Source organism: Dioscorea cayenensis, chromosome 7 (assembly GCF_009730915.1).
Source record: "Dioscorea cayenensis subsp. rotundata cultivar TDr96_F1 chromosome 7, TDr96_F1_v2_PseudoChromosome.rev07_lg8_w22 25.fasta, whole genome shotgun sequence".
NCBI lineage: Eukaryota > Viridiplantae > Streptophyta > Magnoliopsida > Dioscoreales > Dioscoreaceae > Dioscorea > Dioscorea cayenensis.
The window spans coordinates 6,193,246-6,337,424 of record NC_052477.1 but is presented as its reverse complement, the minus strand read 5'-3'; the positions used below and the strand labels follow the sequence as shown (position 1 = coordinate 6,337,424).

The 144,179-nt window shown below is 35.6% G+C and overlaps 2 protein-coding genes across 2 annotated transcripts; one reads left to right on the top strand and one right to left on the bottom strand.

Annotated features, from left to right (window-relative positions):
- The first annotated feature begins 45,638 nt into the window (after positions 1-45,638).
- LOC120265857 (probable transmembrane GTPase FZO-like, chloroplastic) lies at positions 45,639-82,135 on the top strand. Its single transcript, XM_039273829.1, is given in 14 exon segments — positions 45,639-46,079; positions 46,081-46,191; positions 46,193-46,223; positions 60,993-61,380; positions 61,382-61,550; positions 61,673-61,741; positions 64,997-65,194; positions 67,009-67,140; positions 75,843-75,929; positions 76,071-76,511; positions 76,624-76,791; positions 78,712-78,942; positions 80,476-80,591; positions 81,538-82,135. Coding segments are annotated over 14 exon segments (2,781 nt in total). The 5' UTR covers positions 45,639-45,731; the 3' UTR covers positions 81,830-82,135.
- A 49,676-nt stretch (positions 82,136-131,811) lies between these two features.
- On the bottom strand, positions 131,812-132,883 carry LOC120265034. Its single transcript, XM_039272964.1, has 2 exons — positions 132,796-132,883; positions 131,812-132,533 (listed from the first exon to the last, which is right to left on the bottom strand). The coding sequence occupies exons 1-2, from the start codon at positions 132,881-132,883 to the stop codon at positions 131,812-131,814; spliced, it is 810 nt and encodes a 269-aa protein (XP_039128898.1).
- Between the last annotated feature and the right edge of the window lie 11,296 nt (positions 132,884-144,179).

The following is a 144,179-nucleotide window of genomic DNA, read 5'->3' as shown; positions in this document are numbered from 1 at the left end:
CCTTATCCTTTTAGTTGTTTAATTAATCATTAGACCAACTATCTTTTGACTTACTAGAGATTAGAAGATCAATTAGTAGTAAAAGTCCAGTCCTTGTGGTATGACAATCCTACCCCTCAAGGGGTACCACTTTATTACTTGTTAAGATCAATTCACTTGCGGTGAGTGCATCATAAATAAAAAAATAATTGAGAAGTTACAACTAAATCCCACTTCTAAACAACTAACATCCACTCTTAAACATGTGATATTAGAGAGAGAGAGAGAGAGAGAGAGAGAGAGAGAGAGAGAGAGAAATAAGAAGGCGATGAAGTCCGACGTGGGCTTTGTGTTGATAGCATTAGGCCCGATGCTCTCTCTCTCTCTCTCTTGATCTTTGTCATTGCCCAGAATCCCTTTCTCATTCTCACTCTCACCCTTCGCTCTAGGTATCTAGCTCTCCCTATTGTGGGATTGATCTTTGGTCCTCTTGATCTAACCTGAATCCCTCTAATTTGTGATTTTTTTTCTTGATTGCGATGCAACACTTTGCTTAGGCTAATAAGTTTGATAATGTTATTTGGTACGTGGAGAGGATTTAGTCCTCTAAATTGTATCTTTGTGACATTATGCCTTTCTTCTCACATCTGCTGGATTTCAAGAAGCCATGCATGTTCTTTTTTGGCAACTCTACAAGTGTGTAGCTTTTTTTTTGTTAGGATAAGATATTAGATCTACAACATACATACATACATACATACATATATTTGGGTGTATACTTCATGCTGAATGTTTTAAATAAGAAAAAAATGGGGGAAAAAATTTCAATCATATATTCACACATTGATGATAGGCATTAGGATGCCATCATAGAAACATATATGACATTTTATAAATATAGGTTATGCCATTATTTAAAGTTTGTATGTGTGGAAGACATCTAGTTTCCAACATATATGTACATCTATTCAACCAAAAAAATTAAAATTTTTAAATATTTTTTCTACACAACCATCAAATTCAACTACAATGATGTTTGTAAAGTATAAAAAATTACATTACCTACATTGTTTATAAATGATAAAATAAACATCATAATTGTTGAGATAATTTATATAGAAATTTTATATACAAACTATTACAAAAAAAGGAAGAAAAAATAGATCATGGACGTAATTGTTGAGGAAACTCTTGGGCCTGAACAAGGATCAAGGCACAAGTTGTGCTCATAGACATGTGGGTGTGTGCCAACCACCAAAATATTCAAGTAAATACACAAATTGGAAGGGCACAAAGGCAATCATATTCATATGTTCTGACTTATGTAACATTGTCAAGAGCTTCGCCAATGTGTTCGAAAGTGAAGATACGACATAATTTACCACATGAATGTGTGCCCAATCATGCGGCCTCGATGAAGAAATTGAAGTCGGGGAGTACTGTAGCACAAGCGATGTAATAGTTTACTGTAGCAAATCACTATAGCAATTATTGTTCATAGTGCGTAGAAAATGAAAAGCCTAGAAATCCACACGCCCATGTGGATTCCCGATTTTAGCCCTTTAAACACCGCTTTGCAAGTTTGTTTTGGGAGATCTTCTTCCTAGCTTTTGCCTATCTTTTTGGGAGAGCACGGCTAGGGTTTGGAGATGTTTTGTTGGGATTTTGGAGCATTTCTACGACATTCAACATTGATTTCCTTCGGAGGAGAGTTATTGGGGGAGCTTCCGACAGCTTTGATTCGGTGAGGTGTGCCCTAGGCTTTGATGGAGGAGTCTTTGGAGAAGACGAGGCAGCTCTTGAAGACCATCGACATGGACGACAATAGGGTTATCTTTATGGATTGCTTGCACTTATTTTTTATTTCATCTTTGATTTTGTATTTCTCTATGGAGAGCTAAACCCCTAGTGGGTGCTTGGACTTGTAAACCCTAGGATGATTTTGTTTCATTGACCTCTATTATGTTTTTTTAATTGATGTTTTAATTGAGTTTCAATCTTGCATGATTATTGTTGTGATTTTCCCTTAGAGTGACACTAGGGTTGAGAATCCATCTAGGTAACTCTTTGAATAGGTGATAACTTCACTTGGGTTAGACTTAGCAAGATTGAAGAGGGTTAAGAGGGTGAGTCTAGAGGTAGCGGAACATCCCCTTTCCCTTTTCTGATGTGATTTATCCTACCTCCATGTTCCAAGAGTTCTTTGCGGTCATGATGGAGTGAAGTTCTAAGAGACAAACTCCACTGGGGCTTAGTTACACGAGCAACAGAGTAAAGTGTTGAGTAATCCTTAGTGCTGGGGCTTAATTATGATTAGGGATCTTTCGCCTGGACCAAAGGGTTAGATCTAAGTTAGGGAATAGGGTTCATTACTTGGAGTCCCTACAGCCTCAAGCAGTCCCACACAGTGTGAGATGTTGAGAGTATCTCTTTTTGTCGGGGGCATAGTGTTAAGGGCTAGTTACGGTTGACCTTAGGTTTGGGACCGTGTGTCTTTGGATTTCCATGACTCATTAAATTTCAATTAGGAGGCATGATATTAGTCTTGCACTTGAAGCAATAGTCCTAGGGTAAGCATTGTCTGGGTACCCCATTTTATCATTGATTACCTCTCTTTACTCTAATTGCTTTCTCTTGTCTCTTTTATCTTTATTTACATTAATCTTTTGAATCAACATCACAAATTGGTTTTCACTCTAGCTAAATAGCAATACTTCTTGTTTCTGAGCATCTATTCCCTGTGGTTTCGACTACCCACTCATTGGGGTATTTTATTATTTCAACAACCCGTGCACTTGTGATACACACACGCAAGGGGTGTGTTAGCTACTTTCATTATTTTGTGTGTTAATGAGTAGGAAGCCAGGTTTCGGGGTAAAAGAAAGAGAATACATGCAAATCAGAGCTAAAAAATGGAGGAAAAGAACAGAGAGAAGTATGACTATCGTTTGGCCGTGCTCAAGTTATGCAGAGCACATGAGCTGTGAAAATTCAGAGTTTATTGAGCCAACATGGCCACGACCATGTAGAGAGAAGCATTGCAGTGATTGTGCCAGTGTAAATAACATGTTTTGAAGAATTAGAGTACCATGGGCAGCCAACTCCTTGCAAAAATGTGTAGAAGGAAGCATGTCTATGCTCAAGCCGTGCTTCACCTATACAAATCTCTAGAGATTGATTTTTTGCGTGATTCGAGCCCTGAAATTCACCAGTAATGTGCACAGTCATGAGCACACCCCCAAGCATGATTGTGCACAGGTCAAATCTAAATATTTAAGCCCAAAAGTTAAACTATTGAAGGCACTTTTTTTGGTTGGAGAATAGAGGAGATGGCTAGGGTTTTGAAAGGAGAGCCAAAGGCCATCAGTCAAGGGAAGATTGAAGCCTCCCTCAAGGTCCAGAGGTTAGTGTTTGACAAATTGGCCATCTCCATTCTTGGATTTTATCACAACCATTTAGAGAAGCTTGAGGGAGTTTTCATTATGATTTCCTTCGTATATTTAATCTTGGTTTATACTTTGTTATTACTAAACATGAGAGGCTAAACCATTATTTGGTGCCTCGAGCCATGAATCTCAAGACCTATTTTATTGATTTCCTTATTTTTATATATTGGCTATAAGTATTCTTGTAAATCTTATATGTTGCTTTATGCTTGCAATTTACATTGTGTGAAAGCTTGTATTATATATTTGATTGACGTGATGATAATTGAGAAATACATCATGTTAGGTCACATGATAAGTGTTGTTTTATACATTTTTATAAATGTTATTTAGCACTTAATCAACCCTATTAAGCTCTATTTTTATTGATAACTTGTAATTAGTTGTTCATTTTGTATCTCAGGTTAAAAAAAAGCACAAAAAAAACTAAAGGAAGCAATCTAGAGTAAATCACTGCCAAAACCATTAAAGAAAGATATACACGGTCAAGGTACACATCCATGTACTTGCCCGTGTACATTTCAGCCGAGCAGCATTTAATAACCTCCCAATCACTTCTACCGGGAAAAATACACCCATGTACATTTGAAAGATTACAATACATATACTAGGTAAGAGTATGGGCAGAAAGAAGGTTGTATAGGCGTGTAACTGAGGAGCAAGAGAAGAAGAAAACTTGGGGGATACACAGCCATAAGTAGAAGTACACAACCGTGTATAGTAGCCCGTGTATACCTTGGTTTCAGGAGTGTTTGGGCTTTTCCCTGGGAGTTACACGGGCAAGGTCCACGGCCATGTACTTGCCCGTGTAATGGTCAGGCCTTGTAAGTATAAATAGAAGATTTGAAGAGATTTTTAGGGAATCCAAGTTTTGGGCCAAATTTGGGGGAAAAGGTTCAGAGATTATTAGCTGTGGTTTAAGAAGGCATTGAAGGATTGATAGAGAAGTTCGAAGGAGTCACTGGAGTGATGATCCATTGACGATGATAGTGGCTCACATCTTCTCCAATCACACGACATTGAGAAGGGGATCTCCTTTCGTGTTTAGATTTTTAGAGATTGAGATTTAGTTTGTATTAATGAACATGAGGCCCATGGAGGGCTAATTCCCCAGAGTGCCCGGATTAATGTAGCTTCGGATTGCTTTATCTTTTGATTGCTTTTAATTAAGATTTACCTTTTGCTACCTGATTCATTATTATTTTCATTGTTGATTTTGCGTATCGAAAAGTGGCTCTAGCATTATGATTTTACTTGTGTATTGAGATACTTGTGAATAGATCACACTTGGATAAATAGGTATTACTGATCCTCTCTAAAGATAATAAGGGTGCCATGTAACTTTTGATTGGAATTTCGGCGGTTCACCTCTGATTCTTGACGTGAAAACCCTAGAGCTCATTGCAATCATGCGAGGGTAGGAATAGGGGAGATTTACTTCCACCTTTAGCATAGGATTAGACATTAGGGAGTCTTTAGAGAGCATTTGATGTGATTTTGGTTTCCTTCATTCTGGTTAACTAAGGTTTAATCTCTATTGAATTGCAATTATCTTATTCATTAATTCCCAAGTGAATTTGATCAGGGCACTCCTCTATTCATTGCGTTTAGTTCCTCACATCATCTGATTCGGTCTCTTACTTGTTTTTATTATTTCTTTTTAATTTTGAAAGTAAATTTGATTCTTGTTTTAGTTAGCTAACAAAGATGGGGTTAGTACTTCTACTATCTAGAATCTGTGGATTTGACTTTGTTATTGCATATATTACTTCGATTGACATGTACACTTGCGTGTATCTAATTTACGTCAATCAAGTTGTTGGCGTTAGTGAACCGCCTGATGTTTGGTGTTAATATGTACAAGTGTAAACATGTGAATATGCAAATAATTGGTCTGTTAATACCGTAAGTGTACATGTCATCAAATAATACCACGTTGGTGAACACAAGGGTCGTATTTCCCTAAGAACAATGAAAGGCTCCTATTTCTTCCTTTTCACTTAATCAATAGCCTAGACGTTTATGTTCTTTCTTTAATATACTTCTAAAATATTTTATACAATACAATTAGAGAACAATTAACCACAATTGGAAGGAGTTGAGGGATTATATGATGGTTATCTTGACTATTACTTATGGTATGCATTGAGTGTGACAATCATGTTCTATAATTGGACAGGCAAAATTCAAAGGCCTACTAGTCCCAATCTCTTGGCAACTAGGTCTAAATCACTAGGAACTTAAGATGGAATCTCTTCCACCCTACCCTCCTATGTATACCTTAAGAGTAGAAATTCCACGAGAAAGGATCAATCAAACCCTAAGCCTAAGGGGTAATCAATCCCTAATCAAGAGATCTATTAATACCTAACCTCTTAGAGCATGCAAAGATTTGACATAGCATGGGTCTCCTAATGTGAAGGCATAGCTTCCACATCCACATTAACAAGAATATCATTTAATTAAGCATACAATGATTCAAAAAAAACTAGAAAGATTTATTGAATTAAACAATCAAGATTCACAAATAATAATCGAGAGACCTAGACATACAATTCCCCTCGAATTAGGTTCTTATGGATCATAAAATAAACAATTTAATCAAGAGAAAACCATAAGACCAAATAATAAATAAGCATTCAAAAGAATTCCTAAACTAACTCACTCCAATAGGTCTCCGAAGGTTGAGGGTGAGAGGATCCCAAGCTTGGCTAGAAGATGTGTGTCACTCGTACCTTCTTCTAAGGATGATCATTGACTTCCTCTTGAGAAACTCACCAAAATCTAATGGTTCTGGCTTCAGTGTCGCTTCCAATGGTTCCACACTGCCACGTCTTGATAACAACAATGGTAAGTGTAGACAACAGGCATGGTGACTTGCCATCACACCTGTTGTGGCTGTGGTGAACTCTTGAATCAGAAACTTGGTTCATTTTCCTTCAAAACAACCCTGAAATTGCATCTTTTCCCCTACAATAGAAATAAAGGTTGTAGTGAACAAAAAAAAAAAAATTGAAATTTCACCCTAATGAGGTGCTAAACATGTCAATTTCCATGCTGAATGCGGTGTATATGATATAGAAATATGATCTATCTAGAACTTATCAAATATCCCCACATTTAAGCATTTGCTTGTCCTAAATCAAATAAAACAAATAAAAATAGAATACATGATAAGTGCTTGATCTCAAGGATCTAATATGGAGTTTCAATAGTACAAGGGAACTTTCAAATGCAGATAGTATGAATATGCCTCTACAAAGAGAAGCCTACTTTACGTCGAAAAATACTTTCCCAAGTGTCAATCTCTTGGTCCACTAATTTATAGTTCAAAGCATGATGTAAAAACTTTTCTGGGTTTTATTCAAACTAACTCTATACTTTTCCTAACTCCTTATTCATGAAAACACACATTTGTTTTTATAGGCAGTAGCTTTCACACTACCCAGGAGGCTGCCCTCTCTGCCACCGGGGCATACTCTTTGTATCCGACTTGTTGGGAGTGACTTCTCACTATAAAGTAGGTAGCTCTTTCTATTGTTAATATATTTTACTAAAATTATAAAATTAATAAAATTAATTATACCCCTTGACACACCCCTTGCGTGTGTGTACCGCAAGTGCATGGGTCGTAGAAGTAATAAAATACCCACGTGAGTCCGTAGTTGAATCCACAGGGAATAGTTGCTTGGAAACACAAGTTTTGCTACTTAACTATAGTGAAAACCAAGTTGCGATGTTGATTCATAGTATCAATGCAAATAAAAGTAAAGAGAAAAGGGAATAAGCAAGAATAGGAAAGAGAGGTAATCGATGGTAAATTGGGGTACTCGGACAATGCTCACCCTAGGACTATTGTTTCAAGTGTAAGACTAATATTATGCCTTTGAGTTGAAGTTTAATGAGTCATGGCAATCCGAAGACACACGGTCCCAAACCTAAGGTCAACCGTGACTAGCCCTCTACACTATACCCCGGCGGAAAGGAATACTCTCAACACCTCACACTATGTGGGATTGCTTGAAGCTCTAGGGATTCCAAGTGATAAACCCTATTCCATAGTATAGATCTAACCCTTTCGTCCAGGCGAAAGACCCCTAATCACAATTAAGCCCCAGCAGCAAGGATTACTTCAACACCCTGTTGCTCGCGCAACTAAGCCCCAGTGGAGTTTGTCTCTTGCCACTTCACTCTATCGCGACCGCAAAGAACTCTTGGAATGTAGAGGTAGGATAAATCTTGTCAGAAGGGAAAGGGGACATTCCGCTGTCTCTAGACTCACCCTCTCAACCCTCTTCAATCTCGCTAAGTCTAACCCTAATGAAGTTGTCACCCCTTCAAAGGGTTACCTAGATAGATTCTCAACCCTAGTGTCACTCTAAGGGGAAATCAAATTAACAAGCACATGAGATTGAAATTCAATTAAAACATCAATTAAAGGAAACATAATAAGAGTCAATGAAACAAAATCATCCTAAGGTTTACAAGTCCAAGCACCCACGAGGGGTTAAGCTCTCCATGGAGCAATACAAAATCAACAATGGAATCAAAGATAAATGCAAGCAATCCATAGATAAAACCCACTTGTAGTCCGTATCGATGATCTTGCGAAGCCACCTCATCTTCTCCAAAAGTTCTCTTGTCAAACCTAGGGCACATCTCATCGAATTAATACCGATGAAAGCTCTCCCAATAGTTCTTCTTCAAAGGAACTCAATATCGAATGCCATAAAACTGCTCTTAAAACCCAGCAAAAGCCTCTCTAAACCCTAGCCGCGCTATTCCTAGAAGATGGCAAAAGATAGGAAGAAGCTCCCCAAATAAAACTCTCAAAGCGGTATTTATAAGGCTGGAATCGGGATCCACACGGGCGTGTGGAATTTCCCCACAGCCGTATGGATTTCCAGAACTTCTTTTCTTGTGCACTGTGAACAATAACTGTTATAGTGTTTTACTACGGTAAAATGTTACAGTACTTCACCGGAATGCTCCCGAATTCCCTCTTTTCATCGCGACTGCATGATTGGGCACACATCCATGTGGTGGATCACGTCGTGTCTTCAATAAAACCACATTGATAAAGCTTTAAACAATAGTGCACAAGTCGGAACATACGAGTGTGACTGCCTTTGTGCCCCTCCACTTTATCTATTCACTTGAGCACAATGGAGGTTGGTACACACCCACATGTCTTTGAGCACGACTTGTGTCTTCACCTTTGTTCGATCTAAGAACTTCATCAACAATCGTGTTCACGATCTACTTTTTCTTTCTTTCTTCCAAACTTTCCTCCACAACCCTAAATGCACAAAATAACACAAATACACATGAATGAGCTATAAAATCTGATAAAAGTAATGCTCAATGAAAAAAAAAAAAGTATACTTCGTATTACTTATACACTAGCACTTATCACCCCTATTCTAAAACATCACTCGTTAGACAGACATAAGGTGCAAGGTATATTCAAAAGTGACACAAGATAGAGCAAAAGCTCATAGAGAAGTCAAACTCTTGAGAGGCAATGAAAGAATTGCTAGTCTAACATATCATGTCCCTAGACCAAGGAAACTCCAACCAGTAAGTGTAATACCTTCACAGATCAACACCAGCATGTGTATAAAGTATGAGCACCATTTTTAAAAAATTTTGCAATATCGTATAATGTAGTATAATATAGCTTGAAATTCACAGTATACTATCAAGAAAAGCAATCATACACTCCCTCCCCACACTTAGAGGTGTACATTGTCCCCAATGTACATATGCATGCATAAGTGTAGTAAAAATATAATTATAAATAAAAATAAAAAAATACTATAAAGTAAAATCCATTATGATCAGAAGTAAATATGAAAAGTGGAGTAAATACTATAAAGTAGAATCAAACTTGATGGAGACACAAGTAGAGTAATTAAATACAAGCGTAAACTAAAATACTGTAAAATAATATAAAGTAAAATCCATTATGATCTAAAGTTAATACAAAAGTGACAGGGTAAGCGTCCCTTGCTGAAATAAAATGTACAATGTACTAAAAATAAAAATACAAAAGTGGTGAATGAAAAGTAAATTAGAGTGGTAGAAGTTGTAAGGAGAAGTCTAGCTTTGTGCATGCCCAGTGAAGGATGTGTCGTGTCGATGAAGTGGGTGGAGATTACAACACCACAAGAGCTATATCAGTCGGTCAAGTAGGCACCAAAGTGGTCGAGGGGTCCTGACGCTGCAGATGCACCAGGATCTGTCAGAGTAGTGCCTCAATCCTCACTTGACCCTCCTCGAGACTGGCCAACCTTAAGAGCTGGTGGAACTGATGGAGTTAATATAGCAGTAAGTGGAGGAAGAGGAGCAATAACGGCAATAACATGAGTTGTAGCCAGGATCGGAGGAACTGCGGTAGCAATGGTCTCTGGGAGAGACTCTTCATCATTCGAAGACTCAGAGTTAGACCTGTGGACCACCTAGATCTACACCCCGTGGGATGTATCCCGCCGCTTAATCATGCACATCGGCCAGAGCGTGGTGGCCCCGAGCGGCTACATGCCTCCTACACAGCTTAAGCCTTTGCAACAATCGATCAGTCCAAGCCCCTGTGCAAGCCTAGTGATGTAAGGACCAAGAAATATGGTCGCCAGGTGGGGATCAAGAGACTGATGTCTCAACTAGCAAGCTAGCACATAGTCGATGTGAATCGTCCTTCCATAACGACCACCACATTTAAACTCAAGCCAGCCTTTATCCAAATGGTCCAACAATTGTGCTCATTCCATGGCCTACTGGATGAAGCTAAATGGGGTTTCCAATGATGCTATCCATTTGAGGGTCTTCCCGTTTTCATTGAAATCAAGGGCTAAGGAATGGCTGCAAACATTACCTAGAGCTTTGGTTACTACTTGTGATTAATTTGTAGATGAGGTACCGTAGTAGTTCAATGCATCAATGTGTTGTAGAATTCCCTGTAGCACCCGAAAGGAGAAAACGAAGAAAGTTTCAGGAAAATCCATGCGGTCTCCATACGGCCCGCATGGCACCCGTATGCATCACAAAGTTCTCTATTCACCCCCATACGACCCCCATACAGCATGTATACCCATTTCAAGCCTATTTTTTTATCCCTTTATGGCATTCGTACATCTTGCAATGTCTTATTTTGGATTTCTTTTAGCTTGATGCAGTTTTTCATTGATTATAGGAATGCCAAACATCAAGAGACTTACCCCCAAGTGCCCAAGAAATGATGTTCCACCATTCGAAGAACCTATCTTTGAATATATGTGACACAAGGCAAAATATGAAACATTGACCACCAAGCCATTCGGCACCATCTGAAGCATTGAGTGTGATACTTTGAAAACTCTTTGGTTGGATAGAAAGGTTAGGAGGATGATATCCTAAGGTAGTTGGGATAGGTTGTTTGTGGTGGCCATATGCTTCTGAGGATCATCCTCTTACACCACCACTGACTCCTACGCCACAATGCCGATGGTAAACGCAACACCTCGAGATGAGCAACGCTTGAGCATGGATGTTTGATTATGTTATCTTAGTGTATTTTGTTCTTTACTTTTCAACATGGCTGTTTACTTTTATGTATTATTTGAGTCAGCAAAGGTCATCCTTACGAAACTCTTTATTTATGAACTTTCCTTATATGTTTTGGCATGATTACTCCCTGATTTGTTATCTTTGTTAAATTTCTTTTTTAGGAATGATGATGGATCCCTTTTTTCCTCATAGGTCACTAAGGGAAACAAGTGAGCATCCTTTCTTCTTCTCGAGGAGAGAGGACCCAATATGTACAGCTCATCATACCCCCGTGTTCAGGTCATGACTCACAAATCACACAAGATAATTAATGTACATTGGGGACAATGTACAACTCTAGGTGTGGGGATGGTGTATTTCAATTGTTAGGCCTATATTTTTACATGCTAGTGTTACCTATGATGGCTTTGTTCATTCTTGTGAGAATCTTTTAGCTTGAATTAATGATTAGTGTGAGTTACTTGTTATTATGTTTTATTGAATACTATTTCACCTCTAGTATTTTCTTGTGCACTGAATCTCATATTAATGCCTCTAGAAAAGCCACCATGACTACTTTAACTTTCTTGTATGCTAACACACTACTTTGATACTTTTCCTTAGACTACTAATTTCTTTGTTTGAATGGACTATTAAGAACTTCTATGTCTTTTTGAGATAGTCCTAGTTTTCTGGCGTGTAGTAGTCTAAAGACATGATTTAGGATTGAGCTAGAAATAAGGCAAGGACAGTGTTCCACTGCTAATAGGGTTAAGTAACCTAGGGCTCATGCTCCAAACTAGAGTGTTCCTTATGCCAACAACCCCCTTAAGCATGAACGCATACATGTAGACTTGTGACTGACCGAACAACTGGATGTTTTGGTGCTTAACCAGTATGGGCACCCCTCAGAAAGGCAGCACACAGTCTATGTTAATCCCTATATAAAAATAAAAAAATAAAAAGTGTCCCTTTTGATCTTTTTGACTTCCTATCTAGTGTTTGTGAGGAAAAAAATGGGCTTTGGTTTCAAGTCTAAGAATTAGAAGGATCTTAGTTGTCCATTGAAGTAGCACTTAGTATTTTTAAGACTCGGTAGTCATTTTATGCAGAGTGATGAGCATCTAGAGTTGTGCTAATTGAAGTCATTAGGATAGACCAGATCAAGGCAAGTGAGAAAGGAGATTCACACATACGACACAAACATATAAGAGATGAGATAGGATATCTTCTTCATGTTGCTTAATGTTAACTCAACATCTTAACAACATTTTTTTCATTGTTTTTAGATTCTGTATTTACTTGAGCTGGAGGTAATACATTTAGCCACTTATCATTTTCCCTTGTTCTTTATGTTTTATTTGCTTGAGAACAAGCAAACACTTAGGTGTGGGGATATTTTTATAAGCCCCTAAATGTATATATTTTCTTATGCGTACTTTCTATACTTAGCATGTAATTTTGTAGAATTGAATGCCCGTTTTGTGCTTAATCTCTTGTTATTTGCTTTGTAGGGTATGATGAAGCGATAGAGAACTCAAGAACATGATTTGGACCAAAAAGAAACAAATTTTGGATGTACGACGCTGTAGTAAAATAAAATAAAATAAAATAATAAATAATAAATAATACTATAGCACCAAAGAGAAGAGGTTCTGGCCAGTATTGGGAAAGTCCATGTGGCCTCCATATAGCCTGCATGGCACCTGATAAGTGTTATTTTGTATGTAATTAATCTATATTTTTTAGCACTTAATCGACTATTTTAGGCTTTGTTTGTACATATAACTGGTACTTGTTTGTTCACTTTGTTCCACAAGTTAAAAAGAAGCACAACAAGAGCTAAGGGGAGCAATTCTAGAGTATGTTGGTGATTAAACAAGCAAATAGTGGAATACACGGCCAAGGTACACAGCCGTGTACATCTTAGCAGAAGCAGTCGCTCAAGCACCATGTGAATCAACCACAAGACTCTCAGTCACATCTTACCAAGGAGAACACACCCATGTAAACCAAGTACATGCCCTTGTACATTTGAATGAGAACAGAGCTTGTCCCGGATAAGAGCACAGGCAGAAGAAATGTCGCAGGGGCTTGTAACTGATGAGCTGAACAAGAAGAATTTCTGAGAGATACGTGGCCAGAGTTAGAAAAACACGGCCGTGTATAGTGGCCCATGTACATCAAGTTTTAAGGTTTTTAGTATTTCTCCTGGAAGTTACATGGGCAAGGTACATGCCCATGTACTTGCCCGTAAAACGGTTAGGCCTGGCCAATATAAATAGAAATCCTAAGGGGATTTTTAAGGCATTTAAGTTGTGGTCGATTATGGGGGAAAAAGTGGAGAGCTCTTTAGCTGTGATTGAAGGAGGGTTTGGAGGGCTGAAGAAGGAGTTTGAAGGAGTCACCGGAGTGACTATCCCTTGGCGATGATAGTGACTCACATCATCTCCAATCACACGACATTGATAAAGGGGGTTTTTCATTACATGTTTAGAGATTTTGGGATTAAGTTTTATCTTGTGTTTATGAACGTGAGCCCCATGAAGGGCTAACTTCCTTGGGCATTCGGATTGATTTAGCTTGGGATTGCTTTATCTTTTGATTGCTTTTTATTGTAGAATCAACCTTTTATTTTTTTATTTAACCTTGTTTTATTTGTTGGATATGCACAATGAGAGTGGTTGTTCGATTTTGTTATTGCTTAAGTATCGAGAGATTATTGCAATTAGAACTTACTTGGTTAAATAGGTATCACTGATGCTCGCTAGAGATAGTAAGGGCACCACATACTTTTTTATTTGAATCTCGGTGGTTAATCTCCAATTTCTTGACATGGAAATCCTAGAACCCATTGCAATCGTGCGAGGACAGGAGTAGTTGGGATTCACTTCAAGCCTTAGCATTGGATTATACACTAGGAAGTCTTGAGAGAGCACTTGGTGTGTTTTTGGTTTCCTTCATTCTGGCTAGATGAGGTTTATTCTTCAACAAATTACAATCTCCTTAATTTTGTCATCCAAGTGAAATCTATCCGGGCATTGCCTTCTTTTATTGAGTTCAATTACTTGCTTTCCCTTTGTTTAGGCCCTTTTACTTGTTCTTATTATTTCCTTCTTTGCTCTAGATAAATCTTGTTTCTTGTTTTAGTTAGCTAATGAAGATAGGGTTAGTACTAGTCCTATTTATTCTCTGTGGATTCAACCTTGCTTTGCATGTATTACTTTAATTAACATGTCCTCTTGCGTGCGTCTACTTCACATCGATCAAGTTTTTGGCGCCATTGCTGGGGACTAGATATATTGGGAACACTTTTATTTGTTAGACTAGCTATTTTTCTTTTACCTCTTTACTTTTTAGTTATTTTACTTCTTTTATTTTGAGATTTTTGGTTGGGAGTTTATCACTGATTACATCTCTTTTGTTAACTTTTCAAGAACTTGTACATGACTCATTTGAACAAATCAAAACTTGTTAAGAAAGATTTAGAGATCGAGCGAACTTTGCATAGATAGGTTAGATAGTTGACTCAGGACATTGAGAGTTTGAATTCATTAGCAATGATAGAACAAGAAAAGCAACTGAGGACTTTAGCAGATTATGCAAGACCTACTCTCGAAAACTTGAATACTTGTATACCCTAATGAGTGAAAGAGCTACCTTCTAAGGATGTGTAAAAGCTACCATTTTATCATTTGTAAGTTAAGTTTTGGCATAATTGATCGAAGGCCAAAAATTTTATGACATTGTTATGTTTTTAAATAATCCATTCTTTGTTAGTAAGGGAGCTTATCAATTTGAATCATTCACATACACAAGGAACACTTTAAATAGGGCGTACTTATACTTGTTGCATTGGATAAAATTGAACTCTACCTATTGTCATTTTCCATCTACTCTTGAGAATGTACGTGTTTGAAAGCTTGAGATTGAGCACTTATCTTTCTTATCACCTTTTTGTTTGAGAACAAACAAAAGCTTAAGTGGGGGGTTATTTGATAAGTGCTATTCTATACATGTTTTATTAATATTATTTAGCCCTTAATCAAGCCTATTAGGCTTCGTTTCTATGGATAACATGTATTTAGTTGTTCATTTTTTATCACAGGTTAAAAGAAGCACAATAAGAGCTAAAGGAGGAAAATCGGGAGTAAATCTATGCCAAAATCATCAAATAGAGAGATACATGGTTAAGGTACACGTTCATGTACCTGCCCGTGTACATTGTGGCAGAGTAGCACTCAGCAATCACATGAGCATTGTGTGATCATCCATAGACTTCTCGATCACCTCCTATCGAGAAGAAGACACCTGTGTAAGCCAAGTACGTGCTTTTGTACATTTGAAAGATTACAGAGCGCGTCCCAGACAAGAGCACGAGCATAAGGAAGGTTGCATGGATGTGTAAATAAAGAACAGGAGAAGAAGAAAATCTAGGAGATATACAGTCAAAGACAAAAGTACACAGCCGTGTACAGTAGCCCGTGTACACCGAGGATTCACAAGTTTTCGAGTTATATCCTAGGAGTTACACGGGCAAGGTACACACCTATGTACCTGTCCATATAACGATTGGGGGCCTATAAGTATAAATAGAAGATTTGAATAGTTTTTTAGGGCATCCATGTTTTCACCAAATTTGGGGAAAAGGTTCTGGAGATGATTGGCTTTGGTTGAGGAGGCTTTAAAGGATTGAAGGGAGAGCTCAAAGGAGTCATTAGAGTGATAATCCAATGGTGACAATAGCGGCTGACCTCATCTCCAACCACACCACATTGAGAAGGGCGGTTTTTCTTACATATAGGTTTTATATATTGAGATGAATTTTGTATTGATAAACATGAACCCCATGAAGGGCTAACTTCCTTGGGTGCCCGGATTGATGTAGCTTAGGATTATTACTTTATCTTTTGATTGCTTTTAATTTAGATTTACCTTTCACTTTGGATTCATCCTTGTTTTCATTGTTGGTTTTGCAAATCAAAAAGTGGCTCTACCAGTATAATTTTGCTTGTGTACTAAGAGATCCTTGTGAATAGGTCTCACTTTGATGAATAGGTATCACTGATGCTCGCTAGAGATAGTAAGGGTGGCATGTACCTCTTGATTGGAATTTCGGTAGTTCACCTCCAATTCTTGACATTGAAACCCTAGAGCTCATTGCAATCATGTGAGAGTAGGAGTAAGAGAGATTCACTTCCACCTTTAGCATAGGATTAGACACTAGGGAATCTTGAGAGAGTACTTGGTGTGATTTTTGTTTCCTTCATTCAGGTCAGCTAAGGTTTAATCTCTTTTAATTTGTAATCATCTTATTCTTTAAATCCCAAGTGAAAATGATCTAGGCACTGCTTTATTCATTGCGTTCAATTCCTTGATTTCTCTGATTTGGCCTCTTGTTTGTTTGTTTGTTTGTTTTTTTTTAATTCTGAGAATGAACTTGATATTTGTTTTAGTTAGCTAATAAAGATTGGATTAGTACTTCTATTATCTAGTCTCTGTGGATTCAACCTTGCTATTGCATGTATTACCTTGATTGATATGTTCGCTTGCATGCATCAACTTTCTGTCGATCAAGGACTCATATTTCTAATAAGACTTCATAGGATAATGTTTTTCATGTTTATGAAGTTTTATATATCTAATAGGACTTCATAATAGGATAATTTTGTTGTGTTTTATAAAGTTTCCATAAATATGACTCCGCTCTGACCTTAGAAAGGATTAATTGATTCTCTGAACTTAAATAATGTTGAATTAATCTTGTTATTGTATTTAGAACCCTATGTTATTTATATATTGCATTTAGGCATTATTACATTTATGCATTTATGTTTGCAGTTATGACCCTTGTTATATTATTAATTGCATTTACATTTAGGATATTGTTTGGATAACTTTGTAATTTTGAATTTATTTAGTTTCTTAGTGATGAAGTAACTTAGTTTGAATTCAGTTATTAATATCAATATAAAAAGATAGAAAAGATGTGAATCAGTTGACTGCATAAAAAAAAAATATTGTTCTTCTTCTTTGAGTGTGAGCGTGTGGTTCTCTAATTTTTTTCCCAACATTTGGTACCAGAGCAAGGTTTGGAGAAGATGGCAAAGATTATGCCAGATTCATCATCAAGGAGTGAAACAACCATCGTCATGGTGACGTCAAAGGTTTCAACATGAGACGAGATGGTGAACCCTCCAGTACCTGTTGCTCACGAGGAGCAACTACTCGGTATGGGTGCTTAAACTGAAGGTGTACATGCATGCGCAAGGTGTGTGGGATGCCATTAAGTCTACTGATCCAAACGAGGAGATAGAAATGTGGAAGGATCAGATGGCCCTTGCTACCATCTACCAGGGCATTAGTGAGGAAATGCTCCTCGTGTTGGCTGAGAAGGAGACAACCAATGAGGCTTGGGAGATGCTAAAGACAATGAACATGGGCACCGAGTGCATCAAGAAGGCAAAGATCTAGACTCTGAGAAGTGAGTTTGAAGGTCTATGCATGTGTGAAGCGGAGACGGTCGATGACTTTGCCATGAAGTTGACCACCATAGTCAACAAAATTTGTGGATTGGGCAACAAGGTGGATATGGCCTATATCGTCAAGAAACTCCTTCATATTGTCCCTTCCAAGTTTGTTCAGATTGTATCGACAATTGAGCAGTTCAGCAATCTTGAGATGATGACCGTGGCGGAGGTCATCGGGTCGCTTAAAGCCCATGAAGAGCGATTGCGGGGTTATGAGAACGAGGAAGACGAACACGTTCTATTGATAAAGGTCGAATGGAAGGCGAAGGTACGTCAAACTTGTCGAGAGGATGAGGAGGAATCAACTAGCATAGCCGTGGGAGTGGACGCAGATGCAATAATGACAACAGTAGAAATGAAGGCACTCATCAAGAGAAGAAGTTTGCCAAGACCAAGGTGAAATGCTATAATTGTCACTATTTTGGCCATTATGCCTATGAGTGTAGATCTAAGAAGAAGGATGAGGAAGGCCATCTTATGGAGAAACAAGATAATGATGATGGGCCAACACTACTCATGACAACTAGTTTTGTGGAGAAACAAGATGATGATGATGATGATGATGATGATGATGAGACGGTGCTACTCATAACCGAAGTATGTAAAACCTTGCAAGACATGAAGCACACGACAGAGGAGATCATGCTATACGAGGTGGACATCGAGCCTAGTCTTGGAAGTAAGGAAATGGTGTATGAGAAAAACTTGTGGGATCTTGACACGGATGCAAGTAACCACGTGACTGGGAGCCGAAGCCAGTTCTTAGAGTTAGATGAGACAGTGGTTGGAAGAGTCAAGTTCGGTGATGATTTCATCACAGACATCTAGGGAAAAGGCACTGTAATGTTACAGTGTCAAAATGCTGAGCATCTTCTTCTCACAGATGTTTACTTCATAAGTAGTTTGTGTAGCAATATTGTGAGTTTGGGCAACTTGATGAGCATGGATGCGAGTCAGTGATAAAAGGAGGATACTTGTGTGTTTATGATAAAGGTGGAAGGCTATTCACAAGGGTGAAGAGATCAAAGAACAGATTATATATACTCAATCTTAAGGCAGCACATCCTGTATGTTTGCTTGGAAAACTTGGAGATATGGTTGTGGTATGCCTGGTATTATCATTTGAATTTTTGAGCATTGAGCAGCTTGACAAAGAATCCAATACATCATGAAAGGTGTAAGCACATTGACATTAAATATCACTTCATTCATGATTGTGTTCAGAAGGGTGACATTGAAGTTAAGCACGACAAAATGGAAAAGCAGCTTGCAAACGTCTTGACAAAGCCCCTTGGATACGAAAGGTTCATCGAGCTGGGAGATAAGATCAACCTAAAGGACATAAGGAAGACACAACAAGATTAAGAGGGTCAATGTTGAATTAATCTTGTTATTAAATTTAGGACCCTATGTTATTTATATATTACATTTAGGCATTATTGCATTTATGCATTTATGTTTGCAGTTATGACCCTCGTTATTTTATAAATTGCATTTGCATTTAGGGTATTGTTTGGATAAGTTTGTTATTTTGAATATGTTTAGTTCCTTATTGATGAAGTAACTTAGTTTTAATTCAGTTATTAATATCAATATAAAAAGATAGAAAAGGCATGAGTTAGTTGACCACATCAAAAAAATATTTTTCTTCTTCTTTGATTGTGGGCATGTGGTTGTCTTTGATTTATTTTCCAACACCCAAGAGCTCTTTCCTTACAACTAGTGCACACTCTCTCCTTGTGTTGTCATCACTCCACTGCCATCTTTCACTTGGACAAGCATCCTTTCTTGACCTCCTTCACCACAACTTGTGTGGAGGCCATCATTACCTTGTTGCTTCATCGTCTCCTTTCAATCAGATAAGCATATCACCTTGTGTTTTAAAGTACATCCTCATCCTTTATTTCACTTTGTGTGTGTGTGGTTTTGATGAAGTTATTTTAATTGAATTTGAGATCTCTTTTGTTTTGGATGAATGAAATATATGATATCTTCCCCCTCTTTCTTCTTAATTTGGGATTGTTATTTTGCGAATGTATTCATGCTCTCTTTTACCTCTTGTGTTCTTTTTTGTTTTTGTTTTGCATTTTAGGTGTGGTTAAGAATCTTGCTTTCTTAATTAGAGATCTCTCATCAAGTATGGCAAATATGGAAGCCTTCTTAAGGTACTACCATTTGAGTTGATGTTTAAATGTTTGATGACTGGTTATTGGTTTTAAATGGATTTGCGATGTTTATATGAAGTTATGTTAATAATGTGTTCATATAATTTGCTTGCTATGATGGTTTGGGGGTTTATTATGTATAATAGAATACATTGTTGTGTTGGTAAATGGATTCATTTAGTAAATGTTCATTTCTTGTGTTAAATTCATGATAGCTATTTGTATTATTTTTTCAAATTATAACGATGGTGCAATGCCATCTTGGTAATGGATTATTGATAAAGTGGGACAATGATGTAGAGTTCAGTAATTTATCTGATTGGGAGCTTGTAAGGAATGTTGTATTTTTAGTGGATTTTTATTAAGTTCATGATAAATGGTTATTTTAAGAGTGTTTTGAAGTTTAATAATTGTGAAATGTCACCTTGTCATCTAGCTGTTGATGAAGAGTGACAACTTGTCTGATTGGAAGCTTATGAGGAATATAAATGTCAGACCTTTAGTGAAAGGTATATTTTTCCATTTTAAATTCATTACAATGAGAAACTTTTTGAGTGTTTTAATTGCTAGTAATTGTGAAACACTATCTTACTTCTTTGGTTGTTTGATGAAGAGGGTCATTAATGTATAGATAATAGTTTGTATGTTTTAAAGTTTGTAATGAATGCACGTTTTTCAGTGAAAGATTTTTTCCCCCATGTTTGTTGCACTGTGGTCAGCTTTAGTGAAAAATGTTTTTACTTTTGTTTGTAGTTAAACACTAACTAGCTTAAATACAACTACAGGCATATGAAACAAGTGATTAAATTTTTTTTAGAAATATATTAACCATTAGAGCAGCGAGAATAGTCATGCTTTAAATGATTAAATTTTAGATCCAACATATAGTGTACTTAATTTTTTGTGTATACGCTTGCATTCAAACTGTTAAGTATACCTATTTCTTTTAGCATAGAGAGGAAACATAGTTTATTCAACAAAATTAAGTTTTTAGGCAAGTCTTAAATTGTGAAGCCATCTCATTTATTATTTTTTTCACCTCCCACTTAATTTTCTTTAATTGTTTATTCTCTTCAAGTATAAGGTAAGTATGTATATATCTTTTTCACCCTATAATAAAAAATAGGTATACAAAATATGTTATTGTTTATGCTTGTTAAATTTGACACGCTGTTAATTGCAATTTTAGATACGGACATTGATAATATAGACTAGTTTGAAGAAATTCAACTAAATACAATGTATCGGTGTTGCTTTTTCATAGTGAACATCATTATCATTACATGTATAATAAGGCAAAGTGCTCTTAGAAATAATAGGATTGAACATGAGACTAAGTCAACCTCTATAAGTGGCGAAAACAATTTGACTACCTCCTCTGTGGGGTTTACGAAAGTCATGCTAAATGCATTGATAAACTATGTAGACGTAGTTTTCATAGATTATGTCAACTGCTAATTATCATAGGCGGACTATGAGGTAGGAGAAATGTCATAGTTGAAGAGTGATTAGAATGTTTTTCAATGTTGAAGCACACTGTGTAAAAAATAGGATAATTAAATTTGACTTCTTTACACTTGGGGACCATGCTATTTTGAAGTCAATCATACTTTGTCATTGTGCCTTGTTGAAGAAAGTACAACCCGTCCTAGAAAATTCAACTAACTCTATGTGGAAGTGGTTTAAGTCAATATTCAAGTCCATAGGTTTTCTCTTGTGGTTTTTTAAACCCAAAGTCGATGTTTTATGAGTAACAATTTAATTTTATAGATTTGCCTTGGAGCATTAGATAGAACTCATATTAGAGTGAATGTGCTTAAAGTTGATGGACCAAGTTGTAGATCAAGGAAATCTTAAATCACTACTAATGTGCTTGGTGTCTGTAGTCAAAATATGCAATTTATATATGTTTTATTTAGCTTAGAGTGCTCAACTCAAGATGATTAAGTTCTTAGGGATGCTATAACAGAGCACAATGGACTAAAGGTTCCAACAGGTAAATTAATCATAATCGCACTACATTTTAAAATGTTACAAGCAAATAGTATCATTGGATAACAAGAAATGCTTATCTGCTAGGGTTTTATTATTTGTTTGGATTTTGGATATGCAAATTGCCCCGATTTTCTTGCTCCTTTTTTAGGATGAAGATATCACTTGAGTTTTTGGGATAATGGATGTTAACCATGTATACCTCAAGAGTTTTTCAACATCAAACATTATAGTGCTAGGAATGTAATTGAGAGGACATTCGGTCTTCTAAAAATTTATTGGAAAATTTTATGTAGGCCAAGTTTTTATGATGTAACAATGCAATGGTGTATCATTAATGCATGTTGCTTGTTGCAGAACTTTATTAGAAGAGAGATGATTGAAGATCCCGCAAAAATGAACTTGATAATAAACCTCCAAATGAGAATATGCAAGATGAGACTGATAATATTACAATTGTTGATCCAACAAATAAATGGGTCAAATTTAGGATTGATATGGCTATAGATTTGTTTAACTCTTGGCAGTCAAGTTAATTTTGTTAAGTGGCAGTATGTAATGAGTGTGAGTGTTTTCATGTACTTTTATTTTATCAAAGTTTATTTTTTGTAACCAAACATTTAGGTGTTGATGTTGGAAGGGTGTATTTTGAAATATGTTTTAATTGCTTGATATCTACTCCTTCTTTATCTTTATTTATTATAGATTCAGATTCACAAGTAGAACACATGGGACAAACCAAATACTATTTGCACAACAAATGAAGATAAGATACTCATTGATGCCTTAATAGAGAATCGATTTCACAGCAGGTACTTTGTTGCGTAAGAAAGAATGATAAAATAAAAACTTCCACAAAGCATGCTAAAACCCTCACCCAATATTTAGTCTTGAGTGAAGCTATTAAGAAAACAAACTTCTGCAATTACCGAAACTCTACAAATAAATGGTTTCATTTGGAACTATGACAAATATATTAAGGTAAATATTATTACATTTCATACTTACGTAATGATTTGAGGGATATATAATTTGTATTATTAACTTTCTTTTCTAATTCAATGTAGAACCATAAAAAAGTTGATGGTATTTATGGAAAATCTTTTTCTTTCTTCAATGACCTCACTCCCATATTCACAAGGGCTAGAGTGTAGTGTACTGCATGGAGTGATATTAGAGATGAATTAAAGCAATATGCACTTGAAGTGATGTTTATCTTGCAAGTTTTAACCAAAACATGAGGATGAACTTGATAAGTACATATTATATACATAATTTGCATATATTTTGCATGCACTTTCCTTGTCTTCGCAATTTTGGGTATTTTGTGTGCTAATTAGCAAGAAGTCAAGTTTCACAACAAAAGAAGGAGAATACACATGAATAGGAGTTGAAAAGAGCAACCTAGAGAAAAGCATAACCACGTGTCAAGATCTCATAAAAAGTTTTCCCTCCAAAACATAAATAAAATATTATAATAATATTAAAAATTAAATATCTATAATTATAATACAGTATATTACACTGCATTATCTTGCTATTTAATTTTTAAAAAATACAAATAAACTATCTTCTTTTATGATAATTGAAAGGGAAAATAACTTATAAGTCCCTGGTAAGTTTCAAACTTCCAGTTCAATCCTTCTGACTTTTCCAAATTCCAAATCATTCCTCCTTTTTTCAGCAATTTTCCTTTTAGTCCCTGCATTAAGTCTATTAGTTATTTGAATGTGAAATGTCAAAAATGTCCATGTGAGATAAAATGAAAAGTTAGTGGACTTTCTTCCCGCCAAGTCACATCTACTTTAATTGATGTGTACGGTCAAATCCAATGAAGCTTCATAGCATTTTGCCTTTTCTCCTCATTCTTCTTCTTATTTTTCTTCTTCTTCTTCATCTTCTTCTTCTTCTTGGTTGGATTGTTGGGGAAACTCCCAACAAATTAGTTTGTTCTCTTTGTTTCCCTTCTTCTTCTTCTTCTTCTTCTTCTTCTTCTTCTTCTTCTTCTTCCTCTTCTTTATTATTATTATTGTTCATCATTTCATGGCTGTGGAAAGTGCTTTCGTAGGTGTGGAAAGTCTTTATTAGGTTTTGCATCATCTCAATTTTTATAGAAAGGGATATACTAATAGTCGATAACCTTACGAGCTTTTACAAATTTTTTGTAGGTGTTCATCTTTAATGAAAACTTTATGTGATGTAGCCGATAACCTTACGAGCTTTTCTAATTCGCTATTGTGAGCTCATGGGAGACAGTCATGGGTGAGATATATGAGCTCTAGGTACTGGACGTTTCTCAGGTAAGAGTGAAGTTCGTGACACCTGACTCATACAAAACACTTTACCCAATTGAGTCGGATGTGGACTTTCAATGCATGTGCCATATATACCACACTTTCAACAAGACTGTCATGGACATCACCATCGAGGAAGTGAGTGAGTCAGTGGATGGAAACTCAGGCTCCTTGATCCTATTGTAATACACTAAAGAATGCTAGTGCTAGTTACTTTTTTGTTTATGTTCCAGTATAGTAAATGGCTTTCCTGTGCATTACTATACTTTCCTGTGTATTATTAGTTCTTCCTATGTATTATAATGTCTTTGCATTTAAAATACTCCATTCATGTGTATAACCTTATGTTGTTGCTTATTTTTTCCATTTTGTGTATATTATACATTGTTTGTGAGTTCTTCTTCTCTTTGTTTTATGCATTGAAACACAGGGAGTCCTTCTCAGATAGCATAAACACTGACATTGAGACATTTCTTTCTGAACATCCTCCTGCTGGGGCACTTAGTATTATTGGGTATTCCTAAACATATGATGGATCAACAGTAACAGTAAAAGTAGGCCACCATTTTGAAAATGCAGACCAGTTCAAAGATGCCCTGTGCAACAATGCCATAACATAAAAATTAGACTTTATATTTATAAAAAGCAATAAACTCTGGGTGACTATTAAGTGTGTTGCTACAGATTACTAGTGGTGAGTGCATACATCTAAAGAAGAAAACATAAACACATTCCGAGTAAAGACGATGCAAGCAACGCACATTTGTGATGGAGGCATTGGTATGACATCACACTCGAAAACAAGAAAGAAGTGGGCATGTGATGATGTTATGTAGGAAATGAAGAAGCGACCATTATATAGAGCTGTTGATATACAAAAGGACATATTGCTTGACCATGGGTTCACCTACCGTACAAGCGTGCTTGGATGCGGAAGGAGGTTGTCAGGGCCGTCATTCATGGTAGCGAGGTAATTAGCTACGATTTCCTTCTTTGGTATACAGATAAAGTGGCAGATATGAATACCAAAAGCTTCATCATGATTGAGAATGATAGGGAGTGGTTTAAGTGCACTTTCTTCTCTTTTAGGGCTTGTTTGTTAGGGTTCAAGCAGGGGTGCAGACCATTACTTTTTGTTGATGAAACTCATTTGCTGGGTAAGTACAGTAATGCAATAGGCGAAGATGGCAATGAGGGTCTATTCCATGTAGCATTCACTATCGTTGACAATGAAACAGATGAGAATTGGACTTGGTTTCTTGCTACTCTCAGGGAGGCATTGTAGGGTCAAGACGACTATGACAAAATTATTGCATTTATCTCTGATCAATCCAAGGGTTTGGTGAATGTAGTCGGCTGAGTCTTCCCATCATCGCTGCATGGTTTTTACCTATGACATTTGGAGGCAAACTTCATGAAGACCAATGCTAGACTCAAGAAAGCACTAAGAGAATAGTGTTGGGTAGTAGTCTTCAAAATTGTGTACACTTACACATCGAAAGAGTTTGATGATGCAGTCAGTGAACTTGTATCTACACTGGCCAATGCACATGATTGGTTGCTACATAAGTCCGATGTTGATCATTAGTCGAACTATTTGTTTGAGGGTGTTCAGTGGTGTGAGATGTACACCAATGTGGCAAAGTCTTTGAATGCCTAGATCAAAAAGGCATGACATCTATCGGTAATGAGCATGGTAAATTCCATAAGATTAGCCTCCAAGTACACACATGCATATATTTTTCGTGTATTATTGTTCGTTCCTATGTATTATTAAACTTTCATGTCTACTTTGATGTGTTTTTATGTAATATAGTTGTTCCTACGTAATATATTACATCCTTGTTTATTAAATTATGTTTAACTTTAATGATTTCATTTCATACATATTATATAGAGTTAATATGTACATTATGCATTCATTGGTAGGTTTAAACTTACGAATATGTTGGCAAAAAGATGCGAACAATCAAATAAGTGGGATCATACCTCTACCCTGTGATATGCAAGAAGGTTGAACAAATTATCGATGACAGTAATTTTTAAAGGTGGGTCAATCCATCAGTGACATCTACGAGTAGTTGATGACCACCACAGTGCTATCAACCTCTAGATCTGGAAGTGCTCATGTAAAAGATGGGACATGCTTGGTCTCTTGTGCAAGTATGCATGTGCTGCAACTATGCAAACTGACACAAATGTGAACTATTATGTAGACAATTATTGATAGGGACGCAAGTGTACATACCGATCGCGTAGTAAAGTGTGCGTAAGTGTAGAGTATCAATCTACAAGGAAGAAAGTGAATACTAGTAATAACTCTAAACCCAAAAAAAAGAGTCTAAGTGATCGAATGTTGTGTGTGTGAACAAAAGTAAACAAGACTAAGAAAATACAGGAAATAATATAAGAGAAGTCAAGGAATAATGCGATGTCCGGGCATAGCATCCCTCTAGGGTTATGAAGTACAGGACAAAAGTTGTCTAAACATGCAATCCTATTTGAACCGAAAGATTTCTGGAATTATACTCAACCCTGATTTTTCAAGCGAAGAGTAACTGAATAGGTGTAGAGCTGATATAGACATCCACACAATCACATTAACACTTTATGAAACCTTATTATTGGCTAATGACAATCTCTTAAGTAGATAATCTACCCCCGTGGAGAAAGATTATCCCTAATCTGAATATATAGTAGAAATGCGATTTCTCCTAAAATCCACTCCACATGATTACAAAGAGCACAGAAATTATCACTAATCCACTCAGAAAGATTGTAGGAGATAGAGTCTCCGAAGTACGCTAAAAATAGATGCACCTTCTATGCTCTCAAATTGCAACAAGTCTATCCTAGGTGAGAATCTCTTCTCGTCACATAGCAATACCAAATATGATAGCTAGGGCTTTTGCCTAGTTAGCAACCAAGAATGAAGCTTTCACCTCATTAGCAACCAAGCATCATCACACAATTAGACTGAAATAGATAAGATTGCAAATAAGAAAACAATTAAACCATCAAAGATCCAACAGCCAATATCAAAATATAAACCATAGAGTTTAACTATCCCCAAACATCTACAAATTAGCCTCCATTAATGGAGTGTAAGCATTCAAGATACAAATAATAGGAGAAAACATGAAAGCCATGAAAACCCCTTCTCAATTACGTCGATGAATAATCGCTGAAGAAACCCTAGATAGGCTTTCACGCATGCGGCCAAGGTGAGCTTGTCGGCTACGATTTTGAATCCCCTAGAATGTTGAGCCAAAATCCCCCTTTCAATTGCTCCTTAGGTGCTGGAGATTCGTCTCTTATCTTCCCTATCTTTGCTTCTAAGAATCACCCAAAAGAAATGAATTATATGTCCTAAAAATCCTCATCAGGCCTATTTATGCTCGATTGCTTACGGGCATAAGAACGTGGCCGTAAGGGAGCTAGATAAGATAGTTGTGAGCCTTACAACACCACTTATAGGCATAAGTTATGCCTGTAAGGTCTTCTATTTGTGTTACGGTCTAGCTTACGACCATAAGCGCTAGACAGTAAACTTCACTGTGTTACTTCTTGTGACTACCCTTACGGGCATATGTTGTGGTCGTTAACTCCTCTGAATGGTTCTTACGGGCATCCTTACAAGCGTAAGCTGTGTCTGTAAGGTCCTCTATCTTGGCTATGAATCCCCCCTTACGGGCATACGCATGCCCATAAGATCTTCTGGAATTGACTTACATCCGTAAGGTTGGCTGTAAGATACCCGTAAACCACCATGTTTTGCCCTGACCTTAATTAAATGCTGCCGAGAGAGCTCCAACTTCATCGTTTCAAGTCTAAAATATTTCTTTTGTTCTTCTCTTGTCTTGAAGTGCTTCCCTAAGCTTGTTAATGAGAAACACACTATATTTAGCATCAAATTCCATAATATGATTCTAATACATACCAGATGAGTGTACGAATTGTTATAAAATATATGCATATTGTACACTCATCAATTATTTCACAGTCAAATTATATCATGTGCACATGCCGAACCAATATACCCGATTCATAACATTGACAAGTCATATGACGACAAACTTGAACTCCGAATCTAGCCATCCATATCAAAGAAATGACCTCGCAATCCATGAAGGAAGAGAATCAAGACACAGACTTTTGATGTTCGTGATTTACATGTAGTCTGTGCCATCAAACTAGACATAATCGTTGATCATGTAATGCATTCATAGCAAACTTAATGTTGTACGTATAATATGGCTAGGGTTTGTTGTTTTTTTTTTTTACATAGAGCATTTCTTTGTAACATTAGTAAAAAATGTGTACTACTTGTTGTTGTTGTGTATTACATTTTGTTTTGTGTATTATTTTGTGTTTCTGTGTATTATCGATTGTTCCTTTTTATTATTTGTTTGTTTTGTGTATCATTTAAGGTTGATGTGCATTATGCAACTTTCCAGTGTAATATTTCATTCACAGATAATAATGTAGTTAATTTATATAGGAATTATTTCCAAATAAAACTGAAGAAAATACAAATATTCCTTCTATGACAATACATGAGATAAATTCAGCAACATCAATATTTGTCAAAAGGACCAGCATCTGCAAGAACATCATCTACCGAGCTAGTCTCCTCTTTCTTGGCAGTAGTTGACTCGGCTATAACATTTGCCACATCCACAACAATCTCTCCACCAACAATGCCTTCTTCTACGGACATAGTGACTACATTGGCTGCAAGTGTCTCTGCAGCAGGTTCAAGCTCTCTAACAATAACTTTCTCCACATCAGCAATGTTCTCCTCCATGGTGGCAGTCTTCTTGATGGCGTCCTCTTTCCTAATGCCACCCTCTACCAGGGGATCGTCCTTTGTCACATCTACACTCAGTATAATTTTTCTTCTTATGGCATAAACTAGTATCTGTGTGATGTAGAAAAGCAGTAGGATTAGGACATCTGACTAAGGTATGTTCAACTTTTTTCCATTCAAAAGTTACTCCATATAACGCAATCAAAAGAGCCGAAGAGTCAACATTTTGAGTTCTTGTTGGGGGTAGTTTCATACATGCTCTAGCGGAAGATCTTTAAATTTGTTGTAGCATGTATTAATCTTGATGCATAGTTCAAAGAGATCCCGCTAAAATGTGACAACATTAATTATTAGTGAGATAATAAAAGAGGAATCAAGTTTGGACTTATGCTACAATAACTTACCATGACTACCACCTCGGCGTCATATACATCTGAGATAAAGGACAAGTAGTGCATGTACTACTGATTTGGGATGTCAAGGACAGGCAAATGGTAATGAATGTGGAGAACAATGGGCAAAAGAATAATTTCAGCCGTCCTATGCCCATACATAACATTCGCTCTATTATGTATACTACCTAATCCACAGCTAATTGTAATTTCTACATAGCAAGCGCTAGAGGCCACGTGATAACAACACGCTTCCTATATGTCAAAGGATTGGTAAAAAATTCTTCGCACAAGATGAGGATGAGACATCATCGAACATATTTTCTTTCCTTTCCAGGAGGACATTAAGGCTGTTACAGGTCAAATGCCCACAGTTATCCCTCCAAGTGACAGAACTATATGACATCATTACTCAGGAACATGTGTTACACAGAATTAGCCATGATAAGTGCTAGAAAGTTCATATTTTATATATCATTTACACTGCATTCAGCATGGAATTCAACATGTTTAACACCTAATTAGTATAAAACCATGAGCTTTATTTTTATTTCAAGGGAAAAAAGTAAATTTGGGAATATTTTAAAGCAAATTGGACTAAGTTGTTGAACCAGAGCTTCACCACAACTCACAACGGCCATGGTGACATCTCACCACAGCCATTGTGCACACCCAACACTGGGGTCATCAAGTCGTGGTAGTATGGAATCACTGGGAGCAACATAAAAGCCATAACGGCCTTATAACAGTCGTTGTGAATCCATCATGACCGTGATCCACCCACAAAATGCCCAGAGAAGTCGTGCCAGGATGCGACTTGGAGCCCACACAGTAACTTACTCGCCACGGGTATCACAACGCCCATGGTGAGGCCGTGGCGCACTCGATCCTATATATACCCAAGGGTTTTCTAATTTTGGGGAGATTTTTTTTCTGAATAAGGTAGGGCAATCGGAGTTCTTGAGATCTGAGTGGCTAGAGATGATTTTCATCCATATTTTAATAGATTTTAGTGAGGTTTCTAAGGGAGATTCAACGATTATCATTAAAGGAGGGTGTACGAGGAGATTTGGCGCTGTCTTATCAATCTTAGGATCCTCTCAACCTCCACCTTCATAAACCTATTGGAGGTAGTTAGTTAAGGTATTCTTTAACACTATTCTTTGGTCTTGTGGCTTTATCTTCATCTATATCTCTATTTGTGATCCTTAAGAACCCAATTCTAAGGGAATTGTATGTCTAGGTCCCTCGATTATTATTTATGAATCTTGATTGTTAAATTTAATAAATCTTTCAAGTTTATCTGATTCATTGCATGTTTTGTGAATGTTATTGTTATTAATGTGGATGAGGAAGATATGCCCCTACATTAGAACACACATGCCATGTTAGATCTATGCATGCACTAAGAAATTAGGCATAGCTAGAGTTTTGGATTAGGGATCAATTTCCCCTTAGGATTAGGGTTTGATTTGTCCCTTTTAGAGGAATTCACGTACTTAAGGTAAATAGAGGAGTATAGGGTAGAAAAAGACTCCATGTTAAGTTCCTAGTGATTTAGACCTGATTGCTAAGAGATATGGCCTAGTAGACCCTTGAATTCCCCCGGTCCAATACTAAAATATGATTTTCATAGTCAACGCCTATCATAAGTAATAATCAAGATAACTATCATACAACCACCAAACTCTTTCCAATTGTGCTTAACGTTTCTCCAATTATGTTGTTTAATAATTTGTAGAAGTAGATTAAAGAAACAACATAAACGTTTAGGCTATTAATTAGGCGAAAAGGAAGTAATATGAGCCTCTCACCATTCCTAGGGAAATACAACTCTTGTGCTCACCCATGGGGTATTACTTGATGACTCGTACACTTTGCGGTATTCCATGTACTTATTGTAATATTATTTGCATATTTTCATAGTTATTCTAACACACTTCATAAGTGTTCGTCATGCTACATGATAAACATTAAGAACATATTCTACACAAGAACTAATGAGTGTACACATAAAACTAAAATAATACACTAGTAAACCCATTATGTACACAGAAAAGCTTAAATCTACACATTAAAGGCTAATAACATGAAACAGCTTCGTAAACTCTGATTTATATAGTTTAAAGTTACCTGTCAACGCGGGTGTTCAGGTAAATCGAGAAGGTTGCTTGTTTAATCTAGTTCAGGCTACTAAAACTTGCATAATTTTTTTTTCTTTTGGAGGAAATTTGATCGAAACTTTATCATATGCTCAGGTATGGCTGACCCTCTACTAGACCCTCGTATGACACCTACACATTTGATTCTCTCTTTATTTTCCATTCTTCACACATGTGAGGGTTGAAATAGTATGTTGACAATGTGTAATGCCTCCTCTTTCGCTTCTGATCAATCAGATGAGTGGGAGCCTATCTCTATAGCCTTTTTCTTTAATGAGGTCTTCTTGGGCAGGACTCTCTTCTATGGATGGACCCTCTTTTATGGGGTGGAGGAGGGGGGGCTTGCTTCAGTGCTAGTTTTTTCTATGGGGCCCTCTTTAGTGGGGTATTCTTTTTGGGGCTCACTTTAGTGAAGGATTCTTTAGAGAAAGATGGCTAGAACTGGCTTAACTTGTGTCTAAAGCAGTCGGGCGTTACGTTACATGTCTTGGGGGTCTTATTTTTACCATCTTCGATGGTGGAATTTACTGGAAAAATGGAAGGAACTGGGGCCTCAGGGATATCGATAACAATGGAAGGGGCTTCAGAAGAAGGAATTTCATTTTGAGAGTCCATGGGAGCAGGAATATCCAAGCAAGGTAGGTTAATTGCTGTTGGTGGAACCTCAGTATCCGGGCAAGGTAAGGCCTCGTTTGGTGCAGGAATTTCATTATTGGTCGTCGTCTTCACACTATGTTGCCTAGAGCGTCCTTTCCAAGATCGCACAACTCGTTTGAACCTCATACCTAAAAAAAGAAGGATTCAAATAAGGAAGAGGCGGAGGAGGAGGAGGGAGATCTGTTGGATCCCACTGAAAGTCAGAATCCAGAAGTGGTGACCTTGAGTCAGCCCCTGTCAGCATTGCGCTCATCTATACGAGCTTGCCGTTTATGGAACTCAATTAACACTCACTGCAACAATTGACGCATGCGATCATCACCATGTGGAACATCATCCTGGACATCTCTTGGCTTTGTTTTTGTGAAGAAGCTAAAGGGCATGATTTTTTTTCAATGGCATGGTCGGCTCGAAACATTGTCTGGTCTATTTTTTTTGTGTCCCCCACTTCGGATGATCTCTCAGTGGCTTGCTTTCATGTCTCCTGCCTAACACTGCCGACTAACGCATTCTCCTCATCATTGGTAGGAACAATTCAAAGAACTATAAAGAAAACACATAAGTTAAAATGTCTTCAGCATATCATACACAAAAAATCTAAAACCTACACATAAAATTGAAACACAAACATAAGAAGCCATAATAATACACAGTTCGATATTATAATACACAGGTATATGTTATAATACACATGAAGACATAAGAATACAGATGAAATAACTCATTACACACATTTAGCAAACATGGCACATAGAAAGATGACAAACATACTTCTTTCCCTTTTAGCTATTTCAACAGAGGACCAATGGACACTGCCTTAATGAAACTGGTTTCCTTATAGTACTTTATATAGGATGTCCATTCGACTCCCAGTTTCTTCACACTACCTTTTACTTTGTAGAACCAGATTATTAGGGCAATCGTGCACCCTTTTAAATAGCCCACCGGGTGTATTTTCCTTTACACTAAAGCTACACACGGGTGACCGTCAAAGGAACATCGACCATCAACGAACTGGGAATAGCATGAGCCCGAGCATAACGCTAAAGCAAGGCCAAATCATCAGCATACCTTGTTGCGAATGTTAGCACATTTAAAGAAGTATTAGGGAAGAAGCTGGTCGTCATGAAGTAGACCACGAGGAGCTTCACAAATGTCTCCTTCTCACCGCCTTTACTTCGTACAAGCCTAAATAAGTTTTTTTAGTTACATCATAGTGTCGGTTATGCATTTTATTTAGAAAAGTATGCTCAAATTTGGATTGGACCCTCTCATTCTTAAAAGAGACGATATCTTCATCATAGTAAAGGCCTAGAATGAGTGCGACGTCTTCTACCCTGAATGATAGTATGCTTTCCCCTAACTTAAAGCGCTGGTTACGATTATCATAAACCTATAACAATGCGTTAAGAACCCCTTTATCTTGCATCACAGGTGCCATATCCATAAAATGGGGTAAAGGTGTCCCACGAAGGATCTCCTAGTGTTGCCTGTTCATTTGCTTCTTCAACTCTGAGATCATTTTGACAACATGGACCAAATAACACCTTGTGTTAGCTAGTGTTGTTGCCATCTTCTATTGTGGTTAAAAAATGCACACAATTAGTCAATGAGTGAAAGATCAAAATCTGATTATACACAACAAGCAACAAATAATATATAGAAAATGAACAACCAAAATGACAAACATTACCAATTACACATCACAGAATGTCAAATTTTACACAAAAACTAACCAATACTACATTGGAAATAAACCAACAAACTGCAAAACTAAATCTCTACACCACACAACATCAGATGCTCCTCCTACTTGAATGGTCACCTATGTATGTCTTCTCACCTTTCAATGGGGGTTTTCCATGAAGCAAGTCTTTGGTAAACCTTGAAAGGAAGCCCTTGAACGAGAGGTTTATGGAAAACTTGAAGGCGAGGATGGAAGTCTCTGAAGAACTGGAAGGTCAGGTTTTGCAAGGAGACTAACTATGGGAAAAAGGGATCTCCAAGGGCTTCACCACAATAAAAAGAAGGCTAAGGGGTGAGGCTTCAGTGAAGCTAGGACAAGGGTTTCCTTTGCGCATCCCAACCCTTCGGGCCGCCAACCATTCAACCCCTAGTAAGCGGTTCCCAATGCCATTTGGAGGTGTACTTTTGTCATTTCCCGTGCTTGAGATGATGGGATAAGGAGTAGGGGTAGTGCAGTAATTTCCTTCCCCACTTAACAACATCTTCTCCTCCATTAGAAGCATCTAGGGTGAAAAAGAAAAATAAAATAAAAACAGAAGGGACCTTTTACGGATACCCAAACTTGTAGGGATTTTTTGGGGATATGGAAACTATAGAGGGACTAATGGTTACTTCCTTGTAATTGAAATATTGTTTATCAAATTATAAAATTAATAATGATAAATATCATATCTTACTTATTAAATTAATATTTTCACATATCATATATCATATATCATGTATTTAAGTAGGAAAGTCCCATATCATGTCTCAATCTAAGAGAAAACAATTTCCCCTCCAAAACTCTATAATATTGTCATATTGTTAAAATATTTATAATATATATATATATATATATAAATCGAATTGCTTTATTTTGTATCTTTATAAAATATAAATAATTATCTTATCTTTTTTTGTAAAAGATAGAAATAAATTAATTTAACTCATGATAAATTAGAGTCTTTTATTTATCATGATATTAATCATATGTTATTTTCTAAAGTTTAAGTCTTGATTAATCAATCAATTATTCATATTAATTTTTTAAATTAATAATTTAAAATATAAATATAGGATAAAATTCAAGTTTTTAATATATCAAATTGAAAAATTAATAATGATAAATATTCTATCTTATGTTAATTTTAATATTACAATTTATGAAATTTCAAGTTTTCATTAATATATCGATCAATTATTTAGTTTAATTTTTTTAGTTACTATTTCATTTGCTATGATGGTTTTGATTGATTTAGTTCTAGGTATAAGGATTATTGATGGGAATGGCAATACTTTGAACTGTTGTAGATTCATGAGTGATTGCAACTATTGAGCAAAACTGCTAATGATTTAATGATTCAAAAGTTGTAATTTGACATCAGTCGAGTTAATTGAGTTAATATCAAAATATATTTTAAGTTCTTATATTGAAATCTTGTGTAAAGTAAATTAGTTATGGTGATTAAATAATTATTTCTCATATTTAATGTGTCTATAATTGATCTTATTGCAAAAAATAGTAATAATATTTGTAATTGCAATTTAGTCCTACATTAATTATGGTTTATCAAAGAGAGTAAATTATAACAATATATATAGTACAATATCTTTATATACAATTTTATCTTGGTGTTTTTTAAGTAATGTATAATGGATAAATATTTTTTATCATTTTAACTCCATCTTAATCAAAATAATCTTTTAATTCCAATATAAGCCTCCTTTATTGTATAATTATCAAAATGATCCCATGTGAAATTTATTTACCAACATGGATTTGAAATATGGCTGGCAAAACAAGTTGGCGTGTCGTGTTCATGCCATGTTGACCTATGATCTTAACACATTTACCCATGACACGAATACGGCATGATTATTAAACTAGTTATTTTTCAGAACACAAACATAACACGTCTAAAAGCCGTGTCGACACAACATGACATATTTAAGTTAAATAGGTCAATATGACATGTTTATACGTTTAAAACACAATAGATAACACAACATGACACGTGACACTAGACGAATATTTAGTCAAGACATTTCTTTAAGATCAAGTTAATATAAATATAAAATACTTAAACATCATTAAATATGTGATAAAAAAATAGCCAAACAACATAAAAAAATATATGCAAATATAAAGATACATATTGTTTTACTTGTCTAAATTAAAACAATCCATTACAACAATAATAAGCTATTATTTATCCAAATGCACCAAAGTAGAAGATGATGGACATCCTTCTTTGTCATTGGCATTAAGCTCTATCATGGTTACCAATTCTTCCACCTCATTTTGCCAAACATCTACAAAACAATAAATGGATAATATATATATATATATATATATATATATATATATCAAAATAATATTGAAATAGCACAAAAGTAAATAGAACATACATAAAAATATAAGTCCACATATCCAGTCTTGAGTATAAAGTAATGCTTCAATCACATCAGGCTTCAGTGCACTTCTATATTGGTCAAGAATCCTTCAGTACTAAATGTGCTTTCAAAAGCAACAGTCATGATAGGAATCATGAGAATCTCATGAGCCATAGATGCAACACTAGGATACCTAAATTCCTTCCTTTTCCAATATGTCAACACATCAAGTTCAGTCTTTCTATCCAATATGTCAACACTAGTCTCATCACTAGTAGCAACATCAAACATCTTACAAGAAAATTAAAAACAATTCAAATTCAAATTTAAATTCAAATAAAATATAGTACCAAAAGAGTATTAATAAGTACCTTCATCAAATCTTCTGAGGTATTATCCAAGCAAGTTTCTGATGCATTATGAGTTGTTGGAGCTAAACTAGTTGAACTAGATGATGTCAACTGAGATACATCCACATAATGATAAAAAAGATGCATAAGATCCTAACGCAATTCTTCCACCTTAGTTTTTCCCATTTCCACACCATATATCATTTTATAGTTCCAATCCACAAATGAAACTTATATCGAGGATACATAATTATAGCCATGGCTAGTAACTTATTGAAATCTTTCCATTATTTATTAAATTTTTCAAACATCACAGCAACCATAGAACTCATATACTCATCAAAGCCATCCACCTCATCTTTCATTTGCAAGTAAGCGGTCACCACTAAAGGAAAATACATGTTTGCAATCGGATACTTTTGAACCAGAGAATAGATTGTTAATGGCATAAAAGAGAACTAAAAATTTCTTAATTTTCTCCACTTTCTCCTAGTCATCTCTTGATGGACAATGCTTGAAGTTGGAGTCACTTAATTCTAAATGCAAGAATGCATGACGATAATAAAAGAGCACTTTCAAGCATGATGTAAGTTGAGTTCCATCTAGTAGGAACATCTTGCCTTAATCATTTTTTGCTATCAAGAGAACTATGAGCAATGCAGTCAAGAAACTTTTGCTTCCTAACTTGAGAACCTTTCACATACTTAACACATTTATGAATTTTAGTGACACAAGAATCTATGCATTTCAATCCATCTTGAACCACTAAATTTAGAATATGAGCCCAACAATGCATATGAAAAATACTTTCCACCACATACAAGTCCGTTTTTGTTAAGTAACTGAGTTTTCAATAAACTAGCACACGTATCATTTGCAGAAGCATTGTCCAATGTCAGTGTGAAAACCCTTAAATCAATCCCCCAATCACATAGAAAATTGTGAATTTTTTTAGATAACAATATCCCATTATGAGGAGGTGGCATATAACAGAAGTTCAAAATTCATTTATGCAAAACCCAATCCTTATCAATAAAGTGAGCAGTCAAACATATATATATATATATATATATATATATAACCATCACTAGTTAAAGATGATCAATAATCAGAAGTCAAACATATCCTTCCAGGTTACACCTCTAACATACTTTTCATATTTTGTTTTTCCCTTTTAAACATCTTAAGAGAATTAGCCTTACAATTATTTTTATTAACAATAGCAAATCAACCTTCAAATATGTCAAAACAGCTCTAATTCCTTCAAACTCTATAAATTGAAAGGGCAAATCATGCATAATAAGTGCTCCAGTCAACAAATCTCTAAAGGTTTCAGCATCAAACTTATTACTAAACAAAGACATAGATCCAGAGCCAATGAGTAACTGACCTACATCACGGATATCTTTTCTAACACAAGTGGAGATGTGTTGCTTCATGTTTCCTGTCTCATATTTTGAGTCAGCGGCATAAGTTATTCCATAGTGTTTGCATTTGCACCTTCTTTTTTTATCAAGTTGCTCTGGTAGGATATCAAAATGGTTCTATACAGCTTTTCTTTACGAGCCACTCTTTTTGATGTTATTGTTGCCTCTCCAGGAGGAGGCATTTCCTCCAAGTAGATTAAATCATCATTCTCCTCATCAACATTTATATGGGAACCATCAGTTTTACCAACATATGGACTTAAAGACATACTTCCTACAAAATTAAAACAACTTAAAGATAAAAATTACAAGCTATTCAAGAATAATAACAATCAAGAATATAAAAACAAGAATTATAAGCTATTATCATGAAAAAAGAAGCTAATTTTCAAGTAAAAATCAACAATCCTTTTTAACAAAAATCAATAATCTTTATTAAAATAAGAATTATAACCTAAACTTCAATCAACTTAAGCATATTAAAAGTTAAAAACACTTCAAAGCAACAATGTACAAACTACAAGCGACACACCATTACATAGAAGACATAGCCGTAATGGCTCTATTTGCCACCATGTCACGCCCCGAACCCGGCTCGCCAGGCTCAGTGCACTGACAAATGGCCACACACCAACCAAGCCGAGGCCCAGTAAGCATGCAAGGCCTCAAAACCTGTTCTCAAAATCACAAAACCTAACAGAGAAGCAAAACTAGAAACAAGAACAAAGTTCAACACTAAAAGAAATAACTAAGTGTCTTGCACAGTCATTACAAATTTATTCAAACAAAATCTATGCCCACAACACACGGGACTTATTACAAGCTAAAAAAAATTGGTGATGACCCAATGATCCCTGCTAAGCTATCCGCCACTCACCCTTACTCTTGATCTGAAAAAAATTAACAATAATATTTATGAGCTTGACAGCCCAGTAAGCACCACTAAAAATATAGGGATCAGTCACCCAAAAACATAATTTATCGAAAATGCAAAATAATAAATGAAATTTGTTTCAAGTAAACACCAATGTCAAACACTAAGCATATAGGTCCCGCAAGCAACTATTGCAAAAACAAAATCACAAAATTCATATGTTTACCCTCGGTGACCCGAGACAAAATTTAACAAGTCATATTTTTACCCTCGGTGACCCCGAGCCAAAATTATCAGAGGCCGTTATTCTTCACCGATGGAAAGCGGTGGAAAACTATAGTTTCTAGAACAAAATACGTGTCGACACGGTCAGTGTTTAACCCCCCAATGACAGGGTTATTGCATAGTCAGTTGGGGACTAGTTTCTATATCAAAGTACCTTATATTCACAAAACGATGAACTAACCAAAATTCAAAACAAGCAAAGTACAAGAATTTACAGTAACATGATCCCATTTTTGTCATATTAAAATACACCAGTTAATGGAATACAAACATGAATAGATAATAAAAATAATAATATTCTTTAATCAAAAATTAAATAAATACCTGAAATTCAAAATATATAAATAAAAATATAATCTGAACTTTAAACACATGAATTATTCACAATTTAAACAATTATCCAAAATTCAGAAATTTTAAATAGTCATAAATCAATACAGTATATGAAATTTCAAAAGTAAAAAAAAAAAGAATCAGGATTCAAATGAATTATCTGGAAATTCAAAATTTAACAAAATCAAGACTTGCACCGCACGTGTAAACACTTCAGATTCTAGAGAATATCATTAATTTGAAATATTAAATAAATTAAAATAATTCTGAAAATGGTATTAATTATACAAACAACATTTGAATAATAAACAGAAACCTAATTATCACAAAATAAATAAATAAAATACTTATTTTCACAAATTTAGCTAGTTTCAAAAGGTCTATATACGTAGTATAATTTATATGTGGATACTTACCTAAATGTCTCCCAACTCCAAGACTCCAAATCAGATTATCAAAATCAAGCACTCGAAGGAAGCCCTAACAAACATAAAGAATGTGCATAAACATCAAACCCCAAATTATAAGCTCACCAATTTTGTGAGAGAGGTATACTAGATGCACATGACCATACTGCATGGTTGTAAGAAAATACCTAACAGTACAAATGACCTAAATGGTCATCAAAAAAATATACATCCTAAAGGCCAAGGTATACAATAGCTTAACATCAGTCCAAGACAAATATTAGAAACCATGAAAATATTTAATGTCCGAAACCAACTCATCAAATTCTGCCAACTTTGGTTAACAAGATACCTAAAAAAATTTAAGGAAAAGCAGGTGATAGCAAATCCCTTGAGAAGATTCCTTCTTGTCCAAGTCAACGATGCAAGATGAAATTGAATGAATCAAAAAGCAATGGTATCCAACAGAAAGACTAAGTAATTAGAAAACCTATACACATAAATGGGAACATGTTGGATGTATACAAGATACTAAACAAAATAAATAAATGAATGAATAAACAAAAAGGCTAATGAATACATATCAAATTCCTTAGGGTAATCTATGGAGTGGAAACTAAGAATGAGAATAAGCAAGATCTCACAATCACAATTAAAATTTCAAGCATTTACCTTGGATTTCTCGTCACAAAATTCAACGGGGAAAATATCAAGAGCCTGCCGCCAAGGTCACCACACGACACGAGAGGAGGTAGGGTTTCCTCCAGTTTTCTACTCTCCTTTTATTTAAAAACCAAAACAAATATCGCGTGAAGATCCTCGCTCGGGCATTACGGAACCATAAATCATATCCAGGAGCCTGGGATAAGATAAGGATCTCCCTTTAAAATATAAATAAATAGATAAATTTAACTAAAAGTTATTTAAATTTATTTAAGAGGACGGGGTCTACACACCATTTCAGAATTAATCGGCTGACACTACCTGACAAACCATATTATTGTTTACAAAAAAGAAAAAAAATGCTTAGTCTTGCCATGGCAGTTCGTATACACCTAAAAACATAACATGCTTCCAAGCTATAAAAAACTTTCAACTTCAAATTAACAAGCTGTCAAAAAATAACAAGCCACCCTCATCTACAAGACTACAACAACCAGCTCATTCTTCACAATACTTTGCCAAAACTTTCAACTTCAAAAATTCAAAAGCTGAACCAAACACATTAACTATAAAAAAACTTACCATTTACTAATCAAATTCACAAAATCATCACAAACCAAATTAACTATTACCAAATAGCTGGACCAATAAAATATCGCATTGACTAATCAAATTTCACAAAATTTCAACATCAAAATCAAAACCAACCTTGATTAAGCAGCCTAACTCTACAAGTTCAATAGTCTGGCGAGAATGAAACAATGATAGTCCGAACCTAAAAAAGAAAGGGAGAGGAGAAATAGTGAGTGTGAACTGAAATGATATAAAAGAGAGAAAAAGAGTGGTTGTGAGGGAGAGACCATGAGAGAGAGAAAGATCGAGAGAAAAAGGGAGAAAGGGAAAGAGTAGGATCGGGAAAGAGAAGTAAGGCACAAAATGGGTAGTATCAGAGTGGATGTGAGTGTAGGAAGGCTTACCATGGAGTGAAGGGCTACATCAGATGAAATGGGACAATGTCAGAGTAACGTCAGAGTAATGGGCTGTGTCAGAGTAGCATCGGAGTATTGGGGTTGTGGCTATGGAGAAACGGTGATTTGGTTGTGAGAAGCTTGGAGATATGGTGATTTGGCTGTGGTTGTGGAGAAGTGTGGGTTTGAAGAAGAGGAAGAGACATGGTTGCGGCTGTGGTGAAATGAAAGTTTGAACCCTGAAGAAAACCAAATGAATTAAGAATTTAGGGTTTTGTTTTGATTAGAATTTAAAATAAAAATAATGAATTAATTGAATTATTTTCGTGGGTCATATACAGTATCATGTTGACACGCGACATGTTTACCCATTTGTATCAAACGGGTTAATCGCGTCATAAACATGTCTAATTTGTTTAATTTTGGCATGTCATAAATGTGTTGCACATTTATGACACAAACCCATTTAACCCAAACCCAAACCCTCTTAAGAACATGTTGTTTCGTGTTGTATAAACGTATCGTGTCAAAAATTGCCACCACTAGTTTGAAAACATCACATGAAGCCATGTTATCACCTAGGTGATGAGTTGGCCTTTTAGAAATATTAAGATATTGGCTTTTTTCATTAACACTCTTCTCTTTTAAAAAATCAAACAAATGAAATATTTTTTATTTTAAAACCTTTTTTAAGTTATTATTTTTTTAAAAAAAGTTATATTTTTTTCAATAGCATTTATCTTGAAAAAAAATATATTATTATTGTTATTGTCGTTATTATTACATCATGGTTTTTAAGCCATTTTTAAAAAAATTGTTATTATTATTAACATAAATTATGTTTTAAACAATCACAAAAGTGAAAATTTTTAAATATTTTAAGTTATTATTTTTTTAGTATTTAAAAATGGTAATTATTTAAAATAATAATTGGTTCAACAACTTGCTTGTAGTCTAAATAACAATAATTTCATATAACTACAAATTAATTTGAAAATATATCCAGCACTTTTAAAACCCAAAATTGAAATTACCTGGCATGGCATGCTTGCCATCCATCACTTTTGTAAAAATTATTATTATACCAAGTGTGGCATGCATGTTATTTTTAATTAAAATCCAAATTAAAAATAAAACATGTACCAAAAAATATTATAGCTTTGAAATTTATAATAGACAAATCTATTTTCTATCCAATATTAAATAAATGAGTAATAATAATAATAATAATAATAAATACATAGAAATATATTATTAAAAAATAAAAACAAATAGTTTTAAACAATTTAAACCATAAATATGTTTTAAAAACATGCAAAATAATTCATATTTTAATAATAACAATAACAACAATAATAATTTTCCAAAATAAATGTGGTTGAAAAGAATAACCTTTAAAAAATAATAATAACTTCAAAACTATTTAAAAATATAAAAATATCATATTTTTGTAATTTTTTTAAAAGAGAAGGGTGTGAATGAAAAAAAGCCAATACCTTAATATTTCCCTCTATCAAACCTCTCTCATACCTTACCAATCAAACAGCATTCTTTATTCACATTACTACTTCATTCCCTCTCATTTTTCATTCTTATTCAACTGATCCCCATTCCCAATCCAATATGAGAGCCAAATGTCTCACTCTCATCATTTGGCCCAAGGCCCACGGATCTGCCCAAGGCCGGCCTAAGCCTCAATCCAAACCAAATCCAAAAGTTAATGGTTGATAGGTCAATCCAAGCCCAATCCAAACAAACCTTGGATCGGATATGGATATCATTTTTAAATGATGGGTCGGCTCACTAGATGGCACTTTGGACTTTTTTTGGCTGATCTAACGGGCTGACCCATGAGCTAACCCGTTGAATTTATTATTAAATATTAATAATAAAAATTTTAAATAAATATCACAAATAATATTTAATGATAGAATGAGTAGGTGCCAATCTAGTTGGGATTTACTCATTTTTAGTAGTGATGCAATATTTTAATGAAGTGAAAATGTAATAATACTAATCAATTAATAAAATTATTTATTTATATTTTTATTTATATTCATATTTATATTTTTATTTTTAAATTATCACAAAGATTAATTAAGTAAAGTTAAAAAAGAAAATAACAACGAGTTGATCCGAGATGAATCCAACAGGCCGATTCTAGCCAAATCCAATAATTGAATAAAAAAACCAAGCCAATGAGATGGACCATGGGTTTCATATTTTGAATTTGGGTCTGCCCAGCCCGACCCAAACTATTCATGAGGCTAGTCGGATTTGGGCTTACGTTAAACCAAAGCCTTAATTTTCTGGGCTGGGTTGGCCCGCCTGACCCAATGATGAGAGTGACAAACGCCCCGCACAAGGCCAACTCATCACTTAGGTGATGACATGGCTTGATGTGATATTTTCAAACTCATATTGGTGAATAAAATTCATATGGAGTCATTTTGATAATTAAAAAAAATAAAGGTTATATTGAAAAAAAAAAGCCCTTCTTTGATTATATTATTTGCTATGAATATTTATAGCAACTCCTCAGTTACTCACTTCATTGAAAATAAAAAAATAATTGAAGTAATTAATAATGCATCATTAATGATTTCATTAATTATATCATTTCAATATGTCCATAGATTAAGAGTGTATTTTTTTTTTTTAATTTTCAAACTTCTAATTTGGTCTTCAAAAGGGTTGGAAAATCCTTCAATATATGTCAATAATGGAAGAATCAATAAATAATTTGTCAAAATTGAGATTAAGATTGTTGTTTTAGGAAGGTTCTTGGGTCAGGGTAATAACCAAATGGGGGTTGACCCTATTACGAATATGATATATATATATATATAATTTTAATTATATATAAATATATACGATGTTTTATAAATATATAAAATTTTTTTAAAAAAATAATATAAAATTTTCAATAATCAAATGCTCTTTCTTATAATTTATAAATATTAATTTAATATCTTATGCAAAATATAACAAATATGTCATGATAATATAATAAATTTAAAACGGAAATAATTTTCTGAATAGTCCCTCTACTTTTTAACTATCGTGAATCTCTTTAGCTCAATTCATCTGATTAAATTGAGCCATGTTAGAATGACTAACATGACTCAATTTAAGCACTAGTAAGACTAAAAAGTTGCAATTTAAAATATAGGGACCCAAAGGACATGCTTTAAAAAGTAGAGGGATTATTCAGAGATTAAACCAAATTTAAAAACACAAATTCAAGCAAAACATAACATTAAAAAAATAAAAAAATAAAATTTTTATATATAACCACCATGTTGACCTAGTTCGACCTGACTCGGTCGAACCGATTCAATGTGATCTAGTTGAATCGGGTCCAACCGAGTCAATTCCTTGTGACATGTTCTTAAATGACGCATCCTATATAACATGTTTGTGTCGAATTGAACGAGGTGAAATTGTGTTTTAAACCATTGATTAACATCATCTATGACGTTTATATCTTCGGTGCTTAGCACTCTCATAACATTAGTTCAAATGAATAATACTTGCAACTAATGTAAAAATTTCACCTTCGATATTTCTTTATTTTATATAAAAATGATTAAAATGTATTATTTAATTATTATAAAAAATTAAATTGGGTAATAGTTACATGGATTAATTAATTGAAATATTTAATTATAATATAAAAATATAAAATATTTTATAAAATGAATAATTTCTATTATTATTAACATAATTCATAAATGTTTTATTTATGTTGAAGATTTAAAATTAATTTTAACATCAAAAACTCACAACCTTGCGGTAGTTGACCTAATTGCAAAAAATGAGGGTGACACAATCAAAGGTCTCGAACTCAAAATTCGTTAGAAGTAATAATAATAACAGATTTCCGATTGTAGATACATGCTTACAACTCAAATCTCTCGTCCTAGCACATTCTTTATACACTTTCATAAAAAAATAATAATTTTAAAAAAATAATTTTAATCGTTTCTTTCTTTTACAATTTTTTTTCTCATTCCCATCTTTATTTTCTCCAAGTAGTATTTTTTTTTTCTATCTACATTCTTACATCTTATTTTTATCCCGATCTTAATCCGTGAACCAAAGGTCCTAAAGGCATGTGGCAATTACAGTCAGATTTGTGAGAGTTGAAGAAAAAAACCCCACATATTTTCATCCCCGTACACCGTTGTAACATCACCCATGCTAAATTTCCCACTTTGAACGTTCTATCCCTTATAAAGCAGAGCAGTACAAGATAAGGTCTCTTTCTCCTTCCATTTCCTTATCCTCTCTTCCTGCATCCATCCCTTTTCTCTTCCAATCCCCCAACTCCTAACTCCCTTCCGTTCCTCCCATGGTCTCCTTCCCCTGCAACTGCTCCGTGGCCGCTAGCCTTACCAAGCTTCCCTTCTCCTTCCCCAGAACCACAGAGACCTTCCATTTCTGGCAAAGAAGTCCTTCTCACCGATGCCGTTCTGCTCGACTTCCAACCATTGCTTTGGGTCCGAGCTTGTTCAATCCTGGCTCCCGAGAGGACCGGCAGCCACCACGAACCTTGTTTCCTGGTGGCTTCAAGCGGCCAGAGATCAAGGTTCCTACTCTTGCAATCTGGTTGAGTGCTGAGGAGGTGTTGAGGACTGATTCCAGAGCTGAGATTGGTGCCGCGATCTCCAAAGGATTTGGGGTTGTTGTTCTTGATTGCAGGGATGAGAATGGTGGGTCAGCTTTATGAGGCTGCTGGCATTCTGAAATCCGTAATTGCGGATCGGGCTTATCTTCTCATTGCCGAGCGGGTGGATATTGCTGCTGCTGTCGGGTGCCAGTGGAGTTGTTCTCTCAGATCAAGGTTAGTGTTTCTTTAATGCTATCTTCTCTTGTTTTGCTGCAATTCAGTCTCTAACAAGTTCAGATTCTAAGGACAGCTAGTAGTTATTATTATTATTTTGTCTTCTCAATAATGTAAATTTGCCTAAATATGAAGTTTGAGAGAATTACAGATATGCATCAGTTAATGATGCTATTGCTAAGGAGTTAAATAACCATATACATGCCCAAATACTTAAATGTGTTTCGTCTGTGTGCTTACCATATTTTCCTAATGATGGGTGTCGCTTCCTATGTATATCGTTCTTTAGGTCATTGATTTAGCTTTAGTTTGTTCCTCTACATTTTATAGTATCTTTTTGGAATTTGAGAATGATATAGAAAACTTGAAGGCATATAGAACTCCTCTTTGTGAAATGCGGGCAAGCTGCTTTTGGACAGATATGCCTCAAACCCTTGACTTTTGATGGTGGAGAGAAGTGTTATTCCGATCCCATTGCAAAGATGGTTTGGATAAAAATTGCTTCACTATTATTTATTTATTTTGCTAATTTTTACATAATAGCTTTACATTGCAGAAAGCTTCTTAAATTTTTTTCTGTGAACGATTCTATCTTGAGTTTGTACATAATATCTTCTTATTAGTTATCCTATATTAGCATTATTTAAATTAATTTATGTGTTGTTCTAAATATATATGACCTTCTAAATATATATGACCTACAATTCATGGCAAACATAGTGAGTGAGTGAGTGGTGAATATATGAACTACATCAAGCTCTAATTCCAAATGAGGAAACTTGCCCCATTTGAATTCCCCTCCGTCTCTGTCAAAATCAATTAAAATCCTTAGAAATGAAACCAAGTTTCTGGTTCTCTTTTTTCGTTGTTTTGTATGAGTGGCTTGACCTATGTTGTAATGTCATCCATCAAGAGGGGTTTTTCGTCATCACTTCCTCAATGAATAATTCATTGAGAAATTAGAGCACTAGATTTAGTCAGTGATGATTTTATATTGTGACATTTTATCTGTATTAGCATTAGTTCTTTCAGATCTTATTAAAATGAATTTAGAAGTTATTAATTGGCATGATAAGTTTCTACAATATTAGTTTAATATCTCACTTGCCATTCACATCATTTAGGCAATAAAAATTCATGCTTTTGATGCTTATGAGGGGCTTGTCAACTAAATAATTAGCTAACGTAAGATAGTTCTTATCATAGTACTTGAAACCAGAAGAAAAGATTGAAGAATATGTGTGTTTCTCCTTAATTTAACTGTACAAAGGATACATGAATATATAGATACAAGAAGCCAAAAATGAGGAAAGAATAGAGCTGATAGCAATTCTTTTAAAATTAGGCTATGGCTATCTATGGAAATCAAATATGATATAAATAGGTACAAATCAACTAAATCAAATCTGTATTATATCTTTAGGGATATCTTTGCGATCTTCATAATATCTCAACACTCCCCCATAAGTTGGAGCATATAGATTGTATGCATCAAGCTTGCCACATATGTAAGTTATCCTTGGTCCTTGAAGAGTCTTAGTGAAAATATTTGCTAATTGCTCATTAGAACCAACAAATGGCATAGTAATTTCTCTAGACATAACCTTCTAATGAATAAAATGACAATTGATCTCAATATGCTTCGTCCGCTCATAAAAGACCGGAATGGGGACAATGTGCAAGGCTACTTGATTATAACAAATGAGATTCATAAAGCGTACTTCACAAAAAAGAAGCTGTTTCAGCCATATAAGCTCACATGTGGTGAGAGCCATAGCTCGATACTTGGCCTCTGCACTGAACTTGGCAACAACATTTTGCTTCTTGCTTTTCCGGGAAATCAACTTTCCTCCAATAAGGACCTAATTTCCTGATGTGGAACGTCTATCGATTAGGTAACCTGCTCTGCATCTGTATAACCGACAATATCACAATGACCTCTATCTGTGTATACTAAACCTTTTCCAGGGGATCCTTTATTGTATATCAGAATCCTAACCACAGCATCCCAATGACTATCACAAGGAGAATTAAGCAATTGACTAACACTACTTACAACAAATGAAATATTTGGCCTCATCTTGGTCAAGTAATTCAACTTTCCAACTAATCTTTGATACTTTCTTGGATCTGAAAAGGACTCCCCTGATTAGGTAGAAGCTTGACATTTGAATCCATAGGAGTATCAATTGGCTTGCAATCCAGCATACCGGTTTCCTCCAAAATGCCCAAAGTATATTTCTATAAAATTCATACAAAATTATAAAAATTTAAAGCTAATTTAAAAAACAAAGATGTTTTTTAGTACAATGAGAATTTTGATTTCAGATAATTATTACTGTATATTTTTTATTTTAATATTAGAATATTACTCTAATTTAATGAATATATGATTTGAGTTTGGATAACTATTTAAGGGATAAGTTTTTAGTTAAATATAATATTGCAAATAATATTTTAAACCTGGATGCTTTGATTTTAACAACTATTTAAGTTACTAAATCCTATTGGATAAGTTTCAAATAAAATTTAATATTACAAATAAGATTTCAAATTTGGATTGGTTTGATTTTACCAATATTACAACCAATTGATCGATTGGGTAATTCTAGGTGAGGCTTTGGTTTTCATAGTAAATTAGTTTTTTACTTAAAAAAAGAAAAATATTGTCTTTTTGAGCCTTAAGCCTCTGACAAAAGTGCAAAAAAGTGAGAAAAACATGCGCTTTCTTTAAGGCGCCTCTCCCAAAGGTATAAAGGCGTTATTCTCTTTTTGCGTCTAGCTTTAGCGCCTTGATACCAACTTGAACCAGAGGAGAAGATTGAAGAATATGTGTGTTTGTCATTGTTGTGTAACCACAAGCACACGTTTTATGCCAAGTATAAAAAATGTCGATCCCTTGGAGACAAAGTGCGGATTACTAATCAATTGCATCCTTAAGCTATCTAGGTTGATTACAATGTAATAGTGAAAGAAGCAAAGTGCTAACAATAAAAAGGTACGGGGTTGTGGATTTTGATCATAGTTGTTAAAGGCGCGCCTTGGGCGCCTAAGGCTCAAGGCTCAATAGCCTGTGCCTTTATATGTGTCAGGCGGGCACTGTTACCAAGACGCGCGCTTTTGAGCCTAGGCGCAAGGCTCAAGGTGTGGGCCTAGGTGCGCCTTCGTAACATCAACAAATTTATTTGGTTATTTTTTAAATATTTAATTTAACTTTTAATCTTATCCACACATCTTGATGATTAAAAATAAAAGAGGCTCACATACAATCATAGCTGTTCAAAATTAGGGTGACCAACACACAACCAACCAAGTAGAATAAAAAATTCATCTCTTCTCTTCGGGCCGATCCACTATTTAGATGAAGAGAATGATAAATTTGAAGAGAAAATTGATGATATTGGACGATGATGGACTTGATGATTTTGATGATAATCACTAAAATCTAGATTTTATCATACAAGTTAAGATTTGGACTCGATGCATGCATTATATCATATTATCACATCTTGTATTAAATATTTGAAGATTATTTTGCATGTTATTATGTACAAGTTTTTTCTAATATATGATCGTCTTCTATGGTATTAATCTTTAGGACATTTTAAAACTTTAATACAAATTAATCTTTAGAACAACTATTTCTAATTTTTCAATTTTTTTTAATGATAACTGGTGCGCTTAGTGTCAATCGGGCACGCGGCTGCGCCTAGGGCCTAGGACCCCCTTGCGCCTAGATGCGCCTTGCGCCTATGACAACCTTGATTCTGATGTTCAGTCAAAGATAAACCTGGGGTTGGGAATTAATAACAAGGTGTAATGGATAGTGTTAGGCCATTCTCAAGCTCAGGCAAGTAGTTTTGAAGGGTATCTGTCCTTTAAAACCAATCTCCCTCTTTCAAGAGATGACTAGTTGATTTTGAGTAAGTTAATCCCTACTTTCGTGGTGATTAACCTTCACAAAATCCTTTTTTTAAAATAAATGACAGTGCATCACACCCTCAAGAAACTTTGGTGACAGGTTTCAAGTTTGATCTCAAAAGATCCAAGGCCCAAGTTTACCTTTTAGCAATCCTTGGCCTCCATGATCAAGCAAGTGAATACTTTCAACTTCACAAGCTACTTAAGCACAAGGGTTAAGACCAAATCAAAGATGCCTTGCCGTTAAACATAAAAATGTTTTACAAAATACAAGAAAAAATCAACCATCAACACCTTGAACTAAACCCAACCCATGGTAGGGTTCTACACTCTCATGTTTGAGTTACAAAAAGAAGGACAACATAAACATAAATACTGCTCATGCAAGTTAAGAGTTTAAAATAGAAAGAACTTCCTTTTCTTTACTCCACGAGGAGTGCAGCCTTGATCCTTAAGTTTTCCAGCAAGAACTTCCTCTTCTTCTCTTCCTTTTTGGTTTTTTCAGAGTCTTTTCTAGGTTTTTTTCCTTGTCTCCGCCACCACCTCCTGTCCTCATTTTTATTTCCCTTTAGAAAACCCCAGTATGATGTCTTTTATACCAGTTGAAAAAGACCGGGCCCTAGCTACTTTTACAAGACATAGGTGTGCAGGCTGGACTGAATGGTTGTGTATTTGAAGAATACTGGACTACCTTGTTGCGCTTCTTCTTATATTTGGGACACCCTCATGTGGCATGGGAATTGGGGTCAGTTACACTCTCTTACGCATTAAACAACCAAAAGAAGTAGATTGCACAAAAAGAAAGAGAAATTTGCTAGAAATGCTAGAAAATGCAGGATAAATAAAAATTAAACAGCTAGATGCATGCTGAGAATTATGCAATTTGTATCTACAATAGTCATTAATTTAACTATGCAAGCGATACATGAATATATAGATACAAGAAGCCAAAAATAAGGACACCACAGATAGCAAATCTCTTAAAAATAGGCTATGGCTATCTATAGAAATCAAATATGATATAAATAGGGAAAAATCAACTAAATCAAATTTGTATCATATCTCTAGGGATACCTCTGTAATCTTCGAAATATCTCAACAATAGTGACATCTTAATCCATTCCATTTTAATTTCATGCGTTGGCTATTACTTAATTACGTGGACCTTTTACACATACACCATATGAAATTCCAGAACAAATGCACATATATGTCTAATATCCTCAAATAAAGTGAATAAGTCACTAATTCGTTGAAAGTTAAGACCATTATTAAGCAAAATAGTAGTTTGTTTTCTTCATTAGTTCATCCAATGGCAATCAATGATTGCATTGTATTGGCTTGTTATTAGAGCCTTTAAGTGTGAAACCAGCAGTTCATAGCCTTGAATCTTAAATTTATTCAAGATAGTGAAGCAACAAAATCTTCCTGATAACTGAATTTTTTAGAAATTGAAAAGTGTAATTAAAAGCGCTAGGCACCCTAAAGGCGCTAAGACATTTTATTGCCCGAGGCAAGAAGCTCTACGAAAGGCGCATGCCTGAGCAAAGTAAAGCGTTAGTTAATAAATAACTAATATATATATACATATATAATTTTTGGAATAATTAAAGTCAAGCAAAGTAAAGCATCAACTCAAAGAAAGCATAACATAAAGTCAAGATAACACTTCTTAGATGTCTAGGACTAAAGTTTTTAGAGTGCAAATTCTATCTTCATGAGTCATTTAATTCTAAGTATCATCATCCTCATCATCTAAAAGCTAGCTTTAACTCCGTCACTAGATTTGGAGTTGTTGCCTCTTCAATTTTCTCTAATTAATAAGTTAATCCTTTAATTCACTCATTATTTAAAAAAAAAAATGCATGTATACTTAAATCACCTAGTTTTTCTCTCATAAATTTATTTCCTTACATATGAGTAAGTGTGTCTTGTTTAAAATCACCTTGTTTTTCTCGCCTAAATTTATTTTCTTCCTTATGAGTAAATGTGCCTTTTTAAAAATCACCTAGTTTTTCTCCCCTAAATTTATTTCCCTCCTTGTTACTTAGTGTGCCTTTTTAAAAATCACCTAGTTCTTCTTCCTTAAATTTATTTCCTTCCTTATTAGTAAATGTGCCTTTTGTAAAGTCACCTAATTTTTCTCCCTTAAATTTATTCCCTTCCTTATTAGTAAGTTTGCTTTTTTAAAATCCAAATTAACACTAATTGAAAGCATTGAATATAGAGCTAATAGGAAAAAAAGGGACATGTGGGCCTTTTTTATGCCTGGCGCCTGGCAAAAAACACTCGCCTCATTGAAGGTGCCTGACCTAGGGGGTGTTGGGGCACTGGGGCCTCACCTCGCCTTGCCTGAGCGCCTAGGCGAGCGCTTTTCTCGCTTTTTATAACACTGGATTGAATGAAAGAGTTATTTAATGGCATTTGTGCAAGGTAATTCTTGTATAATTCAGTCTTGAAGAAGAAGAAGAAGAAGAAGAAGAAGAAGAAAAAGTATTGAAGAAGAAGAAAGTTAGGGTTTGAAAGAGCTTCAGAAGAGTTGCAAGCTTTGAAAAGAACCTGGGAAGAAGAAGTAAAGAAGAAGAAGAAGAATAGAAGAATGAAATGACATGGCCTTGGGATGAATGTAAAAATTTACTTTATTAAGGTTTTTTTTATTGAATAAGAGTTGTTTGATCTTGTCTTTAACCTATTGTTCTTCTTGTTTAATGAGTTGTTTATAAATATAGTACAAGTAACTATGGGAACATTTGGTGCGTATTCAAGTTACAAACTAATTAGTGTTGTCAAATCCCTGAGATCAAGCTTTGTGTTCCCATAATTTTGGGCTTCTTGATTGGGTAGTGGCCTTTTTTAGATCTCTCATTTGATTAGCGAGACCGGAGGAGATTTTAAATTTATTTAAGATAATGAACTCAAACATATCTGTGAACATTTCTTATCTTTGTGGATGGAGAAGAATGAAGGGATCTACCAATTTAAGTCATTATAAACACTCACCTTGGGCATTGGTGGATCAGTGGATGGAGGAATAGGAAGAGAGACGAGGACACAGGAAAGGCCGGCATCAGGCATTAGTTGTCGGTGGATGGAAGGGTAAGGAAAGACACTGGTAAAAAGATGGAGGAAAAGAAGAAAAGGCACAAACTTAAGCTCACTTGTTGAAGGGTTAAGAGGGGGGAACTCTTATATATATATTGTTGGAAATATAATACCACATCGGTTGTGTGATAAAAGTGTAATGTGTTTATATATAGGTATAGGGGTTGAGCCACTAAGTCTTGAGACTTTATGGTGTAAGGCCCCTAAGCCCATATAAAGCCCATATAAGGCCCACTAGTACCAAAATATAAAATCTAACATATATATATATATATATATCTTAAGCCCATGTCACCCACTTTGGACCAAAAGGGTCTGAAGTGGGTGTTGTACCATTTGGTTGAAGTAGGGCATTGGGAGAAATGTTCCTGTTGACAAAAAGAAACTGAAGTAGGGGAAGTCCCACCCACTTACCTCGAACATGCCCTTGCTGTTTTATTTTCTATCTCATGTGCTTTTATCCTAAATCCTACAGCCACCATTTCACTAAATTATCGTCTTTCCTATTCTCTTTTCTACTCGCCCACTTTCCTTATGTATCTTAGGCCTTGTTTGTTCTTTAACTTGTAAGTCTTTTTTCTCATTTAATGCCTCATCATTCTCTTTTTAACTTTCTTTGTTTTACTGTATCTTATCTCTCCCTACCTTTATCAATTCCATCACTGTATTTTTCCCATTCCTTTGCATTATTTCCTCTATCTTGGACCTCATGCCTCTCTACCTCATCTTTGATGTTAATATTAAATAGTATTGTGTAATTTTTGGTTTTATGTTTTCAACAATTTTTTTAGAAATTAAAAATGCAAAATGTCAAATGCTTGGTTATCTTTGATCAAGGGCCATGCACACCAAACATTTATTATTATTAGATTCTTAAGAATAAATTCATTTGAACATAACAAAATACAAAGGAATCTTTTAAAAACACAAATCAAACCAACCTTGGCGATAAGTGAAGCAAGAGGGACCTAAATCTATTATAAGCCTGTAAACATTGATTCCATAAAGAAATCAAGTGAAGTTTTGATGTTCCAAAAATATTAGACGATTGACTAGGAGTCATGACTTTGGCATCCTACTTCTTTAATTATCTCAGCTTTTGCCTTTAAGTGGTTTATTGAAGTGCAATAACTTTGTAAATTTGAAAGAGGGCTGAACAAGCCAAAGTTTGATAATAACTTCCTTTACCAGCTAATTATAGTACATGATCTTAAAATTATATGGTTTTGCTTTACCTATTTCACATGAATGTTATGAAGGTAATTGGCTTTCCCAACTTTTCAGGTTATGTACAACCAGGGTTCACATAGCTTGGTGGAGATATTCGCTGTGTGTCATAAAATACAATCTTAAACGTCAGTTCCTGTTTTCGTTCTTGACCCTCTTTCATACCACTGAAATTGTTTAAATGAACACATCATGCAATGGCAATTAGTCTTGTAACCAAGGTTGCATCACATCCTGCAGCCTTTAATGGCCAATTATTTTTGGGCCTGGTTTAGGTAATTAGTTAAGCCCCAAAATGCTTGTCAAGATGTTTTGGTAATTGTACCACAGAAGCAAACATGTCGTTGTACTATCACTTGTCTTTGTGTTGTGGAAAAAAGCCTTGACTTTTGCATTTAATAAATTTCTGGTAGTGTCTTATCAAACCTTGAAAATAAGATTTTTAATGAGGCTATTATTTATTACGTTTTCTTCTGTGCCAAAATTTTATTTGGTGGATTTAGTTCTTGTTATTAATAATTTATTAGTATATGTTGAAAGAATGAATTTCTGCACTTAACTATCACTGGAATTTGCAGGTTATATATAAGAATATAAGAAATAAAGCAAGGAATAAAAACAGCTAACTTTCCTCATTACATCATTGATTATTTTATGGAAGCAAACATAGGAAGCAAATCCTGTCTATTGACAGGCTTAAAAATCAGTAATTTAACTTCGTGATTAAGCTGAATCTTCTTATTGCTCCTTGCCACTGCACTTTGTTTTTGGATGTGCCAAATGACAGAGGTTCCCACTAGCATAGGTGCAATAGCTGGATGTTGATCTTCTATCAGTTATGCTCCCAACCCAGTCAGCATCAATATTAGTTTCAATTTGTAGATATTCACACCTTCTAAACAACAATCCTTTTCTTGGTTTCCTTTAAATTTATTAGGATTTACATAGCATCAAAGTGTTCTTTTCCCGGTGAATGCATGAACTGGCTTACCTAGCTTACTGCAAATGCTATGCTCTGTCTTGTATGACATAAATATATCAGTTTCCCTACAAGCCTTTGACATTGCTTCCTATTCGGCATATCATCTTCTTGGATGATTGCAGTTTTAAGTTAGTTTCAAGCGGTGTCTTAGCTTCCTTGTATCAAAGCACACCTGTTTCATTAAGTCAAATATTGAAATATATATTTGCTTTGATTAACAAATACTCCTTCCTTAGATCTAGCAAACTCCATCCCAAGAAAATACTTCACTGTACCCAAGTCTTTTATCTCATATTCAGCTGTAAGCCTGTAAGTTATTTATTTGGACTTTCCAGTTCTGCATTGTTGTCACTTGTCAAGATTATATCATCCACATAAACAATTAGAATAGCAGCTTCTTTTTTCCCTGAGTGTCTATAAAACACTGCATGATCTCCTTGGCTCTGCAATAGCCATGACTTCTTACAGTGTGCCAAAATTTTTTTTTTTTTGTTTTTTTTAGGAAAAGGAGCTCTCAAGCTATTTATTAAAGAGAATGATTGAAATTACAAAGTTAAACAGTAGAAAAGAAACAACAACAACTGAAAGAGAAATCAACTAGAGAAAGACAATAAACTACAAGTGCATCTCATTCATAGAAAAGTGCTTCATAATCCAACGGGGGAGATCTCTGCCTTGATGGAGACTGTTGAAGTCTATATAGAGAATTTTTTGATTTGCACACTTTGTCTATCCCAAGCTTCTCTTCAAAACCAGGTGATAGAGTCATGAAATACTTCCTCTTCTAAGTCTCCATTTAAGAATGTGTCATTCACATCCAGCTGGTGTGCCCGGTTAAAATTCACAGCCAAGGATAATAGAACCTGAATAGAATTTATCTTTGCTACAGGAGCAAATGTTTCTTGATAATCTATTTTGTAGGTTTGTGCAAATTCCTTTGCAACAAACAAGTCTAACCTTGTATACTTCTATATTGTCATCTGCCTTACACTTATCGTAAACACCAACTTACACCTCGTTGCCTTCTTGTCTCTTGGCAAGTCAACAAAATCTCCCAAATTCCATTTTTCTTGAGCTCATCCATTTCCTCCATAACTGCCAACTTCCATTTTTGATCATCTGGTGCTTTCTGAGTATTTCTAAGAACAAAGAAGTGAGAGATTTTAGAGGTAAATGCTCTATGGTTGCATGAAAGTCTGTGATAAAAAAGATATTTGGCAATGGGATGATTGGTACATTTCTGGAAACCTTTCCTGATGGTTATAGGAACATGAAGATATGATAACTCAATTGAAGGTACAGAAGAAGTTGAGGAAGTAGGATTACCTGAAGTCTTTCCTGAGCCATCCCTCAGGAGATTTGATTGGTTTACTACTGGACAGTAGACAGATCTCTTTTACTTCTCTGAGTATTCCTCCAATTAGAAACCAGTAGCTCAGGAGGTTTTTGATTTTTTTTTTTTTTTTTACAGTATTTCTGCCTGTTTTTCATTTATGCTTTGGAATAATGGACCTGGATCTCATTTATTTCCAACATCTTGAACAAGTTTTGCCTAAGAGTTTCAAGCATCATGAAGGAGCAGAAATTATATTCGGTAAAGGAATGGAAGTGTTCTAAAATTCAGTTCCCTTTTCCTCAATCCCTCCTTGAATATAATTTCTGTTGAAGCAATGTTGTTTTTCAGAAAAGAGACATCCATGCTGACATGGGTTTTTCTAGTTTGAGGGGTTTAACACTTACTTTTATCCCTTATTGTTTAGAGAATAACCTATGAAAGCACATTTTTCAGCTTTAGGATCAAGTTTGGAGTGAAATTTGATGGGTATGTGGATGAAAACTGTGCAACCGAGAATTTCTATTGATAAATCTGAGTGAATCCTACATTCTGCAAAAAATTGTTTAAAACGTTCTAGGATGGTAATGTTTTTTAAAACATGGTCAGGCATCCTATTGATCAAATATAATGCAGTTAAAATAGCCTTTCCCACAAATTTTTGGGACTCGCATGGGAAATATAATTGCAGGAGCAAACTCAGTAACAGTTTATTTTTTCCTTCAGCAGTTCCTTTCTTCCTGGGGGTATCACGACAAGTAGACTGATGTCAAATCCTTTTTTCTCTTGAAATACTTCTAAAAAATCGTTGAAGTACTATGTTCCATTATCAGAACATATGATGCTATCCCTGTGTGAAAATGATTTTCAATCATGTTATAGAACACTTTAAACAATTTTTCTGACTTTAGATTTCTCATGTATCAAAAAAATCCGGGATGGTTGTGTATAATCTTCAATGAATGTCACAACCCATTTTTTTGGGACAAAGTTTCTACTTTTGAAGGTCTGCATACATCACTTTGAATGAGATAAAGTGGTTTAGAAGGATGATAAAGTTTTGAAACACAAGTAGAACAGTTACTCTTTGATAAAAAATGATTTTCACACTGAAAAGATGAACAATCCCATCCCTTAAATAAAGCAAGAAACAAATGTTTAAGATATGGAAAATTAGGGTGCCCTAGTCTATAATGGCAAAGCATAACTTGTTCATATGTAGAGTTTGAACTCATACCACTTAGACCGTGAGCATTTTTATATATGAAGGATCTCTCATTAAAATAATAATGACCATCTGTTGCGTCACCGGATCACAGATCGAGTCGCTAGGTGATGCATGGGAAAATCCACTTCGATTAATGGTGTCTTCCCCTTATTGCAATTCCTACCTTGTGAAGAGCCTATGATGGATGAGATATGATACTTGTTGAAGGGAGCTCCTAACCTTAGACTCGTTAAGGTGGAGTGAGTCTTAAGCCTCCGTAATTTGAGCAAACTTTTGCTTGCCTTTATCCTCATTTAATCATCCTCTTAAATAGAGGTTAGGGGCCTGTTTGGACAGCCAGAAATTATGCCATAACCCGTACAATATGGCATAATTTAACATTTTCTGAGAATTATGCCATATTGATTGTTTGGGTACTTATTTTAGAGTATAAAATTATGGCATAATATAGGTATTATGGCATAAAAAAATATTCCACTAAGAGTAGAATATTTTCTCATTGTAAAAAGTCTCTCTTTTCCTTTCTATCTAGCCACCAGCCATGGGCCTATCGACGGTTCGGCCAGCCTCCGACGACCGGCCGACCTCCGGCGACCGGTCACCAGTGGTCCGACCAGTCTCCGGCGACCGGCCCCCGGTCCAACCGATCTCCGGTGACACACCGGCTGTCCACCGGTGGTCCGCCCGACCTCCGACGACCGTCCACCGGCGGTCCGGCAGGCCTTCGGCAATCGACCGCTTGTCCGGCAGACCTCCGGTGACACGCCGGCTGTCCACCGGTGGTCCGGCCAACCTCTGGCGGTCCACCCACTTATTGGCTGACCTCCGACGACCGGCCACCGGTGGTTCGGCCGACCTCCTGCGACCGACCACTGATCCACCGGCGGTCCATTCGTCAATCGCCTAATCTCCGTAATTTTTTATTATTTTGTTACCCAAACACTCATTCTATAAGAATAAAATATGCCACAATTTCTGTAATAATCACTTGCACTTCCTACATAATAAAATTATGCCATATTTTTTTTATTTTGCAGCCAAACTAGGAAAACTAAAATTATGGACTACAATTAAGGACTCATAAAAATGCTTGCTAAAATAGGTTCTTCTAATTTGGAATAAAATTATTATTTCTCTTCCTTTCCTTCTAACATCCTTCTCGTGTGGCCCACATAACACCATCTCTCATCCTAGCACCGTGAATCATTTCCTCCGAGTTCTGGTCCTGAAATTTACTATGAGAATCAAGGAAAACAACATGAAAGTTTGAATCTTTTGACAGTTTAGTGACCGATAAGTGATCGTGGGCAAGTTTGGGAACAGGAAGCACAAACTTAAGATCTATTTTTCTGAGTTTAATTGAGCCTTTCCCTGCAATAGATAAGAAATTACCATCTGCAATTTTGATTTTTTTCATTACCTGGTCAAAGGCGAATATGTGGTGAATAAGTGTGGAATACAAGTCATGTGATTGGTGGCTACTGAATCAATGATCTAAGGGGAATGCTTGGAATTTGAACAGTAAGAAAGAGCATTAGAATCACAACCTGTGTGGGTCAAAGAAGCATTGGGAATCCTAATTGATGAATTGGACATCAGCTTTAAGAGTAAACCAATTTGCTCCTTTCTAAAGGTCTCATCTGCATGTGCTGAGGAGGTTGCAGAGCTGGTTCTTCCCCGAGTTTGCTGCCTTTCCAATTTGCTGGTTTGACATGGAGTTTCTAGCAGGTTTTCCGAATATGACATGGTTTGTTGCAATAATCAAACCGTGCTCAGGATTTTTCATCATTCCTTTGCTCATTGTTGTATGATGGGCAGCTTCCAGCCTGATTTCAAATGGGAATTATATGTTCTTCAGTAGTGAGGGCAGATGTTTCAGCCATGTTAGTCATCCCTTTCTTATCCAGGATAATATAACATCAGGTCTTCTCCTTACTTCTGAAAAACTTCTCCAATGGAAATCTTATATCCTGCCCTTTGCTTCATCAAACTCAACATTAAGTCCTGCCAAGAATGTGAAAATCCTACTACTTATCACAGTTTACTTATGATGATTATAATCTTCCTGGTTTTCCATTTATAATGATTAAACAAGTCTAAATCCTGCCAGAGATCCTTAAACGTATTAAACTACTTGGTTACACTGCCCTCTCCCTGCCGAACTTCTTCAATCTTCTGCTGTACATCATACATTTTGGAACAGTTGCTGACATCTGAGTACATTCCTTTGCAGGAGTAGCACATGCAATTTGCACTTATCTCTTTATCCATTGAGTTCACAAGTCATCCCATAATTAGGGAATTCTTTACATCCCACATAACATACATTGAGTCCGTCTTCTTGGGAGCTTGAGTCTCACTAGTCAGGTGTCCTATCTTTCCTCTTCCCAAAATTTACATTCGGACAGATTGGGACAATTGCAGAAAGTTTCTCTCATTGAGGTGAACAGTGGGAATTTGTACAGAATGAGAATCATTATGAAACAGGCAGGTTGGGTTGGCTTTTATAGAGGCAGTAGGAAATAACTCTGACTTCAGATATGATGAAGAAGGTACTCAGCAATGAAGGCTAAGAAAACAAAGGACAGCAAAGAAAAAAAATGTTCAGCAATAATAGCTGAGACCAAGAAGGCCACATATGAGCTCATACCATGTTGAAAGGATGAATTTTCTTCAATCAACTGAGGCTGAAATTTTCATGCTATATATAAGAATGTAGGAAATAAAGCAAGGAATAAAAAATAGCTGACTTTCCTAATTGCTAACTTTCTAGTTTACACCATTGACTATTTTTTGGAAGCAAATATAGGAAACAATTCCTGTCAAATCTTGCCTATTTGTAGCAGTAAAAATGAGTAATTTGACTTGTGATTGGGCTGCATCTTCTTATTTTCATTAGTATGTTTAGATGTGTTAGCTACTACTGCTTTAATATTTTAATCTAAATCTTTTTTTTTTTATTTCATTTTCTCTTAGGTATTCCTGCTATTGTTGCAAGGAACATGATGATGAAATCCAGGTCTGATTCTGTGTACCTTCCCCTAGTAGGAAGAATTGTACAAACTGCAAATTCTGCACTAAGTGCATCTTTTTCTGAAGGTGCTGATTTTCTCATATTGGGCAATGAGAGAGAAAATGATGTTCTCTTACATGAAAGCTCTATAACACAACAAATAAAGGTTCCTATTTTCTTCAGCATAAGTGACTCACATGGGGAAAAGCTACAACCTACTGTGGCATTAAAATTACTTCAAAGAGGTGTTTGTGGTTTGGTCATGTCATTAGATTATATGAAGCTTCTTAATATGGATGATTTGAAGCCATTTTCTCCAGTACATTTGGAAAGGAGAAACTTGCTTGATGGGATATCCAGATTCTACCCATCTTCCAGAATATGTAGTGACAAAAGAGGTTAATAAGCAAATAAGTTTCGCAGGATTTTCAAACATAAAGGATGAAGACATGGAGTTGATAGAAGCGGAAAAAGCACTGTTACATGAAGCAGTTGCTCTAATTAGCAAAGCTTCACCAATGGTGATCTTCTAATGTTAAAACATTTGGTAGTTGGAATGCCCTTCAGATGATTTTGTTATATCCTTAACATAGTTTCTGCCCTAGCTAATACAGGATATTGGTTCTTTCTATTTTGATGGTAGATGAAGGAGGTCCCACTTCTTGTGGATGCAACCAACCGGCTGACTGAACCATTTTTGCTGGTTATTGTGGTAATCATGACTTTACCTCTTCTATATTAAGAGAATGCATGCATGATTTTACTTGTATAATTTTGGCCAAATTAAAGGCCTCTGGTATCTGGTTGCTGTTTCTAGTGTTTGGAAGGTTATGATGTTTAATGCATCCTAGTCTAGCTGATCATTTGCAAGAATTTCTTAGCCAATTTAGTATTAGGTGTTGTAAACTTTTGTAATGTAGGTTTTGTATGTCTACAAATAAATTTTGATATGGCTTTCATGCATGCAGTCTGCTATTAATTTACCTTTACGTAGCTTGTTGCTTTTTCTTATGTTAACTATATGCATTTTGCTGTCATTATGAACCAATTCTGAAAATGATTACATTTTCCTGTGAAGACTTGCTGTTGTTGTTTTACGCAGTATGTGAATGAACAATTCTAGTTATTTGTGGAAAGCATAAAATTCAATCTCCATTTGATTGATGTTTTATTTATTTGTATCTTAACACTCTCAAGTGTGATGATTTATGAAATTAGTGAGTACTCTCTCAAGGAAATTTTGAACTTTTTGAAAAATTCTGGTTTTATTTATTTATTTATAATTTTTAATGTTTGCTTAATATATTAAAAGTATAAAAACCACCTAAAATTTTAATATTCACCCAAAATTATTGATTTCGTCTGTTTCCAAATATGCCATTTAATAATTTGGCTTTTAAGAGGATTTTCAAAATTACTAGTGAGTTTTTCAAATTTTATGAATTATTTAAACTTGTTCATTTAAATGTAATAAATATTGAAAATAATCTGAAAATTTTAAAGCAGGAATACATTTTCTGGTAAGATTTATAATAGACTTTCTAGACTAATTCGGAATATCTTGAAAATTTTGAATTCTGAATATTTTAAGCCAATGAATTATTCCTGTATGACCGACATGTGACTTTGCATGTTTGTCTATTCCAACCAAGTTCTGAATTTATGGTGATATGGTGTCCAGAGTTTCAAACTAAGCAATTAAGTCTTGTGACCATGATTGCATATTTAGACTGGGACTTTTTAGTATTTGAAAGGAAATGCTCTTGTCTTCTATGGCATAAATCATCAGATGCCAAATTCTGCTGTTTTATGCTTGTGTGTTGGATTTGGCTCTATTCCGGCTTCAGTTTCAGTCATCAATATTGTTTTGTACAATGTGGGAATTGGGTAACTTTTATCTGCATTAGTTTTTATTTGTGAGATCAATAGGAGTGTTCTCTTTCCCACCAATTAGTCTCCTGGATTTCAAAATTTTCCTTGATCTATTTGTTGAGACCAATTCCCGCTGCTCTAGAGATGGGAGTGGGCAAAAGGTTAATTCAACTAGAACTTTATGGCTTATATACGCCTCCCTTAAAAGGGTTTTAAAGTTTAAACTGTTGGCAATGAGCTCATATATGCACAGAATTTAAATGCCAAAATTAAAATATTATATAAAGTTGTAGGATCAAACAGTGTAATTAAAAGCGCTATGTGCTCTTAAGGCGCTAAGACATTTTATTGCCCGAGGTGAAAGGCGCCACCACAAAAGGCGCTCGCCCAAACAAAGTAAAGCGCTAGTTAATATATATATATATATATATATATTTTTTAGAATAATCAAAGTCACATGCTTCCACCAAAACACCAACCTTGTTCCATCTTCATCTTTTTTTCTTTTTTTTGCTGTTGTATGCTATCTGTTTAGACTTTAATGGCAAGTGTTAATTTTGCTACCTCTTCAAATATCTCTAATTGATTAGTTAATTCCTTAATTTAATCATTAGTTTTAAAAAATAGCAACTATCCATTTAAATCTCCTAATTTTTCTCCTCTAAATTTATTTCTTTATCAATGAGCGTGCCTTTTTAAAACCACCCAATTTTCCTCCCTCTAAATTTATTTCATACCTTATTAGTAACGGTGCCTTTTTAGAATTCCAATAAACACTAATTGCAAGCATTAAATAAAAGGCCTATATCGAGAAAACATAAGAAAAGAGCACCTTTTTAATGCCTGGGGCCTGGCAAAAAGTGCTCGCCTAGGCTTGCCTCATTGAAGGCGCCTCGCCCAGAAAGTGTTGAGGCGCTAAGGTCTCGCCTCGCCTGAGCGCCTAGCGCCTTTCTCGCTTTTAATAACACTGGGATCAAAAAATCTTTTGTGATTTGCATGCTTATTAAGTAAAGGATCAATAAATTTTCCATTCTATTGCCCTTGTAGTTGTAAAAGCATCATTTTTCTTTTTGGAGAAAGAAAACACCATGAAAGAGGCATTTTTAAATTTCAGATCATCCCTCATTTTGTGATGCAATTGGTGGTTTAGTTGGAGAATGTTAATTCATTGTTTCCATTTCATGAATCATCATAAATAATGAAAATTTGTCGTAGCATACAATGTGTTTGATGCGCTAGCTTGTGTATGTGTATAGCTTTGCAGCATGTTTGAAATGTTATTCTGATAACTAGAAAGACTGTTGACACATCAAGACTCAAAATGTAAATGAGGATCCTTGGCACATCTTGTCTGATTTTCTTCCATTTCACTTTTATGCAGAATGGTTTTTTTATGTAAAGAGCCACTTTATAATTGTAATCTGTGATCCATCGAACTCTGAAATTAAGCATCAATAACATGTTAGATTTTCCTCTATGTTTCAATTAAAGAGGTTGACCCAAATCTTCATAAAAAGCCAGCAATAGTTTTACATTCTCTCAGACTAGCATGCATTACATAAAGATTTTTTTTGGTTAAGTTTTGTAGAACTTTTCTTACACTTCAGAATGATTCTTCCAGTAAATATCATATGCACAATGTTAAAATTACTGGCATGCTGATGCGTATTGATAATTACTGCTCATGTCTTGCTGAGTCTATGTTTGGACTATTGAGTAATGTTATAAACTTTGTTTTGTATCCGTCAATATCTTAACCATAGTGATTTGGCTGGATTATGACTCCCACTAGGTGTTTTATCTATTAATTCTTGCTGTATTCTATGCATTTTACGTCTTGATGGTGTTAAAAAAAAAGAAGATAAAAATAAAAATAAAAATAAAAATAAAAAAAATAAAAAATAAAGCCTTTTGATGGCATTTGGTTATGCTGTTGAGGATATGGATTGTGTAACTGGCATCTAAAGGGCCTAAAACGATCTGTCATTGGATTTTTCTTATTTCCTGGACTTCTAAGTCAAATTTTCCAAGCATAGTTACTTGTACAGAGTAAATTTATAATGCCAGGATCTTGAATTCTTCAGAATATCTTCAGGGAGAATTTAATTCTGGGAAATCTACAGTCATAAATGCGTTGCTTGGTAGAAGATATCTGACAGAAGGAGTTGTCCCTACAACAAATGAGATTACTCTTCTTTGCTATTCTGAGAATGAATCTGACAAGCAAGAACGATGTGAAAGACATCCGGATGGGCAATTTATAATCTGCTTATCAGCACCAATACTTAAGGAAGTTAGTCCTCTTGAGCTTTTTTTTTTATTGTTTTATCAATGTTTGTTGAATATCTATTACATTCTTGTTCTTCTGCTAGATCATGTTTAATAACTGGCTTTTATTTCTATGATTGGGTTCTACCTTCAATCGCATAAAAAGTTTTCAAATACCTTTAGTTGCTTGACCTTTACAGCTACTGATAGAAGTACAAATTATTGATCACCATTTGGAAGCGAAGATATTGTTTCTTTAGTTTCTAAAATTTCATGTTATCATAGTTTCTGTGTTCTCTTGATATTGGAAATTTTGGGTTTCTTGACTTTAAAAACTTCCATTTTAATAAGTTTGTATTTGTAATCTCACCTATCAAAAAGTAATTTTTCACTTGATATGACAGTTAGAGTCTACTCCATAGCAATGCAAATACTCTGTCCATAAATAATAAATAATAGATGGTTTACCCATTTAGGTTTCTGGAAAATGGCATCAAGTGTGGTCACTTTATCAATTGAATAGAATGATTAGAATCTGTATTAGTTCCAAAGATAATACTTGCTTAATGAAAATTTGGTACCACCCCCACACCGATCATCAAATACTCTGTGGGTTTTTTTTTAATTAATTAATTAATTAATCAGTGGAATGATATAGGTGCCTCGACACAGAGAGATATGAATTTTTACATAAGAGGTTAAGTCTAATTTTTTGGTTCTTAGTGATTGGCTAATTATGTAAAACATCATAATTTGTTGGTAAAAGGAATAATAATAATAATGGTTTGATAAAATAAAGACTACTTGAAAGGTATATTTAGATGCATGAATGACAGTTATATTTGTGGTCAAGCTCAAAGGTTTCACCCAAAATATTGTTCAGAGATACTTTGATTAAATTTATATTCACAATTCATACCATGCTTTTAAAATTGGGAAAATCTAGTCATGAATCAGATAGGTTTCTGACAGAATCTATTGAATTGAGGCAACTCCAGTTTTGGCAATAGTTAAGTCTAATTTAAATGGTTTTGTTCTAATTGGCCAAACGTTTTAGAAATTGAGATTAATTTGGCATTGATACCTATAGGTAGAGAGGCAGGTGGATTTAGTTCATAGAAGGTGGGAAGTGCACTGTAGTGTGTGTGTGTGGCGGTATCAGGAATGTTTGTAGGGGTGCTCTAACTGTAAGAGGTCTCACAGCGTAATGCCTCAAATGTATTTATAAAATCTAATTATCATTTTTTAATACAAATGGGAGTTGAACTTTCAGCACATACATGAAGAAGTTTGTGCTTATGGTGTCATATAGGTCCATACTTTTCCTGGTTTTTTTTTTCATTTAAATTTTTAACAATCCCCATGTATCACTTAAGCAATTGGTGACCATAAAGTATTTTTGGAAATAAACTGACTACCATATCATTTACGGATTTGTTTGAATCACATCTCACAAGTACAGTACTGAGACTCATAATTTGAAACAGTTCCAGGAAAACATACAATTTATGTAATCATAAGCTGCATGCCCTTCCCTTGTAGGAGAGTTGGAAGGCCAATTGCATAACACATGGAAACCCAGGATTTAAGGCTCATGTGTTGCAAGTAAAGGTTGCTTTATCCATAATCTGAAAGAGCGAAAATTATTTCCTTTCTTTACAGGTATTATGTGTACATAATGAGTTTTAACTTACATAATTTGGTGTGATAAGCAAGTTAGCAAGAATTAGGCCTGCTTGTTCTCTCCCTGGTATATGCAAACATCCTCCTTTAGAAGATTTTACAATAGGCTAAAATTCCTTTTTCGTTTTCACTTATATATGTCTTTCTGGTGAGCAGATGAACCTTGTTGACACACCAGGCACAAATGTGATTCTCCAGAGACAGCAACGTCTTACTGAAGAGTTTGTGCCTCGTGCTGACTTAATTCTCTTTGTTTTGTCTTCCGACAGGCCATTGACTGAAAGTGAGGTAAGCTTCTTTTTTTTATTTTTTTATTTTTTTTATAAGATTTTGTCTTTTGTGTTGTTTCAGCAGCACCTTATGATTTCTATCTTCTGAACAATGAAACAAGATAGGATTGTTGCAATGATCATCATGAGTTGTACTTTATGATTTATAACTTTTGCTTATATTTGATTGATATCAACATGCATTGACATCGACAGCTGTGCCCCACCTTTGGACACTTCTGGACCAAGACCCTATTTTTAATAATGGAAGAACTTCATATACCCCTTTTGCTGAGTTCATGTTAGTGTCTTTCAAAGAGCCCAAAAATCAAGATCTTGAATTTGAACTAGATAATGAGGAGAGTAGTACCTAATTAGGTAGAAATTTCTAAAAGCAACTGTTGGAAATATAGTACCACATCGGTTGTGTGATAGAAGTGTAATGGGTTTATATATAGGTATAGGGGTTGAACTACTAAGTCTTGAGACTTTTTGGTATAAGACCCCTAAGCCCATATAGAACCCATATAGGGCCCACTAGTATCAAAAATATAAAATCTAACATGGTATCAGAGAAATATAGTGGAGCCACCGATGTGGTACAAGTCCATGTGTGTATGACCTCCATGTGTGTAGGACCTCTGAGACACAAGTAGTGTACAAGTCCATGTAAACAGACCTCTGGTGCACAAGTCTGTGCAAGTTCGACCGAGTTGAACTTGAGGGAGGGTGTTGGAAATATAGTACCACATCGGTTGTGTGATAGAAGTGTAATGGGTTTATATATAGGTATAGGGGTTGAGTTACTAAGTCTTGAGACTTTTTGGTGTAAGACCCCTAAGCCCATATAGAACCCATATAGGGCCACTAGTATCAAAAATATAAAATCTAACAGCAACTAATGTCTCTTTTTTGTCTTTAAATTGCTTCAGTGGAACGTGATGAGATAAATTATCATTATTTTTTTTTGTCTAGATATACATGATTTTAAATGGATTTAAAATTTCATTTAGTCTATGTACAGTAATATCAATCCTTATGTCAAGAAAATTTATAGTTTGTCATATGACTTTTAGGTGACATGATTGGATGGCTGGTCCTGGTCTATCAAAGAAATCTCTTGCTTTCAACTTGGATGTCATAGTTTTGAGGCAAGGAACTGAAGTTGTGTGTGTTTTAAGTATTTCTAAATTTTGTGGGAATCCTAGGGACGTTGTCCCTTTTAATTTATGGACTAGTTGTGAGGCGCATTAGTGTTACTACTATAATAATTCAAGATGGCTGGTTAGGGTTGAATTCTTAGCTTGTTGTTCATGTGTTAAGAATTTCTTGAAGCTTTTATTGATTAAACTTGATCAAAACAATAGCCCTTAGTGGCCTCTTTAAGCAGAATCAGAAGGTATACCTCATGATTACACATTATTAGGAAAAACACAATCAACCTAAATCAGCCAGGATTATTCCTTAATTACAGGAAGATTTTTCTGATTTGGATTATAATGGCCTGCCATAGATTGGGGAGAATAAAAACAGAAAATATTCCTAAGAATATGCTCCTAATTTACCATAAAGAGACACCTAAATATTCGACCAATTTTGTCTAGCTTTTCCATACTATCTTTCTAGTTGGATGAATGATGTCAATCATACCCAACTTGGAATTCAAGTCTTCAAAACTTGTGTCTAGGTAATACTTTTGTGAATATGTCTGCTGTTTGCTGCTTAGTTGAGACATAGGTGAGCTTGAGTATGCCTTGGTCAATTTTTTCTTTGATAAAGTGTCGATTAATCTCGACATGCTTGTTTTATCATGATGGACCAGATTCCTTGCTATCTCAATGACAGCCTTGTTGTCACTTTGCAACATCATTGGAATTGGATTGAATGCTCTTAGTTCTTCTAGCATCCTCCTAAGCCAAATTCCTACGCAAATCCCATGGCACATTGCTTTGAATTCTGCCTCAGCGCTACTTCTTGCACTACAGCCTGTTTTTTTACTTCTCCAAGTGACCATATTGCCCTAAACATATGTGCAATACCCCGTTATACATATGCGGTCGGTTAAAGAAGCTACCCAATTTGCATCAGGGAAAATGTTTACTCCTCGATTGGTTGATTTTCCATAGAAAAGACTTTTTTCCTAGACTTTGTTTTAGGTATCGTAAAATGTGAAAAACAGCCTCCAAGTGCTTCTTTGTTGGTTGATTCATGTATTTATCCATCATTCCCATATGAAAACTTATATTTGGCTAAGTAAGTGAGAGATAGATTAGTTTTCCCACTAGTCTTTGATATTTTCCTTTGTCTGTCAGACTTGCTTCCTCTTCCATTTCGTGCTTAGGGGGCGTTCATTTCAGGGGAAGTGGGGAGAAGTGAGGGAAGTGGTCTGACTTCCTCCACTTTTGGTGTTCATTTGTCTTGAAGTGGATTTTGAACTAAACCCACTTCAGTATTTTTTTTTTACTGAGTGGGGGACAGTTAGTCAATTTATTAAGACTCATTTCCCCATTTTCAAAATTTTTTTTGAACTCAGAAAATTTCACTCAACACCTAAATTCTCCAATTCTATTCTCACTTTCTGACACCAGAAATGGGGGGAAATTTGGGGAAGCGGGGGGAAGTGATATCACTTCCCTCATTTCATTGAAGTGGCACTTCCCCCATTTCTCCACTTCAGTTCACTTCCCTCGAAATGAACATCCCCTTAGTTGTGGATTCCACAGGAGTGAAGGCTGGTTTGCAGGAACATCCAGAGTATATTTTCATTATGAGACAGATTCCCTGTCGAGTGCGAGCTATTTCCATCCCCATAAAGTATTTGAGTTGTCCCAAGTCTTTGATCTCAAACTTACTAGCCAGTATATTTTTCAAAAGCCTAATTTCTTCTAGGTGATCACCTGTTAGTATGATATCATTGACATAGACTATCATGATAGTTGTTTTTCCTTCATGAGAAAACTTGATAAACATTGTGTGATCTGTTTGGCATTGAGTGAACCCATACCTTTTTACCACTTAGGTTTATTTTTCAGACCATGCCTGAGGTGATTGCTTAAGGCCATGCAATGATTTCTTTCACTTCTTGCGTATCAAGGCCGGGTGGAACTTCCACATTTATTTCTTCTTCAATATCACTGGTTAAGAAGGCACTCTTCATGTCTAGTTGTTGTAATGGCCATTCTAGATTGGCTGTAAGAGAGAAAAGAACACGGATCGAGTTGAGTTTTGCAACAGGAGCAAAAGTCTCCTCGTAATCAATACCATAGGACTGTGTAAAACCCTTGGCGACAAGTCTAGCCTTGAATCGATTTATGCTTCTAGCTGTGTTATACTTAACTGCAAATACCCATTTGCAACTGACTATTTTTTTTTAGGTAGGTATTTCTGTGTACTTCCAAGTATTGTTCTTTTTAAGAGCATTCATTTCCTCAATAATTGTTGCCTTCCATCTAGCCTATTCTAAAGCTTCTTGAATGTTTCTTAATATTTTTATATCACTCAAAGACATAACAAATGCTTTGTATCCAGGAGATAAGTTGTCGTAAGATAACAAGTTTCTAATTGGACATAAAGTGCATGTTCGTTTTTCTTTTTGCATAGCAATTGACAGATCCAAATCATTAATGCAATCAAGGGTACAAGAATCATTATCTTTGTGGCGTTGTGGGCTTGAGGAAGTTTCTTAACAATACTGTGGATGAGTGTAATTTTCAGTCTCTTTTTGTTCTTTTTGCCTTCTAGAATAGAACAATCAGCTTCTTTTCTTTTAGATTCTCTTAGACATTTGGGATGGGAGGAATATGAGGATTGTAGATAGGAGATACTAGAAACAAATTAGGGTTGGATTCATCTGAGCTAGACACAGTAGGAACTAGGTTTGGAGCAATTGGATTAGACACACTAGAAAACACAGACGTATTAGGAACCATAGAACAAAGATGATATTCCTCCATAGAATTCTCCCCTTGAATATCAGATTTGGGGTAGAATGGTTGCTCATCAAAGAATGTAACATCCATGGTGTTATAGAACCTATGACTGGAAAGTAACATTTGTACCCACTTTAATTTGATGAATATCCTAGGAAAATACACTTAATGGACCTAGAGCCAAGCTTGCTACTAGGATGATGAACATGGACAAATGACGTACAACTAAAGATTTTGAGAGTTAAATTAGTCATGAACCGAATGTGAGGATAGATGGTGATGAGAGATTGATATGGAATGGAGTTTGAAATTTTAGGATACAAGAAGGCATTTAATTAATCAAATATATAGCAGTCATTACTCCCCCGCCCGCCATCCTCCTCCTCTCCCCGCGCATGCGAATAGTTTTGGAACAAGAGCTGTCAACATTAAAGAACATGTAACTTTCAACAAGTGTTTATTTTTCTGTTCAGCAATATTGTTTTGTTGTGGCACACAAGAACTAAGGTGAATAATACCATGTTCACTAAGATGTCCCAAGGACGGAATGAAAGAATTCTCTGGCATTACAGTTTTCAGGATTTGGACTTTGGTGCGAAACGACTTTTCAATCATTTTGTGAAAGTTCTGAAAATTTTGTCCTACTTCTGATTTTTTTTTCTTCATTAGAAAGAGCCAAGTGATACGGGTATGATCATCCATGAATGTGACAAACCACCGATGTCTCGAAATATTTTTGATACTTGATGTCCCCCAAATATCACTATGGATCATACAAAAAAAATGAGAGATTTTTTGTATGGATGAATAGGAAAGGAATTTCTCAGATGTTTAGATAATTGACAGACTTGACATTGAAAGAAAGATACACTTTTATCGATCATATTGCGAAACAACTTTTTCAAATATATAAAGCTTGGATGACCTAACCTAAAATGCCATAGCAAAGCCTGATTCACACAAGGTAGAAGAGAATTTAGTGATACAATTAAGATTTTTTGTGAGTTTACTAATAGACAACAAATTATAGTCTAAATTAGGCACAAATAGGAGTGATTTTAGAATGATTTCCTTGGATATGATCATTGAACCAGTCACTTCTTAGTGGGTTCCTGTTGCACAACCGCAAGCGCACGGTTTTTTTTCCAAGTAGTAAATAAGTATCGATCCCACGAGGACCAAGTGTAATTACCAACCTATTGCAACAAGAGGTTATCTAGACAATTAAAAAAAGATGAGAATTAAGAACAACAATAAACAAGGAATGAAACACAATCGATGTGAAGGGACACGGGTCGCTGGATCGTACTTTCAGAGCTAATATAAACTTAGGTTTGGGAACTCACCACAAGGTATAATATGAGCGATGTGTTGGATCTAGGTTATAATTGGGTAGATCTCTTGAAGGGCATTAATCCTAAACTACTTGTCACTCTCTTTCAAGAGATAACAAGTTAGATCTTGATTAGGCTACCTCCTACTTTCGTGGTAGATAAACCTCTTCAAAAACCCGATTAAGTACGATTGATTAAGGCAAAGACCCTCAAGAATTACCTTTCGGTATATTCAGGGTGATTAAAGAGGTTCCAAGACCCAAGTTAACCTCTCAGCCAACCTAGATCTCTAAGATAGCAAGCAATGCTTTCACAATCACAAGCTTTGACACAAATCAGAAATCAACTCAAGAAATCTACCATTAAGCATAAAAGATCCATACAAAAGGTATCAACACATCATACACAAAACACCTTGGGTTAATCCCAAACTTAAGAAAAGTTCTACTCACACACCATCTCAGTTACAAAGAAAAAGATAGAAAGAATAGTAATTCTGCAGAAAGCAGCACAACAAGCAAGCTGAGAGGACTCCCTATGATGTCCACAGGGTTTGATCTTCAATTTTCAGCTCTCCCCTCCTTCTTCAACTTTCTCCAGGTCTTCAAAGCTTCCCTTCTGCCTTTCTAGCCGCCAGCCCCTTTTCCTGACCTTCCTTCCTTCCCTAAAGCCCCTTTATGGTCCTTTTTATAGCCAAAAGATAAAAGCTGGGCCCCAGTCACTTTATGGACCACAGGTACTTCTCGCAGACCACAGATAGGCTGTGTTTCTTCACAGTCTCCAGGTTTCTCAGCCAATTCCAGCTTCCTACAATGAAAACAACTAGAAAAAGTAGATTGTACAAGGAGAAAGGGAAATGACCATAAAAACTAGGAAAAATGCATGAATACTAGCTAAATGCATGATGTTTATAATGCAATTTATATGTGCAACAGTTCCGTCGGCAATTTTGACAAATGTTCCATTTGTGGCAGATTTTAAATCACTAAAGGTTGTAATATTCCCTATTATGTGATCTGATGCTCCTGAATCAACAATCCACTGTATAGGATTTTTCTTTGCGCTTAGAGCAGTATAGGAATTACCTTTTTGTGCCACAGTTGTTGTATTGCCTTCATTAGATTTAAGTGCACTGTAGATTGTGTTTTGCAACATTTTTCTTAAGGCTTCTATTTACTATTGGTTGAATGGGTTGGTTCCTTAAGATTTTTGATTTTTAGTTGCTGCGACATTCCCGTGGCTTGCTTGAAATGATCGAGTGGAAGAAGGTTGCCAATTTGCTGGTTTACCATGCATTTTCCAACGCGCTTCCTTTGTATGCCCTGCTATTTGCAGTGATCACACCATGGACAGTTGCCTCACCTTTGGGTTGTATTAATGCCATATTGATTTTTCTGTCCTCCACGGAAAGAGTTCAAGAATTGTTCCTTTACTACAAGGGCAGATCCTTCTAGATTTGAATGTCCTGCCATCGTTCATCGTTCCCAGCATTACCTTTCTCTGAGTCTTCTTCCTCCTCATTTCTGCAAAGGCCTCACAGACACTAGGTATAGGTTTGGTGCTGAGAATTCATCCACGAACCTCATGAAGAGCCTGAGTTAGCCCCAATAAAAACTTGTAAATCCTTTACTTCTTTTGGATCTGCTTATATTGTTTGCCATCCGCAACGCATATCCATGAGACATTATCCACGATATCCAATTGTTGCCAGCACTACATTAATTGGTTGAAATATTCTGTGACCGATGACTCTCCCTACCTCAGATTGCCTAGGATTCCCTTAATTTCAAACACAGCAAAAGTATTGTCTTTGTTTGAGTACGTGTCATGGGCTGCTTCCCATATTTCTTTTGATGTCTTGTAATACATGAGGCTTTCACCTGTCTTATTGGCCATGGAGTTTAGCAGCCAGGACATCATGAGGTTATTTTCCACCTTCCAAGTTCGATAGGCAGGACTGTCCTTTTGTTGTTGAACTGCAACGTTGGTAAGATAATCTTCCTTTCCTTTCCCGCACACCAAAATCATTACAGATTGAGACCACAAATTGAAATCATGGCCATTAAGCTTGTGCCCAGTAATTGGCATCAAGCTATTTTCTAAGATATTGGTTGAAAGAGGGGTTGACCATTTGGTCGGAGTTTAGGTTGGATGTGCCACTCTCGAATTCACTCGCCGTGGCAGATTTGATGAATTTTATCATCTAAGTGTGGCAATAGACATGAAGAAGAGAAATGGTTTAGACTTTCTCTGATACCATGAAGAATTTCTTTTAGTTTTTACTGATTAAACTTGATCAAAACAATAGCCTTACTGGCTATTTAAGCAGAACCAGGGGGCATACCTCATGATTACACATTATTAGGAAAAACACATTCAATCTAAATCAGCCAGGATTATTTCCTTGACTAGAGGAAAATTTTCCTAATTTGGATTATGATGGCCTGCCATAGATTGGGGAGAATAAAAATAGAAAATATTCCTAAGAATCTGCTCCTAATTCACCATAAAAAGACACCTAAATATCCGACCAATTTTGTCCAGCTTTTCCACAATGCATTATCATAAAACAGAGACTTATAGTACATTTTTTGGAATATCAAAACATAGGCAGGGACATTAGGAAACATAGAAAGCCTATATGTATATATATATATATATATAGATATGTTTTAATTTTTTAACCTTTATTTTACGTCAACAGCTCTATAGTGCCCATTTATGTTACAATATTTAATACAAAATTTATTTGTTTCAAGGAGTATGTTATTCTACATTTGTGAGTATGATTTGGAGTTTGTGATAGGTGTGTTTTTATCTGGGTAGCAAGCAAAATTTTCCTTGAATTGGGCTGACAATGGATAAACCATTCACAATCATATCCCGTCCATGAGAACAGAAATGAAGATACATAAATTCAATCAATGAAAAGGACCCCTTGTTCATCCCTTTAGTGCCATTATTTCTTACATCAGTACTTGTCATAGTACATACCTCGTCCTTCCTGAACACATTATCATGGGATACTCTCTTTAAGCCATCCCATTGTCAAGGTGGTTGTGATTTCTACCTATCTCTCATTTCTAATTTATTGAAACTTATAGCAGGGAATCATGGGCCCTGAGAAACATGGAATGTAAAGTGGGACACTAAATGTTTTCTAATTCTTTCACGGGTGATTTTCATGTCTTTCTTCATGTTCAGTGAATTCTTCACGAGATTTCTGTGATCTTTTTCTGGTAATTTTTCTTTTCTAATAAGAGGTCATATGCATAATAGTTTTGCATTGTTTTTATCAGCGCTTGTGGGACTTCTAATTGTCTATTTTGATTTTAGTCTTGTGGCCTGATGATTGTGTTGAGATTATTAATCATCTCCTGAATTTTTTCAGGTACAAGTTTAGCAATGACTTCATTGGTATAAGTTTTTTAATTGTTGGCTTTTCAATATTTTTTCAGGTGTCATTTCTTTTGTATACACAGCAGTGGAAGAAAAAAGTTGTATTTGTTTTAAATAAGATGGATCTCTACCGAAGTACCAGTGAGGTTTAAGTTGTAAATTACTCGTAGTTTCTGCTTATGTTTTGCAGTTATTGCCTTTTCATGGAATCCAATTATATCTGTATAATTTTTTCTATTTTCTGTTTTCGTTTGTCTCTGGTTAATTCTTATTCTGATTGATTTTAGCTTGAGGAGGCTTCTTCTTTTATCAAAGAGAACACGAAGAAGATCCTTAATTCAGAAGATATAGGATTATATCCGGTATCTGCTCGCGCTGCACTCGATGCAAAACTTTTTGCACTCTATTATGATGGGAGAAACTTTGAGGAACTTTTGTCGAATGATCCACGGTGGTTGACCAGTGGATTTGATGAGCTAGAGAAGTATCTATTTAGCTTTCTGGATGGATCAACACATGCTGGATCAGAAAGGTTGATGCTAAAGCTTAAAACACCAATGGCTATTGCTGATCGTCTGCTACATTCATGTGAAGTGTCAGTAAAGCAGGAACTTGAAAATGCCAGTCAAGACTTGGTCTCTATTAAGGAAGCTGTCACTAGTGTAAAAGAGTGTGCCGTGAAATTGGCAAGTGAGAGCATATTATGGAGGAAACAGGCTTTGTCATTGGTATGTTTCTTTGCTGTTTCTTTGCCACCTAGTTTGCATTCATGAATATGCAAACAGTGAGTTAACTATTATGAAATCTATTTTGATATGATTAAGTGTTGAACTTTTGCAGGTAGATAAAGCAAAATCACGTGTGATTGAGCTTGTTGAATCCACACTTCAGCTCTCAAAGGTTGATCTTATTTCTACATATGGTTTTAAAGGTGAAAGGTCTGGTTCAATTCCTGCCACTTCAGTTGTTCAAAATGATATTATTGGCCCTGCTGTTTCTGATGCACAAGTAATTTTTTTGTCTTTTCTAACACATTTTTTTTTCAAATGCAATTTTGTTTATTTATTCTATTTCCTTTTGGTTATTTCTTCATGCGTGTACTGCTTGTGCTTTTTTTTTAAAAAAAATTAAATTGTATATACTCTTCTGAGCTAGTAATTTTGATGCTGATAATCATTAGCAGTTCAATTAAAAGTACTTTGACAAATAATAAAAAGCATAAGTTAGTAATGCATGAAAATCCTGGAAGAGTAGGTCATCAAAGGCATAATATTCTTGCAATCAAATTCCAAACCTAGAAGTAAGTCACTAAAAAAGTTTGATGTGATTTATCCTGCTGTTGAGAGCTTGACCAGCTAAATCATCTGCTTGGATATAACAGATCATTGGATCTATTGTTTTGATGGCAACTTTAATCTCTATGTGAAACCATAATTTCATCTTGACTTTCCGTTGAATTTGCAAAAGCAGCAGAATGCAAGTTTCATTTTTAATCAAAATTGCCATGTGGTAATGGTTCCATTATTTTCCTAATCCTTTTTGTTTATCCTTTTAAAATTTTTGTAGTTCACCATGTGCTCCATGACTGCATTATGGAATAAAGTTTGATGAAAAGGGCATTTGAGGGAAATAAAGTCAGTATTTTTACGAGTTAATAAGCAAAAATCCAAAAAAGAATGGCAGGAGGAGCGCCATATCCCGGCAATGAATTCCAAGCCGAAACATGAACTCACTAAAAAATTTTGATGCGATCCAACCATCTCTTGATAGTTTGATTAGCACAATCATCTATAATTAGCTATAGCAGATTATAGGAAACTTTGTTTTGACCACAACTTTAATCTCTGTGCTAAATTATGAACATGTTTTGACTTTTTGTAGAACTTGCAAGCGGTGTTATGAAGTTTTCTTTTTGAATTAAATTAGCCATACAAAAATAGTTGCAACAATGTCCTATTTTGTCCGTCTATCCTTTTAAGTTTTAGCTCTCCATCTGTTCCTTGACTACCTTACTATAAAAGGTCATTCTGTTAACACAAGCAAGCAATGAATAGTGACACCAAAGAAACCTGGAAGAAGAATTTAAGGGAAAAGGTGATCTCTATCCTCCTGCCATCACAGAGTGTACATTCTTCTTTGTTAGTTTAGGTGATTATGACCGCATCCCATCCAAAAGTGGAGTTTTTTTTTCCCTTTCACACATTGGCTTACTATTATGCTGACTCTTGCCTCTGATTCTTCCCTTTAATTTATGTGCTTGAGAGAGTTATTTTAGCTCTCCATCTGTTCCTTGACTACCTTACTATAAAAGGTCATTCTGTTAACACAAGCAAGCAATGAATAGTGACACCAAAGAAACCTGGAAGAAAGAAATTAAGGGAAAAGGTGATCTCTATCCTCCTGCCATCACACAGTGTACATTCTTCTTTGTTAATTTAGGTGATTATGACCGCATCCCATCCAAAAGTGGAGTTTTTGTCTCTTTCACACATTGGCTTACTATTATGCTGACTCTTGCCTCTGATTCTTCCCTTTAATTTATGTGCTTGAGAGAGTTATTTATTTATTTATTTATTTTTGGCCATTGTTGGTATACTTGTCATGCATTGCACGTGTTATACAATTCTTTAACTTGGGTTATTTATTTATTGATTATTTATTTTTATTGGTTTTCTTAGGGGTTTGTAAACTTACAAACTCTAATCTTTTATTCTTAGAAGTTAAGTATATTTTTGGATGACTAGATTTAATCATTTTCTGTATGAGCCAATTCCTTGCTGTTGGATCATATTCATCAGTTTTTGGCAGTGATTTTTTTACAACTTGGTTTAACTCATGGTTTTATTAATTTCTTGTCTATAAGCATTTTTGCCACACTCCTGTTGTATGGTTTGAGTTGTTAACTCGTCCTGTTTTTAATTTATCAAGGGACTACTAGGGGAGTACTCAATGTGGTTACAATCCCAAACTGCTAAAGAAGGGAAGTTGTACATTGAGTTTTTTGACCAAAAATGGCAGGCATTCATTAACGAAATGAATTGTGTGCATCTGGACACTTACTTAATTCTTGATAAAGGAGATGAACAAAGCATTAAAGTGGTGGAGAACTTTAGTGCTAGCGCTGCTGCTAGGCTTTTTGAACAAGAAATTCGTGAAGCGGTTGGTATTTCATTTTGTGGAATTTTATTTCTCTTGCCCAATCTCATTATGCTCTTTATTTATTTATTTATTTATTTTACATGTTCTACATGGTCTTCTGCTTCATCTGTATTCTCTGCAGACACCTAACTTAATTCCTTGACGCAAATTTCGTCCACTACTCAGAGTGAAGATGCTCCTTGTTTTAGCTTCTTGTTTGGTTCTACTGTTTTGTACATGCTAGCTTGTTTAATATGTTAATCATAGTTTTCTGATTTGAAAAGTTTATTATCATGGTATTGATTGTTATTAATACAATCAGCATTGTTCCTCTTACCATAGCTATGTATGTAAAATTAACTTAATACAAAATTCTCAGTAATTGACATGTGGTCAAAAGAATTCAAATCGAGAACCCTGGCGCGTATTTGTTACCAAGCAACTGCAAGCCAAAGAGCATTGCTTTTCAGGACTGCTTTAGATATTAACTGTGTGTCCTGGTTTTTAACTTCTTGAGCACTGGTTTGTGCTAATTGTATATTTGATCAAGAACTTGAGTTGTATATAGCACACCCAAAGGACCATTCTCGTTGATACTGGTTCTATCTTTATGGCTGATCATGCCTTGGTGATAAGGATTATCATTCTTGTTGATATTTTTAATGTATTCCAGTTATGCAAATAGGATTATTTTAAGGCTATTCTCATAAATTTCCTGACTTTCGAAGGGCTATATGTACAATACTTAAAAGTGTATGGAGCATATGCAAATATTGCTCCCATCCATCACAAATGACAAAGGATACGCCAGGTGATTAAGGTCAGCGGTCATTCAAAAAGCACATGTAACTGCAACATACCTTAAATAATGAATAACTCCTTGTGCTTGAATATCATCAACAATAATTCGCATACCTTTGTTCCTATCTGATGCATAGAGAGTAAATGGCATGGTTGATTTGCATTAATATTTAAAATTTCAACAATTAGTCTTTCTTTCATGGCTCTGCTGCAGAGGTGCAAATTAGTAAGAGGAGTCAAAGTACCAAAAGAATATATAATGTCTTTTAATGTATTGTTGATAAAGTTTACCGCATAAAATACATTTTAGGCCTCAGATTTTCTTATCAGAAGATCCTTCTTAATCCTCACTGGTTATCTGTAGTTCATTTAGCCATGCCAGTTGAAGTTGGCGCATCCAATGTGCTGACTTCTGTTTGTCCCAACCAATCTTCACACTAGAGCCTGAAGCAAGTTGGTCTACTCACATTCCTACAGGAAATAGCCAAGTTGGTATCCCTGACATCTGATGTGGGCAACTTAGGGCCATTTTCTTTCTATAAGTTGAGTATGGCCATTTCCCTTATTATTTCAAAGCTGTGGCTAAAAGGAAACTTTCCTTAAAAATTGGCAAAACATGCACCAGTCCATTTGGTTTGAAAGGCTTTCTTCTGCAATTTTTCATTCCAATTCTCATTAATCAGTTATCGATGCAAATGCTGCACCTTTAGCCATTTAACTATGGTTGCATTGATGTCATCACAATTGCTCCAGGTTTTAGGAACTTTTGGAGGGCTTGGAGCTGCTGGACTTTCTGCTTCTCTTCTAACATCTGTCTTGCCAACGACATTGGAAGATCTTCTTGCTCTTGCCTTCTGTTCTGCTGGCGGGTATGAAGTTCAATTTTTTGCGCGTTCTTTCTTTTCATTATACTCTATATGGCCTTTATGTTCCTTTTTCGTGAACTTCAGTGAACATATAATGAATTGGCTTCAATACTCAAACAACTAGGTGGAGAGATTACATAGTTTTCTTTACTTGTACACAGAGGAGAGCATAATACTTATTTTGTGTTTCACATCTATTTTCATTTAGGAATTTGTTTTGGCAGAGTTAATGGCTTGCTCCGCTTTTGGTAGGTCTTCTGTCACCTATACCCTGATTCTTCAAGTTGTCTTGCCACTCTCCCAATATTTTGACCTGTTTACGCTAGTTTTAATCACTTGCCATGTCCTTGTTGAGATTTTAAATAATTGAATACCTTCACCTTGGTCTGGGATCAATATAGATGCATACATCATTATGAACAATCCACTACAGGTTTATAGCTATCTGTTAAAAGTCAACATAATTTAACATTAGTGGTGCTACTTGATGTACTCACAGTTGATCAATAAAAACAAAACTTTCTCAATTAACTTCTTAAATTTGCTTGTGTTTCTTCATGTAAGCATTAAACATATTGATGGTAGTCTTTTAGGTAAACTTACTTTTGCAAGTCATTAAACCATTACAAGCACAGGACTTAAGCAAGCCTAGGCAAGCTAAGAGCCAACACAGCTAGCATATATACAGCCTAGTTGTAGACTTCACTCATGCGCAGCATGGATGGCATAGCACAAACAGCATGTAAGACCAATTTCATAAAATCTTTCAAATGAACTGAGTCTTTTGGCTTTCTAAATAAAATCCCCTTATCATAATTGTATGATGTTACTTCTGTTCCTGTTCCTGAGTTTATCATTATATGAATGCTTGCTGCATAAAAATTATTGAGTATTATGTTAGTTTATTGCTCGATTTTAATGTCTTATAAATTTTTTATACCTTTTGTAGCTTCTTAGCAATATCAAACTTTCCTGCCCGACGGAAAGAAGCAATAGAGAAGGTGCGAAGGGTAGCTGATGGCTTAGCTCGCGATATTGATGATGCCATGCAGAAAGATCTCGCACAAGCTACAGATAAACTTGCACAATTTGTTGAAGTCATCAGCAAACCATACCAAGATGCAGCACAAGATAATGTGAATCGATTGTTGGAAATTCAAGAAGAGTTAGGAAGCATTGAACAAAAGATGCGGGCGATGAAAGTTCGAATCCAGAGCCTCAATGATTTCATGACACCATGACACAATGGCAAATTCTTGGGCGGATGGAGGTGAGACATTTATCTAGCTTAATGGCATTTTGGTCAATTAGAATTCATTTTGTGCGTGCATGTTTATGTAAAAATTGGTTTATAATCCAAGCCAATATCATATTTTGATGTTTGTCAGTTGATTACGTTGTAAAAACTCATAGTTGGGTTGATTTGTGCCATGTTTCGGTTCAATCTAATGAAGACTATTTATTATGAGGAAAGTACAGGCCCTCATCACACATGTTAAAATTGGAATGCTGGAATGAATACCCAGACATTGTCTATTTTACTGCTACTTGGTGTATCTTGTAATTTGTTTACCTGTTATTCTCATTGTAACGATGCTAATTAAATATCAATAATAATATCTTTTTCTTTTTTTTTTTTAAAAAAAATCCTTTCACTATGATAGTAATTAATCATGCTTTTGATTATTTATATGATTAAGTATTCCATTAAAGTTAATTAAATTTACATTAGATACTAGGGATAGTATGTTTCTCATCTAAATCTGATTTGTAGGTACACGATCATTCCATTTAAGTTTAATTGTAGTTTTAGTCATTGTATTTTGTTGGATTGTTCACTATAATTTCAAAATGTGCAATCTGATTTTTGTATTTTGTTATTTTTATTTTTATATATATTTATTTATTTTGTTTCTTTGTTTTGAGCACTACCCTTAAGCATATAATTTAAAATGTAAGATAATTTTATCCATTTTTTCTACCAGAAGTGAAATTTATGGTTAAAGTGCATGATACTATGGCTTATACTAAACTGATGATATTTTTTTTAGCATCTAAATTTTTTTTTTCTAAATTTTAATTTACTTGTCTAATTTTTTCCCCCAATTATTTGATTATAAAAAAGGGTGTATGTTTTCATATGTTAATCATGAAAAAAAAAATCAGTAACAGTAGCTGTGGTAGTCAAATAAATTTTAAAAAATATTAAATAGTAAAAAAAGACATAAGTAAATAATGTGACAAAGTACAAAATGAAAAATGCAATCATGCCTTTCACTCTCATCGTAGGCCCGGCCATGCTCAAAAAGTTTTAGGCTTGGGCCCAAATTCCTTAGGGTCCATGAATATTTGAGCCAGGTTGGGCTGCCCAAACTCTAAAATATCGACCACATGGCTAAGCCCATAAGCTTAGCTCTTTGGATCAAGTTTTGGATTGGACTGGGATTAGATCATTGGATTCGGCTTGGATTGGCCGTTGGTATTTCTTTCTTTCACTTTACTTAATTAACTTTGTGATGATTTGAAAATGAAAGAAAAAGGAATACAAAACTAATATTTGTATTAATTAATTAGTATTATTACATTTTTATTTGAGAAATATATTGCATCACTACAATGTGAGTATATCTCTACTAAGTTGACCCCTACTAATTTGTCAGTCATATGCATCTTTCAAATAATAAAAAAATATAATAAATAAAACTATATATATAAAAAAAAGCTTAATCTTCGACATCTGCAATTCTAAAATTCCATTTTACACATTTAGTTTTTTCATTACTTCAATGCTTCAAATCTTTTTGACTATATGCATTCTTTTGGTTGCCAATTCCCAATCTTTAAGGTATATTAGTTCCTCAACTATTAAGGTGTAAGGTGCTCCTTGTCATCTGCTAAAACTCTATCACTTGTACAAAAAGTTGATTATAATACTATAGTCAAAACTAGTATCGTTAATATATCTCAAACCATAAAATATAGTTCCGGATAAATAATTTAATATATCTCCACCATCCAAAATATTTAAAGGTTCATGTCCTTCTTTGTTGCTAATTCAATATAAGTTTTAAATCATTAGACCAAATTGTTAGCGAAGAATCAAATTTTTCCTTTTTTTATTTTTTTAAAAAAGCATGCCTTTTCAATGAATCGATGCCCATTTTGTGTTTAAATTGGTTTATTTGTGTTAAAGGCGTTGAAGAAGCAAAGGTGAGCTCAAAAATGCATTTAGGAAAAAATCTGCATAAAAAGCGGTGTTTTGGGGCTTCAATTACTGTAGCCTACTACTGTAGCCGGATTTATGTAGGAAATTACTTTAGCCTAGTAATGTAGCAAGTTAATTGTAGCCAGCACTATAGCACCCCCGGAAGAGTTTTGTGCGGGAAAGGCTGGGAGCCTCATAGAAATCCATGCACCCTCATGGGTCCATTATGGTTCGGGCAGAAAGGTTTTTAAAGGACATCAGGGCAAAATTAAAAGAGGTCCTTTGGAGAGGGTTCTTGGAGCTTAAAGGCAAGGAAGAAGATTCGAGAAGAGAGGCTTGATTCTTGACGTTTGAAGGGTGGAAATCAGTTGGAGAAGCTCAATTTGGAAAGATCCTTCACAAATCTCATTTGGGTAGTTGTGTAGAAGAAGGAAGCCGCCCTCTATGCGGCGTCGGTGGAAGTTTTCGATGCAATCCGGCTCTCCATTTCATCAACATTTGAGGGAGTTTTGTTATGAGTAATTTAGTTGTTTTCATGAGTTTATTCTTGTTCTTTATTGTTATGGACAACTAAACCCCAAGGTCACCGAATGCTGGTGAACCTTGAGATGAACTTGCTTGTTTGGATGCTTTAGTTTACAATTAATGCAATTTGTGTGGTTTGTGGTTCATTGTATATGTACTTGATTGTATTGGATTGCATGAAAACTATGTGCTTCAATTTATTTTGTCGATTGTACTTGGATGTACGGGATGCGCCCTTGTATTAGATCGACATAGTTTGGAAGGGATTTCATGTACTAATACACTAGAGAATACCCTCCAACCATTAGTTTCTAACCTAGATATTATGTCTAACCCTAATTAGAGATTTTCCTAAGCTTAGTGCAATCATAGGAGGAGTTGACCCAAAAGGGATTCCGGTCAATACTCATATGCGATTAGGGATTAATCACCGAGGGATTCGGGGTTAACCTAATTTAGAAATCTCTTGGCCCAAATCACCGCTGCTATTGTAACCATAGCACCCTTTTAGATTTAGTAGTCCCAAGGGGATTCGCATCCATGACCATTTTCTCCACTAATCTTTCCACTTGACCTTCATGTGTTTTGATCTCTTTGCTTAACTCTATTTGAGTAGTTTTAGTATTTTGTATCACTTGAACCTGAAATTATCGATTAGACAATAAGTGAAGAGGAAGTAAGGGTAGATCCTTGAGTCTGACGGATACGACTCCTGTGTTACACATAGGGTATTACTTGACAACCCTCGTACACTTACGGGAGACTCATCAGGTTTCATCTTCTTCCATCTTGAGATTCTTGAACTTGGTATTCAACATCTGAAGCTTAGGGACTCGCACTAAATTTGTTCCTTCATGGATTCTTTACATGCTTCTTTTGCAGAGCCACATATTGCAACACTTAAATTGGTTCTCATCAACTCCTCCAAATATGGTATTGAGAGCCTTTCTATTGCCATTAGCTTTGCATGTATCTTTAGGACTCCAGCTGCTCTTCTTCTTCGTGATCTCGTTCTTCTCTTCATCAACATAGATCGAGGTAGACTATCCTTCTTCCACCACTGTCCATGCACTAATTAATTGACTTGATGAAAACCTTCCTATGAGCCTTTCAATAAAGATAGTGGTGGTCATATGATAGACGCTCCTTCTCTTCCTGCCATTGATAGAACTTGCTTGGATCTCATCTGCTTTGAAACCAAAGCTAACAAAGGTGACCCTCTCTGATATAATATGTTAGTTCCGGTGGGTGTATTGTGGGTTAGAATTCTCTCAATCACTCATGCAAACACTCACACCGATTACATATAAACCAAAGAGAAAAGAGGCACACGAAATTTGTAATTCAGTTTGGCACAACACTTTCCTACGTCTGGGGGGCCAAGGCTAGAGATAAAAATCTACTAAAACAACATAATAAAAATGAGTACAACTCTTATACATGACAATGGTAAACAAGAATCCTATCTAGATTGGCCAATGCCCACCCGGTCTCACCCACACACTTAATGTCTCTCGCCCACTCTCATCCATACACCCACTCTTATCTATAAAAATGAGTACATCTTCAAGTCCCAATTATAGCACTTTTCTCTTTTAGAATCTCCGAAACTCCTAATTTGAACATCTTCCATTTTTAGAAGTTGTAACTCCTGTTGTAACTGAGCTTGCAACGTGGCCCACTTACTGACCTTGACCAAGTTGCATCTTTCGTTGTAGCTTTCTTTACAATGTGACCTGCAGACGCCTCCAGTCCTCCTAACTATGTCCAAGTCTGAGTCAATGTAGTTGAATCCTCCCGATCTCGACCTACCAGCTGCAACTAGCTCGCATCCTCACGTCTTATTAGCAGTACTCTAGCGAGGGTCGCACCTATCCTCACGCCTTCAAAGAATATTCAATGATCTTCAAATCTTTCACTAAATTTGATCTCTAAGTCATCCAACTTTAATCTTCATGATCTTTCTAAACTTGATCTTTATTCATCCAAGGTTGGTTTTCACAATCTTTTTGTTACCAAACTTGATCTTCCATTCATCCAAGCTTAGTTCTTCAATCTTCTCCTTATATAGTTGTGTCTTCAAATAGCTTTGCCCACAAATTTCATTGAGATCTTGGTCTCCAAGTAGTTGATCTCCCAAACTTGATTCACTTGCCAAATAGAGATGTGTCTACATATGGTCATTGCTTTCACGAGATCACGAGATCCTCCAAGTTAATAGTTTTGCTAAAAATAACTACTCCAAAGATAGCTTCATATCCTCACAATCCTTTTGTTTTCTACATATCATGCTCCTTCATCATAGTTGCCACGTCATCACACTTTGCCACATCTCTTCAGTTGCCATGTCATTAACACGTGTCAAATGATGCTAAATATAGAGCCTAGCTCTAACATTCACAACTTGCTTACAATCTTTGAAAGCCTCAAAAAATGTTTATGAAAGATGCAGTATCACTCTTTATTATATGCTGGCTAAGTCTAGAGATCAATTATTACTCCGGTGATAATTTGATGCAATGCTAATATCCATTTTGGGTAATTCATTATATGATTTCCTCCCAATTATCGAATGCTGCTTCAATTTTTTTCTGTTGGGCAATCCATACCTTTCTATACGCCGGAGTGTGGACATTAATGCTCTGCTTCTCTTCGCCAATATTGACAAATAATGTCGGAATCTAGGTTGCATTATCTTGGGAGATCATTGCCGATGCACACATATGAGGACCGGCAATGATCTCTTAAATATGTTATACACTTGTTGAATGATGTACAAACCCTCTAACTACATTCGTCACCATATAACTTGAGCTAGATCTGACTGGATCACTTTGTACTCACTCCATTAACTTCTTCTACAAACAATAATGCTTAGAAAGGAAGTTAAATACCTACATGCAATTCTCTTAATGTAAAAACCAGAATGTATTAATTTATAAGAAAAGGTACTCAGAAAATTTTGGTGCAGACATTGCTTCCGAATCTAGTGTCCTCATATATGCTAGAGGCTCAAATAGTGGCATCGTCAATTTTGGGCTTTGTCTGAGATATATTCCAAATTATAATCTTTTAAATCTTTAATACTTGCTTTACTATTCTCTGCATAGTTTCCGTTTTTATGAAAAGAAGGTGCTCCAACAACTTGATGTAGTATGTCAATGTATTTGATGGTTGTTGTGAGGTAGTGAAACAGACATTGCATGATAACCCTATGCCCTCCATTCTATCAAGTCTTTTCAACATAATTAATTAGCCACATGGATGTAGTAAATCTCTGTTGATGTTATCCCCATGCCCTCCATTCTATTGAGTCCTTCCAAACAAACATCCCACAATGTAATGATGTTATCATATATGTTGATTTGTGGATAAGAGGAATCACTATTGAAGTTGCAACACCAAGCTTCCCATAAAGTTCAAGAACTTTACGGGAAGCTTGATGTTGCAACTTCAATAGTGATCCCGTAAAGTTCAAGAACTTGAATATTGGGAAATTTTTGTTGACAATAGAGCGTCATCCGAACATATCGATCATTGCACAATTTAAATAATCGATAGTAAATCTTATCGTGACTTAAAGAAATAAGAAATATGACACCTTGATGTCTGTTGCTTCTATGTTTTCTTCATGATTCTATTTAAATAATCGAAAAGAAATATCATTTTTCACAAAAAAAAAAACAAAATTGATTGTCGAAGAAACTATAACACTATCTTCGTAGAAATGGAACCATTGCAATAAACTAGAACAAGTGATCTTTTTGCCATTGTTGGCAAAGAATGTAAATATAGACAGTAAATTAAAAAGAATGTAAATAGTGTCATAATTGACACTTGCTATCGAAATTTTTACTCATCGATGAGAAAAGTTTTTTGCTCACCGAAATATTTAACCATTGCAATTTTCAATGTTATCACTTTTTGTTTGTCAAACTTTTGACCCTCGTAATTTCTAATGGTCTCATTGTAAATTTTTACCATTACAAATTTGACCATTTTAATTTTTGACCTTTGCATATTTAGCAGTTATAAATTTTGACACTTATATATTTGACTGGTGTAACTTCTAATAGTTGTGGATTTGTCTGATGTAATTTTTTAAACCATTATAATATTTATTATTGAAATTTTGACCTTGTTACGCTAACCCATTATAATTTTAGTCTAAAATTTTCTAAATTTTCAATTAAATTTTGTTAGTGTTTATATAAATAGGGGGTTTGAGAAAGAGAATTGATAAAATAAAATTTACGAACTACATTGAAAATTCCCAGAGAAAATGAAAATAAAAATAAAAAAAGAAAATGGTAAAAGTAATTAAAAAAAGGAAACAAAAAGGGCTAAAAAGTTTTACCTCTTTGACAGGTTTTCACGTACGCAAAGGAATGGTTAATAAAAAAAACCACTAATATATATTTTTTTTATTTTAATAGAAAAAAACCTCCATTCATTATATTGGTTTGATTGGTTTTACATTTTGTTAAATACAAATATAATATTTATTTATGAATGGTGGTGAAACCTTAAAAAAGAAGGCATATCAATATAAGATTAAACAAAATGAATATCAAATTTGAAAATTTAAAGATGAAATTACATAATTGGGATTTAGTCTTTTTTTAATCCATTATTATATACCTTCATTTGGGTAAAATTACATATAAAAATTATTTTATATTATTATTTACATGTAAAAATTACAAAATCGCAAAAAAATTTATACGATATATGTAAAATTTTGGACTTTTATAAAGACATTTGTAAAAAATTTCAACAAGCAAACTTAATAAAGTTCATAAAGTTTATAGGGGTTTCATAAAATTTCAATAAGAAACCTGAAATACTATGAATTTAAAAAATTTCAACTGCCCATCAGAGAAAAAGAAACACAAAAATAAATTTATAATTTATTTTTAAAAAAATTCCATTTTAAAAGTGTAATAAATTCAAAATTGGAGAAAAACTTGAAATGTTTAAATAAATTTTATAAAGTTTAAAAGGTCTTCAAAAAAGAAAAAGGGGGTGTGGACTCCTTTCTTTTCACCCGGCCTTTAATTGGGATTATGGCCGGTTGAAAAGCATGGATCACAAATCAAAATTTATTTTTTTTATATTTCAGATGATTGTGGGTTTAGGACTCCTATTAGGGGCAAGCCCCTAATATTAATTACCCCAGACAATGTTATGGGAACCTCCGATGAAGAAACAAGTGTGAATGAGAAGTAACTGAGTAAACATGCGAATACATGATCATAGACAAGAATACAAAAGTAAGAGAGCTATTCTCTAAGAGAGCTTAACAAGAGATTTTTTTTAGAAAGAGCTATCTCTATCATGCTCTTCAAAATTTATTTTTAGTTGGCGCTCTTAGCTCCTATACTGAAAGTATGTCAAAAGATCCTTTTAGCTTTGTGGATGTAGCTCTCCTCGATTTCCTTTTTTTATGTGGGTTTGTGTCTTGACACATAGCTTAGTCCAAGCTGCGACCACTCTACATTTACGAGATGCCTACTTGGTCACCTTTGCTTCTTTTATCTCTGAAGACTTTGGCTTTTTGTGCTTGTAAAATCTCCAGCTCCTTGACTTGTGAAGCTCCTCGAGTCTTTGACTACTTGATGTCTTGAAACTTCAGAGTTGCATTTTGTCGTTTATATGATATTTAGATCTTGACTCTTCAATGATTTTGAGCCTTGACCATTTGATTTTTATTTTTATTTTTATTTTTTAAGTCGTGACCTTCAACATGGTTAGGTCATTAATTTGATAATTTTGACTTGATTTTAAAATGGATCTCAAACTCATTTTTTGAAAGAGACCTCATAAGGGGTTTCAAGAAATTTTTTGTCAACTTAACTTTTTCAATGAATGTTGACAAGAGACATTTTTTTCTCTTTTTTTTCTCTTTGCGAAAATTTTCATTCATTCATTTTTTTATTCAGCATCATTTTTTTATGAAACTTTCATTTTTTTACCCTTCCTTCCATTTCAAGAAAAGATTTTTTTTTTTCACTCCAACGAGAGTCAACTCTTTTATTTTTTTAATGAGTGTTGATAAGAGATATTTTTGTGAACTCTTCATTTTTTCTTTTCTTTTTTTCACTTCAAAGATTTTTCTTTTCATTTCACTTTTTACTCCAATGAGTGTCAAAAGACCTCAAAGTGAGTTTGAAGAGAGGGTTTGATTTTTTTTTATGAAAAAATTTCTCTTTACCCCAAGAGTGTCAAGACTTCAAGGTGGAATTAGAGAAATTATGAAAAAATTTCTCGTTACCCCAAGAAAGTCAAGTGGAATGAGAGAAATCATGGAAAAATTTCTCACTCCCAAGAAAAGCCAAAGTTTCAGGTGGAATGAGAGAAATTTCATAGAAATTCTCGTTACCCCAAGAAAGCCAAGACTTCAAGGTGGAATGAGAGAAATTTCATGAAAAATTCCTCATTACTCCAAGAAAAGCCAAGGCTTCAAGGTGGAATGAGAGAAATTTCATAGAAATTCTCGTTACCCCAAGAAAGCCAAGACTTCAAGGTGGAATGAGAGAAATTTCATGAAAAAAATCTCGTTACTCCCAAGAAAAAGCCAAGGCTTCAGGTGGAATGAGAGAAATTTCATAGAAATTCTCGTTACTCCCAAGAAAGCCAAGCTTCATGGTGGAATGAGAGAAATTTCATAAGATTTTTTCTATAGAAGGCCTTGCATTACCAAAAATACCCCCCACTCAAATTCATCCTTTACTTTTTTTCCTCATTTTTTTCCTCTCTCTAACCCATCCTTTCATTTTTCCCATATTTTTCCTTTTCTTCTCTTGTTTTACTCACCCTTCCATTTTTCCATATTTTTTCTTCTCTCCTTTTTTTAAATTCACCCTTCATTTTTATCCTTCTCTTTTTTAAATTCACCCTTCCATTTTTTTCATATTTTTTCCTTCTCTCTTTTTTTTTTAAACTCACCCTTCATTTTTTTTATTTTTCCCTTTCTTTTTTTCCACTAACTTTTCACCATTTTTTTCATCTCTTTTTTCCAAGGTTGTCAGACCCGGCCCGGGTATTGACCCGGCCAAGTCCAGTGGGTCGGGTCGATGGGTTCAACTGGTCGAACCGGGTTAAACCGGGGTCAATAATAAAATATTAAAAAATTACAATAATAATAAATAATGATAAAAAATAATATAACTTATATTTTAATAATTTAAAAAAACACAATTAATTTAATATGAGATTTAAAAATTTAAATTATATATATATTATTTTTAAAAATATCTAAAAAGATAATTTTTAATATTTAAAATTTTAGTTTTATTATATATTATCATTTATCATTGGTTTTTAAAAATATAAAACATTAAATATATATGTATATCTCCTTAGGGTTACATTGAAACTCACAGAAAAGAAAACATAATATAGCCGCCTTCTTTCCCTGGTTTCTTTCTCTCAGCCGCCCCTCTCTCTGGTCTTCTCCACTTCCTCTCTCTCTCTCTCATCTCTCTCCCTCTCTTCTCCCTAGCTTCCTCTTTTCTCTCTCACACAACCGCCCTCCCGAGTCTCTCTTGTCTTCTCATTGCTCTCTTTTTGTTTTCCTCGAATCCAGACCCGTTAACCGACCGGGTCCACCGGTTTCCGGGTCAACCGGCCGGATCACCCTCCTTTTGGCCGGTTTTCTTCACATGCGAAGTTAATCGGGTATGACCGGACCGGCCTCATGGCCGATTTCCGGTTTTTCCGGTTGAACCGGCCGGGCCGGTCCGGGTTTAACAACCTGGCTTTTTTCATCACTCAACCCTCATTTTTTCATTTTTTTTTATTATTTTTTTTCATCCTTCATTTTTTCTTCTCTCTTTCTAACTCATTTTTTTTTAAATCATCATTCATTTTTATTTTTTTTGCTTTTTTTTCCTTCATTTCTTTCATCATTTTTTTTACCAAAAATGCCCCTCACCAATAAACTCTTCCTCTATTTTTCAAAACAAAATATCATTGTTCTCTCTAAGGAGAACTATATGTAAGCTACTAGTGAGAATAAACGCAGGTAGCCTGCAACACAAACAGACAATGTGTAATGTTTGTTTTTTTACCTATCTTTGACGGGTTGACTGAGCATTGGTGAGCGGGCCCCCATTGTTTGTCTCTTTGCCCTTAAAAACCGGATCTTGATGAGTGAATTATTGGCATGTGGTGTTTTGTTTAGTTTTAAGGGGAGCAGCTCAAGCTTGCTTGCTGATTGGCATCTTCAGGAGGCCGAAATTCCAGCTTTTTCTTCTCTTAAAGCTTGGAGTTGGAGGGAGATTCTCTTCACCGACGGATCCTCGAAGAGATTAGAGGTAGGTATTTCTTGCTTGTGGTTGAAGCTTGGTGGAGGAACAACATGCTTATGGCTTGCTTGGAGTTTTTCTTGTACTACATGTCTGATGTCTTGAGTTGGTTTAATGATAGTGTGTCCTAATGTTTGTCTCCTTGGTTTGAGCATGTTGATCTTTATGTGTTGTAGCATGCTGCCTTTCTCATGCTTTGTTGATGACCTTAAACTTATGTTGTATATTTTGGGGTTGCAATTTAGGTGTATACTTACCAGCTTGTTTTATGTTTGAGTATTGTATTTGTGCTTGTAGGTTGTTGTATTCTTAAATCAAAAATTGGGAATTTATAGCTTAACCCACTAAGTAAAGCTAATCCTTGTTAATCTTGCTTAGTGTAACTAATCCCATGTTGAAATCGTTTTAAGCATAATACTTCTGCAGAATTTCATAATCCTGAGTGCTTAGGAATTTGTATTTTATTATTATTATTTCAATTTTGTTTTCTCAACTGATTAATGGGTTATATCTTTAAGTCTTGAATACAGTTGTATATGTATTTAGTTCAATGGCAATAGCTTCATGTGTTATTTTCTGAAAAATATATATATATATATATATATTCATACTGGTTTTAATTTGAGATGTAATCTTTCAACTAGAGCTTAAACCCTTTCTTTAACCTTTTTGTTTTCCTTATGATTATTTTATATAGTTAATCTTGCGCTAGAAGGGTTTGTCCGACCTTAAGTTTTTCTTTAAACTCTTTTAAACCTGCAGCCTGGGTTTTTGTTGGTTCAATTAGTTAATTTTCTTAAAATGAGCATGGCTTTTGTTTGATCATTTATGTTCATGCTATTTTCATGTGTTTATATTTATGTGCATGGTTGTTCTATTGTCATGCTAGCTATGAACTCTTTTATTTGTTAAATTAGCTTGAGCTATAGTTGTAATTTAGGCCCGGCCCAAGATTTATAACCTAAGTTAGATTATTCTGCTCTGGGTAGATCCATACCCGGGTCAGTAGTTCGCTGGGACTTGAGTGAACCTTTCACTGTAGCTTTCGGAGCCGTGTAGGCTCTCGCACTGTATAATTCTGTATTTCTGGCAATAATTATTATTTAATTATTGCATTGTTTAATGATTTTATTTATTTGCGTGGTATTTATGTTTATTTATTATTTTCTTATTTGCATTATTTATTCAGTAATTCATCTGTCTGTATTCCGTATTTTTCTGCGATTTTTAGTACATCTCCATTTCTGTCTCGCCCAGCTAGGAGGAGTAAGTCCTAGCCATGTGCACATGTTTTCTGTAGTAGCGCTACCCCCGATCGCGGTCGAAGATCCGGCTACGTCACATTGATATTACGCTTGCTCGCTCGTTCCGACTTCGTAGTCGAAGATCCGACTCTCGTCTTTCGTTGATTTACGCTATTAGGCGGGGAAGATGTATTTCTGCGTGTTTTTTTCGTGTTTTTGGATTATTCCAGATTCTGCGTATTTTTCCGTATTCCAGCATGAAGTATGATCTATTATTCCGCAATATCCATTATGCATCTGCTGTTTTTTCCGCGATCCCATCGGGCCCTCGTGGCTCATGCACTCTGTGATTTCTGTTTCGCAAGAGAAGATCAAGTTTAGGGACCGGGGGTGTCGAGAGTCGTATTGTCTCGCAGTATCGAGATCTCTGTATTTTCCCTTTTCTGTGAGTGTAAGGCTTGTACTCTGACTGTATTTGTATTTTTTCCCAACTGTTGGATTGTATTTGTATTCATGAGAGGTCACTAAAGTCCGTACTTGTAGTATTTCAGTTTCCAATACCCTATTTGTGCTTTTGTGTTATGTTCATATCTGCTTGTTAGGGTTGACTCTGACCAGGTCATATCTGAGGCCTTGCACCCAGTGGGGCCTAGTCCCATTGGATGCGGTCGATCTGTCCGCGGGCCCGGCTGTGGGGCTGGGACGTGACACAATGTCTTCCTTTCGAGCTTGCAGCCATTCATTTGTATAATAGCACTTAAAGTGGATGCAATTATCCTCTGCTCAAGCTTGTTTGTTTGTCCTTGATCACACGTACCAAACGATGAATACTATTCAAGACCGGCTTTCTGGTTGTGAGTGCACACAGGAGCAACTTGGTACTCGTTGATGGTGGTTCTCGTGATGTTGGTGCGGAGGTGGGCCGTGACTGCACGCATCAGACCACTGACTTCGCACTCAACGTTGAGGATTTTGAGGCCCGGATGCGCGTTGATGAGATCGTCGGCGTGTTTTTCATGGATGCACACAGCGTCATCGGAGCGGGAGCAAACGTAGCTGGGTCGGATTATGATGCATGTATGTGCATGTGTTTTTTTTATTCTTTAAATGCATGAAAGAATCACAAAATGGTGGGACCCATTGCATTTTTTCTTCTTAATGCATGAGAGATGGATCATGGGCAGCATATACATGCATGACATGCATTCAAAGAAAAAAAATTAAAAGGTGGGACCCTTTGAATATAAATGTATGATCTTGGGCATGTTCATCATGCAAAAATGAGACACTTCATTATTTTTTTTTCTTTTCATTATTTAGATGGGAAGTATTTAAAAAAAACAAATATTGTACCCTTTTCTTTGCTGTCAGAAATAATCCCATTGTTTTCTACAGGTTTTCTTTTGTCGTGGGTCAAGCTCTCTTCAATTTCTTCACACCTTCTTCTCCCCGCCTTCTTTTTCTTCTTCCTTTTCCCTTCTCCTTTTTTCTTCTCATTTTTCTTCAAAACGCTCTATATTTATATAAATATATAAATATATATATATATTCTCTTTCCTCTTCTGTTTTTTTTTCTTCTTTTTTTAGCATCTGTTCCCCCAAAAATCCTCAACACCCCCAGAAAATCCTCAATCACGTGAGAATTTTTTTCAAAATTTAAATTCAAATTTTTTTTCAATTCTCATCACTTCTTCTTCTTTTTTTGAATTTAATTTTTTTTTAAAACTTCAAACTCCCTCTTTTTCCCTCTCTCTTTTATTCATTTTCATTTTTTTTAAATATCTTATTATTATTTTTTATTTTAATAATAAATTTCTAATGGAATTAGGAATTAAAAGAAAACCATATAAACATGGGAAAAGGAGAAAATATTATCATTGTGGTTTAATTAAAACATTCTACAACCAAAAATAAATAAATAAATAATAACCAAGCCATTTATTTTAAATGTAAAAATTTTAAGAGGAATTGTAGATAAAAAGTAAACAAAATTGCCAGCATTGTTGTATATGCAAATTTTGTTGCATATAAATCCTTATTTAACAGACCTAAAATATCAATTTATATGTTTTCTTTAAACAAATTACAATTAGTTATTTGGGATGTTATATTGTTTACATATCCTTTCTAATACATTTTAGTTGTCAAACAAATTTAAAATTATTGTATACAAAAATAATAATAATCAATTTATCCTCTAAAATTAGTATAGCATATCATAAAATGATAATATAAACTCCCACAAATAATGCCCTTTCTCACATTAACTAATGAATCTTTTTCCTGCTTTGCTTGGGATATAAATTACCCACATTAATCTTCCAGTTTTTTAGTGTCCAATCTTTGGTAGGTTTCATATGAAAAATAAATTAATATTTTAGGAAAATTAAAATTATTATTATTATTATTATTACTATTAAATTTTCAATCACACTGTGTTAACAACGCTTTTTCTAATCATATAAATTTAGTTAAAAACATTTATTTTTAATTAATAGTAATTAAGTAAAAAAAAAGCTGGGTTAATTAGTAAATATTCTCCCTAACATATGTAATTTTGATATACCAAAAGCTAATAAAGAACAAGGAAAAAAAGGAAAGGCAAAGACAATACGGTTGCCATACCAATGACCAGCATGATCAAATTTGTCCTTTTTTTATGCTATCTGATAAAACACAAGGAAATAACTTTCTTTAATCAAAAGATTAAAAAAGACAGAGAATATTTAAAGAATGGATAATCACATGTTGAAACCCATGTAGTACTAATGTCGTTAAAATTACCTTTGATGCATTACTGTATTGCAAATCGCTGCCAACTTTGGTACCATCACTTGTAATGACAACCAGATAAAAAAGAAAAAAAGGGAAATGAATCAAAGAACTTTAAACCAAAAATAAAACCAAAAAAACTACAAATCAACTATGAAAACAAGTATATCAATGCATCCGAATGATACTCATTAGGAAGCTGATCTTTCAATAAATAAATCGGCGATCTCACAATTTTGATTTGGTGGAGACAGTATTCAGCTAATACTGTGTCATAAATTTTTGGTAAAAACATATATTATAAGAAACAAGGATATTTTTTTCCTACTAATGTTCGATCAAATTAAAGTTAGATAATTTGTTGTCAACCAAAGACAACTAACTACTTTAGAACTTATCCTAAAGCTAAAATGAATTGAACCAAGTTATATTTATAACAAAAGAACCACAAAGATGATACATTCAATCATTGTAGCAGAAATAAATATATCACACCAAAAAGGGCTTTTTTTTTAAATATTACAAAAAAAAATATTTATTAAATTACGCATGTTTGGGATTATTTACCAAAATACGCACGTTGGTGGAAAACGGTAAACCTTTCCCCTTTTTCAGCTTTTTTTTATTTGTTTTATTTTAAAATATAGAAAACGGGAGAGTTTCTCCCTGCTTTTTATTTTTTTAATAAAAAAACGAAGAAACTCTCCCGTTTTATTTGTAATTAAAAATAAAAACGGGAAGAAACTCTCCCGCTTTTCAATTTTTTTAAAATTTTTTTAATAAAAGAAAATGAAAACGGGAGAGTAACTCCCGTTTTTGTTTTTTTTTTTATTTTAAAACTCTAGTGCTTGCTGTTAGGTTTTAAAAGAATGCTTTTTATATGATTAATTTTTTAATTAAAAAATAATTGTTGATATATATATATATATTAACCTTTTATTTTAAAAAAAAACTATGAATCTCGAAAAATATTAGAAATAAAACGGTCAAAGTTGCACCGGTAATTAATTAATACAAAATAGGATGGTTAAATATACAACGGTAAGTAGTTAGTACAAAGTAGGACGGTCAAACCTACACCGTTAGTAATTAGCACAAAGTAGGACTGTCAAACCTGCACCGGTCAGTACTTAGCACAAAGTAGGTCGGTTAAACTTATACCGATCAGTAATTGGTATAAAGTAGTTTGGTCAAACTTGTATCGGTAATTAATTAGGACAAAGTAGGACGGTCAAACCTGCACATGTCAGTGATTAGCACAAAGTACGTCGGTCAAACTTCCACAGGTCAGTAATTAGTTCAAAGTAAGTTGGTCAAACCTACACCGATCAGTAATTAGCACAAAGTAGGACGACCAAACCTCGCACTCGGCCAAGACAAGCACGCCGATCAAACCTCACACCACTCAGATGATTCGGGACAAAACAGATGAGTCAAACCTCGCACTCAGCCATCATGAAGTACGCCGGTCAAACCTGCACCACTCAGTGATTGGGACAAAGCAGGATAGTCAAACTCGCACTGGGCCAAGCACGGCACGCCGGTCAAACCTGCACCACTGAGTGATTGGGACAAAGCAGGACAATCAAACATGCACAAGTCAGCACAAAGTACGGGCCATCAAACCCGCACCACTCAGCTGATTGGGACAAAGTACGATGACCAAACCTGCACTCGGCCAAGACAAAGTAAGCTCGGCCAAACCCTGCACCACTCGATGATTGGGACAAAGTAGGGACAGCCAAACCTCGCACTAATCAAGACAAAGTAAGCTCGGTCAAACCTCGCACCACTCAGCTGATTGGGACAAAGCAGACGATACCAAACCCCGCACTGGGCCAAGACGAGCACGCCGGGTCAAACCTGCACCACTTAGTGATTGGGACAAAGCAGGATAGTCAAACCTGCACTAGTCAGCATGAAGTACACCAGTCAAACCTGCACTACTCAGTGATTAGCACAAAGTATGACAGTGAAACCTGCACCAGTTAGTACTTAGCACAAAGTAGGTCGGTCAAACCCCGAACCAATCAAGAATTAGGGACTGGTCAAACCCTCGCAATGTTCATAAATGAAATTTTTCAAAAATTCGAGCTCTTTATATAAACCAACATTAGTAGCCCATTTTCACTCTTGCACACAATTAAATCACTCACTCACTCACCCATACTTCTTTTTCTTATCTTCAACAATGGCAGAGACTTCACTTGTATTGGTTTACTACAATGTTTAATCATTGGTAGTGAAGACACAATTATATTTTCGTCGGATGATCAATCATATTTTTATGTCGAAGATGACATCTCTTACGAAAATTTAAAGAGATCCATTGAAGAAAGCATTGAGACTGCTAACGACCAAGGAGTTTTATATATCAAATACCGGCTCCCAATTTCTTCAGGATCTGGTAAGATTTGCTATCGGTCATTCAAATTGCGTAATGACCGAGATGTTCGAATGATGTTCGACTGCCACAAAAGAAATCCAGATATTGGCATTATTGAATTGTACGTGGAGTTCAGCGCTGCAACTTTCGAGGGTGCTCATTCCCAACAACAAAGGGCCCCAAATGACGAAGTTCAACTCAATTTGAGATGGGAGAGGATTTCATCACCATGCCAAGTTAATAAACCTGAAAGGCTCTGTACGGAGTGGAGGGCAAAAGATGATCCACCATCCAATAATTATTTTACTAATTCACAACATCTACAAGGCGGAATAAGTTATTTTCATGATACTCATGAAACTGAATTTGGTCAGTATTGCCGATCCAGTAGAGACGATGAGGAAGACGATGGTGACAGCTTTGGGAAAGACACCGAAGCAAGTGTTGATGACATTCAGTTAGAAGAATGCAATCTTGAAGACATTCCAATGACCGGCCATAATTTCATGATGGCACCAATGCAGCCTCCAGCACATATGCGAACCCTTGATTTGGAAGCAATGTCCGCACAAGAATTTATGGAGTACCCTTTATTGTATGCCGACACATTAACTGGAGCAACGACAAATGGAGATCTTCATGTAGGCATGAGGTTTCGAAGCAAAGATGATGTCGTGACCGCAATTAGGCATTACTACTTACTTAAATCACAAATACAGTTATTGAGTCTCGATCCGACTCGATACTCCGTAAATGTAAGTCATATGGCGATGGGTGCAATTGAGGGTTCGCGCATCCCTATAGCAAGCGAAGACGACTTTTGGGAAATTACAAAGTACACTCGGGCCTCACATCGTGTTCATCGCCGAATGATCTCGCAGGATCATTCAGTCGGATTCAAACATGATTTGTCGTCAAATACAAGCACTAGTCCAACAACAGCCAAGCATCAATGTATCGGTTTTAATAGTGGAGATCAAAAATCGATACGGATACACACCGACATATAGGAAAGTATGGACAGCTAAGCAAAAAGCGGTTGAAGCAGCATTTGGCAATTGGGAGGAGTCCTACAACGAATTACCAAGATGGCTATCAACGTTGCAATAGTTTGTTCCTGGGACAATATTTGATCTCGAGACCCAACCAGCATACAATGGACCTTACCTGGTACGTGATGCTCGAATCTTTCATAGAGTTTTCTGGAGCTTCCCCGCCTGCGTGGAGGCTTTCAAATATTGCAAACCGGTCATCCAGATAGATGGCACCCATATTTATGGCAAATACAAAGGCACTTTGTTGTTGGCAATCGCACAAGACGGTAATAAAAATATCCTGCCGATTGGTTTTGCCATCGTGGAAGGAGAAACGTTGGGTGGATGGACTTTCTTCTTACGCAACTTACGTTCTAGTGTAATACCACAACAAGGAATATGTTTTATATCTGATCACCATGAATCTATCAAATCAGCTTTTAGATCACTTGGCCGTGAGATGAGTGCTCCTCATGCATACCATGTTTATTGCATTAGACATATCTCGGCCAATTTCATGAGTCATTTCAGAAACAAAGAAATGCAACATATAGTTGTTAATATTGGCAAGTTACAAGATTAACTTTTTTTTTAATCTAACTCTTACATTGTTGTTAATTATTGAAGTTATATTAACTTTTTAAGTTCACTGTTGCAGGTTATTCGAAAACCATTCAAGATTTTAACTACTGGTATGGTTTACTATGGGACAACGATGAAGAGGCGACGAGATGGTTGGATAACATACCGCGGGAGAAGTGGCTCAAGCGTTCGATAAAGAAGGGAGAAGATATGGTCACATGACAACCAACCTCGCAGAATGTGTTAATTCAGTGCTTAAGGGAACAAGAAACCTTCCTATAATAGCTATGGTTAAATCAACGTACTTCTGACTTGCGGAGTTGTTTGTGAGGAAAGGTGTACAGGCGCAAGCTCAGTTCGCATCAAGCCTTATCTTCTCAGAATTACTAATGAAGGCAATCTAAGAAAATCAACAAGCAGCGTCCAGCATTTACGTTCGTCAATTTGACTGTGAAGAGAAGTCATTCATGGTAGATGAGATGTCACCCGCGCAATGTGAGAGACAAGCTAGCACTTTTCATATCAACCTAAGATCACATTGGTGCAACTGTGGTGCTTTTCAGACGCTGCATTTTCCATGTCGACATGTCCTTGCAGCATGCTCCTATATTTGTCTACATTGGGAGGAGTATGTTGACAATGCGTATAGGCTTCAAACAGTTTTTAATGTATATCGTAAAGAGTTTGAGCCAGTATCAAATGAGGGATATTGGAACCCTTATAATGGTCCACGTCTACGCCCTAATATTACGATGAGAAGACCGACGAAAGGAAGACCAAAATCTACAAGGATTCATAACGAGATGGATATTACGGAAGGTGTTTAGCGAAAATGTTGTGGTTTATGTCGCAACGAAGGACATAGTCGCCGAAATTGTCCCAACATTGCCGGTTCAAGTACTCGGTCGTAATATAGTCTAAATGTCTTTTTCGTTGTAATGTTTTAATGATGTAAGCCTTTCATATAATTATAACATGCAATGAGTTATCATTAAAGCCTTTTCTTAAAGTATATGAAGACAAGACAAATGCAAAGAAAAAGTAAATTTAAAAAAATACACAACATAGAACACCAAGCAAAATAATACTACAGATAGTTTTGCGCAGACAATAAAGAAAAACAACAACTAATACAAGAGTCTACTCTACCGTCTACGCTGCCACCTCTCAGTAAAACATTGAGGTGGGTGAATATCTCTGTCGGGTAGTCCCCGTGGCCTAGGTCTTCGTGGTTGCTCGGCTGGCGGGTCATCATCAGATGATTCATCCGAATCGCGTATTGCTGAGACTGGAGTGTTCAGGTTCGCAGCAAAGTACGAAGGGTTTGGGGTTGATTCCTAGTCTTGTTGCCGAAATGAAGTTGAATGACTAGATTGTCCGCGTTCCATAGGTGGATGATGAGGTTGATATTCAAATAAACTCCGCACAAAGTCCATCCCGAAATCAACCGAGTATCTATTGGGCTCAACTGGAGGAAATCCATGGAAATGAGATGATCGAGTAGCGTTGATATCATCTGATGAGTGAAATGACTGGTACCCTTCGTGATGTGGGTGTCGAGGAATATGTGCCTCGTCGTGTTCGACACGAGAACTATGCCGACGACGTCGTCGTACAGGGAGGACTCGGTCGTGGCACATCTAAGTAAACATGCTTTGAGGTTAATAATTATTAATACAATAATTAATTATGACATAATACAATTATTAATAAAAAAATTATCCTAAAAATATAGTGTGTTATCTAATTAAACATGCTTCGGCCGCTAATAAGATAATTATTAATACGATTAATAATTATGACATAAAAAGTTATTATGTGAAACTAATGTCTTAATATAATTATTAATAAATAATTAATTTCAAAGTTATCTAAGTATACAAAATATTACCTTTTCCGACAAAATGGATGAAATGTGATCACTCTGTAATCTTAAGAACGCCATCGAAAATTATCAACAGAAATCCCGTACACGTGTAAGTAGAAAACATCCGCACAATTAGAACTTGAAGAGAAAATGAGAATGGAGGGGGAGATAGTATAAAGTGGGAAGTGGGAAGTGGGTATTATATAAAAAAAATAATAATAAAATAATTCAACGGATATATTTATATCCGTTACTAAAGGCTAATATAGTTGGTGTTCTTGTTTTTGCTTTTCAATAAAAGCATTTGTGAAAAAGCTAAGGAATGAGAATATTTACAAAGTTAACACCAACCAACACCAACCAAGGACAAGGAATCGTCGAGGCTTTTTATGAAAAACGGGACTTTCTCTTTTTTTATTTTTATTAAAAAAATTTTTAAAAAAATTGAAAAGCGGAGAGTTTCTCACCTCCGTTTTCATAATTTTTAATTAAAAAAATGAAAACGGGAGAAACTCTTCCCGTTTTTCTATATTTTTAAAAATAAAAATAAAAAAAGCTGAAAACGGGGAAAGGTTTACCGTTTTCCACCAACTTGCGTATTTTGGTAAATAATCCCAAACATGCGTAATTTAGTAATTTTTTTTTTTGTAATATTTTTTAAAAAAAAGCCACCAAAAAGGGCATCACATAATTTTTGATTTAGTAAATAAAGAGATGATTAATTGTGTATCTTGTATAAAGCTTAAATTTATCAAGAACATGAATATTATTCTACTCCTAATGTTCAATAAGATTAAAGTTGGGGCATTTGTTGGCAACTTACCATTTTAGAATTCACTGTCAAATTAAAACAAATCATAATGTTAAACTATGGTTTTGATGTAAGGAACTGGCAAGTGCACAAAATTGTCATTTTGAGTATGCAAAATTCCAACATATCTTAAATGGAATGCATTTAGAACATTAAGAAGTCATTTGTAATCAAATTGGATTAGCATTGACAAGAAAAGAATAGGCTGCCACATCTAACCATGTAGCCTTTCTAATCTACACAAATGTGTTGGGCAGGTGATGAAAGCATCCGCTAAACAGAATATTGCAAAATTTAAAAAGAAACATAACCTCCATAAGATAAAATCATAAAGCATATCTCATATAAAAATAAGAAACATTCAGAACCATTTTATTTTACCTTAGTGGCCCCATAATAAATTTTTTATTTAAATATTAATGTTAGACGGTTACGTTTAAAAAGCCTTTATATTTTTTGTTTTCAGTTTTAAAACCCTAGCTAACTCTTCGCCTCCTTTCCGATTTAGATCGTCATTTAGGGAAAAAAAAAGACACCAAGCCTTATCTTTCTCCCCCCATTTGTGGGTGGTGTCGGCGACGAGGACGGGAGAAGGGTCTCGTCATCCAAGGTTGATTCACTTTTATTGTTGAGGTAAGCATCCTCTTCCTCGGATCTTTGGCTAAATTGTAGAATTTTTATTGTTGTTTTCTAGATTTTGATATGTTAATATCGGATGATAGTGATAGATGGGTTAAGTTAGCTTCTTGTTTGAGAACTTTGAGATTAATTTGATAGGTGTCGAATTTTTGTTTTTGATAATATCTCTTCTATTTTAGGGGTCTTAAAGGTAAAATTTAGAGGAAAGTAAAATAAGAAACATATAGAGTTCGATGTTGGCTAAATACCTACAAAATTTCAGATTTTATACATCTATAATTTATGAGATATAGCCTTATTTGTGTAATTGTCTCGGATGGTATTTTTGTGCATAACATGAAAATTTATGGGTATTTTTTATGATCATGGATATTGAATTGGGTTAGGTAAAAAAACCATGAATTATTTCTTATTAAATTATCTAAGTGTCAGTAAATATCATTAATTTTAGAGTTGTATATTGAGAGATATGCACGTTTGAAAGAGATATGTTTGAATAATATGTCTGTAGAAATAATCAAAGATTTGATTGAATGCTATAATTTGAGTAGTACTCCAAATAATGTAAATTTCAGATATGTCATAGTCTTATGTATCTAGTTTTATTCCGAATCTTGAATTTTATGATTTGGGAAAATACAGAAAAAGTTATGCTAGATTCAGTTCTCAATGGTATGAGTCTTACTTGAATCATGAATTTCTTAATCTTCTCGTATATATTTCTATTCTAGTAAGTTTCTTTGTTAGTGTACAGAATGTTGTTGCAATGCTTTAGAAGTTAAGTTAGGTTAGCATAGTACTCTATTAAATTTTCTTGCTGCCGTTAAAAAGGCTTTTGATATCCTTGGAAATTATTCTCAAATATAAGGTATTATGAGGAAACTTTTCGATTTAGAATTTGGAGTTTTTGGATGTTAATCAAGTATGTAAACCACATATAAATACCGATATATGTATATATATTTCGACTCTTGATAAACTATCATTTTAATTTGTTCACTTAATTTTTTTAATAATTACATATCTATTAATTATTTAGTCAGTTTTAATTTAATGGTTATTAAATTTCTGATTACTTATACTTTATGAGTTATTGAATCATTTAGTTATAAATTCCTGGTTTATCAAATGTTTATCAAATTTTTTATTATTTATATGTTTTTGACTTATCTACTCATTTGTTAAAGTTATGTTGATATGATTGTTTTTATATATTTATTTATTTATTAAATTCTTCGTTTATTAATATAATTTTGTAAATATTTGATCACTTCTACATTTCTGATATATTTACTCATTCTTAAAGTTCTGTTTATATAATTTTTTTTATCCAATTTCCGTTTTCCATGTTTTCCTCGATTATTTTAAAAACTTCAATTATTGAAGATGTTTTACGAGGTATCTGTTCTAGTTTGGATTAGAAATAATTGGCTTATTTGGATATTATAAAATTGGGATCAAACGAATAATGATATTTTTGCTTGAAGAAATACTTTGTACTTTGTTCAATCTGAATTTTGATAGTTTCCTGTTTTGTGAACATGAAGTATTTTGACATAGAAATTAGTCCCCAATTAACTATGCACTAACCCTGTTATTGGGGGTTAAACACTAACCGTGTCAACATGTACTTTTGACATAGAAGATATAGTTTCACACTCGTTCCGTCGATGAAGAATAACGGCCTCTGACATTCTAGCTTGGGTCACCGAGGGTAAACAAATAAACTCTGAAACTTTGATTTGGGTCACCGAGTTTTAAATATATGAATTTATATGTTTTGTTTTGGCATTAATTATTTAGGGGACATATATGCTCGTTCAATTAATAACATATATTTGTTTGAAATTATCTAATTTATGGTTTTTAATTCTGATATTTATTGTACAATGTCACACTTGAGTTTGATTTTGAAGTTACTAAGTTTTTATATGATCTCAATATTTTTAATGGTTACTTATTGGGCTCCCAAGCTCATAAAGTTGTTAATTTTTTTCAGATCATGGCCAAGTTCTGGCAGTATCTTAGCCGGCAGTCGAGTATCATGTTTCCTCTAGTGTGTTCAAGTTGTAAATTGTCTTTTCAAATTTGTATTTGACTTCCTTGTATTTGATTATTTGTAATTCGTGCCTTTGTTAGTTTGTATTTTTGGTTAGAGTCAGGTGTGTAGGCCTCTTATGCTTGTGGGGTTCCGCCCTGTGGGTGCACGGTTGTTTGTCTGCCGCGGGGACCGGCTCGGGGCGTGACAACCTTATAGTTTTCCTCTGGTTGTGGAACCATAGAAAAAGATTTCATTTCGGGATTGCCTTTATCCTATAGAACAAAGGTTTGAACAAGAAAATTAAAAGCATAAATCATCAAAGAAAGCCTTACACATTATTTTCTTCTAAGGAAAATTTTGATAAACCACACTACCATTAGAGATCACTGTAGGAAAAGGAAGTGAAGCTTAGAGCAATTACAATTATAAGCAGGTCAATCACATAAAATAAGTTCCCTTAAATCAAAAGGCTCTTAGAGTAATCCCAAAGTGAACTAACAATGCATATGGACACATTTTATGCCTTTACAGTTTTCAACTACTAGTGTAATAGCAACGAGTTGTATAGAAAGATTGGCCCAACCCAAATTATAAATCATACATCACTAGAAAACACAATCTAAAATAAGAAGAGGATTTTAGCTCTATTGTGTGTTTTAGTAAAAGTAATTTAAACAACACAAAACACCTTGCATATATTCAATAAAAAAACAGGAAAAAAAGGTATATGTAAGTGTACTATGATTTACAAGACTAGTTTAAAAAATAAGCAATCATCATAAAGGCATCTCAAATATCATACACTACATTTTAGATAACATGTTCCAAACAATACCAATTACAAAAACTAATCTTTCAATAACGGAAGCATTAGAAACTATGAAAAACACAACCATTGTAGTAAAATAAATGAATCAGACTAAAAAGGCTATCGCTTTATTTTAATTTGATAAAGAAATAATTATGTTGATACTGTGTTTCAAAATTTTTAGTGAAAATAGAACATATCTGAAATGATAACAAATCGACATGAAAAACCTAAGGAAATGATAACAAATCGTCATACTAGTACTAATTTTTCAGTCAAGAACACAAATTGTCATACTTGTTAGATAAATTTCAGATATTAAACCAATATAGAAATGATAACAAATCGACATGAAAAAACTTAAGGAAAGTAACATTCTTGATAAAACCAATCATAGAGTTCTATTCTTGACGAAAAGCACAACAATTATTTTTTCAGTTTCAATATAACCATAACCTTATGTTTAATAACTCAAACACATTCATCATTGTGCATATACTACTGACAATTATGGGGGACCTTACATAAATAGAAAAATTTTGCACATCCTTATTTCTAGGTTCCTTTAAATCTTGAATCCAACATGAATAAAAGAAACCTAAAAATGAATATGATAAAGAAATATAGCCTTTACTCCTACAGTAACTATCTAACCATCTGCACACAAAACTGATGGTGGGGATGGTTCTTTGAGGAATAGAGAAGAAGAAATAATAAAGAAAATAGTGTACAAGTCTTAAAGGCGTGGAAAACATATTTTTTAGGCTTAATTCGCCTCCACCTAATTTTAAACTTTAGATCCAAAATGGATTGAATGGAGAATTTTCTTTAGGATACAATGAAGACCCTTGAGTATGGTTTGCACTTCCAAACTCAAGCAAAGACAACAATGGCTTTTACAAAGTGAAAGTTTGCTTCAATATTTTATGCACTCAAAGAACAAAACAAATGAACTTATGAAGAGTTTGTTTTTCATTCAATTGGCTTGAATGATGGTAAGAGATTATTTTTATAGGAATAAAGTGGTGTTTAGTAAAGAGACACACCACTTCAATATTGAGTGTCATTTAAAAAGACATCACTTCCATACACTACTTCAATAAAGAGACACACCACTTCATTAATGAGACATATCATTTCAAATAAAACAAAACAAAAATTAATTAATTAATTAATGAAATTACAAATGACAGCCTCTCATTAGTTATATTACAAGCGGTGATTATTAGATTAGTATCTTTTCATTTTTAAAATCCTCTCACAAAAACACACACACATAAAAGTACACAAACACATATCTAAACCAATCAAAGTTGAGACATTTACTGGGGATCAAAGATAAACTCACAATTTCATAACATAAACCAAACAAAACCATATCACAAGGAATTAAGAACAAGAAATACAAAAGTTCAATAGATAATCACATTTTGAACTTTGCATATTATCTGCACTGCTCCTATTTCGCTCACCATTACCATCAATGTCATAAATTACCTTTGATGAAACAACACACCGTGAGTTTGTAGTAAATTATCCACAGCTTTGCGCAACGACTTAAAACACAAGCCACATAGAAAAAAAATCAAAATAAATAAATCAAAGAAATTATGAAACAAATAAAACTAAAAATTAACAAAAACAAAAAAAACCAAAATTGATCTTTTTCAGAGAAAGAGAGTATCTCTTTAAGGTTGGCTTGTGACTTTGGAGGTCTCCTTCTCATCCATGAACAAGGAAATGCAACCCTAACCCTAAATCCAAACCTAGTGACACGCGTCCGAATTGTGTGTGAACCGCAAGTGCACGGGTGTCGAAGTAATAAATACCTCGGTGAGTGGGTAGTCGAATCCACAGGGAATAGGATTACTAGTACTAACTGCTTCTCTGCTATCTAGCCTAATGATAAATGATATGGTGTGGTGATCTAGTGTGCAAAGAAATGAATGCCGGGCGAATATGCAAGGGTAAAGTAGAGGGAGATTTCGATCAATAAAGATGAGGTACCCAGGCAATGCTCCCCCTTAGGATCTAAGACGAATTTCAAAACTTGCTAAATGCTTCTAAACCGAGTCTAATGAGTTGAGGTAATCCAAGAACAACCGGTCCTTGCCTCCAAGCCACCGGTACTAGTCCCCTACAAGTTCCCGGTAGAGAAATCGCTCAATCTCAACACCTCACACCCCATATAACCGTAATAAACTCTAGGGATACCTAAGAGTGAAACCGATTTCTAAAGATAGATTAACCCTATTTCTTGGTGAAGGATCCCTAACCCCCTACAAGGTCCCGGCAGAGAAATCTCTCAATCTCAAGCCTCACACCAAATATGGTTGCATAGAGTCTAGGGAATACGGAGATAAGGAACACTCAATCGGAAGAAAAAGGGGACACTCCACTATCTCATGACTCACCCTCTCAACCCTCTTCCACCTTGAAGTTCTAACTCTAATGGAGACCTTTCTCTCATTGAAGTAATAAATCATGTATAATAAATCAATCACAAGGATCAATAACACATGCAAGCAATGGAATCACAAGGTTAAAACTCAAATCAACTCGGATTTAATAGAAACATAAAGCAAATCAATACAAGAGAATAGATCCTAGGGTTCACATGCCCATGAATGTCTAGGTCCACCAACCTAGCACAAACAGGTTTAGAGGGTGCTGCTTCCTCGGCGAAGCTTCCCAGCACACTGTCGAACCACGCTTGCATCTCCTCCAAACGATCCAACCTCTACTTAGTCACTCCAGCCATATAGAGAAACTCTTCTTGTTTGAAGTTGCTTGTCTGGCAGCAGTCCGCTACTCCCAGCACCGATCTTGTATGGTAACGAGCTTAATAGCTCTGATACCACTTGTCACGGCCTTCCCGATCGCACCAACGATCACCGCGCGGCGCTCGTCACACCACCAAGGCGCCGAGCCAGCCTACGGCCAAGGATGAGCTACAACGAACAAGATACAAGCAACCATGCACACAAACAAGGAGATTAGAGAGAAAAACATAAACTCTCTATATTGAAACCAAGATTACACCATGAACATGGATATCATAGCCAAGATCTCCACCCCACCAAGGATGAAGAGGAACCAGCCCATGAACCAAGAGGAAACTCACCAAGAGTTCATCTCCTTCTCCCCATCCTAAGGGAATGAGCCATATTTATAGGAAAAACCAACGAGAGGTTGAGAGCAACCAGCTCTCAACAAGAGGCTAAGAATAAGTCACCTGTCACATCAAGACAAGCACATTGCTACAGTGCTACAGTGCCAAGGAACACAACACTGTTCGCTGTATTGCACCCGGATCGCGCTACAGTGTCAACCAATGGCACTGATCATCCAGTCAGCCCTCTCCCGGTCATCCCTTGCCGATGCGCTCATCCGCCCCCGTAGCGCGCACGGCCGCGTGACATACCGATATCCATCGGTAATGCTCCTAGCAAGGCTCCTCGTAACGGCCCGAGTACCCACTCCTGTAACTCGCGATCCGCCACGGCGCAGCACCCACGCATTCCTTCTCGGTAAAGGCGCTCGGCACCCGACCCGCACCACATGCTATCCTCGCCCACAAACTGGGCTAAGAGCTCGCTCCGCCCACTCGATCACCGACCGACCGTACATGTCCCTTGATCGACCGTACTGTCCGTGCTTACGCTAATCCGGCTAATTGGCCCATACTTAGCCATTCTCGGCCTCCGCACCGTGATCACACGATCACCCGCCCATTGATCGAGATTCCTCGCCACGCCGCGATCACGCCACGCCGCGCCTAGAGAGCCCCTCGGCAATGCGCGGCACCATGCCCCGCATCCGCTCACTCGGCACCCCCGGCTAGAATTCTCGGTCATGCGCAGACTCAACCCGTGCATCGGATGATCGGACGGACAACGCCTATTTGGACTTGGAATTTGGCCAACCTTGGCTTCATTGGCCATCTCACTCGGCCAGGGACCACCCTATGCTGAGCGTGTAAGGTAGAACCCTTACAGTTGGCTATAAGACTTTTCTTCATCAATGCATCTTTGAAAGGTCTTGCAATCTTCACAAAGAGAAGGAATATGAAGATGTGACTGCCTTTGTGCCCTTCAAACTAGTAAGTTGGCTTGAATCTCCTTGGAAGTTGGCACACATCTCCACATTCATGAACTCCTCTCATGTCTTGGTCTTTTGAATTGAACAAGAACTCCCAACATTGGATTCTTCAAGGTATTCAAAACATAATTGCACAAAAGAACACCAAATACACAATATGAGACTAAACCATGGTAAAAATGATGCTCAATGCATGTAAAACATATATAAAAATATGTCTACTCAAGCACTTATCACCTAGCAATTAGGAGAAGAGAACATGGAAGGTTGCTATAGAGTGAGAGAGAGAAAGGGTTTGCTTTGGGAGCAAGAGATACTTTTGATAGTTACTAAATAAATTTTAAAAAATATGACCGTTGTATAGTACCATTAGATTTCAAGACGTTTGCATTCCAAAAATGATCCTCATCTTCTGCAAAATTACAAATATGCCACTAGGCCTCTCATCCGCATTGACCTTAATGTAATTACAAAATTAACACAATCCATTAGGAATATTAGTCGGATGATTTTTTTTTTTTTTTGAGAAAAACTCTCCAAATACTAAAAATTTGGTAAATTATATAGATACCCCTATTGACGTATAGAATTGTGTACCTTTTAAAACCAATTAAATAAATATTTACAAAATAAAAACTTAATGGAAGCGAGCATTTCAATGTAGATTAGTTGGGTAAATTTTTTTGATAAGGCACCAAAGTATGGTATTTTTTTCATTTTGGAGTCCAAACTTCAATTTGAATCAAAATGATTATCCAACTTTAATTTTATGTCACTGGTGGTCACCCTAGAGAATTCGGTCTATTTTTGATGATGTGAAATTGGAAATTCTCTATCAACAAATGAGATGGAAATGCCAGATGAGAGAACAGTGAGTCATGTATGTCTTAACAGAGAATTTCAGCATTTATATCAAAAAAGGTAAAAATCTCTTGGGTAAACATCTGGGAAAACATAACTAAAGTTGGGTAACCATTTTGATTGTAATTGAAGTTTGGACTCTAAAATGATAAAATGCATAGTTTGAGTCCAACATTTCGAAAGCTCCATTTTTTTCCCTTTTTAGGTTAATTTTTAAAATATCATTAGGGGAAAAAAACTATGAGCTTCTTTTAAATTGTTGACATTAGAGTTACTCTAAAAAAGGAATGAAATATGGATTTTAGACATTGGGTATATGGTTTTTTTAAAAAAACAAAAATTATAAAAAATGATATGATGCCAATTTAGTTTTTTTTTACAAAATATGACTTAACACAAAGCTCTCATTTAAATCACACAAATACTCAATTACCTTATTAATAAGTGCTAAATTGACCATATTTTCTATATCATTTACATTGCATTTAACATGAAATTTACTTGTTTAGCACCTCATTATCATGAAATTTCATTCTTTTGTTCACCACGACCCTTATTTATGTTTTACGAATAAAAGAAGAGAATTCGGGGGTGTTTTAAAGAAAAATGAACCAAATTGCTTAATCAAGGCTATACCACGAGTCACAACGGGTGTTATTGCAACTTATCACGCCCGTTGTCTATAGCATGAATCCACTGATAGCAACATAGAAGCCACAACGGCCTCACAACTGCCATTGTTAAGACACAGAATGCCCAAAGACCGTACTAGGACGTGACTTGGAGCCTAAGTAACAACTTACTCACCACGAGCATCACAACGCCCATAGTGGGGCTGCGGTAGAGTCGATCACTATAAATACCCTAGTTTTCTCTAAAATCGGGAGACTCTTTTATCAAATAAGGTAGAGCGGCCGGATTTCTGGAGATTTGAGCGGAGGGAGACGAGGTTTCTTCCATATTCCAGTGGGTTCTGGTGAAAGTCTCAAGAGTACGTCAACGAGCATTAACGGAGAAAATCTCGCTTGAGAGGCATCTTCAAGGATCATCATTAGAGGGCCGCGAGTCACACGCGTCATCTGGACAATCTTGGGATCCTCTAATCCCCAACCTTCGGAGAACTATTGGAGAGAGTTAGTTTAGGAATACATTAAATGCTTATTTATTCTTTATTTGGTCTTGTGACTCTCTTGTGTGTTGATGCTTTGCTTTTTATGATCCATACGAACCTAATTCGAGGGGAATTGTATGTCTAGATCCCTCAGTTATTATGTATGAATCTTGATTGATATATATATATTGTTCTAGTTTTCGTAATCAATGCATGTTCTTAATTGATTATTACTCTTGATGTGGATGAGGAGGTTATGCCCCCATCTTGATGATGCCCATGCCATGATAGATCTTTGTATGTTCTAAGAGGTTAGGCATAACTAGGTTTTTGGATTAGAGATTGATTGCTCCTTAGGCTTAGGGTTTGATTAGTCTCTTCTCATGGGAGACCCACACTTAAGGCAAACATAGGAGGCTGGGGTGGAAGAAATTCCATATTAAGTTCCTAGTGATTTAGACCTAGCCGCCATAGGTTTTTAGGGCTATCAGGCCTTTGAATTCCCCCGGTTCAATCCTAGAACATGATTGACACTTAACATCTATTATAATTAATAATCAAATAACTATTGTACATACTCCAACTCATTCCAAGTGTGCTTAACGACGTCTCCAATTGTATTGTTCAATAGTGATGTACTAGTAAACATAAAGAAAGAGCATAAATGATTATGTATTGATTAAGTGAAAAGGAAATAATAGGAACCCCTCGCAGTTCCTAGGGAAATACAATCATCGTGCTCACCCACAAGGTATTACTTGATAACATGTACACTTGCGGTATAACAGACCAATTGTATTATTAATTGCATACTTGCATATTTATATATTTACATAATTTACACACCCCATAAGTGTCCTTCAAGTTTGTGGTGCCGTTGTTGGGGACCACTTAGTCGAGAGATTATAAGAAAACATGAAGCTTAGTGTTTTAGCTAATTATTTTTATTTAGTATATTATTGTTATATTCATATAACGTTAAAGACTTACTGCCGTTACTTTTTTCTACAAGTGATTGTTCATGACCAGAGCTAATCCCACAGATTTAGTAGAAGGAGACATTTTAGATGAGCACTATGACAGATGACGCGCTCAGATTGCGACCCTTTCCTTTCAGTTTGAGAGGTTTAGCATACCTATGGCTTACTTTTCTAGCACCGAGCTCGATCAAGACATGGAATGACTTGATGGAGAAATTACTTGGATGATACTTTCCATCATGAAAAACAATGAAGATCCAGCAGGAGATCTCGGCATTTAAGCAAGGAGAATCTGAAACACTGTTCGAGGCACATGAATGATTCAAAGAGCTTCTTAAGCGATGCCGACATCATGGATTCAATTCATGGATGAGATTGCAGATTTTGTATAATGGACTAAACTACCAGATTGGGCAGATCATTGGTGCCGCAGTAGGAGGATCCCTAAGTAACAAGTATCCTAAAGAAGCAAAACAGTAGTTCGGAGATATGGCTAACAATGAGTCACACTGGAGTTCAAGAGGGAGACAGCAAAAGGTTGCCGAGTTGCATAACACAAACACGGATACCGCTTTGGTGGTGAAAGTAGATGTCCTCACATGAAAGTTGGATCTACTCGTGAGTAATGGTCAGGTGGCAGCTTGAATTCCAGGGCCTTTTTGTTTTGTGAGACTTGTGGAGGAGGACATGGAGCATCTCAGTGCCCAATCGTAAGTTTAGTAGTAGCTCCTATGCAACAGTTTGATTACATCGGAGGAGGTCAAAGAAACCTGAATAACCCATATAGCATTACCTACGACCAAGGGTAGAGGAACCATCCTAACTTCTCATAGAGTTAAGGTCAGCAGTAAGGCCTTCTTAGCAACAGAACTACCAATACCAGTCTAAAAAGTTACGTATGAAAGAAAGATCTCCACAGAAGATGTTTTAGCCAAGTATATGACTAGTAACGACGTGAGAATGGACGAGTTTGGTATAACATTAAGAAATGTTTAAGCATCATTCAAGAACTTGGAGAACTAAGTTGGACAGTTGGCAAGAGCTAGTATAAAAACAGACTTCAAGGAAGCCTACCAAGCAACACTGAAGCAAACCCAAGGGAGCAGCTTAAGGCTATCTTACTCCGCAGTGGTAAGACCATCGAGGCAAGGACAACTCAGGATCCAAGTGTCGAGATAGAGAGGGTAGCCCTCCATCAGCGTCGATTAGCTGATAAGCTCCATCTTCGTAGACGACCTTTATGATGTACGGGCCTTCCCAATTTGACTTGAACTTGCCCCCAGCATGCTTATTGGTGATAATCGGTCTTCTTAACACCCATACCATCTCCCCTTTCTCGAAAGTTCGAATGCGAGCCATCTTATTGTAAGCTCGAGCCATCCTTGCTTTATAGACTTCAAGATTCCGTTGGGCTTCTAGCCTTCTTTCATCCAAAGCATCAAGTTCATCCAAACGCAAGCAAACTCTGTCTTCGTTTGTGAGTTCATTTTGTAAAGCAATCCTTAGAGATGGAATCTAACCTTCAAGTGGTAGGACAGCTTCTGTACCAAAAACCAATGAGTATGGTGTTGATTGAGTTGGTGTTCAATATGTTGTCCGGTATGCCCATAAAACTTCAGGAAGCCTTTCATGCCAATCCCTCTGACTTTTCGAAACTGCTTTCTTCAGCAATTTGGATAATATTTTATTGAATGCTTCCGCAAGACCATTTGCTCTAGCATTATAGATAAAGGAATACCTCCAATCTATTTTATAATGCTGAGAAAACCTTCCAACCTTGAAGCTTTTGAATGCTCGCCCGTTGTCAGAGATGATCCTTCGAGGTGTTCCAAATTTATATAGCACATGGTCTTTAAAGAATTTGATGATATTCTCCGCCTTCATTTCTTTAAAGGAACTGCTTCCACCCATCGTGAAAAATAATCAGTGGCAGCTAATATAAAGCGATGCCCTCTTGATGATGGAGGCTCAATAGGGCCTATCACATCAGTCCTCCACATCTCAAAAGGCCATGAAGAGATTGTAGGGTGTAAAGGATTGGGGTGTTGATGAATGAAATCCCCATGGGCTTGGCATAGTTTGCACCGTCTTGCATATTGTAGGCAATCGTTAATCATGCTTGGCCAATAGTACCCAATATTTTTAATCTTCAACCGCATCTTTGGTGCTGACTGGTGAGCTCCACAAATACCAGAATGGACTTCATGCATGACTTCTTCAGACTCCTCCTTCGAGAGACATCTTAGCAGGAGTTGATCATATGATCTTCGATAGAGAACATCATTAACAAGGGTAAACCTCATCTCCCTTTTCTTTAACTGCATAGCTTGAGACTTTTCATCTGGGAGTTTGCCATACTTCAAGTATTTAATGAAAGGCTCTCTCCAATCATCTTCAACCACTGTCAGAATTTCTTCTTTTTTGAGCTTCTTGTTTTTCTAATTCTTCATCAAAACATGAACTCAACACTCGCCTATTTCGGATGGTGACTTGGATCTCCTCTTGATCTGGATCAGCCAACTCTTTTGCCAATTTGGCTAAACTATCTTCTTTTCCATTAATCGACCTGGAAACTCTTTCCAGCTTAACTTCAGGAATTTGCTTCAACAATTCAATAACTCTCTGATGATACTGAAGGAGTTCTTGCTTATGAGTCTTGAAACTTCCTTCAACTTGATTTATAATGAGTTGTGAATTGCCATATATATGCAAGCTTTGAACCCCCATACTGACTACTAGCTCCAATCGAGCAATACGAGCTTCATATTCTGCTTCATTATTAGTACATGGCTTCGACAAAGAAAGAGAGTATCTTAGGATCCCATCATCAGGAGAAATGAAAATAAGTCCAATACCAGCTCTGACTTGAGGAATTTTGGGTCTAATAGCTGGTTGTATCGAAGAAGCTCCATTGAAGTACATCTACTAACATTGTTTTCCCTCTTCAATTGCCAAAGTCTCTTCATCAGGGAGATCACATCTCAAAGGAGATTCATCGGGCAAAGGATGTGCCGCAAGAAAATCTGCCAATGCTTGACCTTTGATTGCTTTTTGTGAAATATAAGTTATGTCAAACTCCATGAGTATCAATGCCCATTTCGCTAATCTTCCAGTAAGTAGTGGTCTGCCCATCAAGTACTTGAGTGGGTCTATTCTTGAGATAAGAATAACTTTATGTGAGAGCAAATAATGCCGAAGCTTCTTTACCGCAAACACCAAGAAGAGACAGTGCTTCTCTATTGGTGTATATTTGTTTTCAGGACCCACCAACATTCTACTAAGGTAGTATAGGGCATTCTCCTTCCCTTCTTCATTCTCTTGGGCTAGTAGAGCTCCAAGGGATCCATCCAAGGCTGTTGTGTATAATATCAATGGCTTTCCTGCAATTGGTGCCGCTAACACTGGGGATTCAGTAAGTAGCGCTTGATTTCTTTAAAAGCAGTCTAGCATTCATCGCCCCACTTAAAAGGAGCATCCTTTTTCACCAGCTTTGAGAATGGCTTACACCTGCCTGAAAGATTGGCAATGAACCTTCGAATGTATGCAAGATGCCCTTGAAAGGACCTCAGCTGCTTCAATGTCTTTGGAGGTGGCATTTCTATGATTGCCTTAATTTTGGAGAGATCAATCTCTATTCCTCAGTGCCTCACGATGAATCCAAGGAATTTTCTAGACAATACCCAAATGCACATTTCATAGGGTTCATCTTCAAGTTATATTTTCTAATGCGATCAAACACCGTTCTCAAGTCGTTGAGGTGTCGATCTCTTAATTGTGTCTTCACCACCAAATTGTCTATATAGAACTCCACGACTTGGTGATTTAAATCATCAAAAAATTTTGTCATGGCTCTTTGATATGTTGCCCCTGCATTCTTTAGTCCAAACGGCATAACTTTGTAGCAGTAGATGCCTATTGGTGTCCTAAACACAGTATGTTTTTCATCCTCTGGGTCCATCTTGATTTGGTTGTACCCAGAGAAACCATTTATGAAAGAAAACATCTCATAAGAGGAAGTGTTATCAATCATGATCTCCATAACAGGTAGTGGAAAATCATCTTTAGGACACGCTTTGTTTAAGTCCATGAAGTCCACACATATTCTGATTTGCCCATTCTTCTTCTTGACAGGTACTATGCTGGCAATCCAATTAAGGTACTTTTCCTCCCTTATAAAACCAACTTCGATTAGTTTCTTGGTTTCTTCAATAACGCTCTCCTCCAAATCAAACTTCATCTTTCTTGGTGCTTGTTTTACTGGTGGAAATTTTGGGTATATGGCGAGCTTATGCACTGCTACTTCTGTGTCAAACCCTGGCATCTCCTTATAGCTCCATGCGAAGCAGTCAATATACTCCACAAGAATGCTTTGAATGGATTCTTTCTCTTCTTGAGCTAGTTGTGCACTTAAGAAAGTGGGTTTATGATCGTCCTCACTTCCCAAGTTGATTTCTACCAACTCATCAATTGTAGCTTGCCCTCCATCTTCAAGCTCAGGAGGCGCATCCTTTAATTTTATATATTTTACGAAGTGATCATCTGATACTTCTTCAGCTGGATCTTCATCTCTTGTACCCGATCCTTCAATAGTTAACACCATGCGACATTCACATACTTGCTCATCTTGAAACCCAAGACCCCTCTTGCTCAAGACTTGGCCTTGCATAGCAATTTTGAAAGGATGCCAAAGCCTCTCAAAGAGAATATGCATGTCTTTTGAATGCTTCAAACTAACTCTAGCTTGCTTTATCAACTTTCTTAGCTTAGGAGGATAGTAGTTTGGAATCCTCAAAGGCCAAGGTTCTTATAGAAGAGAATCCATCTCTCCTCTTGATGGCGAGAAGGCACATAAAAGGTAATGAGCCGCTCTACCGAGTTAACATGCAACTCATCCAGGGCTTTGTAAAGGCCCTCCGGTATTCTTGTAACATACAGAGAGCTTTCAACCGGAACTTCATCATCATCATCTTCCATTTTAATTGGTAGGAATGAAATTTCTTCTCCGTTAGAACCATCACTTCCAAAATACCGGCTCCTCTTGTAACGACAAGCAGTTGAGTGAGAGATTTGTATGTCTTCATGATTTTTTTCTTCTTCGGAAGACTCTGTGTCACTTCCAAAGTGCGATTTCAAAGGAAGAAATGAAACCTTTTTCTGAGTGAGCTTGGTAGTTTTAGTGACTTTCATAAGAGCATCATCTTTGGCTGCAGAAAGCTTGCCCCCTTTTGGTGTATTCACAAAATACCTTGCATCCTCATAGTTGATTTCATGCACACCAAATGGTTGAATCTCCCCATCTATGTGGTATACATCATCATCTTTTATATACTTCAAACATTGGTGCAAAGTGGAAGGAACCACATAATTTTCATGTAGCCATGGTCTTCCCAACAATGCTCTATAGGAATCATCAGTGTTGATAACATGAAACTTCACATCTGATGTCAGCTTCCCAATCTTAAAAGGGAGAGTAATTGACCCAAGGGCTTTTTGACTATGCTGGTTAAAGCCTTGGACAACAATCTTTTCAGCTGATAGGTGATATGTCTCCAACGCCAGGGCATGCAAAGTCTTTAATGTCATCAGATTTACTGATGAGCCTGGATCAATGAGGATTCGATTAACCCTTGTCTCATCACAAGACACAGTAACATACAAGGGTCTATTGTGCTCTCTTGTCCCCAACAACAAGTCATTCTCTGAGAAATTAATCGCCGGAGAACCAAATGCATAGAGAGCTTCTGTCATATGAGCTTCAGCAAAATAAGCTTGATACTCTTCTGGGTTTTGCAAGACATGGATCAATGTGTCCCTGAGCTCCTGTGACATCATCAGCGCATCAAAAACACATAGTTGAGCTGGAATCTTCTTTAAGTGGGTAGTAATATTGTAATCTTGTGTCTTCGAAGTAGAAGTTTTGCGTGGTTGCACAATGTCTTCCTTTATGCCAATCACCTTCTCCTTCCCTTTATCTTTAGTGCCACGTGCTTGCTCAAGAAGCCTTCGCACGTTATTAATCATTCGAGGCTCCCCCTCCTCATCTTGGTGGAGCACCCATTACCATACCTTCCTTTGATTATCAAGGCATAGCATGTACCTCACATCTCAAAACAGTCCTCAGGTAGGTTTATAGCAACCGACTTGAGTACTTTATGTAACTAGCTCTTGAAACCATTACAATCTTCTAGTGTATGCCCTATCAAATGATGAAAAGGACAATACTTAGGATGATTTTTCATATTTGTTGTAGCATCCCTTCTCTTCTTTAGAAGCAACACCCCTTCTTCCACCATCTTCTGAAATAATTCTTGCATTTTATCTCTTCTTATAGAAAAGCTTCCATCTCTTACATTGCTTAAAAGTTGAGATTCTTCTCCTTCCTCCATGTTAGCTCTTCTATCTTCACTATATTGAGAAGGTGTTTCTTCTTGGCGGAAAGAAGGATTCACAGGTTCTCTGATCCCATACTCATTCCAAGGAGCATCATTATCTGGGGCATGTGGCTTTCGATGAGTAAGGTCATATGTCACCTCTTGGATGAAGGACGGAATCTTTTCGTATGGCATCACCTTTCTGAGAATTTTATGTTTAGGTGCTCTTCTTGGTTTCTCCTTTGGATAATGCTGGTTTGCTTGATAAGATTGTGTTGAAGCTTCCTGCAACCTCGCATTCGCCATTCGAACCCTTTCTTTAAAAGCTTGTTTCTTTTATTGCTTTTTGCTTACATATGGTCTCCCATATCGATCATATAATTGCTCAGGTAAAGAACCATCCTCATCGGGGTAGTAGAGTTCAAAATCATCCTCATCATCAACATCATCATCCTCTACTTCATATATGGTAATAACTCGACAAGTCTCAACCATGGGCTCTTCATCTTGATACTCGTCTAAATCTGAGAGTAGCTCCTTAACCTCATCAGGAAAGTAATCACCCAATGTAATTAAGGCTCTCTCCTTTTGCTGATAATCTTCCAAGGAGTCAATATATTCCTCAATAATTGACTTCTTACGATAGAATTCAACTGGCTTTATCTGCTTCTGTTTCTTTTTCTTGTTCTTGATCTTTTTATTCTTCTTGGCTTTTTGCTTGGGCTTCTCATCGGGTTCTTGGGCTCTCCGCCACTTGATACCAGGGAGCTCTCCCAACTTCTTCAACATTTTTCTTGACTTCTTTGAGATGAAAATTTCCCATAAGCCTTCCGGAACTCCAAGAGGAGCAGGCTCCTTAGGAACTTGAAATCCTCTCTCAGCTTGCATGCCTTCTGATATGCCCCTTGCATCTTGCCTCCACAAAGTTTCTTCTTGTAGTGCAACTGACACATAGTTGGTATGCTCTGTTGGTTGATCAAGCAATACATTTTTAGATAAAGTGATATTCCCTTCTTGATACTGCCACTCAATCCAATCCTTAAATACATAGCAGTTCTCAATTGAATGACCCAATATTCTGTGGTATGGACAGAAATTCGGGTGATCTTTCTTGTCTGTTTCTTCTGGTCGCTTGCTCTCCGGTAGCTGCAAACCCACCTTCAATGCATCTTTGAATATCTTCATCACTTTGTCTCTTCTAAAGGAATACTTTTTGCTCATCCTCTCTTGAAGAGAACTAATAGGCTTGGGTGGTTCACTTCCACTCCCAAGTGATGGTGGTTTTGGCTTATCATAATTTGCTGATGCAGTGCTCTCCTTTACTTTATCGGTTGTAAATGCCACATGCTTAACACCTTCTGGCTTTCTTGGCTTTTGTTTGTCTACTTGGGTGGGTTGCATTGCGGTTACTACTCTTGGACTAGTTCTTTCCAATTTTTTGACTTGGGAGATCAAGTCTTGGAAGGCATGAATATCGGATGAGCTGAGAAATGGAGCCATCCAATTATCAATATTCCCCACCAATAGCCCCACTGCTTGCATCTGATCAAGTGGTTGCTCACACTTGATGCTCAAGTTGCGCCATCTCATCACATAATCTATGATCTTCTCATCCTTGTTCTGACGTGTGTTGGCCAAATCAGCTATAGTAATTTTATTAGTGACCCCGCCGAACCGGACCCTAAAGGAGTCCTTCATCTGTTGCCATGTCTGAATGGATTCAGGTTGTAGGTTTTCATACCATTCAAAAGCCACACCAGTTAAACTAGCAGCAAATTGTCTTAACAACAAAGATGGGTTATTGCTTGTGTCCCCACATGCTGTTATGAAATGAGCTAAATGTTGATCAGGATTCCCTAAGCCATTAAACTGCTTGAACTTGGGAACATTGTATCCCTTAGGATAAGCCACTTGATCATGAAAGCTTGAGTACGGCTTGTCACCATCACTTTTCAGTGTAGCACCCTTGGCTTGTTTTAATTGTGCAGCAACTATCTTTTGTACTTCTTCTCGAGAAATCATTGGCTCTGGTACTGTCGATGTTCTAGCTTGCTCATGCAACCCAAGAACTTCTTCTTCATCACCTTCTTCTTCTTGGATAACTTGTATGGATGGTGCTTGCCTATGAACCCTTGAATTATCATGGAGCATATTCTGGACTTGATCGCTCAAACGAGATGTCACACAAGTTAGAGATGCAACAGTCTGCATCATAGATATGTGATCTTTCTCTCGTTGATCCAATTGCTTCTTTAATCTTGCAAACACTGGATCTTTGTTTGATGTAAAAATAAGGTTGTCATCTTCTTCCTCACTTGAATCATTATTCCTCCTAGGAGGAGTTTCAAACCCAACCGCTTGGGCGAAGGATTTTGCCCTTTCTTGTGCCCTTTCTTGAAATACTTGATCAAAATCATCTTGTTGCATGCCACTTGTACCAACTATTGTCTTCTTTCTCAGCCTAGTGAAGGGACGCTCTGGTTCAGGTTGGTGTTCAGACCCTTCAGTAATCACATGTACAATGTGTACTTCTAGATCCTCCATTTCTTCATCTGGTTTCCTTATCCACTGGAACCTTGAACGATGAGCAGAGGGTGTGGTCCTCTTGTAAGCTTGCTTCTTCGGTATGGCAAGCCTATCAAATACAGAAGCTCGCAACTCTGAAAGTAAGTTCTTTTTCCTTAGATAGAACTCCCTCGGTGTCATCTTTTCAGTTTGTAGCTTCCTGCAGGAGGTGTAGTTATCATAAATATTCTTGTAAAAAATGCCCTTGGAATTGTAGGACTTCGGTGGCCTGCCCCCTTTCATCATGCTACTTTGTGAAGACCGAAGCTCACCAGTTGTGGAGTTCTCCTTCACCATTCTCAGCGGTGTGAAAGAGTTGGTAAATGAATTTGAAGAGCCATTCCCCGAGTCTTGGAACGAGACAAAACTCGCCTTCTCCTGAGATGAGGGTGTCTTCCTCTTAGTCAGTCTTGGGCGCCCCATCATAAAGGATTTTGTTGGGGTAGCCTTGGGCTTCTTGAAGATAGCACTCTTTTCTCCTTCAGCCGTGATTGTAAATAAAGGCTCTTCTTCATCCTCTCCTCCCTTAATGCTCATGAATTTCTTTGGGAAGGTGAGTCGGTCAGAAACAGATGCTTTAGCAGCAACATCATCCTCTTTGACCTCAGCAGGTGGTATAACATTCGGCCGTTGTCCCCTTGATGGCAAGCGTGGGACTTGAACCTCAGTTGGTGATGACGGTGGGCTTGGCACAAAGTTGACATATTCTGAAACAGTCCCAAATTTGATCTCAGCTCCAGCAACGCTAGTGTACACAGAAGTATAGGGAAGCTTCACTTGAGTGCCTTCACCAAGGAAAATGGTGCATGATGCAGCTGCATTGTTGGTGTTGTTTGTTGGTGCCATTGCAAAAACCTGCGAAGGAAAACATAGCGTTAACAACACTGGTGATTTTTTTATCTACTTTTTTTTTACTTTCTCATTCACACTTTGTTTCAAAGATGGGAGGAGAAGTTAGGTCCCACCGGGCGTGCCAGACTTTGTGGGCTCCTTTCTTTCCACCCGGTCTTTAATTGCGATTGACCGGCTAAAAAGCATGGATCACAAATCAAATTTTAATTTTTTTTATATTTCAAGTGATTACAGGTTCGTAACTTCTATTAGGGGCAAGCCCCTAATATTAATTACCCCAAATAACGTCATGGGAACCTCCGATTAGGAAACAAGTATGAATGAGAAATAACTGAATAAACATAACAATCTTTTTATTAATTTCAAAGATGCATGTGAACACATGATCATAGGTGAGAATACACAAGTATTAAGAGAGCTATTTTCTAAAAGAAATTGACAAGAGAGTTTTTGGAGAGAGCTATTTTTATCATGCTCTTCAAACTTTCTCTTTTGCTTTGGTTGGCTGGCGCTCCTAGCTCCTTTATGTTAGAAGACCCCTTTTTAGCTCTGTGAATGTAGCCCTCCTTGATTCCTTTTTTTTTATGTGGGTTTGTGCCTTGACACATCGCTTAGTTCTCAAGCTGTGGCCACTCTATATTTATGAGTTGCCTACTTGGTAATTTCTTTCCTTCTTTTATCGCTAAAGACTTTGGCCCTTTGTGCTTGTAAAATCTCCAGCTTTTGGACTTGTGAAACTCCTCAAGTCTTTGACTTCTTGGTGTCTTGAAACTTCAGAGTTGCATTTGTTGCTTACATAAGGCATTTAGGTCTTGACTCTTCAATGCTTTTGAGACTTGACCATTGGATTTTTTTACGTCGTGACCTTCAACATGGTTAGGTCACTAACTTGATTATTTTGACTTGCTTTTAAAATGGATCTCAAACTCATTTTTTCTCGAAAGAGACCTCATAATGGACTTTAGGAAAATCTTTGCCAACTCAACTTTTTCAAGGAGTGTTGACGAGAAACATTTCTCTCCTTTTTGTGAAAAATTTTCATTCATTTTTTTTTCTTTCATTCATCATCATTTTTTTTCAATGAATGTTGAGCATTGGATTTTTTTTTTAGTCATGACCTTCAACATGGTTAGGTCATTAACTTGATAATTTAGACTTGATTTTTAAAATAGATCTCAAACTCATTTTTTTTAAAGAGACCTCATAATGGGCTTAGGAAAATCTTTGCCAACTCAACTTTTTCAAAGAGTGTTGACGAGAAACATTTTTTTCCTTTTTTGTGAAAATTTTCATTCATTTTTTTTTCTTTCATTCATCATCATTTTTTCTCTTTCTCTGAAATTTTCATTTTTTACTCTTCCTTTTATTTCAAGAAATTTTTTTTTTTCACCTTTTCATTTCACCTCTTTTCACTCCAACGGGTGAAAAAGACCTCCAAGTGAGCTTCAAAAAAAATGTTTATCAACTCTTTTTTTTATGAGTGTTGATAAGAGATATTTTTGTGAACTCTTCATTCATTTTTTTTTTATTTTTTTATTTTTTTGTTACTCTTCATTTTTTCACTTCAAGAAAAATTTTCTACTCTTCTTTTCATTCCACATTTTTTTCTTTTACTCCAATGAGTGTCGAAAGATCTCAAAGTGAGCTTGAAGAGAGGATTTGATTGGTTTTTTTTTAATGAAAAATTTCTCTTGACCCCAAAAAAGTGAAGCCTTCAAGGTGGAATGAGAGAAATTATGAAAAATTTCTCGTTACCCCAAGAAAGTCAAGACTTCAAGGTGGAATGAGAGAAATTTCATTGAAAACTTCTCGTTACCCCAAGAAAATCGAGATTTCAAGGTGAAATGAGAGAAATTTATGAAAATTTCCTGTTACCCCAAGAAAATCAAAATTTCAAGGTGGAATGAGAGAAATTTATGAAAATTTCCAGTTACCCCAAGAAAATCAAGATTCCACCTATTATGGAAAATTCCTCGTTACCCCAAGAAAATCAAGATTTCAAGGTGGAATGAGAGAAATTTATGAAAATTTCCCGTTACCCCAAAAAAGTCAAGATTTCAAGGTAGAATGAGAGAAATTTATGAAAATTTCCCGTTACCCCAAGAAAATCAAGATTTCAAGGTGGAATGAGACAAATTATAGAAAATTCCTCATTACCCCAAGAAAGTCAAGACTTCAAGGTGGAATGAGAGAAATTTCATAGAAATTCTCGTTACCCCAAGAAAGTCAAACTTCAAAGTGGAATGAGAGAAATTTCATAGAAATTCTCGTTACCCCAAGAAAGTCAAGCCTCATGGTGGAATGAGAGAAATTCCATAGGATTTTTTTTATAAGAGACCTTGCAAAAAATAAAATTACCAAAATACCCCTACTCAAATTCATCCTTTACTTTTTAACCCATCCTTTCATTTTCCCATATTTTTCCTTTCTTCTCTTTTTTTTTAAACTCATCCCTCATTTTTTTTTCATCATTTTTTTCATCTCTTTTTTTATCACTCATCCCTCATTTTTTTCATTTATTTTTATTTTATTTTTTATCCTTCATTCATCATTTTTTTTATTTTCCCTTTTTTCTCTTTTTTTTATCCTCCATTTTTTCCTCTCTTTTTTTTGTCCTTTCATTTTTCTCTTCATTTTTTTTTGATAGGGCCTGCCTTCAAAATACGACGTTGTATTGTCTTGATGAAAATACATGGTTGAATCATAGTTGCTTAGCAAGTTTTATTGCAAATTTGATGATAACATTGAAGGAGGCTCATTATTTTCCACAGCTTCACTTTTAGTAGGTTTTGGCATGCCAACAACATGAGCCGCAGCTCGTAACTCAACACGTTTTGACGGAGTTTTATAATCTTCATTGGCAACTCCTTGATAATGATCATCATATTTACACGTACCTCATTCTGCTGGAGAACAGCTTGCACCATTTTATTCCCTTAACCATATAGAGCTTTATCAGTGGTTTTTAGTCTATCATGATTGGCAGAAATCTGAGCTCCAGTTGTCTCAGGGAGAAAGAATTATATTATGGTATCTCCACTTTTCGTCTTGTTGTGAAACATGGCCTTTAGAATCCTACTAAAAAAACATAACCATCTCATCTATGTTGGTCAGACATTGTAGGGAAGTCCTAAATCATGTATGGATGACGAACTCCTCTCTTCAACTCCTCACGGGCTTCAACATAAACCACATTAATATCAACACCTAAAGACCTCTGATTCATCCATGGAGAAGATAGCCGCATGAAAGGATTAGGTTTTCCAGCCTTCGGACCGGGATCATTCGGGTCATTACTAACAGAACCATAATCAGAGGAGCTTGCAAGGATGTTATACTGATTCATTATCCCTAACAAAGGAGTATGAGGCATTCCCGGCAATGGAGTTCTCCCGGAGGGTCTTCATAGGGCTTATTCAGATCATGCACCAGGATAATAGCACCACCAAACCTGGGAGTCCATTGCCGTTTTATCATCCCAGACAGAACCCCGCACTGCACCATCTTCATCTCTCACAACACTTGGAACTCGATCAACACCGATTCGTCAGCGCTTGAATTGATGAAACTCTTCGTGAACATTACTCACAAAAACATTGATCACATGAATATACACGGTAGAAACGCCATTAGACATCACCAGCCACCCAAAGAATACAACCGGAGAACAAACAACCTAGAGAAACTGCTTCAAGATCGGATTACGATGAAGGGAAGTAGCATTAGAGAAAGAAATCAAAGCGATGGGGTCTAAGGTTTGAAACACGGTGACGAGCGGTGGCGAAGCGATGAGTCATGATAGAGGACTCGGCACGTCAGGAAAAGTAGCCCGTTAAAGCCAAGAGACAAGGACTAAATCTCAAAGTATTTGATGAAATGGGAAAGAGAGAAAAAGAGCACGAATGAGAGAGAGAAGGGAATGATGGATCTAATAGGTATAAACCCTAATTCAAAACCCTGGATCTTCTTGCTTGGAGATTGCTTAGGAACAAAGAAAGTGGCGGAAGCGTACCTGCACTTGAATCCATTGATTATGATGAAAGTGATTGGGTCTTGTGGTTCTTCTCACTGATCACACGCAGAGAGGGGAGATGGGAACCCTAATTCGAAAAACCCTAATTCGAATCTCGGATCGCTATGTGCTCACTCGTGGGACCACACCCTATTTATAAGAAATTCTTTATGAGGCTAATTACAAATATGCCCATCATAGATTTGACAATTTTGCCCCTGAGAATTCTACACGACGATATGATTAATATGTATATCCACACATTTAAAAATTAGATAATTAGGACCAAATTCAAACTTGAATCAGATCACAATTTGGGTCCATTCAAAACTTGAATATAATAAGATATACACAATTATAAACATTAGTTGTGTATGTTTACACAACTTATGCACATAAGTCCTTATATCCCTACATATTGTGTGGTCCACAACCCAACAATCTCCCACTTGAACCATACAATCATGCACCTTCGGGAATTCAAAATTATGTATAAATTACTATCAACAACCAAATGTAATTACAACTGAAAAATTATCTAAATCAATCTCGTCCATCAGCCTCATCTATACATGGAACATAGGGGCAGTCGTCACCAGTACAATGCAACTAAACCCACCATGCTCACACATACCGACTTAACTAACGACATAGATAAAGTGTGGATGTGTAGCATGGAAATTACAAGCTAATGTGATCTACGCTTGTCTATTTCCAACTGGTCCAACTTTAAAGTCTTTATGAGATCATAGTTCAGAGCAAAAATAAACGATAAACTTTATTAAAAATTAATCAAAAAGTGTCATGACATCAACATAAATATCAAGCTATGAAAAATAAACTCCAACTAATCAGAAGCATTCATACTAACGACGCCCATGCTAGCAATATGTTCATGAAAAACTGTAGGCGCCAATGCTTTTGTAAGCGAATCCGCAACCATGGAATTTGTCCCTATAAACTCAATAATAACAAAGTCACTCTGAACCCTTTCTTTAACAGCTAAGAACTTAATGTCTATATGCTTAGACCTAGAAGAACTTATGTTGCTGTTTGAGAACAAAACTGCTGCTCTATTATCACAATACAACGTCAAAGGTCTCTTTATGCTTTCGACAACTAGTAATCCTTTAACGAAATTGCGTAGCCAAATAGCATGACTAGATGCCTCATAACATGCAATGAATTCTGCCTCCATGGTTGACGAAGCAACCAAGGATTGCTTGGCACTTCTCCATGAAACAGCACCACCAGCCATAGTGAAGATGTAACCAGATGTTGACTTACGACGCGCGTAATCCTTTATCTTCTGAAGATATCTAAAGACCCTTTTGGTTGCAACCCAATGTTCTCTACCTGGATTACATTGATATCTTCCAAGCATTCCTACTATAAATGCCAGGTCAGGACGGGTACAGACCTGTGCATACATAAGACTTCCTACTACAGATGCATAGGGAATGTTCTGCATGTATTCGGATTCAATTCCTTCCTTAGGGCACTGTCTTAAACTAAATTTATCTCCCTTCGACACGGGGGTTTCATGAGGCTTACAATTCTGCATGCCAAACCTTTGCAGTATTTTCTCAATATAGCTCTTCTGAGATAAACTCAAGAAGCCTTGTGAACGATCACGATGAATCTGGATTCCTAATACAAAGGATGCTTCACCAAGATCTTTCATCTCAAAACTTTCAGAGAGAAATTTCTTAGTTTCCCAAAGGATCCCTTTGTCACTGCTGGCAAGCAGAATATCATCAACATATAGAATCAAAAATATGTACTTACTCCCACTGAACTTGTGATACACACAATCCTCAACAGTGTTCACCTCAAAGCCAAATGAGAGAACAATATGATGGAACTTTTGATACCATTGTCGGGAAGCCTGTTTAAGCCCATAGATAGATTTCTTAAGTTTGTAGACCATTTGATTGGTCTCTCCAGCAACTAATCCCTCCGGCTGCATCATATAATGGTCTCCTCAATGTCTCCATTAAGAAAAGCCGTCTTTACATCCATCTGATGTAGCTCAAGATCCAAATATGCCACAAGTTCCATAATGGTCCTAAAAGAGTCTTTTGCAGAAACAGGAGAAAAAGTCTCTTTGTAATTGATGCCCTCCCTCTGAGTAAATTCTTTCGCAACTAGACGCGCCTTATACCTTTCAACATTGCCTTGTGAATTCCTTTTTGTCTTAAAGACCCATTTACATCCAATAGGTTTCACACCTTCCGGCAATGGGATAAGGTCCCAAACGTCATTGTCCTTCATGGATTAGATTTCCTCACCCATAGCTTCGATCCATTTATGAGAGTTTGAGCCATTAATTGCCTCACTAAAAGTAACTGGATCGTTTTCCATTGAGTCAATATATCCTTTATGTTCATGGAGAAATACTAAATAGTCATCCGAAATTGTATTTCTCCTTGCTCTTGTGGACCTCCTTAGAGGCACCGGTTCTTCTTGAATTTGAGGTTGAATATCTTGTTCCTCACCAATAACTGGTTGAGTACCCTCTTCTTGATGGGTAGGAATAATATCATCTCTGTCATGTACTGAATGTTGCATTTGAATGACAACAGGAAAAGAAACCTGACTGTGATCCTTAGCAACAACAGAGAAAGATGTATCCAAATCCTCCCCAAAGACAAAATCATCACTTCGATTCTCCTCCCCAACCTCAACATCCTCAAAAAACCGGGCATTTCCCGTTTCAAAAAAGGTTCTTGATGTAGGATTATAAAAACTTAAAAGCCTCTTGATTTTTTTCGAGTACCCTACAAAAATAGCTACTTATTGTCCTTGCATCCAGTTTTCTTTCATTAGGCCTATAAGGCCTTGCCTCAGCTGGACAACCCCAAACTTTTAAATACATTAGGATAGGCTTCTTGCCAGTCCATAATTCATAAGGGGTCTTCTCAGTAGCCTTAGTGGGAACTCTATTTAGGGAGATAGACTGCGGTCTTTAATGCTTCACCCAGAGAGAGTTAGGTAATGTTGTATGAGTAATCATACATCTTACCATATCTTTAAGGGTTACATTTTCGCCTCTACGCCACACCATTCATGCTAGGACAACCTGGCATGGTGTATTGAGGAACGATTCCACACTCCTCTAGGGTATTGAGCAAAAGGGGCCCGAGCGTTGCTCGCCTAATCCATCGTACCTACCGTAGTATTCACCACCACGATCAGATCTAACGGCCTTTATATTCTTGCCCAATTGATTTTCAACTTCTGCCTTAAATGACTTAAAAAAGTCCAAGGCCTCTGATTTCTCATGTAACAAGTAGAGGTAACCATAACGAGAGTAGTCATCAATGAACGTAATGAAATACCGTTGACCGTTCCAAGACGCCATAGGGAAAGGTCCACAAATATCGGTATGTATAAGTTCTAAGACTTCTTTACTTCTCTCGGCCCCCACTTTCCTTTTGTTTGTAGTCTTTCCTTTAATGTATTCAATGCACACACTATTGTTGGTTTTGTCAATTACATCAATAATTCCATCTCTTACAAGCCTATCAATTCTCTTTTCAGAGATATGACCCAAACGCTTATGCCATAATGAGTAGGAATTTTCATTTTGTAATCTACGTTTTATTCCTTTAGTTTCAGTATTATGGGATTCATTGTTTGTATTAACCATATCAAGAAAATAAAGATTATCACTTTCACTTAATGTACTGGTTCCAACCAACATCGAATTAAAATAAAGAACAGATCTTTTATTACCAAATGAACAAAAATAGCCTTCTTTGTCTAAAACTGAAATAGAAACTAAATTCCTTCTGAAGGACGGTACAATGGATGTGTTATTCAATTCTAAATAAAAACCAGTACGAAGTAACAATCTAAAAGTCCCTATGCCTACGACTTCTGCCTTTCCAGTCCCCATATAGATGTACCTTTCACCATCACTCGGCGTTCGGCAGTTCGAGCAACCCTCGCATTGATACACTTATGTGAGTTGTAGCGGTCGAATCCAACCACCAAGTATATCTAGGAACTGAAACCAAATTAACTTCAGTACAAACTTGAGCAAAAAACATACCTTTCTTTACGCGCCAAGCGCGATACTTAGGGCAGTCTTTCTTTACATGAGAAGCCTTCTTGCAGAAGAAGCATTTCAATTCTTTATGCTCTATTTCAGGGCCTTTGGCCTTCTTACACGATTTAGGTGCCGCAGCTTTATCGTATTTCCTTTTTTTTTAGGGCCTGAGTTAGAAGATGTCAAATGCGCACTCTCAACTTTATGTTTTTTCATTTTATCTTCCTCATGTACCGAATGTGAGATGAGCTCATTCAATGTCCACTTATCCTTCTGACAGTTATAGCTCACTTCAAACTGACTGAATCGAGGAGGGAGGGAAATCAAAACCAAATGCACCAGAACATCTTCTGGCAATTCAATTTTTAAGTCTTTCAATTTCCCAGCTAGATAAAACATGTCGAGAACGTACTCACGTATGTTCCCATCACCCTTATACCACATAGAGACAAGTTTCCTTAAGACAACACTCATCTTCGCCTTATCACTTCTTACGAAGCGTTCCTCAAGGATGTCAAGAAAGTGCCTAACATCATTTTCCTCAGACATAGTGTCCAGAAAAGTCTCCGGGATTGTATTATTTGTGATCATCAAACCAATGTGATTATACCTCTCCCACCTCTCAAAAACTCTCTTATCCTCAAGAGAGCTTTGATCTGTAAGAGGTGCAAGACGTGGTTCTCTTAATACATGGTCCAGATCCATACATCCCAAAACAAGTGTCACCTTGTTTTTCCAAGTCTTAAAGTTTGTGCCACTAAGCACAGGAACACCACTGAGTGTAGCAGACACATTGCCAACACTCATGATATCAACTGTTCATAGAGAAATTAACTAAAATCAACTCACAATTAAATAACCAAAAATATAATAATCAAGCATATAAATAACAACCACCCATCTTTAAGTCAATTGTTGTGACATTAAACCTAGTCTTTGGACAGAGATTCAATCCACCAGTAATCAACTTGTTGCGGTAATCAAGTTTTATAGTAAAATCTAGTCAAGTATAAAATCTTCCTTTGGGCCGACTAAATACTCACAATAGACATTTTATAACTATAAACAACTTATTACCACATGTGCAAACAAATTTCTGCCAGACAATAGTCTTCCTTTGGGCCGACGTGTTGTCTGCATGAGAATAAGCATGCATTAACACCATGGTTATTTACAAACAAAAGGTTTCCACAACAGAGGACACTTTGGTGACGATAATGCTTCTACCAATTGTAGTAAATACCCAAGAAAGCTATAAAAAGCAACTCTAAGTTGTTATTTCCCAATGATTATTAAAGCCAACTTTATAATTATGAATTAAAAATTAAATTCATAATAATTAAACTAAAATCCAAATATTATCCTAATAAAAATCAAAGTAAAAATTAAATAATATAAATTATTAATTGTGCTCCTGCACGTTGACTTTGGTGATAATGAAAATTAACTTATTAAAAGTAAATATAAACATGTATTGAAATCCATGATACATGATAATTAATAAATCTTTATAGAAAAGCATTAGCACAAGGGCTTGATAATTTCTCCGAAGTATAAAAAATTAAATCTAGTATATATATATATATATATATATATATATATGAATATCAAATCCATCACACTCATCACCTAGGGATAAGTCAAATAATTTAGTTCAGAAGAACCAATCCAATCATTCAAAACCAAATAAATAAATATATATTTATATAATAACAATCTATGTTTTCAGAATTGAGAAACCATAGCACCACACAGTTTCCAAAACTGGATCAATATATATATATATATTAATTAAATAATTATTATATCATCTATATATATAATTTCCAATCTATTGAAAAACCATGGCACGACTTTCAAATATTTCTTTCAGAATTGTAATATAACAATTAAACAATCATATACATACCAATATATGTATATATAACCATCATCATATTAGCATGAAAAACCTCAACCTAAGCATGCATAATAAAATCAATAAATTCAAGATTTAATTATAATAAATCATAAACAATTCCAAAACAAGATGGCTCTGGTACCACTTGATGGATCTAATGGGTATAAAACCTAATTCAAAACCCTGGATCTTCTTGCTTGGAGATTGCTTAGGAACAAAGAAAGTGGTGGAAGCGTACCTGCACTTGAATCCATTGATTATGACGAAAGTGATTGGGTCTTGTGGTTCTTCTCACTGATCACACGCAGAGAGGGGAGATAGGAACCCTAATTCAGAAAACCTAATTCTGAATCTCAGATCGTTGCGTGCTCAGTCAGGGACCACACCCTATTTATAAGAAATTCTTTATGAGGCTAATTACAAATCTGCCCATCATAGATTTGACAATTTTGCCCCCAGGAATTCTACACAGCATATGATTAATATGTATATCCACACATTTAAAATTAGATAATTAGGACCAAATTCAAACTTGAATCAGATCACAATTTGGGTCCATTCAAAACTTGAATATAATAAGATATACACAATTATAAACATTAGTTGTGTACGTCTACACAACTTATGCACATAAGTCCTTATATCCCTACATATTGTGTGGTCCACAACCCAACAGGGAATTCATGCTCATGCATGCACGTGCATGTATTTCTCTTTAAATGCATGAAAAAGAAATTGTATATATGTATATATATATATTTTAGAGAAAAGAAAAGTTCATGTTGTTAATGTATGTACGTGCATCTATGAAAAGAAATTATATACTTTTTTTTAGAGAGAAAAAGCATGAACGAGAAAGAAAACAAAATCCATGCCAGTACATGTACTTGTGCATGTGTTTCTCATTAAATGCATAAAAAAAATCCATGCTAATGTATGTGCATGTATTTCTCTTTAATGCATGGATAAATTAGATATGTATATATATATATATATATATATTTTGAGAGAGAAAGAGAACATGAACGAGAGAGAGAAAATACATGCTAACCTTGTGGCATGGTTGCATGCATGTGCGTGAATGTTTTTTAAATGCATACCAAGTTGTATATATAGTAATTTTACCTCTCTCTTTTTTTCGAATCCAATCGTTCTTCTCCTTTTTTTTTTATCTGTCAAGCTCCTTTTGTCTTCTTCTTCTTTCTTCTCTTCTTCTTCTTCTCCTCCTCTCTGTTTTCTCTCCGTCTCCCCGCTCTTTTTTTCTTCTTTTTTTCTTGTCTCCCTTTTTTCCTTTTTTCTTCTGCTCCCCAAAAATCCTCAACACCTCCCCCAGAAAATCCTCAATCCCGTAAGAGAATTTTTCTTCAAAATTTAAATTCAAAATTTTTTAAATTCTTATCCCTTCTTTTTTTAATTTAATTTTTTTAAAAAAAAAAAAACTTCAAACCCCTTCTTTTTTCCCTTTCTCTTTTTTATTATTTTTTTATTTTTTACTTTTATTTTTTTTAAATATAGCTCATTATTATTATTATTTCTTTTACTTTTATAATAATTAGGAATTAAAAATTCCATATAAACAATAATCATGTCTCACTTTAATGACCTCTATCATTAATTTGAAATCTATACAATGCAAGCCCATAATAATATATCATCAAACATGAATAATACAATACCCATAATTATGCATGCAATGAAATAAAACTATTTTATTATTAAACAATAACTAAAATTGGCTTTGTAGGGCATACTAGTTTTTCAGCTTTTACGTGTGTAATATAGTAATATGCCACTTTCAATTATCAATTCTAGATGAAAAGGAATGCAGTGAAAAATGGAGGAAAACCATTAAAAAAAACTATGAATTCACGACATCTAGTTATTCTCATTAACCAAAATTAAAGACTGCAAAAGGAGAGAGCTTTCTTCTTCTCGAATGCCTCCCAAGACCTAAATTGAAGCAATTAAACCAAGAAGTGAAAAAATCAAACAATAATCCTAACAAAGCACCGAATTAAACAACCAAAGACTAAAATGAAACGCAAGAGAGACACCTAAATTGCAAAAGCATGCACCTTTTAGAGCCAAAGGTAGCCTGAGGCAAAGAAACATAAGCACGGAGTGGGTTGAGGGCGTCCGGGGAAATAAAAGGGAAAAGAGAGAAGGAACCTTTGAGCACCCATTTAGAGGCAGTGAGGGCGGATTCAGAGGCCTCCGCGGTGCCCTTAATCGGGACCAAGTGGCAGAGGATCTCCGGCAAGACATCCACAGCGTCCTGGTCAAGCTCGCAGAGCTCCAGAAGGCTGTGGTGGCTGATTGGAAGGAGATGGGAGCTTGCTGGTAATGCGCCCTACTGCTTGCTTCGATTCTTGGAAGTCTCTCTCTCTCTCTCTCTCTCTCTCTCTCTCTCTCTCTCTCTCTCTCACTCATCAGTTACTTATTATGATTAATTAATTGCTAATTAATGATATTAAGAAAGATTTGGATATTAACGAATAGTTTTACATGTGATTTATTAAAATTAAATATTTATTTAAATAATGAATTTATTTTAATAATAAAATGAGTTAAAAAATAATTGTCACAACTCATTACTATATATAATAATCATTTGTGTAACAGGCATAACAGTCATGTTATCTATCTTTTTTTTTACTTTACTCATTCCTAAAAAACTATCTCTCTAATCCTTCCAAACAAACATAGTTTTCATTTATATGCTTTTTTCAATCCCTCGCATTTTCATTACTCATCCACTCCTTTCCATTCTATTCCTTGAAACAAAAGCCACATTGAATTTTTTTTTAATTATAGACTATGAGTTTTTATAATTTTTATATTTGATGTACAAATATAAGAATTGCATGAAAAAAATGTTTTTTTAAAATAAAATTGTTTTTATACATACAAATGCAAAATTTTGTAAAAAAAAACCATTGTCTAGTGCATTGGATTGTTACTTGAATGATAAATAAGTAAACCGACAATCAAATCCTTGGGTCAGCTAAACTATTGCAAATTTGCAATACTGTAATAATATTGTTCATTAGGCTTTTTGTGGGAGGATGTCATTTTCCTCCTCTTGAGGGTCGTATGACAAGGGGTTTATTAACTAGATTTGATTCTTGAAAAATCTTCTAGACGTAATAGAACTCTAATTGTCCCATGTGACATCTGACCAAATTAATAAATTCCTAAGGGTCGATAAGTCATTTGTAATTAATGCACCGCAATATATCACGCCCCGACGCGCAGGTCCCGGAATGTAATAACTGCTACAACAACCTAAGGAGGGACTTTCACACCACTCAACCCTCTAGTCGCCGCAAGGCTGACAAAACTCTGGATTCTCACAATCCTGAACCAACATAACAATGTTAAGAAAATTCGAGCTTATTTCGAGCTTCATGCTTGAGCTCAACTTGTTAAGAAAATTCGAAGCTTAACCCTTGCTAATTAGCTTAATTAAGGCTTGACTATTTTTTTATATTCTATTTTTTTATTTAGTAAAATATCATTTAAAGCTTATTTAATGAATTATTATCAAGTGTGACTCAACTCGATTTGAGTTTGAGGATTAAAAGAATAATTTAAGCTTGTTTATGGAATCATTAAGGTTTGAGTTCAAGCTTGTTAAGATCTTTATTAAATAAGTTAACAAATAATTACAATAATAACAAAATAAACATTGTGATGTAACTATCTATAAATATTTTTTTCCGATATTATTAACGATCTGGTAAATAGGCTTGTTCATGATACTATGAATGATTATATTAATAATTATTACAAATAAAATCAGAAATGATACTATAAACGAGCTTTTAATTATACAATAAACAAGTTGTTCAAAAGATTTAATGAGGCGAGCTTGGTGTTGTTCAAGCTTGGCTCGTTTATCTTACGAGCTCATTTAACTTAATGAACTAGCTGACCTGAGCTTTTAATGAGTTGAGCCTTCGAATAGTAGTTTAGAGCCCTATATGTGTGACTTAAATTGACAACAACAACATAGTCACATATACACCTTAATAAATATACATATATATATATATATATAAAATGAGCTCACCACCGAGCTTATAAACGAGCTTGTTCGCAAGCTGTGTTCGCTAGCTAAAACGAGCCGAACTTTCGGCTGCTCAAGCTTGGCTCTTGTATTAATCGAGCTTGAAAATGATGTTCACGCTTGGCTTATTTACAATATGAGTTGAATACAAACGAGCCCTTATCAAGCTGAAACACCGAGCCACTCACGAAGGGCTTGGCTCAAATACACCCCTAATAACATATGCAAAGTATAATAGGTAAACAAATTTCAACAATTACACAGGGGAAGCCATCATACCCAAACCTAGTAATAGAGTTCAATAAATTTACTAATCAATGATACCACAAAGGTTCTGATAAGAATTAAGTTGTCTTTGATTGGTTGAGTTTACCAAGTGGACCAATTACTTGATCAAAGAAGAAAAGGTTTCAAGAGAAGGTTAGCGGTGTTGTGCGGGAAGTTGCTACACGCTTGAAATCAAGCCAAGTTGAAGGACATGAATTGGTTAACTTAAATTCAGGTCAATCTGTAATACCTGTTTTTGATGAGAATATTATATCATAATATTTTTTTTATTATATCGTAATATTCTTTTTCTAGAATACCACTCTAGGATAGTTGTTTCCTATTTTATTATCTCCTTATAAACTTGTTCCCTATTTTTCTCATAATATTATTTTTGGAATTCTATTCTTTGGAATATTATTCCAGCATATTCTCTTTTATGAAGCCTATATAAATAGGCCTTCTTGTAAGCACTTGGGGGAATAAGAATTGTGAGGTTTATTTCTTTTCTTTGGTTCTTCAGAGAACTATTCAAACTTATAAGTTATTTGCTTGTGGCGTTCAAAATTTTCTTATAATCTTGGTTCTAGTTCTTATAACGATGGGTCAAGATTTCTTTAGACCTTTGGTTTGTGATTCTTTATAATTATTGGGTCAAGGTTACTTTTCAAATCTGATTTTTTTAGTTATCTTCGTTTGCATCTAGTGTGATCGGGTTTCAAGGCCTTATCCTTGGGGTTCACATCATTTTGGTACCAGAGCTTTGGTTCTACAATTAGATTATATCTTTCAATCGGTTTTGCTTTGTTTCTCTTTTTGCCTTCAGTTGTTCCTTGTGATTTTCTTCTTGATTTCTTTCTTCATGTTCATCTTTTCTTTGCCTATTCTTATTTCTTGTCTGCTAGTTTTATTTTATCCTTCAAGGTTAAAAAAAGAAGAAGAAGAAGAAGGAAAAAAAAGAGTAAACAATAATTTAAAGTCAATCAATCCTTGTTAGTTTCCTAGTCTATTTTTGGAAGGATTTGATTCTAATTTTGAGTAACTGCTGAAAATATTCTTGGCATATTGGGAATTCGAGATTTTTGTTCGCCTGCTGAATAGATTTGACTCTATTATTGGTAGTTACTTAAAATATTTCATACTTGTTTGACTTGTTCCTGGTATATACTTGCTTAAAATATTCTTACTCTTTTGACTCCATATTCTAATTACAATTATTCATACTCTTCGATTTCGGTTGTTGTTTACGTTTTTGGCCTCCATCAAGATTTGAGATTGATTGAATACTATTAGTTTATTCCATGATTTAGTTTGTTTAGTTCGATAAATAACCAAAAAAGGAATTGAGGGACAATAATTGAGAGAATCGAGTGAAAGAGTGTTGTAAAGATATTTTGTAAAAAAAAAAATCATGTCCGATCAGGATCATGATAGAGTTGAAAAGGTGATGGAAGAATAATTCATTCTTATTTCAAGCTGTACAACAACAATTTGAGTGTATGAATGTGATGTTTGGTGAGACTAAAGATTGGTTGGAGGTGCAAGATGTTGCCATAGCAAACTTACAATGGGCACAATCACCACAAATTAAAAACACGAGGAGGCAACAAAGATAAGTTCTCCAAGATTACTTCAGTGATGAAGAAAAACGGAATGTCTTTCATGGTAAATATCAACCTCGAAGAAATCATGATGGTAGATTTGCATATCAAGAAGATCGACAAAATAGAGACACAAGAAAGGATTTTGGGCGAGATGGCAACCTTGGAAATATAAAAATGAAGATTCCTACATTCCAAGGAAGAAATGACCCTGAGGCCTACTTGGAGTGGGAAAAGAAGATGGAGTTGATTTTTGACTACCACCATTAAACCGAAGAAAAAAGGGTAAAAAGTTGCTATTATTGAGTTTGCTAACTATGATGTCATTTGGTGGGATCAGCTGGTATTGACTAAGCGAAGGAACCATGAGAGGCCTATGGACAATTGGGATGATATGAAAGCAATCATGCGGAAGTGCTTCATCCCAAATCATTACTATAGGGATTTATTTCAGAAATTGCAACACCTCACTCAAGGCTCTAAAAATGTTGAAGAATACCACAAGGAGATGGAGATTGCCATAATTAGAAACTAACATAGAGGAGGATCGAGAAGCCACCATTGCTAGATTTTTGAATGGTTTGAATCGCGAGATGGTTCATATGGCCATAAAGGTGGAAAAACAACAGAAAAGGAAAGGCAGTTACTCACAATAAAATTCTGGTTTTTCTTAGGGAAATCAAGTTGGAGAAGGGAAGGAAAGGTCAAACCACCTAAAGGAGGGAAAGTGCCAGGGAAAATGGGAAGTAAATCTGAAATTGAAGCCTGTACTCATGATATTAAATGTTTTCGTTGTTTAGGAACAAGGCACATAGCTTCACAATGTCCAAATAAAAGGGCAATGATCATGATGGATGATGGGGGATTGAAACTGAAAGTGAAAGTGATGAAGATTCTATGCCAACATTGGAAGATTGTGATGATGATGGTGTTGAGTATCCCGTGGAAGGGGAGAAACTTGTGGTTAGGCATACATTGAATGCCCAAGTTAAAGAAGACGATGTTAAGCGAACAATGGGAGAATATTTTTCATACAAGATGCCACATCAATGATAAGGTATGTAACATGATTATTGATGGGGGTAGTTGCACAAATGTTGCTAGCACTACCTTAGTTGAAAAGTTAAGCTTGCGTACCATGAAGCATCCAAGACCCTATAAACTCTAGTGGCTAAATGAAAGTGGTGAGGTGAAGGTTACTAAACAATCGTTAGTATCATTCTCAATTGGACATTATTCTGATGAGGTGATGTGTGATGTGGTGCCAATGCATGCTACCCATATTCTACTAGGGAGACCTTGGGAGTTTGATAGAAAAGCTATAAAGGATGGGTTTACAAATAGGTATTCTTTTATCATGTATAATAAACCCATTACTCTTATACCATTGACACCTAAACAAGTTAATAAGAGATAGTTAAAAAAAAGTGAGTTGAAAAATGAGGATGAGAGATCAAAAGAAAAAGAAAAGGAAAATAGAGAGTTGAGTGCGAAACATGAAAAGAAAGAAAAAAAAATTGAAGGAAAAGAAAACAAGGGTGTTGAGAGAAAAGAAAAAAAACAAGTAAGCTTTTATACTAGAGAGAGTGAGATCAAGAGAGCTTTTTATTCTAACTGGCCTATAGTTGTACTTTTGATTCGTTGAGTTTGCCCAAGTGGACCAATTACTCGATCAAAGAAGAAAAGGTTTCAAGAGGCGGTTAGCGGTGCTTTGCGGGAAGTGGCTGCATGAGTGGAGTCAAGCCAAGTTGAAGGACGAGCTTTGGTTAACTTAATTCAGGCTAATCTGTAGTACCTATTTTTGATGAGAATATTATATCATAATATTCTTTTTCTAGAATATCACTCTAGGATAGTTGTTTCCTATTTTCTTATCTCCTTATAAACTTGTTCCCTATATTACTCATAATATTATTTTTGGAATTCTATTCTTTGGATTATTATTCCAGCATATTCTCTTTTATGAAGCCTATATAAATAGGCCTTCTTGTAAGGACTTGGGGGAAGAAGAATTGTGAGGTTTATTTCTTTTATATGGTTCTTCAGAGAACTATTTGAACTTATCAAGTTATTTGCTTCTGCCGTTCAAAATTTTCTTATAATCTTGGTTCTAGTTCTTATAACGATGGGTCAAAATTTCTTTATACCTTTGGTTTGTGATTCTTTATAATCATTGTGATAATGTTACTTTTTAAATCTAATTTTTAGTTCTCTTGGGGCTTGTTTTGCATCAGGTTCCTAAGAAGGAAACGACAACATACCAAACATGCAACTCAGGTAACAAATACACTAGTGGATATCTACCCTTAAACAATGCAAAGTGTTCAAATATACACATATGAAAGTCTAAAAATAAGAAAATAAAAACAACAATGCAAGACGATGCCCAGCATTCCACCATGTCGCGATGCTGCCAACAACTAACACCTGGAAGGAAGGGAGAGGGTGAGTAACTAATGTCACTCAGTGAGTGGTTAGCACAATTCTAAAAGAATATCAAACCAAAACAATAAATTTCCAATAGACATTGATTAAGCAATAATACATATAATCTTGAAACCTTTCAACATTTATAATATTATATAAATGTGAGATAGTAAACACTGATAATCAAAGCCCAAAACATGAGTTTCCACAAATGTATACAAGGTCTCAAACCTTTTCATCAAGTATATAGCAAATTCATGCACATGGATCCTATAAAGAACATAAAACATAATTTTCTCAAATACGGCTATCTCATCTCGAAGAAATAAACAATGAGAGCCGTCAAGGCCTTCATAACCTTGACGTTGGCCCATTGAGAGCCCGTGTGGTGACTTTGGATTCTCGATGTATATCCATTCAGGAGGACTCTACGCACCACCTTAACTAGACTATAACTCTGGTCTTGCCACCTCACTAGGCTGGTTGTGAATTCCACCTACTGCACTAGGGCAGGGTTCTACCCGGTCACCATCAAAACCTTGTGGAAGCTTAATAAAATGCAACATGTGTACAACAAGCATGTAGTCCATATCCAAGTTACCATCCCCAACCTAGGATGAAAACCGATTCCACAAGTCTCAATGGTAAAAGCTCAACAGCAAGTAAACATGCTCACAAAGATCACTTTAAACTCAACATATGAAAATAAACATCAATCTTTGAATGTAAAGCTCAAGAGTTTCTCATGTAAACTGATGATAAAGAAAACCTAATCAATGTCCACTGTCGGGACATTCACAAGCCTCGCAAACCATTTTCCAAAGTAGGAAACTCAACACTGCACGAAATAATAAGCATACTTCTTGAGACACCTCGCAATTATCTTTGAAAACACTGAAAAGAATTCCCCAATACGAACAGTGATTTGTCTGACTAGCGCTCAGGCAATGAATAACTGATTCCCAAATATACAATTTACAAAATCTTAATTATAATGGACATAGAGAATTCAATCAAGCCTTTTCACAGATAATCCTGCCTTTAGGATTAAAACTGTCATTATAATTAATCAAATTTTCCTAACTAACTTTCCCTCTTATATATATCATCAATTTTTCCTAACTAACTTCCGTTGCATAATTCATCTATTATAATTAATCAATTTCCCACATGAATCCTCACAAGTTCAATGGATACATCACCAAAATTACTACAATTTCTTATCTAATACAACAAGTACATAGTCAATATATGATCTCTACTCAAACAATGTTGACTAACCTTCCACTAATAAAGAGATATGCATGTCTTGCTCATGAATTCCACTCATCTTTATGTATATTCACTATCATACATCTCATATACTAATTATATCCTCAAACTACATTCAATCTTCATGTATCTTACTCATAACACCATACCTCAAAACATTATTAATTCTACAACACAAAGGTAATTAGATTCCCCCATAACCCACACATAGGGTTACACCAACGCTACCATCAACCACATAAAAAGCTACCTAACATCATACATATACTAATTATTTTTCCTCAAGAATATCATGATACAAAACTATATATTTGTTTATTGAGTTAGCAATATAATTCAACAAAACTTACATAATCAATCCACTTTATATCCAATAAGCTCATCATGATCAATATGAGATTCAACAATCCCCATTCAATTAACAAATACTTATCTGTAATCCAATATGTATAGACTTGACCATCATGTCACAAAGCCATAGAAAGGTTATTCCTAATGAATTTAACTAAAAACTTAACATCAATCTCATCATAACCATAATTTTATAGAGGGCAAATCAACACTACTTTAAACCAATCAAAACATAATTTTAATACAATGAAACCAAGAGATTGTTTTAAATAAAAAAAATCAAACATTTCAATATTCAAATAGAATTATGTGATCAACTTAACCCACTCACAACTTAGGTGAGAAAAGACTTAGGTGGTGTCACTCCTCCACCGGCTCCTTGCCTTGAAATGAACTTTCACCACCTAACTGACCAAAACCCCACAAAACAACAACAACAACAACAACAACAACAAATAATAACAAAGTAACCAAGAATGAAACCCTAAGTTTAAGCATGTCATGCAACCCTAATTCGACCTAGGGTTGGCTCAACTCTAGGTTTCAAGGACACCAATGAATTCCTAGTGATTCT

Bases quoted from the DNA above. Each gene is read 5' to 3' on its own strand.
- LOC120265034 (XM_039272964.1), bottom strand. From the start codon at position 132,883: ATGGTGTTAATGCATGCTTATTCTCATGCAGACAACACGTCGGCCCAA. The intron at 132,534-132,795 runs GTAATAAGTTGT...CTCTATGAACAG, and splicing joins GAAATTTGTTTGCACATGTG to TTGATATCATGAGTGTTGGC.